Below are 142,478 nucleotides of genomic sequence, written 5' to 3' on the forward strand. Positions count from 1 at the left end.
GGCAAAAGGCTTGTTAGGCCACCAAAAATAGTATTCCACCAATCCATGTTGGGGATGATACCTATACCTACCTTTTCGATTATATTCTTTCCTTCTTATATATAAATTCGATGGTCAATTATTCTCTTGTCAAAGACCCAAAAAAGGGTTTTGAGCTTTTGACTGGAAAAGATATGAGATAATGACGAATTCATCTAGTTGTTTTTACTCACAAATTCATTTAACTATAGTTTTATGAGCTGAGGGATGGCTTAACCTGCCCAGTTCTTATCCTCTTGTTCGCATATATATATATATATCATCCGCTGCTGTGATTCCTCTCTTTTTATATATACTCATTCTTAGATAACAGAATCGACTGTTTAACTCATACACACTTTTTTCCATAATAATAATAATAATAACGAGAAAAGATCTCTGTGGGGTTGCATGACTATCGTGCTGCTTTTAACTTTCAGGTCGGCATGTGGATTTCATGTCAATCTAATGGTTGGTAGACGAGCTCAATTCAAAATTTAAAATTTTCGCTCAAAATTCAAAAGCCAAGGAACTCGTCTACCAACCATTGGATCGGCATGAAATCCAATGAGGCAGCCTGTGAGTTGAATGCAACATGATGGCCACTCAACCCCAGGCCGCAAATGATCCAAATACGAGACTACCACCCATGCTCAAATACAAAGGGGGCAAAATGACTGTCCCACTCCCCATTGATGCGAATTTTTATCCTCTCAAGTGAGATGCATTGCCCAGTGCACCTTTAAAGTGCATGCAACAGTGACCAAGAGCATGTTCTTGGATTTTTATCCTCTCAAGTGCAGGGCCAACGTCAGTTGCACTTTAAATGTGCATTTGGCAGTGCACCACACTTGAGAGGATGAAAATCCTATTGATGCCAACATTGGCCCCTACGCCCATAGGGACCATGCTCCCCCACAAAGAACGCTGACCTTAATAGTAATAATAATAATAATAATAATAATAATAATAATAATAATAATAATGAGAAGTATTTCCTGTGGGGGAATGTAACGCCCATGCCCAGATACAGAGGGGGCAAAATGTCCGCCTTGCCCCCACGAAAAGCAAAAATAGCTGATCACCTGATGCTTCCACGCGAGCTCTCATATTCCCCCACATGCATAGGAGCCACGCTCCCCCACAGAAAACACTTTCCATAATAAATGCCCTCCCCCCACTGTTCCCAATAACCATCCTAAGATATACAACAAACTCATGATCAAGGGATTCTCCATTCACCATAGGTGTGTGGGGGAAACTATCTTACTCTTCTTTTCCTTCTTTTTTTTGTGGGAGATTGAGAGGGGGGGGGGGTTTGTTAATGTTTACTCATGTACTCTTTGCTTAGTTAAGTAGGAGATGGGTTTACATATGTTAAGGCTTGTCTTAGGTAACACGGGAAAGAAGGTTCAAGCCAAAACCTCTAATTATTAAATGGAGAGAGCTTCTCAGTATATGAAAGCACATAGTGAATAGTTTGCTATGTGGAGCTGTAAATGATTCACTGAGAAATCTTAAAGTTGCCATCCCACACCACGTAACACATGTGACATGCCACAATGGTATCAGACCCCAAGTAATAAAGGTCTTGTACAATGGGCATGTGGCGTTGTAGGAACTCTTCCCTTTCACTTTGGCTCCATTTAGCTGAAGGGTGAAGGGAAATTTTTTCTCTTTTGAGTCATTTGGTTGCAAGGGAAGTGATGTGAAGTTAAATTAATTTAGTAGAGCTGTTTGGTTGGATGTAAAATTGGATTATAATCCAGCCACTTTACGAACTTGTAACCAACAAGACCCATCCCTATTTGATCTAGCCCACTTATTAAGCTGTCTGTTTTAATGAATGGGCCCACATTATCTCACGCGGGGTGTGAACTTGGCCCATCACTCCCAACCCAGCCCAGTCTCTGTTTTCCTCATTCCCAAACCAGTAGGTTTCTACGGGAAACGCCAAATCAAACGAGTCCTGCTTCCCATGCTTTCGTCTCGAGCTCTCTAATTGTTGCTTCTGTAACGAGCTGGGTGGTTTGGGAAACTTGGAACTTCAAACAATTGTTTCTCGTCACCTGTAGGTTGTGGCTCTGGTGGATCTATTTCCTTTGGGTTCGTTGCCCAGAATCCTTATCGTGTTTGATTTCTGATCGATCATTTACCCTATGGATTAGTTTGGCACAGTCGTTGCCGATTTATAGTTAGGGGTGGGTTTCTATTGGGATCTGGCTCTCCTCCAGCCATGGTGGGAGGACCAAAACCACCCTTGTTTTGCTGGGCTGGACTCTCAAGCTCCCGCCACAGATTAATTTAAAAATAATGAGCAATTAAGTAGTCTCTCTGTGAAAGCAGGGGTAAGGTTGCATACATTATGATCCTTCCCAAACCACGCAAACCCAGCAGTGGCAGGAACCTCATGCACTGAGTCCGGTACATCCCTTTTAGCATTTCAGTACAAAGGGGTCAATGTATGCAGCTTTATTCTCGTGCAGAGAAGTTATTTTCATGTTTCGAATCCACTGCATAATGGTTACAATAGCTTAATTTAACAAGGCTCACCCACTAAAAGAATAGAAGATCTACCAAACCAAATTAATTTGACATTTATTTTTACCCATGTGTGTGAGAGAACTTAAGAAAACATCTAACATCAAAATTTGTTGAACGAGTTTTCCTCAAGCCACGGTTAATGGGAAATCAACACACATTGTTTTTTTCATTTTGGTATAATATAGCTCCAAAAAATGCAACTTCATTTTCATATATTACTTTGGTTAACAATTGCCCATACCATGTAGCAGGATCAATAATCATAGACGCCCCCCCACCCCCTTTCAAATAAATTCACCCAAATCTTACATCTAGAAGTGTGACCAGCTATAGTTGGTAAAGTTCATGTAGCTGGCTGGAAAAAACAAGTCTATCATTTCTTTAAGTAGAAAGTTTTCTTTCACCCAAATTGAAGGAAATCAACCGTCAAATATGTTGACCCTCCTAATATATGTAGTTGTCTGTAGATGTAGGAGTCTGATTCAACGAAGATTAAGATAAAGAATAGTGAAAGGAATTAAGCTCCCTCGTTTTTTCTAATAATGATCCCAAAAATTACACTCCATTGTTTTTTATTCTAAATCATAAAAAATAAAAAAATAAAAAAGCAAAAACAAAAAAACAAATCAAAAGTCACATTTCCTGAAGTGCATGCAGTATAGTACTATATATCACTTATAAATAAGTGTCTTACAGAGATCAGTAACATATCCCCCACTAACAATCTTCCATGGGTTGCAGGCTTAGAGACAGATTCTAATCTTTGGCACTAATTATTCTTTTACATCATAAATATATCCTTCCTCAACCCAATATAAGAGGGAATGGTTTGTTTTCTTTTTTAATAGAAAATACAAGAGGGGTTCAAGATTCATATTACTTAACCAAAGTCCTTAGGTTTAATAACTAATATGGTATTTCCTAATCCTCCATCCCACCAAAAAATTAATTTGTTTAGTGTTTCCTTAAACCCTAGGATTACAAAGATTTTAGACAAAAGTAATGATAAACCGATTCTTTCACCAAGAAATTAATGGAACTCCCAATCTCTGCAGATGTCACTTGAAAACATATCTTATGAGCCCTGGAAGGTGAATGTTTAAGAAGTAGTCATCCCAGTCAATGCACTTTGTATCAAAACAAAACTTATTTTCCTCTTCCCCATTGTCCTTTATAGCTATTCTCAACTTTTCTAAGTTTAAGTCATCAAACCTACATATAAACAAGAACAAAAAACAGGGTTATTTAAAATTAAGCAAAAAAAAAAAAACAGAGAGAGAGAGACAGAGAGAGACTTACACTCCTCTAAAGAACAAGTAAGGCCTGTAGAGCTCCACTAATCGCATTACAAAGTTGATCTTCCGACTGAGATTGCTATATAAGCTTTGGAAATACTGGCAAGATACTATGTTCAACAGTTGCAAAGCCTAGAAGATATCCACAAAGATAATTGATGATTAAATGGAGACAATATTTAGCCATATGTGCCTAAGGTTCTACATATATATCTTAACTATATAATTTTTTGATAACCCTAAAAAATTTTCATTTTCTGCAAGTAAACAAATAATTAACCAACCTTCAAGGGTAGCATATAACGAATGGCCATGTATTTATGGAAGCTATCCATTGTGCTAAATACTGCAACTTTTCCAACCTTGATAGGTTTTCCATCTTTATCAATACATGGATTCTTAGAGAAGAACTGATAGCCGTAATCCTGGAAAAGGGTGAATTTTGCTGGGTTTCTTACAGAAGATCCCACTTGGTAGATGAACTCACCATGTTGATTTGCATGAGCCACCATGGCCACAATCATAGCATTCACCACCATGTCCCCTGGTATCTGTTTCATCATTTCCATATGGGAAAATTGTAATCAGATAAACCCCTGCTGGACTTGCATGTAGTCATCACCCTAATTGCTCTGTTTCATTGCAAGTAAAAGGATGAAGGAAAGTGTAATCACTTCTGAAAGAAAAAAATAAAAAATTTGTAATCGTGCTTGTGTAAGTTATCTAAATCTCTTATCATATTTAGTAATTATATATTTCTATGTAAATTTTATGGGAGATAGATTTACAAGTTGCAAACTTATATTAATATCTTACACACCAAACCAATAGCAAAGAATAAACAATATATTTAATGCGGAGAGAAGATGTTTACATATTTAACGAGGAGAGAGAGGAAAGAGAGGAGAGAGACTATGAGAGGGAAGTACATACTAACAACATGTACTTTTTTTTTTCCCAAAATTTATTTTATCTTTCAAATCAAAGGAATTTGATTGTTAAGTAAAATAAATATTAATAGAGAAAAGGTTGTACACGATCAGTGTGTACAACCCTGTCACAGTCTCTCTCCTCCCCCTCTTCCCTCCCCCCTCAAACATACTTTCTCCTCATTCTCTTTAATTATGTTTGGAAGGCAAGAAAAGAAAAGAAAAACTTAATAAGACAAAAAAACACATGATAAAAGGTAATGGTTAGTTTTTGTGTCATTCTCTCTTCATTTCATTTTTCTGAAATGAGGAGAGAGAACGACACCAAAAAAAAAAAAAAACTAATCGTTACATTCATCATGAATTTTATTTTATTATGTTTTTCTTTTTTGTTTTTGGCCATCCAAACATAGCCGTTGTCCCCCATACTTGACGAACTGTCCTTCTTCTTCCAATTGGTGGGGCGTGTCGATACTAAAGCACATAGTCAACATGTCGATCCCTTTCCAATTTTAATAATCATATTTGACATGTTTTGAAATTACGCAAGATAATGATTATAAATTGTCCACTTTAATATAAATTTGATTTCAATTTCCATTCTTTTATTTTCCCTGTAACCAAATGGAGTCAAACTACTTTCAAGAAAAGGTGTTTCTAATCAAACTCATGTACATAATTACAAGTATAATGCATGTTACTATACTCAATTTCGCAATAAGTTAACTCACCACATCAATAATTGACTCAGGATCACCGAGGAAACAAGTTATTCTGCCCTTACCGTAACCGACGCCCAAGCTGTCGATGGTTCTGTGGTCATTAAGAGTTAACAAACACAAAATTTAGTAACATAAAATTGATTAACACCATTGCTGACTCCCTGATCAAAAGGGCATAGTCAGTAACATGTAGGATAGTTTGACCCAATTCCGATCCATGTATTCGGGAGATGTGTCTATCTCCCCCATGTGTAATCCACTCATAATATGGATAAAATTCTCCCACCCCCTCATTGAGGGGGGTTGGGAGTGTTTGAATAAAAAAAAGGATTAAAGAGAATATAAAGTCTTCACTGGATGAAGAAAGAGTACAACTCTATGTCTGAACACACAGGGACAATGCACCACACGCAACCAAGAAGAATTAATTGAAAGAAAACAAGTATGTCGAGAAATGAACTGTAGAGTGTGGGGATTAAGAAAGGTTCTGTCCTGAGTTACCTCATTCCTTCAACCCAACCAGGGAATGGTTCTCTGTATGTGCTTGTTATGATGGTTGGACGAATGATAACAAGTGGTAGATTTCCTCTAGACTGTCCGATGAGCATCTCTCCAAGTGATTTTGTAAAGACGTAGGTGTTTGGCCAACCGTAAAATCTTGCCCTTTAAATGAAGATACAAAGAAATACAGAAGGTTCAGTAGTTCAGCCAAAACATCCCAATCGTTGGGACAAAAAGGATAAGGAAAGAATTCAATATAGATAAATTGACTGGTCAAATTAAAGCACATACTTGATAACATTGTGCAATCAAACATGTCACGGATATATGTTACATTCAAAGTAATCCTCTCTACTTTCTAAGAAGTGACATGAGCCTGAGGCCTGAGTGGACCCATTTGACCCTTTGATTAGCATGGAAAAAGAAATTTTCGATATGTACAATAACAGACGAGATTTAATGATAATACAAAAATCCATCATAGGTCACATTATCAGTGGTGAAGGGATTCTTCCTTCCTCACAGCTAGGACTACCCTAATTTTATTTTTTTTAGAATCGACACATGGGATTCATCCCATAAAGATATAAAATTGGGGATAGAATAAAAATTATTTGAAAAAATATATATATTTTTTACACCTCAACTTTAATAATTGCCATTTTGATAGATAAAGGGTTTATGATTTATATTAGTCATGTGTCACATATCAAAAACCTTATTCAAACAAATATTTTTTCGTGTATTGACATGCATCCTTTATATGTCCATGCATACCAATGGTATTTTTATAAAAATGTATTCTTATATAGTCTAGGAATTTTCCAATTTTGGGACTCAAAATGGATGTATAAGAAAATTTTCTATCCAGGGCATGTAGGAATCAGGCTGCCAAATTTTTTTTTTTCAGGACTTAGAAAGTGGGCCATGAAGCTCATGAGACTAAGAGACTCTTGTCCGTGAAGTTCAGAATTCTCGCTCCATGGCTGGCCCAGTCAATGTAGTCCGGGTCCACCTTAGACCCACCCATTTATTAGTCAAGTAGTGTTTTAGGATGGTTCAGGTGGAGTAGGGAAGGTCAGGCTGATCTATAGTTGTTGTGGGGCTAGATATCACTGTCTAGAATGGACATAAACATAGATGTGATTTATTATTTCATAACATAGGATGGTACTTTTGCACATTCCTAAATGTCGAGGCGCAGAAGCCACACAATCAAGTAGCGTTGTTTTTCATATAGTTGTTATTTTCTGTGTCATAGTCCAAAATCATGATGACTTAACAATTGATTTATGTAATTATCTCTCTCTTTAAATTCAATTTTTTTTGAATTTTTTTTCTTCTTGACATCCAAACATAGCCTATGAAAGTCCTCCAAGTCTAAAACTATATATATTTATGAATAGATTTTTCAATTGGAATTGGGACACAGAATAGAGTGATTGGATACCATAAATCTGAATGGTCATTATAATTTTGATCAAGTACGAAAGGAGAGGAGAGGAGAGGAGAGAGGAGAGGGGCAGGGGGGGGGGGGGGGCGCTTACGCATGGTATTTATGAGGAGAGTCAGGAAACGATAACATTTGTGTGGCTCTTTAAAGAAGGCATACCGGAACGGCACTACTTTAATTAATTTCTGGTCCAGTACTTATCCATCACAGATTCACAGTTCACGCAGGAAGATCCGTGAAGGTCGGACCTTTAACACCCCCGGTACTATTGGGGTGCTGTGCAGCACCACCCATGTGTGCATGGTGGGGCCCATTGTGCACACATGGGCAGTGTTGCATCGCACGATGCGCACAACACCCCTAGTAGTACTGGGGCCAATAATTTTCCGTGAAGGTCATCCATGTCTACTCCATGTCTCCATGTGAAGCTCATATCGTCCTCTCTATTGCCACTTTTAAATGAGGGGTCAGTGCTGTGTTGTTACTTGTTACTACCACAATTGGGCAATTTGGATCCTCTACTGTTGAGTTGCCCGGCAGGTCCGTGTTGTTTAGACACGGTGACAGCGTGCAATGACTGCCTTATCCCTATCCGAGTGTCTTGCCCAAATGGGGGTAAGGTGGTCATTGCACGCCTCACCGTGTCTGGGTAGCACAATTGTACCGGGCAGCTCGGTAATAGAGGATCTAGATCCTTGCTTAGGCAACCTAGTAAGGTTGTTGTACTTTTTTATTTCAAATTAGTATTTCTATGTCTGAAATACTTTTTTTATGTTTCTATTAATAGATTTTTATGTTGTCAAATCTATGCAGTCATTAAGATTTTTAATTAATTAATCAAATTTTAGTATATCACTGATGTGCTTTTTTTTTTTTTTGTATTTATTTCTAATGATACATAAAGATTCTCATATTCATATTTTCCATATTATTTATACTTTTTTCTACAACTTTTTCCCTTTTATTTATTATATACAATATACTTAAAAATATATTAGTGCATTTTATGTATTAAAATATCATATTTATTTTACACTTTTAACATATTTGTAGATGATCGACCACATCCATCATTATAACTTTCATGTCGCCAGTTCAATGATAGAGTTATAACAAGCCTGGATCCCATCTCTTAGGGCTAGGGTGTGTTACAAGTGTTATTAATCTTATAATAAAATAATCCATATCATTTTCCATTAATCTTTTATAGACAAGTAATCCAATTGTAGGATGGACCTCGGTGTGATGGTAAGGTTGTTCTATTGCGACCTAGTAGTCGTGGGTTTGAGTTGAGAAATAGTTTATTCGTAAAACAGGGGTTAAGGTTGTATACATTATGATTCTCCCCAAACCCAAAATTACGAGAAAGATCAACAAGCTGCCGGTATGAGATGAAATCTCCTATGCTGAGTCACTGGGAGTACAAAAGAAAACACTGCACGGTTCGTATATGAGGGACCCATTTGTCATAGAGGAGTGACTTTTGAGAGGACACTAGATATGATACTAGGACGGTAGATCTTTTGCCTAAACAAAAGAAGAAGTAGCTTCCTACCCAAAAAAACTAAATCAAATTGCATCTTATTTTAGAATCATTTTTTTTTTGTTTTTATTTCAAGGGAGAGAAACAGATTGGCCGACTCCCTTGCCAGGAAAACCCAGTGTTTAACCTGTAGGATTACTGAGACCTCTTTCCACTCCATGACTTCTTGGAGCTTGTAACTTGGAATCCATGTATAACAGTAAAGTTTTGCTTACCAAAAGAAAAAAATGAGGGTCTAATCATTATTATAAAAATTAAATAGGCATTTGAAATCAAACCTGTTTATTCCCAATTCTTTCATAGCAAATGTCTCAGCTGATTTGGGAGCTCCCAAGGCCCTTAACTCCTTCATCTTTTCCTCCACAAGCTTCAGCTCCTCTTCTATGTCTAACCCAGGTGTCCCATTCAATGTTTCACCCATCCTGAATGGTTTCTCCATTATAAGCCCTGCCTGTTCTCCAGCCACATAAGCTGTCAAGAGACTAGAAATTAACTCAAATCTTCCTTGATTTATGGTTTCATAATCATTTATATATATATATATAGAAAGAGAGAGATTCAATATTACTACTACACTGACCAGTTGATACATGGAGAAGCATCTGTAGCTTAACACATCTCTTTGCAAAGCTCAGAACATACTTAGCTCCCATGGCATTCACACCCAAGGACACATCATATCTATAAATATTTTATCAGTAACTTAGTCGCAAAGTAGCTTAATTTACTAACACTACCAAAATTTTCAAATTAAAATCTGCTAATTAACCTCTCATCAAAGTTGGTGGTAGCAGCTAGATTGACAATGATGTCAATCTCTTTCCACATCTCTTCCCTTAAATCTGAGGCTTCTATACCCAAGTTATCACAGGCGATGTCGCCGGCAACCGCCGTTACCTTGTCGGCTATAAAAGAATCCAAGCTGGCACCACATTTCTCTCTCAGAACCCTAAACACTTCCTTCCCTATCACCTAATTGAAAAAAACAAAAAATTGTTATGGCACACTAGTAATAGTGTACATGCGGTTATAATTAACAATATTCACCATTATAGTACCTCCTTATGCAGTCTCTGTGTAGCTGACTCAGCATCTGCAGCTCTTAAGAGAAGATAGAGTTTCTTCACGTTTGGTTGAACCCTCAGCACTTTCTCCACAAAAACTACATTCCAAGAACCACAACTAATTAGAATCACTTTTAGCAGAAAAGGTGAGAGAGGGAGATGATGATTCCTACTTTTTGCTAGGAAGCCGGCAGCACCAGTGACCAAGATGGATTTGTACTCAAGAGAATTGACAATACCCGTTAATTCCATAATAGGAGGAAAGCAATGAGGGAAAGGAGAGACAGAAATAGCAGCAGAGAGGGAGTTAAGATTTTAAGCAGAAAAGCTGGGGAAGTACTAGCTAGTTGGGGTAGGGGAAAGGAGTGAAGGATGGTATGTGCATTTATACAGGTAAGGACATGGAAGTTGAGTGCACGAAATTGGTCATTCATTTCTTTGGCTAATTTTACTAGCTGGGGTAATTGCTTGCCCGAAATTATTAACAACTGTGGTTAGGTTTCTCATATTTTATTTGTTTCTATGGTGAAAACGATGGATGTTAATTGTTCAGCAAGATTGCCTACATCACAACAACAACGTAACAACACGCAAAGATTTATATGGTTCAGTAAGATTGTCTACGTCCACAATAGAATGGTTACAATAGTTTATTCTCACACCTCTCTTAGATCGATTACAAAGAAAGAACCCTCGCTACAAATTTATAGTGAAACCCTTCAAGTTCTACAGCCTCTTAACCATGGTTTGAGGTATCGATCTCTGGCCAATATCGTATCATTGAAACAGTAAGGAAAAGGGGTGAAATAGTAAAAATAAAAACCATTTTGTAAGACAAATCAGGGATAAACTTATCAATAACTTATTTGTAGATCAAGAACTGCACCAATTTTCAATGAAAGCATTCCAATCGTACTACTGTTTTATTTATTAAGGGTTGTCTGTGGTACGCTGAGGCACTGCCATTGAGCAATACAAGCAGACCTCAATGAGCTATACCTAGGCTTGGGCTTGGGCAGACTTAAGATCCTAGGGTTAGGCTGGAGTTTTAACATGCCCGGCCCGGCCCAGCCCAGCCCGTTCACACCCTATATGCACACCATTCGAATTGTTTCTCAAAGGTAAGGGTGTCAAAAGTGCGATCGAATCAGGTAAACTAGCCCAAACCGCATCACTGACTTATTGGATAAGTTTTGGAGTGGGGTATTACAATCTTGAAACCGAACCCCGAACCAAACCACACCAGAAACTAAAACCGGTTCAAAACCTAGACTGAAATCGAAACTTTACCCTGATAACAACCCGAAATCCATTAAAAAAATCAGATCTTTTCTATAGTTTTGTATAAATATGTATATTAAAATAAAATCGACCTCGATAAAAAACCAAAACATGAACTGATACAACCCGAAACCAAACCAAACTTTCTTTATAGGTTTTGTTTTGAATTCATCATTCCCACACCAAATACCGACTCAACCCAAAATGACCAATTGATTCCCCTACTCAAGGGAGAGGAGTATGGGTGAAGGAAAAATGCTTCCTCTATTTTATAGTTTTTGAGAAAATGATGTAGATACTATACTGCCCACAATACCTTTTCTCTCTCTTTCTGTCTCGATAGCGTGTCAATTCATTTTTATAATAAAAAGAAAAAAAAAATTCAAAGGGAAAGTGATTTATTCCATTTCATTGGCTGCTAACATTGTATCAGGAACATTCCTGCTACAAGTGTAACAGCAAAATTTTTTCCCAAAAAAGTGTACCAAATTATTCTTTTACGTGAAAGCTTTTATGGTGTAGACAACCACAGACAAAAAGTAGTGGGTGCGTGAATCTATTTTTTTCACATGGAAGAGTGTGTAATCTGTCCACGTAGCTTGTAATAGTGAGTTTCAGATCCGATTCATAGTTAGAAAGCTGGTCGTCCCTGTCACCGCATGGTAAACATGTATATAAAGAGGTTACAACTTTGTATACATGATTTACTATTCCAAAGGAAGGACTGGATTCTGATAGAAGCGGTTGGCACTGCTCACAGAGCTTACATTGAAATCCTTTCGGTTGCTCGCCCAAGTTCAAGTAGTACTTTGGGCACAACACCTGTATTGGTCACCCTCACCAATGGGTTTCATTAAACTAAATTGTGACGCTTCAAATTAACAAGGAGTGAGTTGTGTTGGTGTGGGCTTTCTTCTGCGTGATCATTCAGCTTTTTTTAATTTCAGTGGTGCTATGGTAGGAGAAGCAATAGCAACCAGGGAAAGCCTTATAAAATCGATACCAAAAAAGATTTTCAAAATTTTGATGAAAAATGATAACTAAGAAGTCATTTCCTACCTGCAAGATAACTCTAAAGATTCGTCTTTGTTAGTTCGACCTGTTATTGAGGTCGGATATCAGGCATCTCACATCTTATTTTGATGTCTGTACCTTTTCCTCCATTCCAAGGGTAGCTAATGCTATTGCAGATACCCTTGTCAGAAGAGCTCAGTCTATTACAAATAAGACTGTGTGGTTCCGTATTTATCTGTTATTCTTGATACAAATGATATGAGTGTAATCTGTCATTATCAATTAATTACATCATTACCAAAAAAATACACAAAAACATGGAAGAATATTGTAATAATTTTGGTAATAAATATTGGCAAAAGTTATACTTCACCCATAGAGAAGTTGAAACTACAATCCCTAGTGGCCAACTAATGGTACCCATGCCCATGGTAAGGAATTCTTTTTTATACATGGGTTAAGGAAAAGTCGGTCCATGAATATTTAAGAAATGATCTAAATTAGTAATGTGTCAAATTTTAATCTTATATTTGTCCATACTTTATTTTACCATGTGATCAAATCCTCTTTCATGTTCTATTACCCAAATTTTGTATGTTTTCGATGTCAAAATATTTCGTACGAGGTGCTTTTGTATTGGGCAATGAGTGGCCACTGAAGTTGTCTGTGAGATTAGACATCAACAAAATCTTTGTTTTGACATCTTTTCTTTTTGGTGTGGGGGAATGATACATGGTTAAAAATATGGGTATCGTATCGTCTAATACCGATTTTACTAGTCACTGATATCGATATCGTGTTGATATCGTATCAATAGCATGGTACAGATAAGAGGTAAAATGGTTCAAAAACTTATTTGCTAAAGAAATTAATGGGTAAATTTATTCGATACAATCGATTCAGGTTGATACCGTATCAATATCATATCGATTTTCTGTATTAGCGATAACCATTCCGATACCATGCACTAAAACCATAGGAATGACAGAATTTTTCGATCTCTATGGTTTCTTGGAGTTTTAGATTCAATAAAGTTCGGGTCTTTCTACAAGAGATAAGTTCCATTTATTTTGATCGACTATGAAAAGGAAAACGGTTGAATAATCACCGATTCAAAAGAGGGTTTAGGATCGTAATCCTTTACTGCCGGGCAGCCTCACAGCCTGTGTGAGACCACCAGCCACACGGCTGCCCGGCAGTAGAGAGGATCCAAATTGTTACTAAATCGCCTAGAATTGGGATTGGGTGTCATTAATTCTGATCCAAATCGGATGAGTCACTCATTACTATTCGAATTACTCAAATCATGCATTTATGATCGCGTATGACACCAATGACCACACCGATTTTTGATTGGGTATTTTCCACAGCGTTTCCATCTACGACCACAAGCACAAATTGTCTCCATTTTTAAACAAAAGGAAGGAGTTTGCTGCTAGGTTGTGTAGTCTTTATGACAGCATGGAGCAGTGGGAGAGTCCACACACGCAACCAAGGGGAGGGGCAGGGTGAACATTATATTGACCCATGTGAGAGGGTGTAGTTGGGGGGGGGGGAGGGGCGCTGTCGAGCAGCGTTCTATTTTGCTTAAACATTTTATTTATGGGCAAAGCATCTCTGGCTGAATCAAAATTAAGTCACTGATAATCTAAATAAGCAGCAAAAGTGTTGAAGGAGTTTTTGTATTAATGTTTAGGGGAAAGTTTTCTTACAGGGCTGTGTAAGGGCATAAAAGCACTTAGAACAGAACACCACCCGATTGCACAATGCATGTCATCCATGCGCCCTGACGTCACAGGGGGGTGTGTGAAATGATTGTCGCACCCCCTTTGAACCTTAGAAATGACTAGAAATGCGATGGTCATTTCACATACCCCTGTGTCAGGGCGCACGAGCAACGTATCTTTCTCCCTTTTTTAAAATATTAGAACTTATCTTTAAGATAAAATATATAATGTATTCATGTGTTATATTAGTTGATTGACTTAAAAGGGTTTGGGTGGTTATGAATGGCCACACTTGATCCATATACACCATCTCATATTTATATCCCTCATGGGCTCTCTATTTCCATACTTCATGTGGTTAGATAAGGATATGAAGATAAGTCTTTGTTGGACCCTATCCATGCCCATTGAGTGATGGGTCACCTTGTGCCTTCCATAATTTATTTATCCTTCACGGTTTCTTGCCTTCTTGGACCACTTACATTGAATTCAATATGGAATTGGGAAGTGTGAATGCAAAATTGATCTTTCACTATCATAAGCATGTTTTAGTCAAAGGGTGGGTCAGGGAATGGAGAGAAGAGTCAGATGGCATATAAAAGCATGCATGGGAGAGGGTTTTCCACACTGGCTTTAATTTTTAGGGAAAAACGAGCGTTGCTGTCATTTTAGTGGGGTTCCAATGAAAGGACGTGTATGGGCATCGATCAGGGGATTTTTTATTTTGTACAAGGTGGAGTGGTCATTTCAAGGGATTGTGTTTGGGTGAAGGGGCCACGCAACCAGGTCCGTGTTTTTTCCCTAATTTTTAAATTTCACTTAGATTGTGTATAGCAACATTTTTGTTTCAAATTAGTATTTTTGAGATAAAAATAATTTTTATGTTTCTATTAATTTACAATACTTTGTAAATCAGTTTCGATCTGTTTCACAAATGATTAACAAATGTGTTTTTCATAAAAAAAACCAGATCGAATGTCACATATTTATTCTGTTCCAAATGTATTCCAAAAAGACACCGAAAATACAAATTTTTTTTTTTTTTTTTTTTACATTGCCATACCTATCCATAATTTTTTTATTTTTTTGAAATAGTCTTATTATAGATTAGGCCATAGGTCCCATTTAACTTCCATCAAAGTCATCGGATAAGAGTTAGTAATAGTCATGTCGGCATCAGTGGTTAATACATGGATCAATCTCTCCTCCAGTCTTGTGAAACTTTGGAGTCAACTTCCTTACCACTTGTTTATCAAAAAATAAAATAAAGTTTACCAAAAAAAAATAATTCCTTACTACTTTTGTGCTTTGTTTCAAATGGATATGTATATATAATGTAGGACCTTTATCCGTTGCAGTTACAACAACGTTGTTGTGCACATCATGCGGTGGAGCAGCGGCTATGTGTGTATAGTGGGGCCCATTGTGCACACATGATCGTTGTTGCGCTGCACGATGCGCACTGCAGTGCTGCAGTTATAGCAACGAATAAAAATTCTATAATGTAGCAAGTGGTGACTAGTGGGAAAATTATCCTCAGGTTCTCTGTTCGGTACAGTTCTCCAATACTTCTAATAAGAGGGGGTGGACTCCACCCGGGCAGTGCATGTGTACAGGTAGGGGATAAGGTGATCATTTTCGCCCCTTATGAGAAGAATCGTATGACCTATACCGAGCAGAACCTGAAAGGATAAAGATCGGTTACTAGTGAGTAATCGTATTTTTATCCTCTCAATTACACTACCCGTACTTGACATCAAGTACATCTAATAGAGAGAGGTCGACCCCACTTCAGATTATGTGTTTGGACAGGGGTAGGATATTCATTTCTACCTCCTTTGTTAGATGTACTTGACGTCAAATACTAGGTTGTGTAATTGAGAGGATAAAGATCCGTGGGTAATCACATTTAATGTTGGCATTAAATAAAGTACTATACGTGATTCAAAAAGAATGTAGCAAGTGATATCGACCCTCATATGAGTGTAGAAGGAAAGATGGACAGAGAAGATATTTCAAACTGAGTCCTCTCTAAACGGCTAAACCCATTAAAATAAATGATAAAAGATCCGTATTCCGTGATCGCTCTGTTAGGCTCAAACCCGTACGAGAACCTGAACCAGCCTCGAGGGTTTAACCCCGACAGTATTCCTGCTGGCCCGTTCTGGGAGAACTAATGAATACGGAATGCTTGGATCTTGAAAAGAATTTGTGTTGTTCCTTAACTTACCCATCTATTCCTAATTAAGACATTTGACAAGTAATGAAATAATGAATGCCTGGACCCCGTGAAAGTATTTGTGTTGTTTCTTTGCCTTACCAACCTTTTCTATATTTATGAACACACCCTCTACCTACTAAACAAAAAGCAAAATGGAAAATTCAAGCGAGTTAGAAAACTTTAACCCTACCGACTGAGTTTTCTTGTTCAAGGGTTAGCAGTAAATCATGAAACAACTCTCATTCCTTCTAGTTCTACCTAAAAAAATTTCATGCTAATTATTAATTCTATATGTGATGATGACAGCTTAATGTATGATTATGAATTGTTAATCATTATATCATTAGCTTGCTTATCTTAAATACCATTTTATTAGACAATCTCATTCCATAATATTCTTCTTTCGTACACAATTAAATGTTATCAATATATTTTACAATTCGAGTTTTCCTTCATCCACAAATCTCTCCGTTCATGTGTTCTCATGTTTGGATGAGACTCTTGGAATAATGAAAATAACAGTTCGGACCTTTATCAATAGGAAGAGGAGAATTATGATGAGATCATGGTGGTAGGCAAAAAGATTCCTTGAATAAATGAAAATTTTAGGTTCTATTTGTTTTGGCATAAAATTTTATGTGGTTGAAAATTTTTACCATGTTGAAAAGTTTTCCATTGTTTGTTTCCATTAACTTTTCAATATGTAAAATTTTTATATGTTGAAACAAAATGAGTCTTATCCGAAATTGTCAACTCAGCCTTGGCTCCTATGTTAGGAACTTGGGTCTCATCTTCAAAAGCTAGCCGTTAAGGAGAGGGTGCCCAAGTACCTATTAACCCACATTTATCCTCTTTCATATCCGATGTAAGACTATTCTTTTTGCCTTATGCATGGATATCGTAACAATCTCCCCTTCCATGCGGATGGCAAACACATGAAGCCTGAGATCCCAATCTCCCCCTCCACACAGGAGCTGACGTGAAACCTGAGATCAAATCTGAGAATCCTCGTCCAAACGGAAATTTCCATGCCACGGTTCGACAATGTAGGAACTTGGATAAAACTCATCCTCAAAAGCTACCCGTTGAGGATTGGTGTCTTGACTTCTGATGGTTGGACTACTGTGTGAAGCCTCCGTGGACTGCGGTAATTTTCTTGTATAGGGTATTTCGGTAAAAATCTTGTATAGGGTTTTGCTATAAACTTGTAGCGAGAGTTCTTTCTCTGTAACGAAAATCTGAGAAAGATATGAGGACGAGCGACTGTAACCCTATTCTCCATTGATAGTGAAACAGATCTCATCTCATCGTGAACGTAGACAATCTTACCAAATCACGTAAATCGTTATGCGTATTGTGTGATTGTTGTTTTGTTTTTTTCCATTCTTCTATGCACCGTATTAGGTTTTACTTCCTAAGCATAGTTCTTAACCAACAAGAAGACGAAGGAGATGGTGTGGATTCTACAAACATCATATCCAGCAACAGTTAGGCAATTTAATTGAGAAAAAATGAATTCAAAGAAATTGGACCTCATCGATCTGCCCTAAAAATTAATGCAACTGCATCAACCACTTAATAAAAAAATAACATATTAGAGATAGATAGGAATTGAATGGCTATAATAGGAGCATGTCCTCCATATGAATATCACTAATGTCATACCTGCCCCATTTTATCTGCAATATCGTTGTTTGACACATTTGTAAAAGGCAACATGCATGTAACATCATGGTTGCCGACTCTAAAATCAATGAGGATGGCCTGCGAGAGAGAAGGGAGAGGCGCATAGAGGTTGTGAAAAAAGTAAAAAAGACCTAAGAACATATTAATGGTCGTCGATGAGAGCAACATCTAACAGATAGTTCATAGCACCATAAGGCTTGGGAAGACTTACTGTGTGTGTGTGAGTGCGTGGAATTTTTTTTGTCTCAGGTTCGCTGTCCAGTACGGTTGTCCGGTTTTTCTCATGGGGAGTGAAAATGATGATTTAACCTCACTCGAGTAGTGTGATTGGGCAGGGGGATTAGGTCATCATTTTTGCCTACTATGAGAGAAATCGGACAACTGTACTGGCCAGGGAACTGAACAACTGTCTGAGTGCGTGAGTGTGTGTACAAGTGTAAACAAAGGCTTTTAAGTCAATAAAAGGCAACATGCATGTATCGAGTTAGGATCAGGTGATCATGTACGTGTGGCAACCAAAAACCGACGAGTGGAAAAGGTTCCTCTAATAATTTTAAATTGAAATTGTATCAATAACGGGATGCTTGACTGGTTCTCCATGTAGTGTCATGTGACAAATAGTAAAACAATATTCATCGCAAGGGCTAATGACAGGAAATGCATCTCAAAAAAAAAATTATTAATTTTTTTTTCCCCGTTCTCCGTTTGTGTAATTGAAGCTTAATTGTGAGGTGTTGGTCTTTGTCAATTGAGTGACCTCTTAGGATTGTATGATATTTGCATGTAACTTGATGAAGCTAAGTGCAGTCAACCCACAATTAGATTGTTTGCCATTGTATACGTGTCAAAAGCAAAATTGAACTGTTCCAATCAATCGAACAAATACAAATCAAACCAAACCAAACCAAACCGTAAAAGATACACAACCGATTGAAACCAATACAAACCTGAAAAACTAATAAAAAAAACATAGTTGAGAAATTATACTTCTACAGGAGAAACCAAACCAGATCAAACTCGATATCAAATTTAAAAGCCTGATATAAGAAAACCAAAATAAAGAGAAATAGAACTTGACTGTAACTGAAACCAACCGAATTAGGGTTGCAACTTTGGCCCTAATGGCCCGAGCCTGCCCGAAGCCCGAACAGGGTCTGGGTTGAGACACCTTGGCCCTGAGGGCGGGTCAGGGTTGGGATTTTCAGGCTTTGAGTCTGTTAGGGAAATGGTTATTATCCATTTGTAATTCAAAATTTAAAATTCCATATGACTTATTCAAAGCTTTATCTAGCTGTTGTAAGCTGATCCATAACCAACTGTGGTTATCCATTTGTAACAAAACAATTTCAAAATTCAAAAGATATCTATAAGAACAACCGCAACCCATCGTAAGGGTATGCGTGATTCCAGAAATCCATTATCTCTATCCTTAATTCTTAACATGGTATCATCCGCCAAGTTCTAATCCTAGGGATTTGAATGTCCACTAGCTCATCATCCTCTTCTGTTTCAGCCACAACATATTCAACGATGGCTTCATCTTCTCCTTCTATTCCTGCCTTCCAACACCACCTCACTCTGAAATTTACATGCGACAACTTCCTCTTGTGGAAAACTCAATTGTTTCCTCTGTTGTTGCACAAGATCAAGGTCAGGCTGGGTCAGGATTGAAGCCTCGGGCTGAGCCCGGCCCTACACAACCCAACCATGTCTCCATCTTCTTGTCGTTTGTTCTTCATTTTTTTTTGTTGTTCTTCTTCCTCTCCCTCTTCTTTCTTTTTTTTTTTCTTCTCAGCCTGGCCAGCCCATCCATCTCCTTTCCTAGCTTGTCAAGCCCATTCATCTCCCCCCCTAATGGTCAGGACCAATGAAAATCAGCCCGGCTCAACCCGACCCTATTGAAGCCCTAAACCAAATCGATTGTTTGACACCCCTGCTAGTTTAGAAGGAAATGATGAAATTTTTCTTGGTTTTAATGTTCTAAGTTGGTCTCATACATTTGGTTTCATTATGGGATAGTTGTCTTTTTTTGGTAGGATTCAACTTAATTGTCACATGCTTGCAATTCAATTATTAAACCAGAAGCCGCCTGACCCAGCATGTGAAAACCCGAACCCTCAACAGAGGGGCTTAAATAATTTCAATTGGGTTGCACTTGGACTGGGCTAGCTCAAACCCAAGATCTGGTTGGGATTAGGTTAAGTATGCCCTCCTAGACCCAGTTGGGCTCAGGTAAAACCCTTTGGCGCCCTATCCACTCAATAGTCAATACCCAACACCTCACAAGAGAGAAAGAATGTTGCTACAGGGTGAGCCATAGGGGGCAGGGTTGAATAAAGGCTTGGAGGGCTCCTTATCCTTATTGTATAGGTAAGATAACATTTTCACCAAACAGGCCACATACCACTTAGATCCAACAGATGATGATTATACAGTCACTAGATCTTGGAAATAAATCCTGGCTTGACCTTGGTATATATAAAGGGAAAAAGAAGCCGGTCTGAGAGTGTAGTCCCTACGCCCAAACACAAGATGAGGCAAAATGATCGCCCCACACCCATGAAAGGCGGATATGTAGCCCCTATTGATGTTTCTACGCACACTTCCATTGTCCCATGTTGGCACAGGGGCCACGCTTCTGGACAGAGAACTTGTTCCTGTATACAAAATTTTAAATGGACATTGTGAGTTGTAGGAATGTTCCTGCTGCTCCAATAGTAGACGCCGACTTAGAATCTTGAAAGGTATTTTTTGGGAGAATGTTCTCCGTGCCGCAGCGCAGCCTATGCCCAGGCACATGTGCAGCCTGTGCAGGGGGGGCAGGGTGGTCATTATGCCCACCCCCATGTGCCTGGGCGCAGGCTGCGCTGCGGTACAGAGAACAACGTTCCTTTAAAAAAATACTAAACCCTAAAAGAGTATTTGTGAATCCAAAGAGAAAGGGATTATTTCAAGTCGACGCATGTTATTGGGGCCGCAGGAACATTACTGCGACCAGGGCAAGGGCAAAAAAAAAAATTCCACCTGCTTGGGCCAAATTTTAAGATGCCAAATTGGTTTTGCTTGAGAATTGTAGAATGAAGGAAGTTTTAGGGATAGAGTTGGAATAGAGAAGCCTGCAAAGCTGCATAGACAGTGTGCCAACCCGCCTGTGATGGGTGAACATCGTCCCAAAAGAATGCAGAGTGAGGGTTCTGGCACAATCTGTACTGCTTCTTACCTGTCTCATCCACACTCCCACATGAAAACTCCTGCTTCATACCCACGCAACATGGCTTCAATATGCTTCCTCCTACACATCAAATAAAGTCCCAAATCACATTACTTGCTCGCTCAAAGAGAAAGAGAGAGTTGTTTTGATTGAGAATTGTAGTAAATGAGAAGCATTGAAGCAATAACCTGAATGGTTTCCGTGTCTCTTGAATGTGGACATGAAGGCATCATAGAGATTAAGGATATGGAAGGCAGAGTCCTTGGTCTCGTTGTTCAACTTGGCCACAGCTTGTTGGAGCAGGAGATTGTGGAAATTGACGGCCATGTTCAGAGATCCATTGCATTTCTGGTAAGAAAACTTCACTGTGTTCTGAGGGAGACATCCCAGGGGTTCCAAAGCCGTAACCGCTATTTTCTTCACTCCCATGTCATGAATACGTTTTAGGTTCAATGCCAATTGTTTAACCACAGAAGCAATGAAACCCCGCAAACCCTATCATCATTTGTTACACAAATTAAGTGTGGTCAATGAATTGAGCCAGAAATTGGGACGATGAACGTTGGCATTCAATTCAGACATGTACGTACCTGGGCAGAGCCATTGCGAGCATTATAAGCACCGTAGTCGTTGCCGGCGAGGGAGACAAGAGCGAGGGAGGAGGCGAGGTCGTCCTGTGTGTAGAGACGATCGTGGTGGATCAAACGCTGGAAGAGGCGGATCTGGGTGGTCATGTTTGGGGCGGAGACCAGCGTTTTGAAAACGCCTGTTCCTCCCCAGGCGAAGTTCACCCCGTATCTCACTGATTTCCTTTTCATCATTCTCCTTCTGTATGGTATTGGCGACTTTATTCCCATAAACGATGCTGCAGCACCAACAAAATGTTCTTAATCAAAGAAGTAGACGGAAGAAGAACAAGAAAGAAACAGAACAGAGATCCCTACCTATACCAATACATGCCCCAAAAGACACAAAATATTTTGGTATGTTCCTGCTACCTGGGTTTGTAGCCCAAGAAATGGAATAATTCACTTTCCCTTAGGATTCACAAATGAGGCCAGATTGTGTCCTTGTACAAGTATCGTCTAATGCCTTTTAGGGTCAGTCACATGAAATTCACTGTGGAACCCACAGGAGGAGTGGATTCCATGTGACTAGCCCTGGAGAGCATTGAACGGTACTTAATTGTACAAGGACACGATCCGTGCTCTTCACAAATACCCTTGTAGGTAATAGTATTTTTCAAAAGATATTTTTTTATTCCATTTTTTTTGGCATGAATCGGGTAGCAGGAACATTCCTGCAACCTGAGTAGCAGCAAAATTTCGTCCAGGCAGACGGTTGAAATGGAATCCCACTCTTACTAGAAGGGATATTTTGGAAATGCAAAAACCTAAAGGGGATTTGCAAACCCATAGGAAAAGGGTATCATTCCTAGGAGTGCAAGTTTAACCTTGATGGCTCAAACCTTTCTTGACCTGCCTGAATAGGGCCTGGGTTGAGATAACCTAACCTTGAGGACGGGTCACGGTTGGGAATTTTCAGCGCCTAGTTAGGGTCGGGCTGGGTTAGGATTGAGGCCAGGCCCAACCTGACCATGTCTTATTCTTCATGTTATTTCTTCTTATTCTCCTTCTTTCTTTCTTTTTTCCTTCTTCCTTTTCTTTCTTTGTTTCTCTCTTTATTCTTCTTCTTTTCGCTCCCAACCTGGCCAGCCCATGCATCTCCCTTTTCCCATGGTCAGGCCAAGTCAGGGTCAGCCTGGCCTAATTCTGAAAGTGGGTCAGGGTTGAATTTTTCTGACCTTAAATCAGGGCACGAGCCCAACTATGGAGACCCAGGGTTGGGATGGGGTTTTAAAAGGCCAGGCCCAATCCAACCCTATTGTAGCTCTAATTATTCCATTCCAGCACATGGATTACCCACCAGGATAATTCCTGCTGCCCAATTTACAGGAAAAAAACAATTCCCCATTTATTAAGTATAGATGTAAACTCTGGCAAATGGTTCCTTTACTCCTATGATTCGAATCTTTCTTCCATGCCTACATTATTTGGCCATGCGGACAGTTGATGTAGCTAGTTTGAGTGATGGACAGAAAGATCATGGTTTAGATTAATCACATGTCAAATTTCATAATTCAATTTAATTAATGCCCTCTTGTGTGAGAAGCATCTCCATCTATGTCTATACATGCCTACAGCACTCCAACAACTATTTGTGCAATATCCCATAGCCCTTGATTTTCAAAGTATTGTTTTTCCATGTGGCAAATTCAGATAGAGCTGAAACTTGACATGTGAAGAGAGAACATAAAAGATCTAGATGTTTACAAAATTTGGGAACTACCTGATTTATCATGTGATGGTTGTTGACATTCAAAGTGAGCATATACAAACTGAACCCCAATTATCATGAAGAATGGGTCTCTTGACTCACAACTAGGTACTAGCTAGTGATTACCTTTGATCCTGTTGCTGTTGTTGTTGGTCACAGTAGATTAAGACTAGATCCCATTTTTTATTTTGTATGAACAAATTTACTTCAACCCCACAAACTGGGGGCCAAATTATGGGTAAGGATGTCAACGAATATTCGAAAAAACAGTATTCAATCCATGTTCGTATATCTTTGTGTTCCTCCATCCGATTAAGTTTTTTTTATTTTTATAATTTTATATTTTATAAGTTCAGATAATGTGATTCTTTTTCTAGATTTTCTATTAATTTATATATATATATATATATATATATATATATATATTATTTTATAAATTGTGATACATGGAATCACATATCTATTAAAATAAATAGAAACATAAGATAATCAAAGACTAAAAAGAGTAGAAGAAAGGGTAGTTGTTGAACTCTCAAGTCTCAACCGCAACCCTCATCAACAAAACGGTAAAGATGTCAACGGATAGGATATCATCCAATCCATCCAAAAACTAATACGATATTATTTGAATACATCCGAATATAATCAGATATGAATATGATAATGCCACTATCCAACCGAATTTGATCCGTTTACATCCTTAATTATGGGGATTAAATAATTAGGTAATAAAAGATACCCACATACTTATGATTAGTTAATTTTACATTTCGACTCTCTTCACATTGGAAAACGAATGTGTTCCTACGACTCAAGGTATCGATATTTTATATAGGTTTAGATGATGAGTGAAGCGACCTTCGCAACTCAGTTGAATCATCCAACATTGGAAGAATGACTTGATTCGGGAGTAGTCATGGAGAAAGCTTATACGTTCCAAAATACCCTCCCAATACCCACCATTGGTGGAGGGAAACGATAGAGTATGGGTGAAAGAAGAATTCTTTCTTCATGGGCATGTCCGAGCCTAGGGATAGTTTCGATCCTAAATAATAGGGGATGGAAGTTTGTGATAGAACAAAAATCCCATACATGGTCATGTTGGAAAGAAATCCTCTTTAGGGTGCATCCACCCTGGTCCCTCCCGACGTTGGATACGCATTAGATCTAGGTCTTGATCAGAAAAAAAAAATTTCCTCTACAATGCCTTAATCTTGCGATGCTTTGCAATTTGGGTTTGAGAACTCGATACGTGAAAGATACGACATCCAATGGTGATGAATTTGAAAATTTTTTTAAAAAAAACCCTAAATCGATCGAGCTCACATTATTGGATGAAGCATCTTTCAAGTGTCAACATGCAAGGCACATCAAAAGATATTTTATATGTAGTGTACCAGCAAGAGGATTTGGACATCAAACCTTGCTTCCTCATTCAAGTGGGACAGGTGTTGGCACTTGATCCTATCATTTTGTGATAGTGATCCGAACACTGTACTGATATTTGTAGAGTGGATAAAATCATGAACCTGATCTGAATCATCTGACATTATGATAAATTGAAGGAACCTTTTTTTTTTAAATAAAGAAATTTAATTTTTACCAACAAACAAAGTATACTGTAAACCACCACCACAGCCCAGCATCGGTTGTAAAAAATTTCAAAGTAACCAAACAGAAATGGCTATGCACAGCAGTACCCTTCCAAGACCAGAAACCGATCCGATACCAATCCGGATCAATAAAAAATATTAAAATCTAGGTTTTATATCTGTTAGTGTAAATGAATTGGTCAAAAAAATATTAAAAAAATAAAAAATTCTAAAAACGGTAATCACGTGGTCTTCCAGGTTTTCAGTTCAGTTTCGACGGTTTTTTCCTAATCCCTATTTCGTTGTTTAGCTTATTTTCTTCCCCTCCCCAACCTTACCCACCTCCACTATTATCCTTACCTTATTTTTGCGGGATCAAATCATTGTTTTCATGGAATTGAATGTTCCCTTAATTGCCGTCATCACTATTATCCTTACCTTAGTTTTGCAGGATCAAATCAATGTTTTCATGGAATTAAATCTTCCTTTAAATGATTCCCTAATAAAAAATGATAAGACCTCCCTTTTTTCTCGCGGATATGAGGTTTCTAAATTTCCAAATCCCAGCTTAAAACCTCAGACAATATAGAGTAGAATGTTTACATGGAATGAAATCTTCCCTTAATCGACTCCCTAGTCAAAACGATAAGATCCCCCTTTTTCTGACGGATTTGAAGCTCCTAAATTTGTGAAACACAACTTGAAAAGCTCAGAAGGAATAACAAAGGAAAAATATGGATTTTAAAGTCCGATCAGTGATCGGTCATGACCGATACCGATCCGATATCGTCCGATCTGATATTACGAGCCATGGGTCACACAACTCTCTCTCTCTCTCTCTCCAAACAGAAATGGCGCACAGCAGTACACTTGCAGGACCCACTTTACTGTCTACACTACTCACTCTCTCACTCTCTCACTCTCTCACTCTCTCACACACACACACTCTCTCTGATATCATCCAAAGCACAAAGTTAAAGTAAGCCCAGTACTTCTACTTTGAACCAAAAGAGAGAAAAAGAAGAGAGACAGACATTATGAAAGATGTAACAAAGATAGATAAATTAATGCTAAAGAAGAAGAAGAAGAGAGACGACGGACCTACGTAGTCGGTCAAGACGCGACCGTCGGAGAAACGGCCAGTCGGTTTACCGGGAAAAGTGATTCCATAGGGCAGCTTCCAAGAACTTGATACTGATTTTCTGATATTCCCTGTGTCAGTGTATGAGTCTCCGAACACAAACAGCTTCGAGAGAGTTAGGCGATGCAGGTCTCCATTGTTACTTTTCTGCAGATGTTGTTGTTGATGATTTGATGAACTTTCAACCCCTTGGATTCCTATAACTAACGTTCCCACACCCAACAAAAAAAAAAACAATTTCAGAGATCATAAAAAACCAAAATAAATGAAGAAGGAACAGAAGCGATCACCAATCCTTGACGAAGGAAGAAGGAAGAAAGAAGAAGCAAGACAGAAACCCCAACTGTACGCCATTATCCATACCAGCCAAAAGAGCGAACGATGAGAGCAGGTAGAAGAAGAAAACCGGTTCTTCCTTTTTCCCCATTAGAGATATGTGGTAGTGACCGTAGAATGAGGGAAAACCGAATTTGAAGTAGACGAAGAACGAGGAGAGTTTTGGAGATTTGACAAAAGAAGAATATTCGTTTTTCTAGGAGGAGATAGCGATAAGGGGGGGGGGGCGGGTGGAAATGGAAAAAGTTTTAGCAATTTCGAACACGCGGTGACGCACGTGTGTTAACCCACCCGGTGACAAATAGAGTTTGGATTCTCTCCTCTTCCCTGTAAATTGCTATCAGTTTACGTGTCTTGCTGCCATTTGTTCTACTTAACCAATCCCTACACTACGCGCGTGTGTTACTTCTTTTATCTTACGAAAATTTGAATCTGTAGTAATGCTGTGATGCAGTGTAAAGCAGAGATGCCAGACTGCCTCCAATGACACCCCCACTCAAACTGTAACAAGCAATTCAAAGAAAAATGACTAAAGCTCACGTATGTCTGACCTCTGACAACTTTTCAAAAATTGTGCCCAAAAACTAAAAATATGGTTACAGCTTCCATTGGAGGTGTAGATCCGACCCGATACCCGAATACCTGCCAAGCCCTTGATAATGTAACTTAAGAAAACTTGGTTAATTAAATAGTCTTAGACTCTTGGGTAGGGGCCAGAATGATACTATACATTAATCAGTCAAGTGGCAGCAGGGATTTCAAAATTGGATTGACAATTGAACACAACCATTGTGATGTCTGTCTTTTAGCATTCATGGGGCTATACGCCTATACATTGGATATGAATCCAAACTTATTTTTGTGATTCCAAACAAGGTCCATAGGCCATTAGGTTAGCATCCGAAGAGGGCGGCAAGGGTTGGGGGATGAACCCAAGGACAGGGCCGTAGCAACTAGCACTCCGAATCAAGCCAACAGTGTAGATGATTACAAACTTGACACATTTCCTTTCAACGATTTTGTTGAGCATTTACGTTCCCTTTCAACGATGTCTTTGAGTATTACGAGGTTAAGTGTCAATTTGGTTCTCTTTCAGCCGTAGCGAGAGCTGAGGGTTCAGTCCAACAAAAACACCAAAAAGTAGGGGGAATAGTCATTTCTTAGGAGGCCCATTTGGATCCCACCTGTAAAATAACCAAAACCACCCACAGTTGTTCGGTGTTTTTGCTGGGCTAGACTCTCCAGGTTCCGCCACAGTTGGAGGAGAGCTAGATCCGTTAAGTGCTGGTTAGTGCAGTTGTGAAGGGGCTTACTTGGTGGTGTAAAGATTTCAGGATCGATTCCTACCTCAAAGAAAAAGTTGGGTCCTTGAGGATTGTTAACATAAGGAAAAAAGGTTCATATACAATTTTTTTGCAATGGTTCTCCTTGTTCCCCCTCATTTATATGATGCTAATATAATGGAGCATATAACCCATAAAAAAAATATATAATGGAGCATCTTATTGGTCTCTCTGTCTCTTTATATATTTTTTCTATTATGGAAAAAAAAAATTAAACCCATCTTAAAGAAGACCATGTGATAGAGAGTTATCCAAAAAAAAAAATCTTTTTTTTTTTTTTTTTTTTTGTTTTGGGAAGGGGATAGGGATAAGGATTTTCTTTGGGGGAAAAGAAGAGTTAAGTAATTATAATGGTTGTAGGATATGTCAAATAATAAATCAATGTTACCTCTTTCTTGCCATAAGGTCACGTCAAAAGAGTAAAAATGGCCAAAATCGAGAAGTGCTTTGTGTTTGAGAACTTTTTAAATATAAAACGGCAAATCGTTGGTCTGGCCCAATTTGTTTATCGAGTCTCTCTAAATCTATTGTTGTGACATATCTATGGAGGTCCAACTTCTGTGGATGGGTGGATCTCATGTTCACCTGAAAAAGATCCTATCAATCTGGGTAGCGTGTAGCCATGTGCAGCGCCTAAGATGAGGCGGGCGCATTGATCGCCTTACCCTTGCTCAGGTAAAGTGTTTGGATAGGGGTAAGGTGGTAAATGTATACCGCCTGATCTCAGGTGCTGCCCGGATTGACAGGAGCTGAGTCCATGTTCACGTGCTTATTTGTTAAGTTCCAGTCCAATTGAAATTAACCTAATGGTAAAATAAAGCTTCGAAAATCTAAGTCTATATAAAGACTATGGGAGAAAGTATATCAATAGATGGGTGCATGGTCATATATTAGAGGACATTTAATTGGGTTTGTGTATGGAATTTGACACATGACCATCTTAAATGCTACTCATTCTATCCAATAGTCGAATAGCTGATATCACACATCATCTTACAATGTGGCTACATAAGCTTATCTTGTTGGGCGTGAAGTGTCAATTTTTTTGGTTTAGAATTTTAATTAATTATACTTTTATTTGGTGATGGTAAGTTAGAAACCGCCCCCCCCCCCCCCCCCAAAGAAAAAGGAAAAAAAAAACCCCAATCGCTGATAATGATTAAACAAAACATCGCATGATTTTCTACCACATGGGAAGGTGGGTGTTGGGACTTGGGACCCAAGTTTCACAGGAAAGTCCTAGTGACAAAAGAGAAAAGTTCCTCCTGAGTGGTCAGCTTGGAAAAACATACCTTTGTAGATTTTTTATTTTTGCCACATGGATGAATGATATGATAATTCTACAATAGATATATTTAGGGACTAGCGTGGATTGGTCATATATCAAATTTCATAACTTAATTTCAATCAAGGGATGTTTTTTGTCCGGGAGTATAGACTAGTAAGAAACACCCAACCATTACCTCTAGAAAGGAATCATTTCCATGAATCAGTGGAGGGAGGGAGGGAGGGAGGGAGAGATAGCTAGAACAGAGAATATTGTCCCTTCAATCAAATACCCTCTTGTGGTTGTCTCCCTGGCTTGGAGGCTTCTGTTAGTAACATGTACGACAGTTTGACCCAATTTCATTCCATGGATTCTGGAGATGTGTTATTCTCTTTTCATGTGTTATACATGTTGACTATGAATAAAATGTTTTTCTACAAAAAAAAATAAATAAATAAAATTTGAGCACGTCTATGCATGCTCGTCTGCTGTTACTTCAACAATTAATTTACACTCTCCCATTGTGTTGGATTTTGTTAGAAGACTGGAATAAAAAAGAAGAGGACAGGAATAAGGCTTGAGTCGAACGAGCTCGTTTTGTCCTTAAGACAGTATTTGTACCATCCTATTCCTGCAAAGGGTTGCAGCAAACCTACCTCCCAAGATAAATCAGGCTAAAACAGATTACTGGTTGCAAAATCAGTAACCTCTTGAAGCTATCAAAGAAGTTTTGTTATATGAGACTGAGAGAATTCGTGGCCCATTTATAGGCCCACAGGGCCTATTCGGATGGGTCACACCCATAGGTTCATATGGCTGTTCTGATGGGTCATGACCATTGAGCTTTCATGGCTATATGGATGGGCTCAATGAATGTGCCAAGGGTTACACCTCCCTTTTGACCAGCATCCTATCCAACGGTCAGATCCCTTTGATCAGACACGATCTAATGGTTGGAACCTAATCATCGTACTGGATCATAGACCGTTGATCTCGAAAACATTTAGGCGACATACTACGACAATGCGCACGTGCGCCATCAAAAAGCCACATTGCGTCGCGTGCACGAGTTGGAACGGTCACCGTCCTCGCTCGTAAGTGCACCGTACAATCCTTTCCAAACATAACATGTGATAATAACACACAATCATATATAAACCAAAAGAAACACTTCTCTGTAACCGATGTGGGACTAAATCCTTGGGAAAATTCCAACAGATTTTTTAAAAGTTGTATTCAACTGCTTAAAATTTTCCAATTGGATTGAAATTCACATATAACCAAGTGTCTTTCAGGTCGACCTTTCCAAAGAGACTGCTTAGAGAATTCTTAGGGGAGAAAACCTACTCAAAATCTTAATACATTCAAATGGGCCTATTACCAATGACGTCCAAATGGCCCATGTGGTGCATCCATTTGAATATCGAGGATCTGAAACTATCTAATTGAGCACTCAGACACAGCCCGATTTAAAAAAGATCACCTCACACACAATAGAATTTTTTTCCTCTACGGTTTGCTGACCGGTGCAGTTCCCTAGTTCCTCTCACAAGAGGGGAGTGGATCCCATCCGGGCAGAGTGTTGGTCAACTGCCCCAAGTGGGTCCCACCCCCCTCTTGTGAGAGGAACTAGGGAACCGCATCAGTCAGCAAAACGTAGAGGATAATGAAATTGGGAGTGATCTTAATGAAATACGAAGGAATTAATAGTGCACAATATCAATATGCTGTCCATTATAAGGAATTTCAAAATAAGAAAAGAGAGAAAATAAATGTTATCTCCTCTCCTAGCTAACATGACATCTACCTAACATTGGGAGTGATCTTAATCACAAAACCAGGGAAAACATCATCTGGGTCATGGATATGTGGATTCTTTTCGACAATGAAAGGGTCACCACACTTTTCGCTAATTGTATGCAGAGTCTCCCCCTTTTCCACCACGTAAATCTCATCACATACCTTCTTCTTGTTGTTGTAGTTAACCCTCTCAGTGATCTGATGCATCTGAATTGGCAATTCACTTTCATCTGGGTCGGAACAATCCAACAAGAGTAGCACCAGTAAGAACAAAGCACAATACCAGGAGAACCTCTCTGCAACTGATGCTGCACTCGTAGATGATGATGATGAGATATTCGCCATGGTTGTGATATCAAAGATTTCAAGTAATTAAGTCTGGGTTCCTGCTTTGGGCTTCTTATTAAAGCTTTATTTGAACCTCTCTGCAACCCAAATTAAGTTCCTTTTTTTCATGGTCGTTGGAGTTGTTGAATTTCTTGGCAGGTAAATTGTCAACAAGAGCCCAGGAAATGTAGAGGATTGGGTTTCTCTTGGGTCACACACAACTGCTTCCTTGGGCTAATTAATCCATTTCGATCATTAATGTGATGTTCCCCCTATAATGGAGAAGGCTCGAGCTGAAACAGATTATGATGGTCAACAGATAACCAAAACCAAACCACCAGTATTTTTCTTTTTTCTTTAGAAAAGATAATGTCAGTGTTAGTCGTCCAGCAAAGCCACAATGGAGCAATTAATGTGGTAGCCGGTAGGTATGGTACAGCTGAACAAATATTGGGTTTAACTTGTGCCAATGAATTTGGGTCTTTGGGCAAGTTAGTGATGGTTAAGGGTGTTAATTGGTTCGGTTTATATATTTTGGTTTGATTTTTTTTTGTGTTGGGATTGACAAAAACCCAAACCAAATTGATTATTAATCGATTTTAAGTTTCCAAGATCAAAACTGTAAATGATTCCGGTTGAGGGAAAAGGTTCTCCAAGCCACTGGGTTAGGGTACATTAACAACTTTTTGTCCATCACTCTCTTATTAGCATTAAATGACGTCATAGTCCTCTAATGTACGATACCATTTTATCGCACATAATTAGTACATTTCTCTCTACCGTTTGCTTAGAGAATTCTCCCCCTAGTCTCAAATACGATTCTTTAATTAGTTACATATACAAATCATCCCAAACAAGACTTCCCTCCTCCCTTTTAGAAGTGGTTTTTTAATTAAAAGTTAATGATTCACAAATAGCTCAAAACCATGCATCATTCCACTGTAAATCATATTTTTGTCCATCATATAAGAGTTATTATTATTCTTTTCATGAATCCTTTGACAAAGCTGTGAAGGGAATTGTGATATAAATAACTAAAGTAGATCACTTCACTAATGCCTAGTTCTGCTTCAAATTACACAACAAAAGATGAAGGGAGTTGGTGGGCGTGGGTGTGGGGGATCACTAGGTGCTCTCTCTCCTACCCCCCACCCCCAAGGAAAGGACCATCCTACCATACATCTCACTCTGCTTATTGGTCAAGACTGTCTGCTTACCTGAAGCAGCCAACATGTCCAACCTTTGCTCTTAAATTAAAAAGATGTCTACACCGGCCCTTAGATTGACTCGATCAAGAATCCGGATCAGCTACCCACATGGGGATGGGTGGGGACAGATCTGACCCCTCCATGGGGTGTAGGTCCCACACCCTAGAGGCGGGTCCCACACCCCCATGGAGGGTTCAGATCTGTCCCCACCCATCCCCATGTGGATAGCAGATCTGAACTCCTCGATCAAGTGGTAGTCATAGGAGACCTTGGTCATACACCATAGAATAGATATAGACAATATTCGCTTGAAATTTGTTGTATTATTATTTTATAGAAGCACTTTTGGGTCAAAACACTTGTTTCAAAAAGCACTTTTTCAAGTGTGTGTCAAAATTTCAAAATTGTGTTTTGTTTCATTCCCTCCTCTATTTTGTTTGAAATTGGTTGTACTCTTTTGTGTGCAAGAGGCTAGAATTGAGCTCAAGAATAGTCCCACATTGGTTGTGGGAGAGTTACTTGAGAGGTATATATATAGGATTGTTTCCTTAAGGTGTGAGCCTTTTGGAGAGGAAGACACCCTACTCTCTAGTGTGTGGGGGGTCCTTGGGATGCTTTTGAATCGCGCGTCGAGCCGGGCCAGGTCGGGGTCGGGGTGTGGGTGTGGGTGTGGGCAAAACTCGATTTGGTTCACCCGTGGTTCATCTATACGGTTGAACCACACTTGTCTATTCGTACATATATATGAATAGTTACACCCCCTCCCTGTACGTAGAGGTATACATACGGTCACACCTCCCATGTAAGGGTTACACCCCTGTACGTATATCACCTATATTCATACGGATATATCCCTTCATGAAAGGGTACTCCAGCATTATATATAAACACCATGTCATGCCTGCATTTGAGATAGACAACAGAAACGTATTGTCCCTGCAACAGTCCGTTCCAGAGACAGATACTTATTGTATTTTCGTTTAAGTAATAAGAGGGTGGTATAGCTGTTTGGTATCCTTGGTACTCGTATTAGGTTCTGCAACCTATACGTTTAGGAGTTGTATTTATCTTGGAGGATAAGGTGCAAGGTCAACCCCGTTGCAGAAGAGGGGGGATCTAAATCCTTAAGGAAAGTATCCTTCAGATACGACTCAACTCGGTTGTCCGTGCTTCTTCCTTTCTGGTTCGTTTCACTCTGCAACTGGTGTGCGATAACAGGTATTTCTCTATTTCTGTATATCTGCTTTGTCTTACAGTATATGCCTAGTATAACAAAATTCAATCAAAGTTTGCAACAGAGAGATCCTCTTCTTATAGCCTATGGTTTTTTCTTATGTCCCAACCTCAGCTTGATTTCAAATGCTCAGACAAGCAAAACCCATTACAGAAGGATTCAATATGATGGCTCATCTTGCTTGAAGAATTCCCAAATTCACGATTTTCTGTGATTAAAGCAATTAAAAAGATACTGTGAATCAAATTCTTCGATCTCAAAGCGTCAAAAAACAGCACCCACTATAAGAACTTCAACTGTGGATGGTCGAAAGATAGGGGGAGGCAGAAGGAAAGAGATCATGGAGTAGGGGGTCTAAAGAATTTCCGAAATTACCTCCTAAACTGAGATTGTTACCATGGACCAAGGGCTCGAGTTTGTATTTTTAGACTTTTTAAACAATTCTGCTAGGAGTTTAACCCCCAAAAAAACTTTTACCAAGAATTAAGGGACGGAATTTCCCTTCACCCACGGTGAATGGGATCTCATTCACCAAGGAGCGGTAATGGGAATCGAGAGGATATTTTGGAACATACTAAAACCCTAAGAGGGGTTTGTAAATCCTAAAATGGTGAGTGAATCGTCCTCTCCGGGTGGAGGAAAACATGATTTGACAAAAAAAAATGAATACAAATTCTACTTGTAACTTTCTACACCTAGTCCTATAGTACTTGCACCAACATGGGGCTAGTGAGAACTCACATAAGACATCAATATGGATGTAATTTTTTAATTCATAGGAGGTAGCACAATATTTTCACACCCTTATGTGTTTGACCACATGAGTCACGCGACCAGGTACTGGTTCTAAGCCAAAACAAAGGAATGTGAAATAAAAATACCATACATGTTGATGCCCTATGCACGATCCCAACGCCAACAACTAGGGTTTTAAGAATTGGGAATCGGATCGATGAATCAGCCGTGATCGATCCCAATTTTCAGCGATCCGACATGATCAATTCACACCGAAAACCCTAAAAATTGTCTGTTTTCGAATCTAAGAATCTGAGGACCGATTCTAAGGGTTTTGAGTACCGATTCGGGCCGATACGATCTGAAATCCCCAATTACGTCCTCGATTCCGTGTTTTAAAACCTTGGGGGCTACCCGAGGCAGCGATCTCTTGCCGTAATTTTTTTTTGGTAAGAGATGTCTTACCCTAATTAAATTTAGAATGCTTCAAGGTTTTTGGAATTGAAGAATGCCACAGGCCCACAAGGTTGTTTAAACAATCTGAGTACAAAATTTTCTTTACCTTTTGTATTTACTTTATTTCACTCTCTGCTTTATTTCAAACGTAACCGGTGCCGGAGCTGAAACCGAAGCCACTCTTTGGAATTAAAAACGGACGGTGCAATGTTCCAGACCTCCAGTCTTCAGACTCCCGGATTCTGAAGTGAAGAACCCCAACACCATTCAAAGTATGCCTCTCTCTCTCTCTCTGTTACAACCTCTTAAAATAGCAAAGATAACGACCTTTACCAAATTGCAATTATGCATTTATCTTTGATTCCTTTTTTTTATTTTCTTTCTCTTTTCATCAGTTGTCTTCCTTGCAGAGTTGCAGTCTTTTGATTCTGGGAAGTAATATCTGTCGTGAGAATCCAACGTTTGACTATTAGAGAGAAGAAGCTTGAGTTCGTTCCCTGCTGGATTTACCTCGTTGAGAGGGTTTTGCTCTGGAACCCAACTAGGGTTCTACTCACTTGGTCAGGCTGATGATCCCATCTATTGTTTTGCCCTTGATTCATGGATTTGCGAACTGTGTTGCTGTTTGCTGAACGGAAGAGTAGGAAACGATTAGTGTGTGGGACGTCATAAACAGGACCAAAAATGAGATGCGACAAGCCAATTTGGATTAGACATGAAGGAATGCAAATATTTTCCGTTGACATTCAACCCGGTGGTCTTAGGTTTGCAACTGGCGGTGGAGATCACAAGGTAGAGATTTGCTATTCGGTCGCATTCATCAGTATTTAAAATTTGTTTTTTTTTTAAAATTTTGGGTTCATGTGGTTTTTTCAAGAGCATTCTCTTGTCCGGAATTTATCAGTTCTTGATGCTTAATTAATTATAATTTTATGAATTTATAGCTCTAATCTGCTACACTAACAACTATGAATTTCCCTGGATAACCTTCGCGCATCGTGATGTATTTGTTCGAGTTATGAAACATACGTATGTTTGGTATATAATGCAGCTTCATGCAATGGTGCCCTCACACCTTGTGAAACTGAAATGGCAATTGGGAAACAACAACATCATGCACACCCTTTGAACTACTTATAATTCACATTCGAGTCAGGACACAGGACAGACACTGGTCAAGAAAGCTAGTGTTAGACCAATACAATAATCTCTTGTACTGTGTTATGCATTTTTAGATTTCAGTATGGTGATTTCTAGATAATATTTACATGATTAGGCTTCTTTGTCATGGTCATGGCCTGTGTGGACTTTATGTTCATCATACTTGCAGAATTAATCAAGGAAGCAATTCTTTACTGTTCTCATAGTCTGCCAACTGTTATTAATTCGTTTACTATGCACTTAAGGCAATTCATGTTGGACGCACTAGCACTCTTGTTTACTGTAATTTTGATGAACATCTATTTATGTACTAATTGCATCGTATTGAGCTGTAACTTGTATATGAGCTAATATTTGTGTCATGTTATGTCCAAATATAGGTGCGGATATGGAACATGAAATGTTTGGATAAGGATTCAGAGAATGACCAATCAACTCAGAAGTTGCTAGCTACCCTCCGTGATCACTTTGGGTCAGTTAACTGTGTTAGGTGGGCAAAGCATGGCAGGTATGTTGCATCAGGGTCTGACGATCAGGTGATCCTGATTCATGAGAGGAAGCCAGGGTCAGGCACCACTGAGTTTGGTAGTGGAGAGCCCCCGGATGTAGAGAATTGGAAAGTTATAATGACTTTGAGAGGACACACTGCAGACGTGGTAATCAAAGTTTTTCACTAAGTTTCTTATCCGAATATCCAGTGGTATCATCAATTTCTAACTGAAGAATTCTTTTTCCATGCTTGAAGTAGGTAGATCTTAATTGGTCTCCAGATGACTCAATATTGGCCAGTGGGAGTTTGGATAACACAATTCACATCTGGAACATGAGCAATGGTATCTGCACTGCTGTCTTAAGGGGTCACTCAAGCCTAGTTAAAGGCATTGCTTGGGATCCCATTGGTTCTTTCATCGCCAGTCAGTCAGATGACAAGACTGTCATTATTTGGCGAACAAGTGATTGGAGTCTTGCCCATAAGACAGAGGGGCATTGGGCAAAATCTGTATGTGCACTTTATCTGATGTTGTTCCCTTTGTACTTTTTTTCTTCTTTACTTGATATCTAATTTGAAAAAGTTCTTTTCAGCTTGGTTCAACCTTTTTTAGGCGGCTCGGATGGTCACCATGTGGCCATTTTATCACCACAACTCATGGTTTTCAGAAGCCCAGGCATTCTGCACCTGTACTGGAAAGGGGGGAATGGTCTGCTACTTTTGATTTCTTAGGGCATAATGCCCCAATTATAGTTGTAAGATTTAACCACTCAATGTTCCGGAGGAACTTCACAAATGGTCAGGAAGTAAAAGCTGTAACTGCTGGATGGTCTAACGGGGCCTCTAAGACTGCACCAAAAGAATCACTGCCATACAATGTGATTGCAATTGGGAGTCAGGACCGCACTGTAACTGTATGGACAACTGCAAGTGCCCGTCCTCTCTTTGTTGCCAAGCATTTCTTTACTCAAAGTGTTGTAGATTTATCCTGGTACACAGGTCTTTAGTAGTTATAGTTCTTTCCACAGATAATTAGCATATTCCTTGAATTTAATGGCTTAAATATTTTAATCTGATTTTGCTTTGCTTTTGGACCTCTTCCCTTCCCCCAGAAAAATAATAATAATAATAATAATTCTTATCTTTCTTTTCCTGAAACAGGAGTCCTGATGGTTATTCACTCTTTGCCTGTTCCTTGGATGGGACAGTGGCAACTTTCCACTTTGAGGTTAAGGAGGTTGGACATCGAATAAGTGATGCTGAATTGGATGAGTTAAAAAGAAACCGCTATGGTGATGCTAGAGGACGACAGGCAAACTTAGCTGAAAGCCCAGCTCAGTTATTGCTTGAAGCAGCATCAGCTAAGCAATCTGCCGGTAAAAAGGTCACTTCCAGTGTCCAACAGAACCACACATCTGTAAAATCTTCAGGGGATCCTGGGGTCCCGAATGTTAGTCAGACAATTCTTAAGTCTTCTGATTCCCAACCTGATGATGGAAACAAAAATGGAGGAGCCAGTGGTGAGGAGTTAAACAAAGTACCAAGTACTGCCCGGATTTCTAATCCCGTGAAGCAAAGGGAGTATAGGCGGCCTGATGGCAGAAAGAGGATTATTCCAGAAGCAGTTGGTGTGCCTGTTCATCAGGAAAATATCTCTGGTGGGACCACAGATCAAGCACTTGATTTCCATCCTGCGGATCAGCGAAAATGTGATACTGGGGGGGTTCTTGCTGATGTTGGCACCCGGGAAGGTTCTCTTAAAAGACCATTTAGTGGGAACTCTGAAGCAAACCATTCTGGTGTTAAGGAGCGCTCCGGGATCACTGCTAGGGCAACCATTAGTGAAAGCCTTGTTATTGAAAGGGTGCCAGTCTCTTCAGGTGCAGATGGAACAATCAATGTAGAAAAGTCAGGAGTTGTGAAGGCTTGTGGTTCAGAGGTTGCTTGCAGCAGTACTGCTCTTTCAATCAGGGTCTTTGATAAGAAAGAAGGGGAAGATTCCATCCCAGTTTGCTTGGAAGCTCACTTTGTCGAGCGAGCTGTTAATGACATTGTTGGGGTTGGAAATACATTTACGACTAAAGAAACAGAAGTTATATGTACAAGAGGGGCCCAAGCACTGTGGTCTGACAGAGTGTCTGGGAAAGTAACCGTCTTAGCTGGAAATTCCAATTTCTGGGCTGTTGGGTGTGAAGATGGCTGTCTCCAGGTAGTGTCTCATTATCTTGGAACTTCTCTTTTACTGTATTAATGTAGAGCTTTCCCATCAAAAGTGATGTCAAGACTCAATAACATTAGCTAGCTTCATACTACGTAAAAATTAGACAATCTTATTCCAGTATGTGTGGTGGATAGGCAAGCAGGTCTGTGCCACAATTCACTAAGATTTTACCTATCTTGGTATTTTGGATTATTTGAGAGGTTCTACTTTGTGCAAAGTAGATCCTTAGGACCTCTAGTTAATTGGCATGACTTTGAGGCATGATAACATGAGTAGATATACCAAAGCTTTACCTCATTGTTAAATAAGATCATCTAAAAGACATGAAATCTTGAGGCTCATACTTCTGTTCCTAGACTTAATTGTATTAAAAATCTGGGGATCTTGGGTTCTCAATGATCTCATGTTGGTCAATATGTATCGATTCAATACAAAGGTTTTTGAATGACAACCTTTTAAAGTTCTTTTTTGAGAAGTTAAAAGTAATAATGCAAATACCAAAACAGCAGTTTTTGAAATTTTGACCTTAATTGGCTTAATATTTCAGGCTGTTAAATGAATACCTTTATACATTTCAGTGTAAAAAAAAGTACGAACAGAAATACCTAAAGGCAATAGTGTTTACCAAATAAATTAATTCTCAAAGACTTGAACTTCTTGTACACAAAGTAGAGGGACAAAGTGAACTTTGTGTATTGACACTTGACAGACAAAGTAGAATATCTTGAACTTAAAAACAGGTTAAAAGATTGCAGGGACTAAGTTGACTCAGGCAATTTCCTTTGACCGATAATATAAGCGTTAAATATGTAGGTCAAATGTTTTGTGAAGCCGTAAGTGACAAGTTTCCCTTCCATGTGGAGGGCTCATGTGGCTGATCCAAACCATCAAAATGGGAGGGCGTCTGTTTTAGCCATGTCTGCAATTTTCTTGTCAATATCAGCCTCATGGCTGAGCATGTATTACACTTTTGCTCTATCAATAACACAGTTTTTGGTTGTTTTTTATTTTTCCTAAGTTGATGTTGTACAAGGTTGAAGTGGCATTTTTTCTACATGGATAGAGTAAAAGGCTGAACTTGTCCTGAATGCGTGGACAATTTTGGAATTCAAACTCATCGTTGAAGTGGCATTTTTTCTACATGGATAGAGTTGAAGGCTGAATTTGTCCCGAATGCGTGGACAATTTTGGAATTCAAACTCTTCTCCATGTCAGACTTTTTTTCCGAAATGGCATGCCTGACCTGTTTTGTCACAACAGTAAACCCACTCTGGTTATGCTTAAATACATATGTTGCCTGGTAAAACTAAGTTGAATAATACAAATACATATTCAGTTCTTACCAAGTTAGGGAAAAGAGTAATGCATTGATCTTCTCTGTTCTTTTTCTTTTCTCCTTTTTAAACCTTCTTCCTATTTCTTCTCCTAAGTAGATATACACAAAGTGCGGAAGACGAGCCATGCCCACCATGATGATGGGGTCAGCAGCAATATTTATAGACTGTGATGAATGTTGGAAATTGTTGCTTGTCACAAGGAGGGGATCATTATATGTATGGGATCTGTTCAAAAGGACATGTCTTCTGCATGACTCACTGTCTTCTTTGATCACTTCCAGTCCTAGCTCATCCACCAAAGTCACAGGTATTGCTTCAAAATGTAACCTGAATGGGATGGATGGGAAATTTGTTGTGTAGCTGCTTTCGCGATCAATGATCGGTCCATGTGAAGTCCGGACTTAATCGTACTTTCATGGTTTTGTGAATCTTTAACTTGAATGGTTCTGGTATTGATGATCATTGTTGTGTTTTCAGGCACAATTAAAGTTATATCCATGAGGTTCTCAAAGTCTGGTTCACCTCTTGTTGTTCTGGCCACCCGTCATGCTTTCCTTTTTGATATGAGCTTGATGTGTTGGCTGAGGATAGCAGATGATTGCTTCCCAGCATCAAATTTTGCTAGTTCGTGGACTTTAGGTTCAATTCAGAGTGGTGAGCTAGCTGCTTTGCAGGTGGATGTTGGGAAATTCTTGGCTAGAAAGCCAAGTTGGAGCAGGTCTTTATTTTCTTAATTATTTATTTCTTCATTTTCTGATATTTGATTAGCAGATAAGTTCCAACTTATCACTAGTTGATTTAGGATTGTCTGTGGATAGAGTGACAGATGATGGGGTGCAGACGCGGGCACATCTGGAGGCTCAGTTGGCTTCTTCACTGGCATTGAAGTCCCCTAACGAATATCGTCAGTGCCTTCTCTCCTACATACGTTTTCTGGCAAGGTTAGGGAGTTTTATTCTGTCTTGATTTTTTCTCTTACTGGATTTTCTGCAATATACTTGGCTTTAATTGGTGGGTTTGGTTCTATATCTTCCTCGGGTTAGAAAAATCTTTTTCTTGTTTAATTCATTATCTTGAAGTTTTGGGAAAGAATATGTTGGATTTTGTGGTTGATTTTTTTAACTGTTTGTGATCACCTCCATTTCTTGGGTTGTCACGTCGAACTTTCTAGTCAAGGGTGTAGAAACAAAATCACTTCGCAGCCTCAGGCAGGATAATTTATTTGGCCACATGGATTTGGTGGGCACTATGTTTCTTCTTAGGTCAAAGTGTATTGTTTCTTGCTATATTTATTAAGCTAGATTTTGAAGTATATTGGTTTATGGTGGACTAGTTTAAATTATTGTCATCCCCTGCACATACCTGTGCGTACCACCTGTTTTGAGATTCTTTAGAAGCCTTAGGGAGGTTAAATCTCTATTTTATTTAACCTTTGGTAATTTTTCCTCAGTCCTCGAGGTATTTGTAACTTATGGCAACAGGTACATGAGTGATGGTTACTTAAAAAGCATGGCACAGTTCAATTCGACCAAATAAAGCTTTCCTGTTGTACTTACCAGTATTGGAAAGAAACAAAAGCCCAAGTTTACTGTCCCATTCTATGAGAGTTAAAATATGAAAGAACTTTCATTGTGATACATACATTATAAATTGCAGTGGGAACGTATGTACCATATTTAAATATAATGTCAGATGCAATTCAGCTCAACTGTGACTTATCCTAACTTCTTTGCTCCTTGATGCTTAATGAAGGATTATCATTGTAAAGATAAACAGAAAAATTAATCTCAAGGGAGGTTGCTCAGTTTGCAAGGACCACACCTCACAAAGAAGAGGTCATGAGTTCAACTCTCTTTGGGGCCCAACTATCAAAAAAAAAGAAAAAAAGAAAAGAGACGGTTCCAACATGAAAATTGATCCAAGTAATTCAATTACGTCAAGAAAAGTTGAGTGAAATGCATCAGACGAGGTTCTCCTTGGTACTCAAATTTTGACGACGAAGTCAGCCACTTCATTCTCTGATATTGGCCCAAAAATTGAAATTGAATGAGATTGGTGGAAGATAGGTGTCCAGCAAGTTCAACTCAAGTATATTGGGTAAAATTGGTCGCAGATCTCATCTCAGGCTCAATATGGTTAGGGTAAATTCCAGAGGTTAAAGAGTAGTTCACGAGTAGAAAGAGTTCTTTACTGAGGCTTTGTCAGGGAAATTGAAACAGGGTTTCGGGATTCAGAAACAGATGATGCGGGTTATCTTGCGCTAAAGTTGTCGGCTGCTTTGGTCTAGGTGGTGCTTGAATGGATTGAAGGTCTGACATTCATTGAGATTAGAAAGATTTAATGAATGGTCTAGCAGGGTGGTTGTGTGGAAGGTTTGGTGCAGGTTTAGGTGCTATTGATGGTGATTTGAAGGATTCAAAACAGGACGGTCAATTGGAACTTGGAAGGTTATGTGCAGATCAGTGTAGGCATTCACGGAATCAACTTTCATAACCCTGACTCCACAGTCACAGCGGGTTTAGATGCTGATGCTGGATTGCTGGTTGGAATTTTTTTGCATTGGTGTCTAGAGGTTCAAATTTTCAAGGAATCCACACATACACACACACACACACACACAGAGGACAGAAGTTTAATGCTAAGAAGTTGAGAAGTTCTACAATAAATGTCCTTCCCTCCCTTGTCAAGATTATAGTAGTACAGAAGTTATGATAGAGAGAAAATATAATCCCCATAATATAATGGAAGAGAAGTGCCAATATAAAGGAGTAAAATTGGATCCAATTTGACTTGAAGTGGTTTAAAATAGAGAAGTGCTACACTGCCACTAATAATTTTATCCCTGGCCTTGGCTAGGTCATCTGCGACATTGTTCACTTCTCTAGGCACATAGGAGAACAAGATATTCGATGACGATTCTGTGGATCAAACCTCTCCAACATGTGGATAATCATCCTCTTGGTCTGAGCTTCTCATCCACCTCTCCATTTTATGGTTTTCCTCAAATCCCTTTCCACTATTAACTTGGGAACCTTACGATGTTGTACAAATTTCAATTGAAGTATGACCTTGGGTTCCCTATTGAACACTATGCAGTTAAAGTTTTGACATTACTTCAGGTGCAAATATGCATGCAACATGTCATGCCACTGTTAATAGGAAATGAAGATGGGACTTCATAGTGATGTAGTTCCTCTCCTGTTTGTTAATCAGTAATTGTGCATACATTATGATATTATGTTTGATTTTTAAAGCATCCTGGAACAGATTTCTCTTGTGCTAAATAATAATTACTTCGACTCTATAGTTATTAATGTAATATATGTTTCTATCAATTTATTGCAGAGAAGCAGATGAGTCCCGCTTACGGGGAGTCTGTGAGAGCTTTCTTGGGCCTCCAACAGGGATGGCAGAGTCCACGCCATCAGATGTCAAGAATGCAACATGGGATCCTTGTGTGCTGGTAAGGCTTTTTTTTTTAAATTCTCTCTCTCTCTCTATTGTGTGCACACACACACACTGGTTCTCAGGCTTAAGCTTCCAATCTTTGTATCTGCAGGGAATGAAAAAGCACAAACTTCTAAGAGAAGATATACTTCCAGCCATGGCTTCAAACAGAAAAGTGCAACGGTTGCTCAATGAGTTTACGGATCTCCTGTCAGAGTATGAAAGTGCTGAAATCAATGTGGATCAAACAAACTCAGTACCACCATCAATAGATGAAGTGGATACCGGTCCCCCATTGACAGAGCAAATGGATTCTTCCCAACTAGTAAAGGAGCCTGGTTTACCACCGACTGATCAAATCGATTCTTCCACACTGGCAAAGGAGACTGATTTAGCATGGACAGAACAATTGGATTCTGACCCACCTGCAAAGGATAGTGATTCTTGAATCTCGGCATCACTCAACCATGAAAAATGGAGCTCGAAGTTGGTGATAACTGGGATCTGAACTTGCTCCCACTGTTGTATGTATATTGGAGGACATTCAACTTCCACCTCCTTCCAAATGTTTTTGGTGGTTCAGGTGCATCTATTGGAAGCTTTCAAATCTTCATGCACCTTCTTTTTTAGTGTTTCATTTATCTCTCTCTCTTCGGAGCACCACTTACTTTGCGCCATAAACTTTGGTCAGAGATGTACAACGACTACTGTATTCCATTTTAGGGACTTGTGGATTATGGAGAATGAATTTTGACGAATCCTTGGCAAGTTTTGCATCCATTGAGAAAGATGAAAAAACTGAGTGCTTCCCTTTTCATTGTTTGCTGGTGGTTGGCAACCCATGGGCAAAATTGATGGATCAGGCCCAAATGTTCTGCCACGTAGAAGATGATGTGGTAATTCAGACCTTTGGATATCTAGAAAATGTTCTAAATAAATTAAGTATCAAATTTCAGCTTCAAATTTAATTTGTTTACCTTCCCATCAACTTCCCTTTTCGTTTGGGTATTACAATAAAACCAAACATTGAACATGCCCTCACCCTCGTCTTCTTCTTCTTTGATTCATGAATCATGATTCTATATGGCCGACTCCACGAAGTGTGGCATTACCTCATTTCTCATGGCCCATGTGGGGCCCACAAAAGATCCCAATCAGATGTTCCAAAGTAGTATTATTGATCATCAGATACAGTTAAACGGCCACGAAAGAACAGCTACAATTTAGGGGTGCAAGTTTGGCCCTGTCGGCCCGAACCCGCCCTGGCCTGCCCTGAGCCCGAACAAGGTCTGGGCTGAGATACCTAACCCTGAGGGAGGGTCAGTGCTGGAAATTGCTGGCCCTGAGTCAAGTTCGGGTCGAGTTAGGGTTGAGGCCTCGGGCTGAGCCCAGCCCGGTCCAGGCCAACACTGTTTTAAGTTATACTATAATATATACATATATTTTTTTGGTAAATCTATATAATATATATATATATATTATAAACTTTAAATGTCACACATATTTTATAATATAATGTATTATATATGATAACAATGAGTGATAATATATTTTAGGGAAAAAGTTCTATGTCCGAGAGTGTGGCCTATGCCAGCACTCCCATGAGTCTATCTCTCTCCTCCCTATGTGAAAAGACACCTTTGTCCCCTTGTTTTAAGGAGGAGAGAGATAGACACATGGGAGTGCTGGCGTAGGCCACACTCCCATACAGAAAACTGCTTCCCTATATTTTATTATAGTGTTATTTTATGTAAAATTGATAATTTTCTCTCAGACCCTACCCAACTCAATCCAGTCCATGCATCTCTATCTTTCCCCCACTCCATGATTAGGGTCAGCCCAGCAGGGTCGAGCCAGGGTTGGATTTTCCAAGCCCTGAGTCATGGTCGGCTCGGGCCTGGGCCCAGCTAAGGGGAGTCAGGTTTGAGCTGGGGTTTTGAAAAGCCAGACCCAACCCGACCCTGTTGCAGCCCTAAGCTACAACATCGGTTTGGAACCTGATGTTACACAGTAGTTCGTCATCCTGGACTGCACAGCCTCCGTAGATCTCATCAGATCATGGAAAAGATTCGAATCCAATAGATTTTGGCTTCTCGCACAAACCCATCAGTTTTTTTGCACGCAATTCAGGGGTATTCTAGTCACATGCCTAAAACCCCTAACTAAAGAATCCCAACTAACATTTCATCCTTACCAATCAAGGTCCCCCATGTGTCCTCGTTTCCCGCCGAAATGCTATTTAACTATGTTTGATGGTTCTCTTCGATTTCGAAACTCTTTTGCTGCTTTCTCTCTGCACTGCGAACAGAGAAACCCTCAAGAAACACCAGTAATGACGACCTTGTCTCAATTCTCTCTCATTCTTTTCTCTCTCTTCTGCACCTCTGTTCTTGCGATTCAGCCTGAAACAGTTCAGGATGCCGTCGAAATCCTTGCAGACACAGGTTTCATGGCCATGTCCCTAACCATTCAACTCGTTGCCCAAGCCCTAATCTCTAATTTATCCTATGCGACGATCTTCTCTCCTGCTGACGCTGCCTTCATTCAATCGGGGCAGCCTTCAATCGATCTCCTTCAATACCACATATCACCACTGGCATTCTCAGTGGAAACCCTGAGAACCTTACCATACGGTACCAAGATCCCCACCTTGTACCAGAACCACTCGTTGATGGTCACTACACCGGCTAATGGTCAGCAGATCTCATTGAACAATGTCAAGATCAACGAATCGACCATCTTTGACGATGGATCTTTGGTTGTCTTTGGAATCGACAAGTTCTTTGATCCTTCTTTCAGTATATCCTCACATTTGCCACCGATCGGAGCTCCTACCTCTAACTTCTATTGTACGGCTCCCTACTTGCATGATTCTGCGTTGGATTTCGAATCTTTTGTCATGGCTTCTAATAGCATCAGAGACAAAGGTTACTCTGTGATGGCTTCTTTCCTTGAACTGCAACTACCGCAGTCTGGTGACCAGAAGAAGCTGACAATCTTCGCACCAGTTGATGAAGCCATAGAGGATTACAAGCAACTTTCTGGTGAAAATTCAACAGTCTTTCACCGTCATGGTCTTCCTTGCAAGCTTACGTGGTCGGATCTGGTTATGTTGGATGATGGAGCCACACTGGAGACACTGTTGAGAGGGTTTAGGATTAATGTCACAAGATCTGGTATTACAGTTTTGCTAAACGGAGTTCCCGTCATCTTTCCGGACTTGTATTACCATGATTGGCTTGTTATCCACGGCATCCCTCAGATCCTTTCGTTGCCTGCAGAGCAAGAGCCAGTCAGAGATTCTTATGCTGGATTTAATGGCAATTTCAAGGGAAATGTGCCTGATTCCGGTGAATTCTGATATCTTGCTATTGCATATTAACATGTCAGAAGCATAAATTCGGTTTCACTGGAACCGCTTCAGGTGGTGGATCTCAAGACCTTCTCTATTCTTCTTTTGTTTCACCATTTACTGAAACTTGAAAATTGTTCTGCAGATATTTGCTTCTTTATTTCATGTTTGCCACTTCAGAAGAGAACCTAAGCAGTTCCATCCAGATTTCTCTCCCTTCCAAATTTTAGTTACTACCTTACTGAGGAAATTGTGTATACAAAGCTAGATCATACGTTTGGAAAATTTTCAATTTCAATGCATCTGTAGACTCAAACATGTTATTTGTATTTCAGATTTTTCTTGTTTTTCATTTTATTGTGAAGTAGAGAAATTTAAAGACTGTTGGATATAACCGGAAAGTCCCTTGAGTACCCAATGAACAAAAAAATCTTCTTTGCAGCCATGTTGTGCATTTGGCAGAATATCTTGATTGATTTGATGACTTTCGCAATGGCCAGGCAAGGGCAGTACCCAATTGGCAAAGAGCAGGAGGGGCATTTTTATGCTATCCTGGTGCAGCATGAAGAACATATATACAATGTGTCCTTTGTCACACTTTGATCAGCCACCATATAGCATAAGATTACCTCTTCTAATGCATAGTTTGCTATTATATATGAATAATATGCTTGGATTCAGGAGAAGAAAACAGCAAATTATCCAGGAATCAAAGAATGCAATGTATCCTTCACATAATCAGACAGAGCAGGCTAAATTTCCAAAATGAAGATTCCATTAAAGGTTTCTCCATCTGTATCTAATTAAGGTCTGAACTGAACTACTTTATTTTTTAGGTTATATAGTTTCTATTTTTAGATTCAGAAATTATGTTTTCCTAACTTGATCCACGTATTGACCACTTAACATTTCTTAGGTATGCATGATTACCTGCTATGTTGGACAAAAATAGGAGAAGCTAAATATGCCGAGATGTCAATGGACCATAAAGTGAACAGCTTCTACCTGTAAGGTCATGAGATACCAGAAAATCCTACAGACTTCTTTCATGAAGTCAGTTTGTAGATGAATTCTATGACAGACCCTTATAAAAAGCAACCCAGTAATGATCTGGTTATGTGTCAGTATTATTTGGGGCCAAGGAGTGAAGATAAACCGCTAAGGGTGATGGCTAGAGATTAACTAATCTCAGGTTTTTTATTGAATTGTATCAATGTAATGCTTTGATAGTTGTTTGAAAATTTCGATTATGTATAAAGTACATGCAACAGCCAAAAAGCAAGGGAGTGGTGGCACAAACAATTGAGAGTACACCAGATTTGACAATTTGGCTAATTCAAGGGAAAATCTTTCATCTATCCAACAGTTATAATCATTTTTCTATGTGGTTGAACAATCTCTCCATGTAGAAATGCTTCTCGCAATGTTCATGTTGGAAACATTTTTTGGGGGAAGGGATGAGGAGAAAAAAGAAAGAAGAAGAGGTCTTATAAGAGTGCAAGCAACAAATTGTTTCAGTGTTCAGCTACCAGAACATCCATGATCCATCAAATATAGGAGACCCTTTTACATGAATAGTCTCTCTCTCTCTCTCGCTCTCTCTCGCTCTCTTTCTGAACGATATTGAATTTATCAAATCATTGAATTATCCAAATCAGATTGATACTTTCGTTTCTTTTTCAGCTTCTTGATTCTCCAAAGTGATTTAGACCAAAATCACATACAAGTTTGATCATTTGTAATAATTCTGCATTATTTTGCATCTTCAAGCTCTCTTTTTTTTTTTTTTTTTTTCCTTTTACTATCTAATTGAAAATTTCTGCTTTGCAATCATAGGAATCACTTCATTTTGATTGTCGTCTTCATATGGTAAATACTTATAATGCAATTAATTGTAATATTTTTTTGTTCTTCTCTAGGGAAGAAGAAAGAAAAGGTTCTCATGCAAAAGTTAGGGAAGGATTTATTGGGCTCAGGTACATTAGGCCCAACCACATCCATAACTTTTCACTCGTACTTGGGCGGGGTTTAGGCCAATAAAAATGCGTAGCCCAGCCCAGTCTACTACCATTTTGAGAACACTACTAGGTTTTGATGCCTTATATGTACAAGTTGGGGGCTTAAGTATAAGAAGCACAGTGTGTTTTAAACAACCCATAAAGATAAAGGATAGACAATGATTTGTAAATGACCGGTATTGGTATCATAAGAGGTTTTGTGCGTTTAGGCTAGCCCATTTAACTTAGTTATTAAGCTGGTTTGAACCCACATGTCACATACGGAATATTAATGACATCCAGAATGTCACAAATAAGCATTACAATAAAAACAAAGTACCTTACAGTTTGTGACAGTAGTGAATGTCACGAGACAATGTGCCACATCTCTTGTGATGTTTTAAAGTAACCTTGTGTTGATTCAAAAAATCACATAAAGAGTGATTTGGTGACACGTAAGGATATTGTTGGATTCTTGATGCAATATATTTACCAGACTGCCACTAAAGGGACTTACAAATTGTCCAGAGTCATGAAGTCAATACAGATCAAGGAATAGACAATCATTTGTAAATAAATGGAATCGGCATTAATTTTGCAATCAACGCATGGAAAGAAATGAGATTCCTACAGGGAAGTAACTTTTTTCAAGTATAAGTTGGATTAAGATATAAAGATAAACATTCAGGCAATAGAATTTTTATGGCCCATAGGCAAGGGGAAGGTAACACATTTACCCTTTGCATTCAGCAACAACCATGCATAAAGGGTTTTTGTAAAAAAGGTTACAAATGCATCTGTAACCAAGTCAGTTACAATCAGACAAACCATTATCAAAACTAATTACAAAAAATTCTCCTTCAGTTGGCACTGCACTACCGGATGCTCTATATAAAGCTTGGACATACCCAGGAAATAGCTGCGATTATCTTCAAACAACTTGGTGAGAAAAACATTGTAGCCTGGTCAGCCATGGTAGCAGGATATGCCCGGGTTGGAGATTCTGAAAGATCCAGTAAACTTTTCTGTGAGATGTGCCAAGAGGGTCTACGGTCGTGCAAGCCTGGTGGATGAATGAAACAAATCTTTACTTCGATGATCATAGATTACCATATCAACCCAATAATGGCGTACTTCGGCTTGTAAGCTCAAAGGTTTTCCATGGACCTCATAAAAGAAATTCCATTTTCGGTAGATGACTATTGGTAGCTTGTAAGGTTAATCATATGTTGAAGGGTCCAACCTAAAACCTCAAGACATTAGATGGAGTTGGTCCAATGATATATTAAGACACATGTCACACATCCAATGTTTAGGGAAGCTCACAGCAGAAACCCTGATATATCTTGAGCCAGCAGATTCAGGTGCCTATGTGTTGCTATCAGTTGGAAAATGGGAAGAGAAAGCCAAAGTGAGGGAAGCTACTGAATGAAAGAAAAGTGAAAAAAAAAATCTGATTGATTTATTCATTAGCTAGTGATCAGTCACATCCCTTGTACAAAACTTGAAGAATTGAATGCTTGACTAAAGCATGTTGGATACTGCCCAGATAGAAATTTTATGCTTCATGATGTAGAGGAACATAAAGAAGCCATTCTTTCTCAACATAGTGAAAGGCTGGCAATTGCACTAGTATAAATCATCACGAGCTCTTCTTCAAAGGTGTGTGTTGTGACTGTCACACTTTCATCAAATTAATTTTGGCGATTTAGGAAAGAGATTGTTGCACGGGTTTCCACCAGTTCAAGGGCGGCTCGTGCTCATACGGGGGTTATTGATGACATGCCAGTTAAGTTGTTGGAAATTGGTTGCCAATTTCAATCATTTGAAGCATGGTCAGACTAACAAGACCATCTAACATGCAAAGGAAAGACATGGCTTTCCAAGGTATTTGTGGACAAAATGCAGAGTGTGTAGGTGTAGCCCAAGTGTTTGAAGTGGAAAAATCACATAAATGCTAACTTCTTGGGTAGTGAATCGCACAAGAATTTTGTCACAAAGAACGATAATATTAATAGTTTCAACAAAAAATCTCAAGGGCAATAGCACTATAGCAGTTCAATTCTCCTCAGCCTACCTATCCCAATAAAAAACAAAAAAAACAAAACAAAACAAAAAGTGCATTGCGATAGCACTTATATGCCTTATTATTTGACATTTGAAACCAATTTAAGCAATTTGGTCTTAAATACTTTGGTAGATAGGGAAAATGCTTTTGTTTCTCATATACTTGCTGCAAATGCTAGTAGTCTAGTACAAATAGTCAACTTACAGATTTACTTGAAGTATTAGTATCTTGGTATTTTGTAAATAAAAAGTCAACTTACAGATTTACTAGAAGTATAATTATGTTGGTAGTTCGCAAATAAAAAGTCTTCACTGAAATTTGAGGGGGGGGGGTGAGAGTATGGAATTTGCTACTTTACACCTAGAATAAAATCATTCTTCCATAATGAAATGGGGGAATGGATACACCGTGACACAAATTATTCTTCCATTATGAATTGAGGTATGTGATCCCAATACATGAAACACAAATCCAATATTTGTGACAGATATAAAGAAGAGAAAATGGGTTGTCAAAATGAAAAATGGTAGACAATCCAACCTTCACTTCCTGTGGTTTCATGTGCATTATAGCTTCATGGCTTTGTGAGCAGTTCCTTAATATACATAACGACTCCCTCCACATCAATTGTCCATGCGACTGAAACGGGGGCATAGCCTGACCAAGGGTTGTTCGAGTTCCATCTGCAACATATATATTAACAGCTTTAAGTCATGATATCCAATTCCATAGAGGGGTATGTTAGTATGACTGTCTTAACGTACTTTTTCAGTCCTTGGTCCATTAGCGTATGTCCAGCACATATACCCTGAGTTTCAACCCTCACGACCCCCTCCTTGAAAGTAAAAAGGTCAGGACGGACAAGTGCCACGAAACTCACCGGATCATGAGGGAAAATGCCTGAATTCAGAAACTCAAGTGAGATATTTTGAGGCATGATGATAACTAGAACTCAAAAGTCATATTTGCTCGTCAAGCTTATAAAGGGGAAGTTACCACAGACGCCATCAGATTTCACATGCCAATCTCTGTAAAATTTGCATAATTCACCTAAGAAATGAGAATTTCTCCCTTTGGAATCCCTCAATTCAGAGAGGTCTTCGTCTGAAACATTGAATGGTGTTCAACATGATTAGGTTCACATGACAACTAACTGGATAACTAAAGAGAAATCATCAAGCGGGAAGTACAAAAAAAAAAAAAAGGTGGCTTGTTTGCACCTGTTAGTTTGACTTGGGTTGTAATATTTATGCCAACAACAATAATATTTGCCCCAGAGGTAAACACAATATCGGCTGCTTCTGGATCACCATAGATCTGAATGTAAAATACGGAATGTCATATTTATTATTATTTGGTTGCTGTAAGAAATTCATGGCTAAATAATAATTTGTTGTTACTTGTTGGTGCAGGAAAAGTGCATTTCAAGTGCACAATCAAGTGTCCTTGTCATTGAGGTTACTTAAAGGTGAGGTTCAGCTGGTGCCATACAATAATCGATTTGTAGATTTAACCAAAATTAGACTAACAACAACAACTCAGCCTTATCCCAACTAAATGGGGTCGGCTACATGGATCTTTACCCTCCAATCAGCTCTATTCGAGGTCATACTTGAAACAAGGCCTAAGCTATGCATGTCTTCCTCACCACTTCTTCTAGAATAATTTTAGGTCTGCCACTGGCTCTTTAGCTCCTTCAATCTGAATCAAAACACTCCGTACTGGAGCATCCAAAGGCCTCAGTTGAACATGACCATGCCACCTGAAACAAATTCTTGTAGCTTATCATGTATCAAAGCTACTCTAATGCAGAACCAAGTACCCCCAACTATTCATCTAGGAACCCAACTCTACAGCAGGATCAACTTATAATAAATCAGCAAAGTATGGTCTTCAATCTTCCACCAATTGATTAATATAGCAGCAACAGATCAACCTTCTCAGCGTTCAACAGCACATTCGTAGACCCTCAAATATGTTATCAATAACCTTCAACAGATACCCATTGCAGGATATTAAATAGAAACTGCAAAATAAAAGAAAAACAAGGCAGAAGGGGATAAAAGATAGGATAGAATAGTGGTTTGAGACTCACTCTCACCTAGGCATCTCACCTCGAGGTCACTCACCTCACATAGGACACTCTCTGATGCAGTTAAGACTTAAGATTGTCCAATTGGGTCTCAAAAGACTTTATTTTGGCTCATGTTTTGGTTCTATAGGCCTTAAGCTTCTTATTTTTGGGTTTATTGTTATAACGGGCCTAATATATAAGCCCATAAAGTGGGGGTCATGTTAGTGCACGGGATTAGTAGTTAAATTGAGTGCTTGAGTTAAATTAAGATACTTAATAGCTAGATAGAATTCTTTTTGAGTATATTGACTTTATTGAGAGTATTATTATAGTGATTAGGAGTCCTTTTATGAGTCAAATTAGGAATTTTAGAAGGTTTATATATATGTAATACCTCGCACATCAATTAGAGATGATTTGGATAAAGAATATGAGTTTTTTCTAAGAGTTTTGGTGCTGTTGAGCATGCATACGGGATTGGTATCCCAAACCTGATTTTTTCTCTTCTCTCTTCTTCCTCTCAAGAAGATTGATCTCTCATCTCTCTTCCCCATCCCCTTTCTATCGTATTCTTCAACAACCCCAATTCTGCCCTATTCGATCTCTTGAAGCTCATTCAAGTTCTAGTTCAAGCTTTAATTTTTACTCAAGGATCTACATTCAAACAAGCTGCTGCCAAGGAAACTTTGCAACAACAGTAAGTTTGAATCATCCCTAACCTTAGCCATTCTTCTTCTAATCCCCCATACACCCAAACCCTAGATTCCCTCATCTTCTTCTTTTAAAAAAAAAAACCCTGAACCTAACCTGCTGCCAACTCATTCCAACACACTTTCCACCATTAAAACTTAATGTAACCTTCACTGATAGACTCCCCTACATCAACTTAGCCTAACCCTACCATCAAACCCTAGGTTCCATTAAACTCTTGAACTGAAATCCCAATTTTGACCTACCCGATTTACCAGTTCATAGCAGATCGTAGTTTCTGGCTCCTAGTTGGATTATCTACCCGTCTAGGACTACATCACTCTCCTACACTGTTTCACAGTCATTGGTAAAAACCCGTATTCAAGCTTCAGTAAAACGTGGGGGTACTCCTAATGGTCCATTACATATATGGTGATAGTTGCTATTACAAGAAAGGAAATAACAGAAATAGACAGTCCCTTGTACAGCAAGAAAACTGAGATCCTAGCTATTAACTGTAACTAGAAAGTGGAAAAAGGTTACAAAAATAGAAACTCTATCAAAAACAACTACTTGCTGGACAAAGAAAACAGAAATAGAAACTAATTAAAACCTAACATTACTATGACTAAGCACACAAAATAGAAACTATTAAACTAGTAACCAAATATAAAACATATATCTTCATAATCTTCTTGTTCCAAGACAAATATGGGCCCACGCCACTGTTCACATGAACAGTAGCACTATTCACGCGAACAGAAACACGTGAACAGTGTTTTGGTCCTTTTCTTCTTCAAGCTTTTATCTACATCATACTCCCAAATCATCAGCTCTAATATCATCTCTCTCTCTCTCTCTCTCTCTCAGACTAGAGAGGTATATAGGCTCCTCTCTGGATTCCTTTGACTGTAAAAGACTCTCTTTGGTTGAGGAGGACATTCTCTCATTATTTTAATGATAATGGGAATGACCATTTATATGTGATTAGGTTCATCAGATCAATTAAAACAGTGAGCCGCTAAAGCAGGCTACATTTAATGCAACTATGTCTTAAAAAAAAAAGTAGTTTAAAAAAAAAGAAGCAGCCATGACTCTGTTGAGAGCAATAGCTTGAAGTAGTTGCTGACACTCACGGCTGAGGAGCAAAAGGAAGAATCCACAGGTTGCCTTCTGATTAAGTTGTTTAGGAAGATGATCAGTAGCTGAAGGAATCAATTTACTAGTTTACCAATCCAATGATCAGTAGGGAGAGATTAGTCAGGCACAATGAGAATCAGAAGTCTAATTGAGAATGCTGTGTGTGGGTGACAGCATCAGACATCTCTTTTTCTTTTAGAGAAAAAGAAAAGCATTTCTTTGTACCTTTCAACCAGTTCGAATACAAGACAAGTATTCATTAACAGGAACTGAAAAGCAAGATGGATTTATTTAAAGTACATTCTAGATAATTCAATTACATGCAAAACTCCATCTGATGTACCACTTCTCATAGAACACCAAATGAAGTAAATAATGCAGTCATATGTGTGTTTTGCCTAAATAAATTTATGAAACAGGAAGACAAAAGAAGTACTTGCATTAGCTTCAGCTGCAGGATTGACATTTCCCAATGCAAAGAAAGCCCCACCAAGTATTACCAGTCTCTTCACCTTGCTTGCAAAGGATGAATCCCTTTTGATTGCCTAATTGAGACCAAAGAAAGGTAATATAATGCAAAACCAACCTGGCAAAACATGTAATAGGCGGCAGCAGAGTAACAGGAAGCCGATTTGTTTTGGCAAATGAGGAAAAGATATTAACACTTACCAAAGCTAAATTTGTCAGTGGTCCCAATGCAAGTATGGATACCTCACCAGGATATTCAGAGACCTTATCAACTAAAAATTCGGTGGCACTCTTCTCAATTTTCTTTTCTTTTGGGGGTGGAAGAGATACATTCCCCAACCCATCAGGGCCGTGAACAAAGTCAGCAACACTTGGTATTCCTCCCTGTTTAAAAAATGCAGCATCCTGAATTAGAAACAACATTCTAGCTTATGAAGCAAATGTTTTACATAAAACAAAAAACAAAAACCAAAAAAAAAAAAGAATCCTAGCTTAAATCAAATTTAAACATATGAGACTGGCAGAATTAGTAACTTAGGGAACATTTCAAGGTAGTAGATACAATTTTTCATGGCAATTTTATATGCAGTAGTTAGGACATCAATGGTTATACAGACTCACATTATAAAAATCGAAGCTACAGCTGTTACAATATAGAGGGTGTTTCATGTTTAAGTAATACCGGGTTGCACATTGCAATGAAGCTCAATTGGAAAAAGGCCATTTCAGGAGCTTGATTTTGAATTGGAACAAAGCGATTCAAATTCAAAATAGCACAAGGGTGAGAGACATTAACCTCAAGACATTACTCATGAAAATTATATTGAAAAATCAGTATGACAAAGAATTAAGAAGTGTCCAAGAGAAAATAACCGGAAAAAAAAAAAAAGAAACAAATTTGGTAAAAGTATATTCAGTTGGGCTTTATTACCTTTAGAGGTTCAGAGCTGCCTTCTGCGACAGGGATACCAGGACACCCTGCCAACTCGCACTATCCTTTAACACATTGAATGGTAAATTTAATCATAAACATGTCCCTAATAATTGCATATGGATAATTGGAAGCTGCTTAAGAATAAAATATATTATTAAAGTAAGAAAAAATTTATTGCAGCGAAACAAACACATACCAAGAGCAAAGCATTCCGTGTAGCGCCTGCAGTACTAACATTACCAAATATTGTAGTCAAACCTAAGACCTCCACCTCTGGTGTTTGAAATGCCATAAAGATAGCCATGCTGTCATCTGAAAACCAATGACAGCAGATTAAGAACCCGCATGTCTGAACAACTACAATAAAAGTTCGAAACACACAAATCCTCATCTGTAGCGAAAGAGAAAGAAAAATTTTGACCATTATTTACCAATCAATTGGTAGGATCATAAGATCAAACAGGTCAAAACTGCAAGAAATTGAGCAGTTTTTTTTTTTTTTTTTCCTTTCTTTCTGTTCTACTATAATGTTTGAAATAATCAAGGGGAGGAGCAGAGGAAGATCGAGGAAGTCCAGGTTGTGAATTTGTAAAAACTGGAAATTCAAGCCAAAAACGTTATAAAAATGAAATAAAATGAACGAAAAAGAGCAAAAGAAGCGAGAGAGACCACATGCATTGAAGTAAAACTCCCACCATACTAACCATAGTTCATCTTGAGACAGAAAAGGTAAGCAAATGAAGAGAGAAAAGAGATCCAGAGATAAGGAACGAATGAAGTTTACCAATTCCAGGATCAGTATCAATGATGATCTTTTCAGGTTTAGAGGAAAAAGAGGTTATTGTGTCGGCTATATCATGAGAATTCGATGTAACAGACTCCATCTCCACTTTCTCCGATTAACGAACAGCCAAAAAAAAATGAAAGTAGTCGGAGGGGAAAGGCTTCCTCTCAGAGAAGAAAACGGAAGAAGAAGATCAAAGCGAGGAAAGGACCTTCGAACCTCTATTCTTTTTTATTTCGTAAATCTTCGACGCCGATCCCGTTGGCCCGCAGCTGCCCTTCCCTTCCCTATCCTCCTTTCAGGTGCCCTCATCTCTTCCTGAGAGGAGAACGATCCATATTTGTATGTGTAGACTGGAGAGAGAGAGAGAGAGAGAGGATAATTCTTCCGCATCAGTTTGGTACGTGAGAGACGAGATACCTCCTACACCGAATAAAAAGGACCCACGTGTGAAGTAATAAAATTAAGGGAAAAAGGGAGTGTGACCTACGCCAGCACTCATGAGTTTATGAGTGCTCCTCATATGAAAAATATGGGAATGCGGGCGTAAGCCACACTCTCCGACAGAATCGTCTTCCCCCTACTAATGAATTCACGTTATTGAAAGCCTCAATTATTAAAGAGATTCTGTTTTTTTTTTTTTTTGTAACAAGCAATTTCATTTAGAAACCAAGGATGACAAAGCCGAGGAATTCAGGTTACAACAATCCTGGATCCAAGGAGAGGAAATAGGCCACGCTGTCCTACATCCAATGGACAAGGCCCTCCGTGCTAAGGTATTTGCCACAGAGTTAGACACCCTAGAAATATGAGAAAAAGAGCAGTCATCGAAACCTACTGCAAAATATCGGATATCGTCAACAATAGACGATATGGCCACTGGCACCGGCTTGCCTGGATTGGATAGTAAGGAGATCAGCTCCAGGCAATCTGACTCCACCAGCACCTTGCTGAAACACTCCCCTATACAAATAAGCATGTCGGCCCGAACAACGAGAGCTTCCCCCATTAAGATCGATCCAAAGGAGCACGGTTCATAAAACGCCACAACGCACTTGCCTTGTTGATCCCTCACAACGTATCCCAAACCACCTTTACCTGAGTCCCCAACAAGAGTAGCATCATTATTCAACTTCAGCCAACCTGACGCCGAAGGGGTCCACATTGAGATCTTCTGCTTGTCCTGATGAGCCTGGTCAGGCCTCTGCTTTCCTATTGCGTTAAGGAACTCACTGTGCCCCTCCTGAGCGAACTGAATAACCTCCGCAGGTGTCCAACATCTTCGATTGAATATCAGATCATTCCTCGCCCTCCACAGTGCCCAACAAATAAAGGAAGTCAGACTACACACCTCCCTATTCTCCTTTTTCGAACCCACTTGGATAGCATCCCAGCTGTGGATCCAAGAGTAGACTTTGCCTTCGATATCCTGGGGTGGAAGGTAAGAGGGTGCACTACCAAACCAAACGGCTCTAGCAAAGTCACACTCGAGGAAGATGTGGTCGGTACTCTCAACCAAAGCTCCACATCTCTGGCACGAAAAGTCGACCTGAATATTGCGTTTCTGAAGCGTCTCCCCTGAAGCTAATCCTCTTGGACAGGCTCGCCACAGAAGGTTCTTAATTTTGGGTTGGGTCTGGCAACCCCAAACCTTCTTCCAAACACCATCCGGGATGAGATCCCTCTGAGTTTGAGCAGACACTGACGGTCCCACATCTTGCAGATGTCCTTGAATGTTGGCGAGGTTGTGATATGCGGACTTAACAGAAAACACACCATTCTTCGCCGTCCCCCAAATCAAGGAATCCTCCCCTAGGAGGAAACTCAAAGCAATCTTCTTGATGGCGCACGCATCCGACGGGTGGAAGATGGATGACTTCTCACCAAACAATTAAAACACTTTTAGCGGGAAAACACCCTCAACTTCGAGGTAAAATATTTTTTCAATCAGGATCTACATTCTAATTTTGTATATAAAAATATCATTTATGTTGGAAGGAGAAGAAAGAAAAAAGATTTTATTTTTTGAAAAATAAAAAAAGGCCAAATGTTCTCTGTGCTGGGGGCATAGGCTCCGTCCAGACACATGGGGGTGGGCAAAATGACCACTCTGCCCCCCTAAATGGCTGACCCATGTGTCTTGGCGTAGGCTATGCTACAACACAAAGAACATCAACCCATAAAAAAATTGTTCTTCATTCTTGAAGCCACTTTCCAGGTGAGATAGCCTTTCTTCTCAGCTATGTTTTTTTTTCGTAAATGACACTTTGGATACCTAACCTTTAAAGAAATTATAGCATAGATATCCAACATTTGTGAAATTATATTTGAGATATTTTTTCATATTTTCAACTATAACCCAAGTTTTACCCCAAAAAAAAAAATTTTATAACCTCATTGTCACCACCATTGTCGCTGCAACCGCACCCACTGCTACCACCACTTCCCTCTTTCCTGTGCGATCACCCCACCCCACCCACCCACCCACCCACCCCAACTCCTTGCTTCCCTACCCAGCCATGCCTCACTGCCCCTGCTTCCCCTGTTTCACTTGCCAAACTTGCACGTGATGACGAAGGATTCGAGATTATGTCCCACTTATTTTTATGGTGACAAAAAAGTGCTCCTTGACAAGACTTCTCTGGTATTTCGTTGAGTGCGACGACCCAAGAGCTGATTTGGTTAATAACTATGGAAACTGAAGGTTCTTCCTTGACATGAAAATAAGACTCAAAAGGTGTTGAATGACACCTCTGTGTTTAATTACCTCCTATTTTATTGGCTAAAGATTTCATATACGATGTACGATTTTATTTTTTAATGTCCCTCTCACATGAGATTTGGAAAAGATACTACCCCCCTCCAACCCGCCTTTATTAAAATCTTGAAACTCCAGTCCTCTCACATGCACGACTTACACAGCTGTGAATGAAAATTGTTTTCTATTTTATTCTCAAAATTGTTTTTAGGATAAGAATGTAAAAAAAAATATTAAAAATAAATTAAAAGTGATATATCATTATGTCATTATCTAAAGGTGTCATTGTTATACATATTTTTTGAATATGCATGTGATATAACATTATTTTCCTCTTTTTACAAGAATTGTGTCTAATTATTATTTTATAACCGAATGGGTGTCAATAAGAAAATCCCTTTTTTACACACGAGTAGGTTAATTTATTTTCATTGTCTACTTGTCGATGGAGCAAAAGTATCATATGTTGATGTGATCTTTGTTTTTATAACTTGAGTGGTCTATAATTGACACACTACGCATATTCTCTCTCTCTCTCTCTCTCTCTCATTTTTTCAATTTTTAAAGATTAAAGGAGATTTCATATTGCTCTAATTTTTTTTTTATATTACTCTTGAACCTTGACAAGTGAAATTACAAATTAAAAAAATTTACCCATAAAAGTAAAAACGTGGAAAGTGTTTTCTCTCCAATATTTCTCATACAATTAATAAATGGGGGAAATTTATGTAAAGTTTCGTGGAATCTGATACCTTAATTATTCCCTATTTTCTACTCCTAAACAGTCCTCATTATTTTACAACCCCCCAAAAAAAAATAAACATTTTGATCACTTCATCATTATTTTCATGTAAAGTCTCGTGGATTCCGATTTGCCTCTCTAATAATTCACCTTATTTTATTATAATTATGATTAATTAATCAACATAAATAAAGGAAAACAGTCATCAGATTCAGATGGATATTTAAAAAATTTCTGCCCAGTTGCCCTCGTTGGTGGAAACGTACCTAGAAAGGTTTGGCTCATCTGTAAAAGGGAAAACGCCAAACAGCAAAACCAAGTTTTCAGTAGGACCTAATAAAACGGGGATTGAACGGCTACGATGCAGAGACAGGGATCCACAATTAATATTCCATTTTACCCCTATCAATTCGGAGAACTTTTAATAGTGTTAAAGAACACTTGTGCAGTTGGTGAGCTGTGGTGTGCTTTATGCCCATGCTCACCCGGAAGTTTCAAGTTCGAGTATCCTGGTTGATACCTTCCCCCTTCCTATTCCCCCCCCTAAAAAAATAAGATATGTATAAAAGCTTCCAATTCAAATAAATAAATAAATAAATGTGTTAAAGAAAAAGGTTATGTGAGCAAGTAGCACGGGAGCACACTAATGAGAAGTGAAGAAACTGTCTCGTGCATAATGTCAATCAGTTCAGTTTCCATTTTTTTTGGTTCGGTTTCTATTTGATTCATAATACAATATGTACAAACCAAAATCAAATAGTTTTCATTACCTTAAACCAAAATCGAATCAATACCGCTTTTACTCAATTTGGTTTCATTCTGTTCTTATAGGTTTGAAACAAACAAAGTTGGAAAGGAAAATTATAATTTCATGAAATTACATTCTTGCAATGTCACAATATGGTGCTTTCAACCCTTTTTACACAACTCAATGAAGAAACTTATAGTGGGTAGTGTGACATAACTTAACAAAAGATGCATGATTGTAGGGTTTAGGTTCGGTTTACAAAGATTACAAACCGAATGAAATTTCACTTTCCAAAATCAGGTTCTATTCGATTCAGTGTTAAACAATCGGCTTCAATTCTTGAGAACCTTTTACCTAATGCTAAATTAGGGTTGTTAAATTAAGTGAGATAGCCCACAAAATACTTTCAACCAAAAAAAATAATAAATCCACAAAATACCAGTTGAGATTGAATCCCAAACAAAAAAAAAATGTGGCATTTGTTAGGTGTCGAGCTTCAGTGCCCACACTGCACCACACTGGCAGATGCGGGCAGTAGAGAGGATTTTAATCCTTCATTTTTTCAAAAAAAATCTTCCACTTACACTATGTTACAAATTTGGGCATAAAGTGATAACCCCACTATATACCATAATGGGCAAGAGAAGCAAAGCCTTAGCCCTACTTGAGAAAAAGGCGTTAGCACCCATTTTGGTTGAATCGATGGGTGAGCAAAGATGAATCGCCGAGGCCTTATGTATGTAATTTCAAGGACAAACAAATATGAATTATTCAAATGAGTGCTCGGCTGGCCAGTCAAATATAATCTATGTCGTCAATCGTAAATCTGTTGGCCAATCCCAAAGAATAGAACTTGGAAGGAAGAGGATGGGCATTAACAAATCTGTCTTGATTAGACCAAAAAAGCACCGTTTTAAAGGTAATAAGAGACCAGGTTTGTTTCAATCCCCAAGAGAATAGTTTAGGAATTTGCAAAAGCAAGTAAGATTTCAAGAACATGGAACACAGGAAACGTAGAGGAGAAGGGAAACCGAACCAATAAAAAAAGTTTTAAGTATCAATCTCCTCCACCGATCCTCATAATGAAAATAGAGTAGAGAGTGGAAACATGAGTTGGCTTTTCCAATATTTACAGAATGAGCAATGTTGTAACGGTACCTCCTAGGATTCCCAAAACCGTCCCATCTCCAATACCATGTCATTAATTAATGTGACAATCTGATACCGAGACCGAGTTATAACAAGACGGTTTCCTATTCTGATCCCAAATTGACACCCTAATTTATCACTCCTCGTCACCTCTCTACCCAAAACATATGAGTTGCACTACCCATCACATAATACCTGCGAAAAACCCTATGAAATTCCATAAAATGGTAGAAAAAGCAGTTGCAAGTTGCAACAACTATTGGCGGTCTGGACTCTGGACAGATTGTCAGCTCGTCTTTTCCTGCACTTCTCTTGTACTTGATCACTAACTCTAACCATTACAGAAACTGAAACTCACTTCATATACTGCACCTGCTGAAGTACATTTCCGGCCAAGAAGCAAAACACTAAAGTTCAGAGTCAAGACTAGAGGGTTTTGCAAGAACCCATTTCCCCACATGCTCACCATTCTGTTGCCAGGTGGACAAAATAGTTACATCCATGAACTCCTTGGCTAGGTCACATGTCAAATTGAATAACCTATCTCAATCAATCAATCAATCAAATGACTCATCATGTATTAGATTTTCTCCCTGTTTTGGACAGTACATGTCTAAAATAATTAGACTTCTTCAAATATCTCTGAAACCTCCCTAGAAATTGATCAATAACTTGGCACAAAGACCAAGTGATGGGAAAAGGATTTCTACAATCGATCTGCAGGAACCCCACTTACAAACCAAAGTCTACAATTAAATTCTACTTTTGGCTGCAAGACTAATACGGACGCACTTAAAGTATTTGTATTTACAAATTCCAGGCTAAATTATCAGATTTTTCACAAAAACTGTGCAACAATCCCTACAATATCTCAAAATTTGGACTTCCCTCGCCATGCCATCAGGGTCATTACCTTCCACTCCTACAGAGATCTACCTGCAAAAAGAAAAAAGAATCTAATCAACAGAGGAGAGAAGCAGTCAATATATAAATAAAACAATAGGCATGTCTCAGGCCTATATACTTTTATTTTTTGGGGGTAAATGTCTCAGGCCTATATACACAACAAAAATAACTTAGCCTTATCCCAACTAAATGGGGTGGGCTACATGGATCCATTCAAAATAACATTGAAAAAACTGAGGTCCCCTCACAAAGGGAAAGGAAAGTCAGAGAAATAAAGAATAAAAGAGAAGAAATTGGATAAGAAAAGTAAGTAATGGAAAATGAAAGTAAGAGGAAAGAGGATAGCCCAGGAAATCAGGTAAATCTTAGCTACATGGTGTCGATAATGTGGATCTTTGCCCTCCAAAATGATCTATCTAAGTTCATACTTGGCACAAGACCCAGTGATGCAGGTTCATCATAGAAATTGGCTTATTTCTTTAGAAATAGGCCTAGGGTTGGGTTATATACATGTTGGACCTTTGTTCCCAAGGGTTTTCTATGTAATAGGCCACTTTAATGAGCCTACACTAGGGGCATATAGGTTGCATACGGGATTAGCCCAATACTTAGTTTATTTTTATATTTTTTAATTGAATCGGTTCAAATTTGTTGCACCCAATTGGTTCAATTTAAGTGATCATGTGATTTGGTTAAGTGGTCATATGACAACTTAAGTGGCCATGTGATGTAAGTTGGGCTAGATTAGGACTCTATAAATCCAGCCATGTTTTGAGTCTATTTCCTTTAGTATTCTAGTTTCCTAGTCAGTTTAAGTTACCTAATAGATTAGGGATAGGATTAGACCATTCCTTTTTAGTGTCTAAGTTTATTTTTGAGTCTTCTATATAAGTTTGTAAGGGAGGCCAGCATTACATACGAATTTGATTAATAAAACTTAGTTTTATGCTTGCTGTCTTTGTTGCTATTGTTGCTCCTTGAGAGTGTTACATCCTTGTGGGTTTATTAAGGTGGAAGGGATTGGTGGATCTCCAATCGACTCCTTGCATCGTGAAGATCGGAAGGGCTGCTACTTATCTCGTTGCATCGTGAAGATCGGGAAACTCCATTGTTCATCTTCAAAGCTACTGCCATTGAAGATCTCTTCAAATCCAATAAGTTTGAATCTGAACTTTGTTTAAACCTTCTTCTTCTCACTCCTACCCTAACTAGGATTCGTCCATAACTTCAAATCTGTCCATCAGTTTCAAACCAACTTTCAGGATACATCCCTTACATCATTATTGACACTCAATCCAAGTTTCATCAGACCCCCACCACCCTAAACCCTAGATCCTGAAAACACTCCATTTTTACAAGGCCTCTAACCCGAAACCCTAGATTTTCAACTTCATCCAAATCAATCCAAACCTATACCATTAGACTTTCCTACACCTGCCTATCATTACCATATAAGACAACCCTAACCTAAACCTAACTTTAACCCTAATTTTGACCTAAAATTCAATTCTGCCCAAAATTGCAAAATTTCAAACTCATCCAAACTCTAACTTTTTTATACCATAATAGCCCTCTAGACCTGCCCATTAATAACCTATAAACCCTTTTCCCAATATCCAACCCTAACCCTAGTTTTACCCTAAACAGCCCTAAATCTGCCTAATTAGCAAACAGTTCCAGAACTCTGATCTTACCTAGCTCCTATTAGGCCTTGCCTATATAGGACTACATTAATTGGTATCAAAGCTATGGCAGAGGGAAGCTCCAACCAAGCCCCGAAAGACCCACCTCCATTCGTTTTTAAGACCCGAGTTAGTCTACCCAATGGGAGCACAACCATATTAATTGTTGATGAGAGGCGACGTAACAACATTATTTCACAATCCGTGGTGGATATGTTGTCCCAGTCAGGAGAGATTTGCATCATGCCTACAGATCAAGTCTTTGTTGAATTTGAGTGTTCCTCATACTCCAACGGTGCTTGGTGTAAGCCGGTACCATCTCCAAGGAGCGTTATTGCAGTAGGTTGTAATTGGTTGGACGAGCGACAAGGTTGGATTGAACTTGAAAACAACTCGTGTGTCCTACCTGATCGACACCGTCTATACCATTTGTTTACTCTAAAAGGGTTACAACCAAAGGTGACCACATCGACTGTACAGCCACAGGGACTGCCGAACATGCAACTCAAATGCAAGTGGCATCGACTATGTTTAAAGTTTCACCAATGGCGGATGTACCAACAGAAGATTCTACTAAGGCAGTTTGTGTTGAAGAGATTCAAAAACTGATAGCTAAAGAAATTCAAGTAGACCAAGCTGCACCAGTAGTTGAGATCATAATTGAGAAGCTTGGCCATCAAATTGATGTGGAGGTCCAAAACACAATTGCAAAAGATTCTATTGAAGAGGTATACATTGAAGAGAACAACGTAGACGAAGCTGAAACAGTAGAAAATGAAATGTTGATTGAGAGCATTCCAAAGGAAAACAATGACCTTCAAGATGCTGCTCTTAAAGAGGTTGAGCTTGTGTCTCAAGCATTACATGAGAATGTTGCTAACACTGAAGGCTCTATGAACGAGACATTGACAGTTGCTGCTGATTCAAAGAAAGAACACATAGAATTTGTTATGCCACCATGGTTCTTCGAAGAGCAAGCTCCACGCATTGAAGACTTTATCCCCAATGTTCCTGCCTCACCGAAATTTTGTTTGGGGATGGTCAAAGCTGCTGATCACATGTTGATTCTCCCCCCCCCCCATCACTGCAAAATTCGAGGACGAATTTTTTCAAGTTGGGGAGAGTTGATGCAGGTTCATCATTGAAATTGGCTTATTTCTTTTTTAGAAATAGGCCTAGGGTTGGGTTATATACATGTTGGGCCTTTGTTCCCAAGGGTTTTCTATGTAATACGCCACTTTAATGAACCTAACCTAAGGGCATATAGGTTGCATACGGGATTAGCCTAATACTTAGTTTATTTTTATGTTTTTTAATTGAACCAGTTCAAATTGGTTGCATCCAATTGGTTCAATTTAAGTGATCATATGACTTGGTTAAGTGGTCATGTGATGTAAGTTGGGCTGGATTAGGACTCTATAAATCCAGCCATGTTTTGAATCTATTTCCTTTCGTATTCTAGTTTCCTAGTCAGTTTAAGTTACCTAATAGGTTAGGGATAGGGTTAGGCCATTCCTTTTTAGTGTCTAAGTCTATTTTTGAGTATTCTATATAAGTTTGTAAGGGAGGCCAGCATTACATACGAATTTGATTAATAAAACTTAGTTTTATGTTTGCTGCCTTTGTCGCTGTTGTTGCTCCTTGAGAGTGTTGCATCCTTGTGGGTTTATCAAGGTGGAAGGGATTGGTGGATCTCCCATCAACTCCTTGCATCGTGAAGATCGGGAGGGCTGCTACTTATCTTCTTGCATCGTGAAGATCGGGAGACCCGATTGTTCATCTTCAAAGCTGCTACCATTGAAGATCTCTTCAAATCCAATAAGTTTGAATCTGAACTTTGTTTAAACCTTCTTCTTCTCACTCCTACTCTAACTAGGATTCCTCCATAACTTCAAATCTGTCCATCAGTTTCAAACCAAACTTTCAACATACATCCCTTACATCATAATTGACACACGATCCAAGTTTCATCAGACCCCCACCACCCTAAACCCTAGATCCTGAAAACACTCCATTTTTACAAGGCCTCTAACCCGAAACCTTAGATTTCCAACTTCATCCAAATCAATCCAAACCTATACCATTAGACTTCCCTACACCTGCCTATCATTATCATATAAGACAACCCTAACCTAAACCTAACTTTAACCCTAATTTTGACCTAAAATTCAATTCTGCCCAAAATTGCAGAATTTCAAACTCATCCAAACTCTAACTTTTTTATACCATAATAGCCCTCTAGACCTGCCCATTAATACCCTATAAACCCCTTTCCCAATATCCAACCCTAACTCTAGTTTTACCTTAAACAGTCCCAAATCTGCCTAATTAACAAACAGTTCCAGAACTCTGATCTTACCTGGCTCCTATTAGACCTTGCCTATATAGGACTACACTACCCAGACTATGCAAGTCATTCTTCACAACCTCACCTATGGTCATTTCAGGCTTGCCCCTAGCTCTTTTAGCCCCTTCAATCTGCATCAGATCACTTCTCCTTACTGGGCATCCCCGTTGTACATGGCCAAACCACCTCAGACGACATTCTCGAAACTTGACACTTATCGAGGCAACTCCCACATCAGCTCTAATACGTTCGTTCCTTACTTTATCCTTCCTAGATTTGCCGCACAACCATCTTAACATCCTCATCTCTGCAACATATAACTTCGCTACATGGCACTTCTTAACTGCCCAACATTCCGCCCCATACATCATAGCAGGTTGGACAACAATCCTGTAGAATTTTCCTTTGAGCTTTAAAGGAATGTTTCGATCACACAAAACTTCGGTGGCAACTCTCCATTTCATCCATCCCATTTAATTCTTTATGAAACATCATCATCTATGTCACCTTCTTTGTGTATGATAGACCCTAGATATCTGAAATAGTCACTTGGCGGTATCTCTCTCTCCTCAATTCTCACTATGTATCCATCAAAGTTTGCCTAAAGTTGCACATCATATACTCTGTCTGTGATCTACTAATCTTAAAGCCTCTTGTTTCCAAAGTCGATCTCCACTGCTCTAACTTAGCGTTAATCCCTGCTTCTGTCTCATCTACCAATATGATATCATCGACGAAGAACATACACCACGGCACCTCATCTTGGATGTTCTAGGTTAATTCATCCATGATAAGCGCAAACAAATAAGGGCGTAAGGCTGATCCTTGATTTAATCCAGCCGTAATTGGGAATTCTTTGCCCTGACCCCTCACAGATCTCATACTAATCACCACACCCTCATACATATCTTTAATTACCTCAATATACCTACTCAACACCCCCTCTTCTCAAGAACATGTCAAATTAAATCCCTAGGGACTCTGTCATAGGCTTGCTCCAGGTCAATAAAGACCATATGGAGATCTTTCTAGGGACTCTGTCATAGGCTTTCTCCAGGTCAATAAAGACCATATGGAGATCCTTCTTGAAAGTTCTATATCTTTCTATAAGCTTCCTCAGTAGGTAGATAGCTTCTATCGTAGATCTACCTAACATAAAACCAAATTGATTCTTTGAGATTTGAGTCTCTTCTCAGCCGGGCTTCTATTACCTTCTACCAATGTTTCCTAATATGACTCATTAGTTTTATGCCTCTATAGTTATTACTGCTTTGGACATCACCCTTATTTTTATAAACTGGAACTACAATGCTTCTCCTCCAAACATATAACATCTTCCTCGTGATCATAATCTTGATAAATAACTTGATTAACCAATATACCCCACATACTCCTAGGGCCTTCCACACATAGAGGAAAACATTTTCACTTGTATGTCTTGAATATTTATACAGGTATATCTTAATTACTGACATTGTATTTCACAGCATCTTTTGTTCAGGAATGTAGAAACAGTATTGCACACTTAAAAGGCAAGAGAAAATGCTTCCCCCATAATCCTCAAGTCTCACAGCAGCATCAAGGTGATGGTAATGTAATAGCAAGTCAGTGTAGCATTAGCTATCCAGGGATCATAGTTAGCAAGAATTAGCCAACCATGATCTCAACAGCCAGACTTTGGTCGATGAAACATAGTGACTACATGATATCCCTAGTGAAAAGAATCCATGATCAACAGTTAAAATCCAGCAAAGATTTAACAAGCCTGAATCATGGTGTCAACATGTACGAACAAGTCCAGCAACTAAACACTTGCTGATGGTTAATGTCATAATAATCAGTCCTAAACGGATACCCAGTTGAACTTCATCAGATGACCATGATGACAAACCACAACCACAGATCAGGCAGGCCTTAAGGAGCAAAGATTTACCAGGTAGACACTAGATCAGTCAATAATAGCAGCCAGAACCCAGATTTCCTCCAGAGTTGCTATAAATCAAACCATCACTAATCTAGACAATACGAGTATGCCTATCCAATCAGTAGTAATTAATTAACCTTTAATGAAAGATTTCTTCACCCAGTGTCTCCATTTGTGGACATGTGACTTGTAAAACATAGTGCTGCTGCATAAGAACTTCATACAAACCTTATGTAATGAAGATCATCCCCATAGGACACTACCAAAAGATGCCTAATTAACTCAAGGCACTTCACTCGTCTTGGGAGAACCAATAACAGGTGCCTTTGCCACATGACCTTTCAGATTTCCAGCAGCTTGTCCAGCAGAGCTCTTCGTATTCACTGCCTCAACTCCTACAATCGATTTCTTAATCTGCAAAAGCAAAAATAGAATAAAAAAATGCACCTTGAACAAATACAAAAATGCACAAGATTGACATATAAGGAGACATATCCTCCCCCTGTGGGATGAGTAACAAATGATGCTTTTGCTTTTGTTCATGTAATCAAAAAAGAGGAAAATATGCCATTATTACTCAAAATGCTCATCCTTCCGAATTTTTATCTTTTTTTCTCAACTGTTTGTCAAAAGCTTGGATGGATCCCACGAAAACTTACAATGGATACTCCCCCGCAATATGAATGGATGACCGTCCAAAGTTTGTGTGATTTGTAAGGACATGTCAACGTTTAGGCAATTTATTTTAAAACAAAAACCAAGGGGCCAAGGTGGTCTGGGCAGGCACACGGACCTAAGCTCGGCAAAAATAATGAAGTTTCAAGCTCTGCAATAGAGAAAAACCTAGAAGTGAAACCATAATATAAACTACCTTTAAATTTTTCAGCGGATTAAATTAGTTTTAGATCTCCAGCATTTCCATAAAGAACTAATGGCTTCCAACAAAAATAAAGGTCCCTATATTAATGCAAAGAAGGGTCTCTGAAATTACTTAAGTAGAGACACGTTTAAAGCAAACTCTAGCTTTCCAAAATAAACACCAGTGGCAGCACAAAAAACAGAAAAGCAAAGGCTAATTGAAAACTTTAGTAATTTAGGAACAAAATCAAAACATACTGCTGCAAGCCGCTCCTTGTGAATATCTGCTGCAAACTGCAACATCATCAAAAGAAAGCAAGAAAAGAAAAGTAATCAGAAAGAAAGCTTTTATGGAAAAAGTAAAGAATGAGAATCATTCTGCCATGAAGTAGACTTAAGGACAACCATTCACCCTGTGGTAAATAGTTCCACAGTTTTTCTTTTACCGGCTTCTTGTAGCTCTTGATCTCATCTCCACCAAACCCAGGAAGTGTTATATTCCAATTTCTTTCTGCATTAAAGTTGAAAACTGAAAACATGTACTTATAAATTAAAGCAAGAAGCAGATGGAGGGTCACTATTAGGTTGCTAACCTAAATGCAGAAGCACGTCCTTTGCTTCTAATGTAGTTGATTTGCGATGCTTGGCCAATGAACAAGCAAATGTTGTTATCTGCTCCAAGAAGGATGAAATCAATCATAAATTAAAAACTAATAGAATTCCCAAAAGCACACCACAAACATTTTGTGTGGTCCACCACTAAAACAGTCTGTATGAGAAACTTTTTTTTGGGGGGGGGGGGGTGGGGGGAGAGTACGGAGAAACAGCTAGTGCACCATCAATTAGTTATATTACCAAACAATACAAATGATGTTTAACATAGTTATCACAGCATCTAGACGACACTAGGCGTTGGAGAAGGGAAAAAATAAAGGCATCAACGCCTTGACAACTATGATGTATAATTGATTAACCTACTATTCCTTTTCATATGAAATATTCAGAAGATAAATGATACTGGCAAGTCGTCTTGGGGCTGAAATCTCCATTCCCCAATGGCAGCCATAAAAAACAGCAGAAGACAAGAGTTGTACGTAAGGTGTCATGTGCAACTTGAGGTCAGGACGTTACAGTTCAAGTGCACCAAGTCCCTAGGCATGGCTTCATTTTAACATTTAGTGTTTCAGTCTCATTACTTATTAGTTGTTTGCTAGTATAATTTTGGGTTGCTGTTCCTTAAATTATAAATAGAAGTTACACTTTTATTATAAATAAGTTTAGCCTATTACTAATTTATTTTTTCCCTTTTACTAAAACTTTTGGGCTTTCTTCATTTATCATCTCGCCTTGAGGGCTGAAACAGCCTGTTAACAGTAGATCTCCTGTCCAGCATGGCATCGAGCTAGTAAAGTGCTATACACTTGTCAAGGATAAGCCCATAATGTTATGTGCCTTCACACAACCAAGAAGTGCTAGGTTCCAGACCAAGGAAATAGCCAATTATCATGCTGAGATGAGAACTTAAGTAGGCCAGCCTTTAGTTAAGAACACCAATATTAAATTAACTAAATTATCAGAATAAAAAATTCACAAAGTAATCCCAATATTAGCTAAAATAAGAGAGGAAGAAGGGGGTGGGGAAGCAAAAAATAAAACTCACACTGTCAACGAATTCATCTGCAATCTCCACAAGAATGTTTTCAACTTCAGGATCTAACCTTTCAGATGGATCAATCTGTCCAAGAAGCATAGAACAAGAAGTTGGTATGGAACTTGAAACAATTCTACATATGTATCTGTGCATATTTGATGGATATAATTTGAAAGTGGATCTTCATATTTGCATCTTGCCAGCTAAATCCGATCAGGGTGGGGTTAGCTTCTCACCCAAACACAATGGAATGCAGATTCCAGCCGAAAGAAGAGGAAGAAAAGATTTTTCCTGCAATTCGGTTTGGATTGGTTCACCTGGTTCAAACCAAACCCAGCGGTTCAAGGATGGTTCTAGAAACTAAGTCGTGAAAAACACTTAGGAATCTTCTACACAGCTTCGGTTCCAGATTTTCAGATTTTAAGGGATCTTATCTTCATACAAGTCATGGGCTAGTAATAGAGTTATTCTCTCTTCATTTTATTGTTATTTAGTTGTTTAGTCAGGCTGGGATATGACCAGTCCTTTTTAATTCAGTTTCCTTATTGAGTTTTGTTGTTTGGAAGATTAAGATACATCCAAGCATGGCCTGCGCATGAAGGAAGTAGCCTATTCTGTTTGGGTCGTATTTCAAGAGTTTAACTCAACTTAGAACTCCTCCATGATATAGGCTGGTCAATGGAAGGAGATTGAGTCATGTTTTATTTCTGATTTTTTTAAATAAATAATTGGCTTAACAGCCCCCAGTAATTTGATTATTGGAATTTGGCTTCAGCCAATCGATTCTGAGGTGATTCAGAATGTTTCTACAGTGGCGATTCAGCAGGTACCTAGTGGTGATTCCTGAAATAGATATCCCTCTTACCTTCTTTAATTTCTTCTAATTTTAATTTTTTTTCCGAGTACTTTTAAAATGGGTTTAAAAAGATGGTTGTTTTCGGGGAGAACCAAAAGAAAGTACCATTTCCATTCCCCAGACTGTTAAAAAACAAAAATTAGCTCTTTTTCCTTTCTTTTTCATTGGATCTCTATGGTGCGATATCTTCTGTCAAATCAGGCCAGTCTATCTATCTTTCTCGTTCCCGCACATATTTTCTTTAGTTTCAATTTCATTTCAGTTCTGAAACCCCCTCAAAATTCAATCGCTTTCAAGAGCCCTAGATTAATGCTACTTCTTAAAATTTGATAATTCTGGTTTGATCTCTTCAGTACAAGTTCTGTTATTGTTCCTGAATTTCAAATCATTAACGATCAGCATCTTATATCATTTAATGGACTGTTGATTGAACCCCTAACAGCCTGCTGTCGAATTCTAAATTCTGTCAGAATTTTGGGCTTCCTTGTGACGGATTGTCGTCAAACTTTACCAGTTTGTTCTGCTTGATGCGTAACCACTCCACTAGAAGATTAGTCCAATCACTCAACTGTGTTACCCGTCATTGAAACACAAGCTGGAGACGAATCAGCCTGTATCTAGAGCTATGCTACTGACCGACCCTTTCGTAGTGACTTCGAATCCATAGGCCTCCCCTTTATTCTCAATTTGCTTGAGGCGGGACTCAACGTCAACCCAACCTTGAGTCTGCCGTGACTACCTGTCTGCAGGAATGATTCGGCAAACTTTTCTCCTATGCGGATTATTATTTACTGAGTTATTTGTTTTCTCCTGCATATGTTTGGGTTCCTACCACCTGTGATTCTGGTTTTCTAAGGGATTTCAGAATTCCTAAACCTTAGGTGATTTAGAACTCATCACAATGCTGTGTGGGTGCATGCGCGTGCACACACAAACACACACACAAACACCAAATATTTGCCACTGATTTGAATATTTTTTAATTTTGTCCACAGCATCAATGACTAATATTGCCATTGTTATCAAGACCAGAGCAGACCATACTGATGTAGACAAACACTGCAACAAACACTACAGCCGCAGGCCTAAGAAGAACCAGACCCACGGTCTGAGTGTTGGGTGGTTCACTAAAAACCAGAATCGTGGGTGGTTTATGCAGTTTCTATTTTGAGTCTTTAGTAGATAATTACTTAAATCTTGTGGTATTTATCCTTTAGGAAAAAGAAGGCTAACTAGTCGTGTTGTTCCTGTGCCCAGAAACAAAATTTTGTGAATTTACCATTCAGCCCCCAATGAAATAAAAATTCCCACTCAAGTAGATCCCTTTGTGCACCCTCTCACTGGCTCCCACGTTGGTGTAGGCGGTACATGACCAGACAGCGATGTCTTGCCCTTACCTTTTTATATCAGTTTCTTATTGTACAAGGTATCCACTACATGCATGGACCTCTTTTATTTATTTTCTATTTTCTGTTTTGCCTTCCTAGAGTTGCTACAAGAATCTATATAATGTAAAGGCCTTGGAGCCTGCTACACCCACGATTTTGAATAGTTGAATGAAGCTTTTTGTGACCTTGTTTTCTGTGAGATGCAGTCGAGTGGTGAGATACCCTTGTGTTTAGTGAGAGACTGACCAAGGCCATAGGTGAGAGGCCTTGGTCATATCCCCCTATCTTCCTTCTTCTGTCTTCCTTTTCTCCTTGGTTTCTATTTCCCAATACTGCTACAAGTGCTTGACATTGGAAGCATCGAGTCCTCCATGCACCAGTTCTGTTGCTGTTTAACAAATTGAAGAGGTGCTCCCCGTGATCCAATACCAAGAACAGGGACTGAAGGTTTTATCCCTACCTGCGGCACTGTTCTATTTGAGTTTTCCTGCAACAAATCTCAGTCCTGCTAAAGTCCAGTTTCGGCCGACAAATCCATTTGATACTTTGAGAGGCAGTTCCCTCATTGGGTTCTCCCTTCAATGGTACTCTCAGCCAATGGCTGGATTATCTTGTGGTTTGGAAGTTGCTATTTTTCTCTTTAGTTTCTAATTTCATTCATAGGCTATTGCACCATATTCTAGCCATCATACTTTGGTGATTCTTTGAAGTGTTGGGTTACATATCATCATGAATTGTGACTCCATCTACTGCTTCCATCAGCTAGTTGCGGTAGGTTTAATATTTAGTAAATAGATGCTATTTCCGGTTTGGGCATGCAATCTTTCATCTACCAATCAGTTGGCTATGGTAATTCAAGGTTATCCTTAGTTACTAATTCTGAACAACAAATTACCACTTACCTTCATCTGCTGCAACTATCAATCCAACCGTTGGATTGCTACCTTCTTTGGCAGGTAAAGTACTGTTGCTGTGACTTTACTGTTGACCTGATTTCAGGTCCCATCCGAGCTCTATTACTGTGGTTAATAAGCTTCTTCTATTGCTGTCACACAGTAGTCGAAATTCCTACCTGTGGGCTGGGAATTTTATTGTGGCATGATCCTATTTTATCTCACATAATCCATATGACATCATTTTTCTTTCTTTCACTCTTATTTTCTCTCTTGTCTACACAAATCGACAGCCCATTTCCTTAACCTATTTTGTCCATTTATTTTCTACTTTCTGCCCCAACAGTAAGCCTTGTCCCCTATATCTCTCCCTGCAATGTCTTCACTAGTTTCTATTATCATACCCAATTAGATCTGATCATATCAATAATCAGATTAAAATCTTCTTCCACCAATCCTTAATTGACCCCATCACTTGTAGATCCATTATTCGATCTGCATTATTTCGTATCAGAGACAAACCTGAAAAAGCTTTTCAACATGGAAGTTGATCCTCACATTTACGACCTATTACATACATTCCAAGAAAGTATGCGTGCCCAAAGAAAGTATCAAAGACAAGCCTTTGAAGAATTCAATCGAAAAATTGGAGTTATACTTAAAGTTCTGCAACCACAAGTTGAAGGAAAGCTGTAGAGTAAGCCTTCAACGATGAAGACACTAAAGAGGAGCCCATGATCAGAATCAAAAGTAAATTGATCGATGATGATTGAAGATCAAGAACCTCCTACGGAAGATTATGTTGAAGAGGAGCAAATCATGATTGACTCTTTTGAGATTGAACATGTGGAAATTGTTCTGCAACAAATCTTTAACCTCGTCACTGATTTTGTTCGTGAGAAGCAACAAAATTGGCAAATCAAGTGGACTGATCATGGATGCCGATCAAGTGTTGTTGATTCACTCATACTATAAAACTCGAAGACGAGTTTTTCCAACATCGGGGGTATTGATGCAGTTAAGGGTGTCCAATAGGGCCAACTAGGCCTTGGAATACTTTAGTTTGGACCATGGTTGGGTTCTATGGGCCTTGGGCTTGTTATTTATGAGTTTTATTTTTAACAATTATAATGGACCTCTATTATAAGCCTAAAAGTAGAGACTTAACGGGGTAGACGGGATTAAGTACATGGATAAGATTGTGTGGGTCCCATGTGCTATTAAGGAGTCAAGTTAGTCTAATCTAGAAGTCCTTTCAAGTTGAGAGTTTAAGTCAGTTTAGGAAGGTTAAGAGTCATTAGCAAGTCAATTTAGGAGATTTTATTTCTGTTTTTATAAACAGCATTGTAACTGACCCACCCTCTCCCCACAATTTTGATTGATTGGAATAGAATAGTTTTGTTTGGAAAATTGCCTTGCGAACTGTCTTCCTTCTCTTCCTCTCGGTGTGATTTCTCCTCTATCACATTATACTCTCTTTCCTCTCAATCACACCTTCTTCCATCTCTATCTTCTCTCCTAAGCCTTCTCTCTTTCTTCCCCCATTATATTGATTTTTCTTTAGATCTGAATTTTCAGATCTGATCCTATTTTATTTCCCATACGACAAAATCACTTTTTCTTCCTTTTCACTCCTATTTTCTCTCTCATCTACACCAATCGAATGCCTATTTTCTTTCTTATTTTCTCCATTTATTTTCTACTTTCTACCCCGACGGTAAGCCTTAGCCCCTATAGTTTCTCCCTGAATTTCACTGGTTTCTATTATCATACGGACATACATAATTAGATATAGTCATAACAACCATCAGATTAGAATCTTATTCCATCCATCCTTAATTGAGCACATTACTTGTAGATCCATCATTCCATCTGCATTACAACCCACCCCCCCCCCCCCCCCAAAAAAAAACAATCTGTCCATGCTACTATTCTCATAAAATAGAGAAAGAGAGAAGATATTTATTGTGCACGAACCCTGAGGTCATTTGGTTATACCGAAGCCAGCCTCTTTTTACCTTAATTTCCTTAGAAATGTTTTTCCATACCCCATCTATACAGGTAGTAAGGAGGTTGCACTGGTTAAAGAATCTGCCCCCTTTCTGGGTCAATGCCTGGTATGGTTTCAATTACCAAGTACAAAAGATTTAAGCCATAAGCTTGAAGAGAAATCCAAATGCATAAAAGTTTCTTCAAGAAGAAACTTCAGGCAAAGCATAGAAAGAGGTCACAGGTCACAACTCCGTCAAATCTACTCCACATAAGAGCTCCCACCCCAAAGGATATTACATGGCATTCATTCCAAATATATATGAGTTATTTTGTACATCCCCAAAAGAACATGGTGGGAATTATCCATATCTTCTACAATGACATACTGGCAAACCCAACTAACTAACTCATTACATCTATTAAACAACTATAGCAGATAAGCCAACATCTAGACCAGAAAAGAAAAAGGGGAAGGCAAAAATGGCTGACCTGAGAGACTAGTTCATGTATGCTTCTCTTACTGACGACCTGATTACCACACTCACCAGCATCTGCACTAGCCGCTATATTTTGGGTCCCTGACTGGGCATTTGTAGGTTGCACTGTTGTAAGAGAGGGTGTTGTTTTCTGGTTTCCCAATCCTTGTCCTCGTGTAGCCTGATATTGATGAGGCAGAGACTGGGGAACCCTTGGTGGTGGATATTGTTGTACATGGTGCTCTTGTGACTGAAGTGATGGTGATGGTTGTTGTTGCTGCTGCTGCTGGGCAGATGGCATATGTTGTTGATGGGAAGCCATCGGTAAAGGATGATGCTGTTGTTGAGGAATGTGAGATCTTTGCTGCAAAGACTGTTGCTTCATCTGTGGCCTGTATGAAGAGGATGGTAAAGATGGATGTGTTTGTTTCCCCTGTTGGCCCGCTGACATCCATGGTTGTGAAGGGTTTTGGGAACTTTGCGGCGTACCCGGCGAAGGAGAACCAGGAGGACCCATAGATGAGACTCTTAGTAGACTATGGCCTTGAAACTTCTGCAAATAATGTGAAGGGTCAATATGTGCATAATCAAGTTACAATCATAGAATAAAACCTGGTCAAAGCATAATTGCACATGGAACACATGTTTCTTCCCCAATGTTGTATTATTTCCTAGAAGTGCCACTTCCACATCCCATCCTCTTTAATCTCTTTTCCTCAAAAGATGGTATCTAGTTGACATGTATCTCTATCATTTTAATCTTTTCTTCTATCTTCTTGTATAGCTCTACAGTTTGGTTGGAAGTTCCAATGACGATAACTATTATTCGCAAAACAGGTCTATTGAATTTACAATTGGCTTTCATTGTTGCATCAGAAAATATGTCGCTGATAATCTGATATGTGTCTTGTCCTTAACACTTGTTCAGTAATTTCATCTTATCCTAAACTCTAAGCAGATCTATTAAAATCATCCCACTGATTTATTGAGGCCCTAAAGAAGCATAATTGTCCCCACCTGAGGATGGGCCATGGAGGTACCTGAATCTCATCAGACACGCAAGATCTCTATGTTCCTCTGGCTGTAGTTCAGCAAATTAATTAGGTGATGGATTATCTATCAGAGAAGCTTCCATATTCCTTTTGATGACATATCCCTAGTGGCTCTTGCACATACCTGATCCGCATGTTGTACTATATTCCTTCTTTTTACAGCTACTTTGATCAAATTAATAAAATTGCTTAAAAGAACAGGAAGGGGGGCTGATAATTAACTCTCAAGGCTTTCCACCATATTTTCAGTATGGTTGATCAATAATTGCATTGGTACACACAGTACATATGTTGGGAGAATGTCTTAATAGTGAATTTTTTTTACCTAAAGTCATCATTCAACAATAAAATATAGCAAAAGCTCATCACTTTGGAGGTGCAAGATTGTTCACACCATATCGTACAGAGCAAAGACTACTCAAGATACACAGACATGTATAGTCAAGAAAGCTCCCCTCCTTTCATCTCGTTGAGTCAAGAACCTATGATTTTAATGGGGGACAGAATAGGAGAGGGGAAATCTGAGAAGAAATCAGAAGGGCGGGGGGGAAGAAGAAGGGGGGAGGGGGTGTGCACACGCACAAACTCACCTTTTTCTTTTAATTCATTCTTGCATATTCATAATACGTTGATTACACATCTAATTATAAAACCCAAAAAAAATAGACTCCTAATTACTTACTAAAACCAAGCTAACTAAAATAGAAACCCAATAAAACTCAAATTGGAAATTTCCCTGTGTCTAATAACTACCTTAAAATAAAAGATTACATAATAATTTCCCAAATAAAATAAACTTCCTAAAAGCCTACTAGATCCAAACACTCAAACTGGACCTGGTTCAACTGGATTTGGGTCGGTCCAATGTGGTACACCAGTTGGGTCGGCCCGCTCCAAGATTGTCCTGCATCAGATTTATTATTCTCATAGTTTCAACAATGGCCTCGAAGGCCCAAAGTCTTCTCTACCATCTAGCCCTTGTATCCATATCCATATATGCAACCATATGTTCATGGACCCAATTCATCTGCATATACAATATTACAGATTTCATTCATAAAAATACCTCCAAAGCAACCATCCTATACTTCACTTTAAGTACTTCCTCTAATCCCCTTAAACAAGAACCACAGTACCAATAATAAAAAAAATCTTACTAATAGCTAGATTACAGACCCAAGGCTCCTTCCTCATTTATGTCCTCCATAAATCTCCAACTTGAGTTGCCCAACGATGGATTAATCATGTCACAACTCAAAAATACATGAGCACAAAAATCCTAGCCCTCTCTAGTAAAAGCAGACTAAAGTCAGCCATTACTTTAGGAGAATAAAAACAGAAGAAATCAGATACATGCTGATGTAGTCCTGGGTAGGAGTAGTCCCACTAGGAACCAGGGTAATAGGATCACTTAACAAGGCTGGCCAATTGGGATAGCTTAGGCTAATTAGGGCAGAAATTAGGGTTAGGGTTGAATAATGGTAATGGGGTTTTAATATGCAGGTCTAGGAGGCTTTAATGGCATATAAATATTAGGGTTTGGGAAGGTTCTAAAATTCTGCAATCCTGGGCAGAATCGAGTTGCAGGTTTTAGGTTTAATGGAGTGAGGGAATGGAGGGGTTGTAGTGGAGATTAAGGGCTGGGTTTAAGGTCGAGTGTAGGGAGAGGTGTGGGGGATATAGGCTGGAAGTAGGGTTCGAAATTGATGGCTAAATCTGGAGTTATGAGGGAGTCCTAGCTGAGGTAGGAGTTGCAGGTTTAATGGAGATTAGGGCTTGATGGATGGAGGGGAATGTGGATTACGTCTAAGGGAAGATAAAGGCTGGTAGAGGAAGGTTTAAAATAAATAGCAAGTTCAAACTTACTGTATTGCAAGAACAATGGCAGCAGCTTGATGTCTTGAAGGAACCTCCCGATCTTCACGATGCAAGGAGCAGGAGTCCACCTACCCTTTACCACCTTGAGATCCACAAGGATGTAAGAACTCACAGAGGAGCAGAGGCAGCAGCATGATGGCAGCAAACAAAGCTTGAAAGCAGGAAATTGTTAATGCTGAAAATAGTGTGGGAGCCTGCCCATGATTGCTTTATTTATAGTCTAAAAAAGGGCCAAAGGCCTTACACATATTCAGATCTGGATTAGGAATCCCAGATCTTATTCCTAATTAAAAAACAACTCCACCCTCTTAAAATCGTGGAGGGGGAAGAATAAAACATAGTTTTAAACAAAAATTAAAAGATGCTCTAAGAGCCAATAGAAATAAAACAAAATCAACCAATAAGAAAGAGTCACTTAAATTGGACCATTGATTGGACCGGTTCTAAGAGCTCAAAAAAAACTAAGTATAGAAAAGAAAACTCTTCTAAGGCTCCAACAAAAACAGCCAAGTCATGGCTTCTTCTTCCTAGTGCTTGGACTTGCATCACATGCAGTCTTTTGAAAAAATTGTACTAAATCAAAAAATAGTAACAAGATTTAACAAGAATGAAAGGGAAGGAGACTTGAGAGTGGGGGGGGGGGGGGGAAGATGACAAATTAAGGATATATGCACACTTATCCAAGCCTTTTGCATTTTTTTATAGGGGCCCAAAAATGGGACGAGATAGGATATCATCCATGTTACCAGGTTACTGGTGCAGGGGTAGAATCTGACACGCACATGGGCATCAGATTTGGCATATCCCAAAAAATAGGATTTGAGGACTTGGGGGGTGGCATAGAATTTTTTTCAATATTTTAGATTTTTATACTTAATTATTAGTTATTTTTATATTGTAAAAAAATTAAAAAATGCTATTAAAGATATCAACTTAAATGTAGCAAAATTATATTCAAAACAATTGTTTGTAATTGGCTGTGTACACTTGGTCTAGCATGACACATATCACACATGATGTAAGGGAGAGTGAGAATTTCTACTTTAGGATAGAGAGAGAGAGAGAGAGAGAAATCAGCAAAGGCGGATGACAGAGAGGTCTTCCATGGAAGAAACAGGTACGCCACTCCTCATCATCATCAACAATGCCCGTCTCCTGCCTCTATCCTGCACCTGCTCCTTCTTCTCATCGTGCCTCCTCTCTCTTCTTCTCATCCCAACACCCTCCTTCTTATACCTTAGCTATTTCCTTTTTTCCTCCTCTAAACGAATATGAGGCAAGTATATGGCACACCTATAACCTGATCTATGTCCATAAGTATGGACATGAGATTTGGCAGGGGGGGAAGCCAAATCTGGGTAACATATGACATCGTTAAAATCAATCAGTAGATTTTAATTACCAGTAGTTGTCTTACAACATATTTTCGATTGATTTTTTAATTAGCGATATATTTTAATTTGAAATTGTGTAGCAGAATTTTGTATTAAATATAAAAAGTAGTAGTTTTATCAAATTATTGGGATGTCATTTGTGCAATTTCAGTACTTGTCTGGCCAATACATTGTGAAACAGGCAAAGAAAATCAATTTCAGCAATGCCCCCGTCTGGTTGGATGTAGAATGATGAAAATTATTGCAAAATATTTATACAAGAAAATCTATCAAGAAATATTTTTTATGAATAAAATGCAAGCATAACAGTACAGAAGAGAGCTACATTGAACATTGAAGTCATACTTATTACGAAAAATCTAGTAATTTGGTTGACAAGTGAAGTAAACTTGAGTTACAAAATTTAGTTTTTTCTTTTGATAATTTAAATTTATTAAGTTATTAAGTTAGCTAACAACTATTGTTGGAAATGATTGGAGAAGTCTCCATTATATTTTTGTTGTTACTTCACATTGGTTTCCAACAGTTTACATCTAACCAGACAGAGCATAAGAAAGAAAGAAAGGAATACACAACTGTGTAAAGATAGATAACAGGCAACCAGGTATCACATAAAATCAACAATCAGAATAAAAAACCAGAAAGACAGTCAAAGCTTCTTGCATGTCTCTAGAGACAATAAACTTCAACCAAATATGTTTTGGAGTTGGAAGCAACTCCAAGTCTTACAGGGTGTTTCTAGTGAGGAAGTCTATATAAGGCTTTTATAAATCAGAATAGATATGATCGAATGAAATTTTCTGCAGTTAATTGGCTCTCTCCCAGTAACCATGTGGTTCATTGTTGAGGTCAGCGGCTTCCCAACAATCTAGGTGGCCTCTTAAATCTCCTCCTCCTTTGTCTTCTTTTCATTGCGCATGCCAGTCCCACATCCAGCCATTAAAAGTCCCTCTTTTGTCAAACAATTACCACTAAGCAACCATCCATAGAAGCATTCATCATCCCCATTTAAACAAAACCCAGCCAACAGCATCTTTCCCTAAATCCTGGTGTTCACACTCCACTCCACTCCATCTAAAACCCAACAGTAAACCCTCTTCTATAATTGGCCCTATATTTTTTTATTTACCTCTTTGCGGTTTCACCAGAGTCCAACACCTAAAACAACCATTTAAACCCTTAAACTACACTCGAGAAACCTTATTCTCTACAGAGATTTAAATTTCCTCACTAAACCCTTTTTCTGAACCCAGTTTCTTGAAGAGATAATCAGTAATACACATAGGTTTGTGATTGAGTTTGCAAGTAATTAACAAAATGCAACACAATAGTTCCAAGAGGTTAAATCTGATCAGCTTGTCTTAAGACAAGGGAAGCCACAAACTCCTTGCATAGAAAAATCTCAATTTCATGAACAGAACAAGCTACATTATAGGAATGAAAATGGGTGATGAAAGAATTGCACAATAAAGCTTACAACTGACTTGACTAGCTAAAGACTGGCTACTGGATGGAGATTGAGATCTTATTGGTGGTTGAACAGATCTCTGTTGAGGATGTCCAGAAACCCCACCTGGCCGCAATTGAGACCCAGGACCATGAGAACCCACCATGCCCATACCCGGAACCCCATGCATTGGCGGCCTCACCTGACAAATAAAATACGGAAATCAAAATATCGACAACTGCACTTTACCACAAGAATACAGATTGAACTTTCTGCAGAAACAATTTCCTAATTATTCCCCACAAATAAAAAATCACGAAAAATAGAGGGAAAGAAGGGGGGAAAACGTTCCGAGGACGAATTCTTTTTACTGTTCTTCTTTCTTGGTGGGATTCCTCACCGTAGTAGCGTTGGTTGTATTAGTACTTGGGTCAGATACATTGACTGAACCCCTAGCCAACCCAGTAAATGGTTGGTTGAAAAACGTGGGTTGCTGGGGAGGCCTGGCATGCTGCGCCGGAACTCCAATTGCAATACCACCTCTCTGAATGGGTGGTGTGGAAATGGAAGGTGAAGCAGGCGATGATAAGGACGGAGGCAAGGGAGCTGAGGTTGTCGAAGAAGTGAGAGACGAGATATGCGTGAAATTTTGATAAGGCGGTTGTGGTCGAAGACGGTTCAAAGGAATGCCTGAAGGCCGGGTTTGAGAGTGTTGGTAATTCGGCTGCTGCTGCGGTTGAGGAGGTAGTGGTGGTTGTTGTGGCTGCTGAAGAGAAGTCGATGGCTGTGTATTTTGGTTTTGGTTTTGGTTTTGGTTTTGGTTTTGGTTAGGGTTAGGACTAGGGTTAGGGTTCGGACTTGAGGAAGATGAAGGTGCAGTTTCTGCCGCGGAAGCTATTGCAGGTAATGACGAGGGGACCGGTGAAGTTGAAGGTGGTGTTGGCTCCGTCGGCTGTGGAACGGTTGCCGGTGTTCCCATGGGATCCATGAAACCAAGAGACAGTGAAGCTCTGTAGATTTGCACTTCGTCTGAGATTATATAGTAATAGAACAGTGGCTTGAATGGGCTTGAAGGACAAGCCCATTGTCGTCATATGCTTAAAACTTGAAACATTAAAAGCTGGCCCCGTTCGGTAGCCTGGGTAGGGATCCTTATCACCTCCGGCTTCCTCCCCGGCTAGTTCCCCTATTCCTCTACCAAGGGGGGTTAGAATGATCACCCTATTCTTGCCCAAACACTTTACCTGAGTGAGGTCCACCACCCCATATTAAAAGAACTGAGGAACTGGGCCTGACAGGAAACTGGAGGAGATAATTTTCCAGCCTAGGTACCTCTCATGGTCTTCACATAAGGTGCACCGTAAACCCACACGTGTTCTAACCCAAACGTAGAGGGTAGCATCCGTTTTCAGTTTCTTCATTTCCTATGGGGCATGGCAGGAACCATAGGGAGCATTGGATGGAAACAATATCAATCGGATGACCGGGCTGGTTCTTCGAGGTCATCCATGAGTTATAGGGAGGATGGCTATTCCCAGAGCACGTGATTCCCCTCAAGCTGAATTGGGACTTTCTGCGGCCAGTCTTTTCACTTAATTTTGGTAAGTTGAGGCTCCAAGCTAGCAGAATACTATCGCGGATGGCTCCAAGATTGGCTGCACTTCATACACTCAAGATTCAAATCTGGCATCCCTCTCGAGAATCTAAACCTACTTATTATGGCAAATATGGAAGTCGAGGAATCAGTTCGTCTTCGAAGTTATTGATCCATCTCCAAGGGCAACCATCTCTGCAACAAATTTCATGATTTCAGAAGTTTAGAGGTCTTGGGATTCATCACCCATAATGGGGCCTATTGCTCTATCTATTGCGGTAGCTCCTCCGAACCTAGAGGATTCTTTCTCCATTTTCTCAGATGGGTCATGGGACCTAGTTTCCCACTCTAGTGGAAGAGGCTCTCTCATTTGGGGCCTTGATGGATCCTTCGTTGCAACAAAGTGCAAATGGTGCACTGGCTTCTCAGCCATAGCCGTAGAGCTTGAAGACATCCGCGACAGAATAACAATTAACCTGTTCATTTTGGATATATTTTGCCTGTTTCAATTGTGATTTGCTTTACTCACCATTCTTAAGACACAAAGAATAATGTATTACCGTTAACATTTGTAATCTCATGTGCGGTGCACTCAGTGCGTCACACTTGAGCATCCAAGAGTGACCTTGGGACTGAGAGAATGAACTTTTTAAACCCCAAGGTGGTTTGGACTCATGATCTCTTATTTGAGGAGTTGGTCTTTTGCCAACTAAACTAACCCCTTGGGGTAATTGAAAAAACAAACTTTAAAGGTGCAGTGCACGCACTTGAGAGGATAAAGATTCTCTACATTCCCTCAGGCAGTCAGGCCATGACACATCGAAACCTCGAGCTGCTCCACGATTTCAAACAGTGGTTTTCCAAATCGGACGGTTTTGATCACAGGATTGGGAGAATCAACTTGACTATGTCCCACCGTGAAGGCATCCTACGCATCATACTTCTTCCTTCGTATACGAATTCTGTCTCTTATTATTATTATATTATATTATTTTTTTAATAAAAAGAAACCGTATTATATGTAAGGCGAACCTATACCCTTAATCCAAAAAACAGGAGAATAGACTCTATAAAATCTATTGGCAATTGGCAAATGGCACAGTCACCACCTACTCTCTTTCCTCTTTCTTTTTTAACGCAACAGTCAAAACTTCGATTCTTTTCCTCTGCGTGTATCTGCGCATGAATTCGCTTCCTAGTTAGGGTTCTGATTGATACGCGGAAGATAGAAAAGAGGATACCGAACGAATACGTAAAAGGAAAACGAAAGACCTTGACCTGCAGCTACCTCGCTTGATCGATCGTGAGTCTTAGTCATGAAATCAAGGTCTGTTTTCCTTTATTTCTCTGCTTATTCTCCAATTCTGCTTTGAGAATATTCAGGGTAGGTAAGGCCAGGCCAGGCCAGGCGTGTAGTTTTCATTGTGTCTGATTTGCAGTATCTTCAATCGTGCGAGTTCGAAGCCTGTAACTTTGTGAATTTTCAGTATATTATTTAACCGATTATATAAATCTGATCGGAGCTCGAGACTAATTAGGGTTTTGGGTTGGAGTGTTTTGCTATAGCGTTTATCTCTTAAGCTTCTACTTTATATGCAATTCGTTGGAATCGGAAGATGTATAGCAATTTCAAGGAGCAGGCTATAGAATACGTAAGGCAGGCGGTTCATGAAGATAATGCGGGGAATTACAGCAAGGCTTTCCCCCTTTACATGAACGCCTTGGAGTACTTCAAGACCCATTTGAAGTACGAGAAGAATCCTAAGATTAAGGAAGCGATCACTCAGAAATTCACCGAATACCTCAGGCGGGCGGAGGAGATTCGTGCTGTTCTTGATGATGGAGGGACAGGCCCTGCCTCGAATGGGGATGCAGCTGTTGCTACACGGCCCAAGACTAAACCCAAAGACGGAGAAGGGGGAGATGGAGAGGATCCTGAGCAATCTAAGCTTAGGGCGGGCCTTAACTCGGCTATAATAAGGGAGAAGCCAAATGTGAAGTGGAGCGATGTGGCTGGACTTGAGAGCGCCAAGCAGGCATTGCAGGAGGCAGTTATCTTGCCAGTGAAGTTCCCACAATTTTTTACTGGTTAGTTTCTTTCATTAAATCAATCCAGCATTTGATTTGGGCGTCTTTTTCCATCTCTCCAGTGATATCTGTAACCATTTTCCGTGTTACTTCTTGATTTACGGATTTGGGCAAATTTTGGGAGCAGTATTATCACTAGTACTCACTCCAAAACATCTTAAATATAAAATCCCTCCACTCCCTTATGGGTTCCATAGAACAGATAATAAATGCTGAAGCTGTCTGTAGGCCAGAAAGAAAACAGAAAAGCTAAATTGTATGGACTCCGGCTAACTTATACACTAGGGAGCTGTGTTGCATGCAATCTTTGAATGGGTTGTGCCTTTGGTAGGCTCTTAGGTAACAAGTTTGGAGCGTCCGTAAGAGAAGAGACACTCTCCCTCCCTCTCATTTTGGTTGTAGTTATGCGAATAATTGTTAGTTTTCATGTTAAGCAAATGGTGGGGGTAATATTATCCGATTTGGTGCCTCATTTTTAAACATCAACTGGAAAGTAAGAAAGATCAAAACGAGACATACTCCAGTCACGAACTCACCTCAACTCGGTCTCCAAACTACATTTGGTTGGAATCTTTGATCCGATACCTAGGTCCTCTTTCTAACATTTCATCTCTTTGACAGGGAAATGATGTAACCCTTACTGCTTTTCCTAAGACCTCAGATCCTCATCCCTATCACTTCTATGGTTCTATCAGATCTAACCATATAATTATATTATCTATTCTGAAGGGGGTCTCCACCTATGCCCTCGTACTGCCATTCCCAGGCCTGGATAATGTTGGTCTTGGTCTTGGGGAATAGATGAGTACTCTGTTGGATCTATCTATGAAACTAAAGTTTTTGTTTGAGATATGTAAAGAAATAAGAAAACCTGTATAAGATTTCAAGCTCTCATTGTGTTGAGTGTTAATTGATGGTGAAAAGATGCTAAGTTGAAAATTTATTGTGTGAAGATTGGGCATTGGAAATGCTATGATTGCCCTCTTGCAGCCAACAGTTTTACTTGACATTGTATTTTATAGGCAAGAGACAACCATGGAGGGCTTTTCTTTTATATGGTCCACCTGGTACTGGAAAATCATACTTGGCAAAGGCTGTTGCAACAGAAGCAGACTCAACATTTTTCAGGTATATTATCCATCATCACATATTAAACCTTTGAAGTTTGATTAGATTATTCACAATGTAATCCAGTTATTTTCAAATTAATTACTGATAAATTCCTCTCTGCCTTTTAGATTAATATTTATTTCTATGTTGGGCTGTTATTTATTTATGTAGCTCATATTTCCATCTTTGTGGAAATTGGATAGGTTGAGTTTGCATACTTAATTGTGTATTAATCTCTTTCCTCATTTCAGTGCCTGCAGTAGGTATATGTTACAAATTACAATTTTTATGTCACACGAAATTCTGTCTATGGGAAGGGGGGAGGGGGTTATGAGAGATGGAAAAAATAATTGGTTAATAGACATCTGATTTATCTTTAGTTTATTCTCATCCTGCAATACTTGATAACCTTAACTTGTTGTCGTAGATGCCTTAACTTTTATCTCCACCCATATTTTGCTTGCCAGTGTTGTTCAAGGACTGAAAAAATGTGCTAAGTTAAGAAGCTGAACACGGCTTCTTGGGATTCATTTACCTTCCAATGTCTTTTATCCAATTTAGCAACTTCCATCCGTAGTTGCAACAGATTAGATGACCTTCCTTCAAAGATCAAATGGTTTCTTACATTCCAGATCATCCATAAAGCGATAGACAATCAAATTCCTGTCTCTTTAATTCGTCTCTTTACTTTAATCCATAATCAATAGGACTGGAATGGCATTGGTCTTGACTACTTACATATGAGATTTCCAGTTCAGATGACAGGATCATTGAGCAAGTCTCGACAGAGACACCACAAAATATCTGGTTCCTTCTTTTAATTTTTATTTGGGTTTCTATTTTCAAGGAATTTAATTGTTAATTATTCCAAAAATCTAAAGCTAGTGCCATGATCATTATGCCAAGATGTTCATCTGATCTATATATTTTACATGATTGCAAAATTCAGCTGAAGTGAACATATGGTGCTGTTTGCTTTCCTCATGGATTTGAAACTATGCTTTATATGCTTAAACTTCTTCCCTGAATTAAAATTCAGGAATGACTGTGGTATGCATGAGCATACCTTAATTTATTTTGCATTACTTGTGTGTTAAAGTGTAAACACGACAGGGGGAGTCCCCCCCTAGCATGGTGTGCGTGTTAAGTAGTCAAGGTTCAAGAACTTGGTTTCGCCCAGCCAAAACACCGAGTTAGGCCGAGATCTCGGCCAGTTGGTGCATATATATATATTTTTTTGGATCTCAATGGCTGGTTTCGGTGGGTTTTAGACCTAGTTTGGGCTGAAACTTGGTACTCAGCCTATTTTAGACCATTTAAACACAATGTCACTATCATATTTTGCAAAAATAAAGTCCAAATAGGAGTTCGATTTAGTGGGAAACCAGGACAAACACTTATTTATGCCAGAAAGCAGGACATGCGCTTATTTATGCCTAATATCATTTAAGTAAATGTTATTTCATTTACTTAAGATATTATTCATAAATAAGCAAACACCCCCTATTTGAATCCAATAAATTTTGATAAAAAATAAAATTCCAAAAGGATAAAAAGTCAACCCCCCAGGTCAAGAACAAAAATTGGATTTTCGGCTATAGGTGCAATTTTCAATTTTCAAGCTTCCCTTATTATAAAGGTTTTTCTTGTTCATGATTGGAATTATTTCTTCCCATCGTGTTCAGGAAATCTTCTCTCCACTGCTTTCCTCTTCTTATTCTTCTTCTCTCCTCCACTTCTCAGGCCTGATTTGGTATGATTTCTATTTCAATTTTGGATTGATTTATTGAAATAGTCAACAAATAGATTTTTGGTCAAAAAATTGAAATTGTTTTGGTTGTATCAATATGAAATATTTCAAGAATAAAAAAATCCATTTGATAGTTCAAATTCTAAGAATAGATTCTCTATATTATTTTGGGAAGGATGGTGGTGGCGGCGGCAGGGTAGTGGTGTTGGTGACGGTGGTGGTAGTGTAGTGGTGACGTGGAAGTAATGGGGGTGGTGGCAGCGGTAGCGGTGGTAGCGGCAGTGATGGCGGTGGTGGTGGTGGTGGTGGTGGTAGCGGGGTAGTGGTGGTGGCGGCGGTGGCAATGGTGGGAGTGGGGTGGTGATGGTGAGACCATTAGGAGAAGAAGGGTGGTGTTTTATTTTTAACATGAAATTACTACTTTGCCCATGAGATTAACCATGTGGTCATTCAAGAGCAAGAGTGCTAAATCAAATGAAATAGAAATTCTGAAACAGCTCCTCAGCTATTTCAGAATTTCTATTTCACTGAAATAAGGTGCAAAAATCAAACCAAACAATTTCAGAAATAGAAATCACCCCCTGAAATTGAAAAAGAAATCATACCAAATCAGGCCTCAGTCTTAGTGAGTGCTGATTGCAGATTTCTCTGCTGCTACAGTGTGCATATAGATGACCGTCATCAAATTTGATTAGAAGTCCTGATTTTACCGCTTAATGGAGCACCTGTTGGTTTATTACATGAGTGAGATTTTTTTTTTCAAACTTTGCACTTGGAGACATACACTGGCCATTTGTACGGATGCATTTTGACTTTTCATTGACTCTGTTTTTTGGTGCTTCACACAAATGTTATCTCTTGATATGTTTTATTTTGCATGTCTTCTCTTTAATGTGCAGAAATTGCTTATGTTATAGTTAATTTTTACAATGTTTTTACTATTTTCATTTTTATTGGGAATTGGGATTGTGCATGTGCATAGACTTAGTCTGATAAATCTGACAAAATCTAGCATGCTGCTCTATGCAGTATTTCTTCATCAGACTTGGTTTCAAAGTGGATGGGTGAAAGCGAAAAGTTAGTTTCAAATCTGTTCCAAATGGCACGTGAAAGTGCGCCCTCAATTATATTCGTTGATGAAATAGATTCATTATGTGGTCAGCGCGGTGAAGGCAATGAGAGTGAAGCTTCTAGACGTATCAAAACAGAACTTCTTGTACAGATGCAGGTTTGTATTGTTGAATGAGAAGTTATGAAGGCGGTGTCTTTTTTTTAACGGAGTAATAATATCACTCTTATGTTTTTTAAAATGACCTTCTCTATCAAGAGCTGAAAACTCAGAAAAGCCCTATCCTACTCAACTCCCATCTAGGCCTATTGATGCAGATTTAGATTTGTTAGACAAATCTGCTGCAGGTGGGTCTCAAATAAAAAACTATGATCAAAGCTGCTTATTTGAACAGTATTGAAGGAGGGATTCTCTACTGGATCTTTGTAGAACAGTAGCTGCTGTTGCAGAGAAGATCAGACCACAGAATGGCCTTGTTTCAGTACCTGCAGCAGTCCAACAGAGTAGGGGAAGAACGGGTATCACAATGTGGGGGAGGAGAGAAATAAGGGGGGATTTCAGATTGATGGGGAAAAAGGGTAGAGGGTCAGTCTGCTACAGGAGGAAAAAAGAGAGAAATGTGGGAGGAAAAAAGAGAGTCTTTTTAATTTAAACTCTACTGCAAGGGATAATTAAGATTTGACAGAGTTCTAACAGATGAGAACTCTATTAGCTACTATTAAAAGTAACTTAAGAAATAACAGATAACAATAAATAAAAAAGTAGAACTCCTAAACCGTGTACAGCCTTAAAGAAAAACGTATTGGACTTAAATTCTATCAAACAAGTTAAGAGTCCCAACAGGCTGAAACCCAACTACTACGAGTAATAAAATAATATAAAGAAGAAATAAACAAATTAACTAGAACAATTTTAACCGAAACTTGAACCATGGGCTCCATAGTGAACTAGAAAATAAACCCAAATTAGAACCGTCACCTTATAACTCATATCTTTTATTGAATCGTAGATTCTCATGTATTTCCTCAGTATTTTACCCAGGTCCTGTTTCCCCTTCCTCTTGTTCTTTTGGAGCCTTAAAAATTTTCTTTCTTTCTAAGTGGCCGGTATGTTTAAGAAAGCAATTGGCTATGTAGCATCATAATTGTATGGCTAAATGAAGCATAAATTTCAAATACTCATGCTACACTTCGTCATTTATATTATTCATTTATTTGAGAATACCTTTCTACAATTTTGTCTTATTGAAGTCTTGGTCATTTAGAGGAATCAATGGCAAAGCTTTTAGAGGAGTTTCCGAGTTGGACACTCTGGACATAATTGAGGAATCCAGATTCTAAGGCAAATGAGATTTTTTTTGGGAGTCTTCTAAAATCCAGATTCCAGACAATATTTAATTATTGGGAAATTGTTTGAAGACCTAATTCCAGGCATAAATGTATTAGGATCCATGTTTCCTAGTGGGAAGTGGGGGACGAGCAAGAGGACCAGTGTCAATTCAACAGCTTTAGTTGCCTCCTTTTGTAGGTCTCTGCATCTGCTCTTTCTCTTGGCTCCTGCATGTACAGTGATTTGGGGGGGGGGAGAGGGGGAGAAGATTAGGAAAATAGAAAGTTCAGGGCATTCATCAGTGGATTAGGAAAGGACTGGGGGAATAAGTGGGAGTGTCATTTCATAAATTTATTAAGAAGGGAGATTGATGCAGAATGATCACCAAATAGGGCTTATTTCTTTAGAAATAGGCCTAGGGTTGGGTTAGATCCATGTTGGGCCTTTGTTCCCAAGGGTTTTTTTATGTAATAGGCCACTTTAATGAGCCTAAACTAGGGGTACTTAGGTTGCATACGGGATTAGCCCAATACTTAGTTATTTTTATGTTTTTAGATTGAATCGGTTTAGATTTGGTTGCATCCAATTGGTTCAATGGGTCTAATTTAAGTGAAGTGTTCCTATTGGTTAATAGGTTCTTTTATCCTATTGGCTAATATGGAATCTTCTTTTAATTAGTTGTTTTTAAGTTAGATTCTTTTATTTTAAGTTAGTAGGGGTAGCTAGGACATTTTAGTATTTTAAATTAGTAATTTGACTTTGATTAGATCCCTTCCACGATTTAAGTGAGGAGGAGATTAGATTGTATGAGGATTTGGCTTAGGCTTTTAATTATAAATAAAGGAATCGTGGGAGGCTCCCCCACAACAGATTTGAATTTAAAAAAAGAGATTTTCGTGGCTGCTTGCTGCTCCTTGCTCTCCAAGAGTGTGTGCATCCTTGTGGGCTTATCAAGGTGGAAGGGTGGGTGGAATCCTATGACTCCTTACGCCGTGACGGCTGGGAGGCTCTTTGTGAAGGTGGTTCTATCCTTCAATGCTAGATTTACTGCTGTGGATATCTGCTGTAAGTCTACCTATTAATTTCTGTTTTATCCTTCTTTCCCCTTCCCCATTCGATCCTCATTCGATCCTCTTTTTATTTCTATTTGTATTCCATAAACCCTAGCCAGTCTTGACTCTGCCCAGACCTGTTCCCTCATTAGATTACCATCAAAATCAGGCTACAGCCCCCTTCCTATGTCCCCTCCACTCGATCCAGCTTTGGATCCCATCCATCCATCACAAACCCTAAATTCTTCTTCCCCATTAAAACCCTAATTGGCCCAAATTCTGTCTAGACTGTCGCAGCCGACAGATTACCTTCATAATTGGATCGAACATTCCCCCAAGTCCCCCCAACACTCGACCTAAACCCCAGCCCTTGAATCCTACTGTTAACCCTAGTTCTAGTTGTTTTTCTTGATTACAAAACCCGAAACCCTAACCCTAATTTCTGCAGGAAATTAAAACTGATCCAAATTCAGATATTTTTATACCGTAATGACCCTCTAAACCTGCAGATTAAAACCCTATAAACCCCATTCCCAAATACCCATCCTAAACCCTAATTTTGCCCTAAAACAGCCCCTAATCAGTCCTAAACAGCGGGCTTAACCAGAGCTTGATTCTACCTGGCTCTGGTTATTTCCTATTCTAGGACTACATTAGAGATGTTAGTCCACACTCCACAGTACTTCCATAAAATGTCCAGCCTACAAGAAGAACAAACCATATTCCATGCTGGAAGTGTAAGAGAGTGAGCATAGAGGACATGCAGAAATTGGACAAACAATAATCGCCTAATTTGTCAATCTCTATGCGGATCCTTTTAGTCTGTTGGATTATGTATAGACAGTGACTGGTTTGCAAGAAGGATTAGATAAGAAGATATAAAGATTGCCAATGAAGAGAGAGAAGACGATGTAGAGATTGCCATTGAAGACATGGACGGTTAATTGGTTATGCTTTAGCACTCCTTCAGAATGTTCAGAGGTGTTCAAGGAGGACATCATCCATATGTTTCTCTGTGAGGGGAGTAGTGAATTAGAGCATAAACTTCATTTTGTTGTTCTCCTTCCGAGAAGGAGAAGGGGCCATACACCGAAGGACCTTTGACCAAACAGTCTCATTGTTATCGTGTCTAAGATTGTAATGGTTGTCTACTTTAATATATTGTAGCAACTTTTCCGTTACATCATTTCTTCCTCAAGAAGTCTTGTGAAGAAAAGGCAAGATTTAGATGAGACCTTTTACAGTAACCTAATGTCTGGAAGAGATGGTATCTGTTGGGAAATGGAGGTTGTCCTTGATGATGTCTATTGGGAAACAGAGATGATCCGTGAAATTGAATTTGAAAGAGGCATGATGTAAATTCAGGCTTCCTGGGTGTATCTTAGGTGAGAAGGGTTTGATAATATGGTTTTCCATTTCTTATTTGCTTTGTGTTGTCTAATGATCCGTCTAAAGGGGTTGAGATTTGGTGGAAATTCAATCCTTCCTCTCCACTATTATGGCCAACATCTTGGGGGTAAGCTCTTTTCAAAGCTGAGGGCCTTAATCTGACCTGAAGATTCACCACTGCTAGCTGATCAGGAGGTTGATAGGTGTAATTTGATTTTAATGGAACACCCATCAAACAATCTCCAGAACCAAGATGCTACGATCGGCCATTATTCTCCTAATGATTCCCAAAGTTTCAAATCAATGAACAAACCTTGAGTGAATTTTCTTGATTATTTGACCTTGCTGGTTTGACCATAAACTACCATATAATAATTAAACGAATCTAGTACAACTTTAAAAGTTGTAATATTGTTTGCATAGATTATTCCATTACTGATAAGAAATTTTGCAAATAAGGACATTATGTGGGGAAAGCAGTAATTACAGCAGAGTTCCCAAGATGATAGCAGAATAAAGAAGAAATGATGAAAAGGAGCGCCAACTAATATCCCTATCGTTATATATCACCAACCATAACCCTAAACAAAGACAACAAGCTCTATTGAGAAATTTGTCTAAGCAAATAACCATGCGACTTTTGCAACTACTGCTTTATATATAATTCTTAAGAGCTGTTGGTTCCTGACTTCCTGGACGGCTCATGTAGGAAGTGCTTCCTCCGAGGCCCAAATATCTGTCATGTGACAAGTTGATGGGGTCCAATTTTTGTGGGCAGGTAGACCCCAAGGTTCCCTGCTCACATGTCAAATGTCAGCCCAAATGAAGTTTGCCTAGTGGCAAAATAGAGCTCTGAAAATTTCAGGACTGTGGGAGAGTGCACATTAGTGGTTGGAATATTGTAGTCCTGCATGGATATACTTAGGGATGCATGCCAATACGCAGGAGGGTGTCTAATTGAATTTGAGTATGAAATTTGACACATGGCTCATCTAGACCATGTCCTCTCTATCCAATGGTCAGAATTGCCACTTCATCTCTCCCCATGGTAGAATGATATTAGAGCCACGTAGGAAGCCCTTTTGAGGGAGACCCAATTGGAGAGGGAAGGTACCAGAGACTGGAACCCAGATTTGCAGGGAAGAAAGGAAAACTCCACAACCACAGTCGAACATACGCACCATAACTCAAACCCACTTTTTTCAGTCTTCAGAATCTGTTCTAGTTGATGAGTACATCCCAATACAAAGAGGAATAAAAAAAGACTCCTAACTTTATTGTAAAACTGAAACTAAATTGTACTCAAACTGTATCTCGTATATCTATAAGGTAATCTAATCCCAAACCAAAAAAAAAAAAAAAAAAAAAAACCGAAATGAAAATTACAAAGATTAATCTGAAACAAATAAATAAGTCACTACCAACCCTTATTAGACCAAAATCCTAAGTTGGCTCGGTTTTGTTTGGGTTTTGGGTTTCCAAAGCCGGTCGCATTGGTCCAACCATTCTAGAGCCACTAGATCAACTCTCCTCCTATGAAAAGAACTTGACTCTGTCGATTTTGGAATTTGGACAAGGACCTAGGAGACCATTTGAGTCAACACGTTGGAGGAGGAATGATCCCGCTACCTTCTTGAACTTAATTTCGGGGAGCTTGTTAGCCTAAAGAAACTTCTTTTCTTTGTTATCGTCCTTAAAAGAGTGGGTATTCGCATATCCAGAATGTTGTGCCTTTTCATTAAACAACCACAGTTTACCAAGAAGAATGTGATACACCTTTAGGGGGAAGACGTCACATTGTATTGTATCCACGAACCCAACAATAGAGTATGTGTGTAGACACCTTTTACTAATCTTGAGATTGGTGTTGTTTTCTCATGCAACTTTATACGGATTTGAATGTGGCTTTGTCTGTAATCCAAGCTTATGAACATCTTAAGTGACAACATTAATACAACTACCTCTATTGATCACCATACTATAGAATTGGTCATTGAACTTCACACGGGTCTGGAAGATACTGTTGCGGCGCCAATCTTCATTCATAGAGACACTGTGAGTGGTCAAAACATGACGAAGAACATAACCAAGTTGTTGCTTATCAATTTCATTGCCGTTGACTTCACCTGGCTAACATTCTGCCTCCAAATTAACTGTCTCAAGATTCAGTTGCTCTTCTCGGACAAAAGGTATAAAAGAGTCCTTATTAATATAAGCCATAGAACTAAATCTCACGAGATCTCAGTTTTTCCAAGGCTCGAGATGAGATGGCATCTGAAACATAAAACTACAATAACTCGAGCGAGATCTCGACCCAAACTCCTTTATATGAGTGTCAGATCTCGAGATCTCGGTGGGAAGTCTTGGTATACAGACACCTATCTATGCAAAAATTGGCATATAGACACTTATTTATGCCAGAAATCAGGACATACACTTATTTATGCCTAATATCATTAAAGTAAATGATTCATTTATTTAAGATATTATTCATAAATATGCAAATACCCCCTATTTGAATCCAATAAAAATAGTTAAAAAATCAAATTTCAAAAGGAAAAAGTTCAACCCCCCAGTTCAAGAACTAAAACTGGATTTTCGACGATAGGTGCAAATTTCAACTTTCTAATGATGTGGTTTTTCTCAAATCTATAAATTCGATAAATCTTAATATGGTAAAACATTGCTAAAAACCAAAAGTGCGGTAAAATATTCATTTGTTTTGATGTCCAAAAAAATATTTTCATTCATAGTGATTTTGACTGCATTCGCGCACAGCAAATTAAGTTTGATCGGTACATAACTCCTTCAATATAAATCAGATTTAAGCAATCTTGGACTTGTTGGAATTCTAGAAAAACCCTAGCATTAGAAAGTTGAAAATTGCACCTACCGTCGAAAATCTAGTTTTTGTTCTTGAACTGAGGGGTTGACTTTTTTTTCTTTTGGAATTTGATTTTTTAACTATTTTTATTGGATTCAAATAGGGGGTATTTGCTTATTTATGAATAATATCTCAAGTAAAATGATATTAGGCATAAATAAGTGTCTGTCCTAGTTTCCCACTAAGTGAAACTCCTATTTGGACTTTGTTTTTGCAAAATCTGATAGTGCCATTGTGTTTAAATGGCCAAAAATAGGCTGAGTACCAAGCAAGGATTTAAGTATCGGTATCAGGTATCGAATCGGTCGGGCGATTTTAAGAGACGTATCGTATCGTATCGTATCGGAGATACGTATCGATCGATGCAGAAACGCATGAAAATGATCAAAATACACATGGAAATACACTTTTGGACAATAAAAACAATATAAACAAGCAATTTGTGTCATATATCATGCATATATACTAAGAATTGTGAATAATCAATAACCAGACAAGTGCGGCACATTGAAATTGTTATAAAAGATTAAAAGATGAAATTTCTTACATGTAAAGTCACTCAATTGCCATGAAGAATTTCGGGGTGGATCAAAGTCATGTCTGTAAGGGTCTTCAACAATAGGAGTGACTATTGTGATAGATTTTAGGGTAAATATATAATATTCTTTGAATGTGATAGATCTATACATAATATAGTACATATATTATATACATTAGCATTTGTTTTAAATTTTAGAAGAAAAAAAAAAAAAAAATCATTTTAAAGAAGCAATTTTCGATTTTGGGTAAAAAATGCAAAGAAACATGGATTTTGAACTCAAATCTTTGTAAATGTATACAAAGAATGCAATACTAAGTTAGTTTAACATATTCCCTTTGAATCATAGCAAAAAAAATACAAAAAATCAAAGATTTAAACAAAAGAATCAAGTTTTTTTCAAAAAACCTACCTTGCCCTTCAAGAACACCTTTTGATTTCGAATGTGGGCTGTTAGATGCAGCAAATGATGAGATTTCACCTCTTTTAGGATCGTTTTTGGCAAAGGAATCAAAGCCCTCAACAAATCTTTGGCAAAAACCAAGTTTAAAGATGTTTTTTTATGGTTTCTCAAAGCTGGAACTGTTTTTTTTCCGCCAGCCTGCTCCTGCTCGAGTTTTCTGTTTTGAGAAGACTTGGGCCCATGTGGTTTTTAAGTTGCCGATACGTATCGAGACGTATCGAGACGTCTCGGTATGTATCGATATGTATCAGTCGATACATACCGATACATTCGAGACATTTACATTTAAAAAAAAAAAGATGCGTCTCGACCTGTCTCGTCTCGGCCATGACTGATACCGAGACGTATCGGCCGAGACGATACGATACGCTCCGATACTTAATTCCTTGGTACCAAGTTTCGGACCCAAACTAGGTTTTGAGTTGAAAAAAAAAATGCACCAACTCGATCGAGATCTCGAAATATCTCGAGACAACTTGGTTTTTCTCAAGGTCGAAACCTGGTTGAGTTCCGAGTTTTAGTTCCTTGATATAAGCTACCAAACGGTTGGGGCTTTGAGCACTATTATGCCTGTATCCTTTGCATGTAAAGCACTAAATGACAGCCTTTGGCATCACATGAGGTTTGTTGGAACCACGTCGAGGTGGAGAATATGACAGGTTAGATCGTGAAGATGCCATAGATGAACCACTAGCCTGTGGCTTGTTGAATGACTTTACCTGGGAAGAAGACTACTGTTGATTGGAACTATCACTCCTAAGGAAAGTATCTGTAAAAATCTTTTGAGTGTATGATTGCTTTAGACTTTCTTCTACTTAATATGCCACTTGTACAACATCCTCCATCGTAGGTAGTCGACTGGATGCTAGAGCAACATTGATCTGAGGGTGCATCCATTGTGGAACTATGCCCCACCAATACCTCCTTGTCCCATTCAAAATCAGATCGGGTGGCTTAATTGTAAAATCTGGCAACATACTCCTCATTTTTCATGTTTTCTTGTCTCAGTTGTGCAAACTTGAGGTGCATCTGCTGCTTGCAGTTGGTAAGCAGGAATCTCCAATATGGCTTCATTTATTTGAGCCCATGTAGTGACTGAACCGATGCCTTGAGTCGGATTCTGTTTCTGGTGTTTGATCCACCAGACTCGAGCCGTGCCCTTCAATTTAGCCTCTGCAAATAGAATCTTATGGCCTTAGTCAATCCATACGATCTGAAAAATATCTCAAACATGTGTACCCAGTCAAGATATTGCTTTGGGTTGTTATCCACATAAAAATCGAGGACGTCCGACATCCTGCTTCGCTTCTCTTTCATCTCCATAAAGATGATCATCATATCGACCAACTCTATATGGCGGTGGTGGGGGTGTGATGTGATGGTGGTGGTTGTGTAATGTGGCGGTTGTGTAACATGAGATGAGCCCTGGGGGATAGAGTTGGAAGAATCCCCAGACTGCATGAGACTTTCCTTTATTTGAGCTACTAGTCGGTCAATAGACGCTTGCATAGATGCGATCATAGTTGTGGATGGAATTGGCAACTATGTTGAGGGGGTATCAACACGATCTGTGAGGTTGGCAATCTCCTTCCAGCTGTCATCTTTATAGGAATTAAGCTGTTGGAGAAACTCACTATTGGCTACCTTGGTTAGGATATGGAGGAATTTCCGTTGAAACAATATTCAAAGTCACTCTGAGCCCACACAAAGAGTAGAAAGCTCACATAAAAGGATTAGTGGCAAAACAGTAAATAAATTGAATTTTATATAAGAATTGCTGCATTGTGATTAAAGGATATCTTAGTCATAAGATAAGGAAGGGATTCAATGCGGTTAGGGAAATAAAGATCAAGGGTATATTAGGTATATTGGAAAACTAAGGGTATATGGAAGTTAAATTTAAGGGGTGGGGGTAAAGCTGGAAGGGAGAAATAAAAAGGGACAAAGGAGGATAAAGAGAAGGGGGTTAGATTGGTCCTTATACCAAATTAAAGAATCGTGAGAGAGGGGGGGGGGAATGATTTGTCTCCTACCTTCACCTTGTGATCAGGACGAAATCAGCCAGAAGGGTTTTGATTTTGAAGAGGATTTCTTCCTCACGAGAAGCCCAATTAACTTGGGGTTTTGAGATATGAAGCACAACCCCTATTCCCGATGGTTTCAGGTAGTAAATAGTAATCGCTCCACAGGTTGTTAGTTAACTCCTAAAATCGCTCTGCAACACAAACCTGGTGGAAACTAGACCCAGGTTTGACTTTCTGCTTTGGTCTCATAAAACCAGGGGGCTTTTCGGAATTGCCTAGGGATTTGAGACTTCCTCACAAGGTTTCAGGTTGAAAGAGGAAAGCATAAATGAGATAATTCAATAGTAAGGAGGCTGTACAAGTCACCCAGAACAGAGCATGCCAATGAGGGTTTTAAAACACGGAATCGGTCATTGGCGATTTCAATTCGGATCAGAATTGGTCTGATCGGTGCTCAAGAACCATAGAATCGGTCTTCAGATCCAAAAACAGGGAGTTTCTAGGGTTTTTGGGTGTGAATCCTCCATGTCGGATCGGTGGAAATTGGAGTCGGTCACGACCGATTCCAATCCCAATCGGCCAATTCACCAATCTGATTCCCGATTCTTAAAATCCTGATGCCAGCAAGGACGAAACAGAAAATAAAGAAGGGAGAAGAAACAGAATATGGGAGAGAGAAGTCGTCGTACCTTAGTGGAGGAAAGAGAGAGATTGATGGGGAGGAAGATGGAGGAATTTCAGCTCTGATACCAAATTGGTGAAGATCCAATGGGAGAATGGAAAAGTACCTGAGACGGGAACTCAGGGTTGTAGGGAGGGGAGAAAGGAAAATGTCATGTCCAAACTCCAATGTCACACACATGCACTGCAATGTACTCAAACCCACTTTTTTTTGTTTTCATTTTTCAAAATCTGTTTCTAGTCGATTAGTACATCCCAATATTAAAAGGGGAATAAAAAACGACTCATACATTGATTGTAAAACTGAATCTAACTTGCACTTATACTTCTCCTATATCCTAGGTAATCTAATTCCAAACTCATAAAGTGAAATGAAAATATAAAAAAATTAAATTAACCCAAAACAAATTAATAAGTCAGTACCAGCCCTATTAGACTAAAATCCTAAGTTGGCTCTTTTCTGTTTGGGGTTGTGTTTCCAAAGACCTGTATTGGTCCAACCACTCTAGAGCCACTTCCTAGGGTGGCCGCTTGAAAGCCCTTTCGTTTTTCTTATTGACTCCAACTTAGACTAAACTATAACTTGGACTCGTGATGAAATCCAATTAAACTTGCCGCCCAACTCTCCTAAGTCCTTCAACTACCAAAATAACCCTACAATAAATAATAAAATGCTAGTGAAAATAATAGAATCAGATTTCCTATTATTTTGAACCTAATATAAGTAATAAAATCGGATTTATTAATGATAATCCATAGCATTTTACTGAAATAGTAAAAACTTGTAATTGCTAAGAGTAGTAAAAAGCAATTAACAAAAAATGTAAGTTAACAATTTCTTAGCATAGAAACAAGAACTCCTAAATATCATACACCAACTAACTCAATAGGAGCTCTCATGTGGACCCCTGGACCCAGGGAGGAGATGGGCTTGCTGTTCTAGGCTTTTTGGATGAACATGATTTGTTGGAGATGCTCCTGCGTCACGTGTGGCTCCAGTGGTGACTGGAGGTAAATATGGCAATAAAGTTGGTGTGCAATGTATGGCAAGATGTGTAAAAATGGAACTCTCGAGGGTCTTTTCTTTGAAAAGGGCCAAGCAATGTGTGCTACATATATTTTAAATGTCCCCTCGCCTAGACTAAGAACAAAATTAGCTGCTACGAATTTGCATTCAACCACCCCCCTTTTTTAATTGTCAGTTACATTTAAAACTGGAGTCAAGATAAAAGTTTCAAGTTAACCTCTCAGGGCAGTAGGAGAATCAAATGTAGAGCCTAGAGGTCAGATGATGCATTGGATGTTTCAAGTTTTCTTAACCTTTTAGGGCAGTAAGAGAATCTAAGAGGTTAGATAATGTGCTTGGATGTGGGAGAAATGGGAAAACATGGTTTCTGATATAATTCTTTTTGAATCTCTCTCTATTGCTGGGAGTTCTGGTGATCTCAGAAAAGGGTTTATTTTTTAATTTTTTAATTGTGGGTGTACCATTTCTCCCACACATTGGATGTATTTGTTGGGCCATGGAACACCTTGTGAGTTATATGTGAAGTTTCTACCTTTGATCACTTTCTTACAGGGCAGTATCACTTCTTTAAGAATGTTATAGATGCATTGGCTTCATGGATCATATCTTTGTTTTATATCGTGTGAAGAGCAATTCTGAATGTGAATTTTTGAGGAACACTAAATTTCTTTAGTTTTTCTTGTGCCATAATGATTGCCCTTAACATTGGAAAGGTAAATTTGATTCAGTTATACAATAGTTTACTTCTGAAGTGTGAACAATGAAACATTGAAGCAAAACCATAAATTTTACTTTTCAAGTCATGCTGCTTCAAGTGATAAGATCATAGAACAAGCTATGTCCATAATTAAAACTCTTATACCAATTTGTTTCACAACATTTATGTGTTTATATTTTAACTGATTTTATCCCCCTCCCCTTTTTTTGTAAATAACATTTCAGGGTGTGGGGCACAATGACGAAAAGGTTCTTGTTCTTGCAGCTACAAATACTCCCTATGCTCTGGATCAGGTAAAGGGAAATTTATATAGATGTGCCAAAAGAACTCCTAGGTTGATTTAAAATGTGGGTTTTGACTATGTTTTGGTTCCTTTAGGTTGTATGACGTGTTGTGAAAATGCTTGAGACATTGTGATAACTTTTGGAGATGGTATGTAAAGATTTTTTATCTCACAAAAAAAAAAGCACAAAAAATAGGCTTGGAAGTCATTTGTGCTACGACAAACATTGCGATGGAAATTGATGAACACATTAAATAGCATATATGCACTGTATAGTGGAACTTCCAACTGTAAGACTAACACTGAGTTTCAACTCTTATGTGTTGTCATGTAATCCACATAAATAATTGCAAAACATTGTCTATTTTTAGTTCTTTTGAGAGAGATTTATTTATATGCTGATATGTGTGGCAGTGTAGGTCATGGGTTGTCCTTCATTTTCCTCTACTTCCCCCCCCCCCCCGGCTCTCTAATTTTAGGAATTTGAGTAAGGAAGTAAGTTCTTTGTTGTTATGCTATTGTCTTGAAATGGCATAGTCAGTGTGTCATGGATCTAATGCAGTGCTGACCCCCGAATCAATGAAATCCAGTGGGAGATCAGCTTGCGACAAGATCGCAGGAAAAAAAGAAGAGCAAACTAGATTTGAAAAGAAAACGAATAACAGTGGTCAATCAAGTCGAAGGGTCTGATTTTAGTGTATAAGTGTTCTGCAAAGTGTGATCAAAATCTGATGGTCAGATTCACACTTACAGAGTAATCCTACTTGGGGAAGGATGGCTTAACAATTACAGAATCGATGGGCAGAATGGGGTTTAAATCAGAGTGATCAATTAAGGTTCTAACGATTGAATAACTGGTAATAGAAGGTAGGAACAGAACAGCCAAAACAATTTGGAAATCTGAAGATTTGACAAATTCTAGTTGAAGTAGGAAAACAAATTCTAGTTGAAGTAGGAAACTAGAATTTGATGGGAAGGATACGAATTTTTTTTAGGGGGGGGGGGTGTTTGATTTTGAAACTAGAATAAGAAAGAAAAAGTGAGAAAATCATCAGCTAATCTGCAGGGCTAGAATCACCACTAGTACCCAGTCTGGAATCATCAAATCACCACAGTGGGGGAGCATTCTGAATCTTCATAGAACTTAGGCAAAAGCCAATCTTTCATTCATCAAATTCTTGTACAAGGCTGTAACCCCTTACAAACTTATGTAGAAGACTAACTAGGAAAGGGCAAGGCCTAAACCAATCTTGAATTGATTAGCTAAGTTAAACTAACTAGGAAACTGAAATAAGGCTGGACTCTTAGAGACCTATTCCAGCCTAAAACTAAAACACTTAATAACAAATTAAATAAAGAAATAGAACTCTTAACTAACTAACTAATAAAGTTAATTCCCCCAATGCAAGCTTTCCTCAGACATCGCCACATTATGGTCTCTCCCAGTTGTGATCTTTGTTGGAATGGGATTGAAGATGCAAACCATCTCTTCTTTGAGTGTCCCTTCTCCTGCTCTATCTGGAAAGGGATTCTCTCCAAATGCTGGCCAAGAAACAGGAGGATCCTACCTTTTGACCGTGAATGGATTTGGGTTGACATGACCTTTGGTGGTTCTACTCTTTGTGATGTGATTGGGAAGATGGCTTTCTCTGTCGCCATCAACCACATTTGAATGGAGCGCAATCTTCGGAAATGGACCTCCAAATCCAGATCTGCTAATCAGATTTGGGAGTCCATCTCTTTTGAAATCAAATCTAAGCTTAGTTTGGTTGCTCCTACTTCTTGTATTGACACCCCAAGGAACAGACTAATTGTTGTATCCTGGGGTCTTTCTACTATCTCCCTTGTCCCTGCAGGCTCCCCTGTTTGAGCTTCTGTTGCTGGTTCTTGTTTCCTCTCTCCTATTTGAGGGCTGCTTTCCTTTTTAGTAATGAAATTTTTATTCACCCCAAAAAAAAAAAAAAGTTAATTCCGTATTCATTCCTCCTACCCATATTTTATTCCCATAATCCCATTATAGTGGCCTATTACAATAAAAACCCATTGGACCAGAGGGCCAACATGTATAGAACCTAACCTAAGGCTTATTTCCACTGAAATAAGCCCCCACTTTTGCTGATTTATTTGCATCAGGTTCTGAATACCTCCATGGATCTAAACAACTAGAATTGAGTAAAAATTTCAGTAGAAGTTAATTTATTTCTGCCCTGCTGAATCTTGCAGATTATAAACAGGCAGGGTTTGGTCATGTCTACCCTTGGCCATTATTTAAATGGGTTGGTTTGGGCTGCATATGTAGCCTGAGACGCCTTACTCAACCCTCTGAAGCCCCTAGTGCCAATCCTATATGCTGGAACACACACCATTGTTTGACTACGTCTTTCTATTACTTTTCTAGTGATATTTTTTTTATTGGTTGAAACTTTTTTAGTGATAGTTGTTCATTGTCTGGGATGAAAAACTCTAAGAGAACATATATATATATATATATGTAGGGTTGTAATGATTGTCTCAGCTGCCTTTACCAAAAAAAAATAAAAAATGATTGTCTCAGCTGGACTAGTATGGATGGTGGGTAGGTGGAGGACTATTCATTTTACGTGTTTGCGGGATCATGTGAATGACTATTGTATTGCTGGGTCTAATAGAAAGTGAATTACAGGCCATCCGTCGACGATTTGACAAGCGGATATACATTCCTCTTCCTGATTTGAAGGCTAGGCAGCATATGTTCAAGGTATAGAGCTTGTTACTAAACTACTTCTTATCTCCAGATAGTGTTTCTTGTTGCAATTAGTTTTCTTGATCCACTTAGTCCTATCTTTATGCACTCACTGCATGGATAGACTTAAAATATAGCTTTGTAGCCACAATTGACATTCCTCCATTTACATCTGATTTCTGCTGGTGCATCTAGGGGATTGTGTCTCTTATAGCAATCAAAGTTCTTGACCCACTTAGCCCCAACTTTATGCACTGCATGGAAAGACATAAAAGAAAGCTTTTGTAGCCACAATTAAATGACATTTCTCTTCCGTTCTCAATTGATTTCTGCAGGTACATTTAGGGGATACCCCACACAACCTAACTGAAAGTGACTTTGAGCACTTAGCCCGCAAGTCAGAGGGGTTCTCAGGTTCAGATGTTTCAGTTTGTGTGAGTGCCTATCTTTTATTGGATGTTTTTTTCTCTCTTTTTCTCTGTAATCATCCTTTAATCCTGTTCTTCTGTTTCCTACTGAGAATTATTGGCTGGTGTTTTAATTGATTCCATTCTCCGTTGCTGACAGGTTAAGGATGTCCTCTTTGAACCAGTACGTAAAACCCAGGATGCTATGTTCTTTGTAAAGACACCTGATGGCATGTGGGTTCCATGTGGACCAAAGCACCCAGGAGCTGTTCAGATCACCATGCAGGAGCTGGCAGCAAAGGGCCTTGCTTCCAAGGTATGGATTGGTGGACAATATTAGCAGAAGTTCATGGGTAGTGACACTCTAGGTTGATATCATCCTGTCTTGTCTTTGTTTACTTGTGAATTAAATGGCTGCTTCTCACTTGTAACTAATGCATGCCCAGATTCTTCCACCACCAATCACGAGAACGGACTTTGATAAAGTGCTTGCAAGGCAGAGGCCGACTGTGAGCAAAACTGACCTTGAGGTGCATGAGAGATTCACAAAAGAATTTGGAGAGGAGGGTTGATTGATTTGAAGTGGAAGAGGACACTGAGCTGGTTGTGAGGGCAGGAGTTGTAATTTTTATCTTTATTACCATTGTTGCACAGGATGATGATATATCCATCTTTGTAGCCGCTTCAAGTCAGAAGGTCAAACTCCCATCTGTACAAGTGGAAATGCTTGTGTTTGCATTTCATACTTATATAAAAATTGCTTGTTTATACCAGGTTAACAGTGCTTGAGACTACTTCAACTGCTACCATTTAACCCTGAATATTGGTGGCTGGTTTGATATTGTTCTCAACTCAATAAAAACTTATTTCAACTAAGTGGGTTGGCCACACGAATCTTGTTTCACTATTCAACTATATTTTTCCCCACTACTTCCAAGGTGATTTGCTGCCAACCATTTTTTCTTTTTACTCCTCTCAGTTGCATCAATTTTATTACATGAACAACTTCTGGTTTTAGTAGATCAACAAAATTATAATATCCACTGGGACAGTAAGGAAATAGAAACTGAATTGATGAAAGTGCTTTGAGGTAGGTGCTTCAAAGGTGTCATTCACGGTTTCTTGCGGAGACTTTGTATTTGACAATTATGATATTGGCCACTTCCTTAAAGAGTATTTTGCACAGCAAGAGCTTGTGGGAGAAGAGAATTCATTAAAAGAGTTGGTCAGCGTGTTAGCAACGCACAGTGACCTGATGAATAGGGATGATAATGGAGACAGACCTGCTTAAAATTGTAGAGGCTTCCCCCAACGAATAGTGACCTGATAAATAGGGTTTTGTGATTGTATTCTCAGGACATCCAACAATTATGACTTTGAACATTAGAATACTCCATCAATCAAACACAAGCAAATAATGGCCTTCCGAAAGATGTTACCATCAGCAAATTAAAAATCATTGTGTTAATTTTATCTCTTCCCTATATTTGTCGTATAATTAAACAAATTTCCTTGCCCAAAATTTCTTTACTGATTTCCCCTAAAAGCAAACTTCCACCCTCTTTTTTTTTTTTTTTGGGTGGAACTTCCACCCTTTAATTCTGTGAGCAATCAGTATATGGAGGGCACCAATGAGGAGCGAGAAAAAGGTTTCATATATAGAGGATAGAAATGTCATTTCATGTGAGAAGAGAGAGAGAGGATGCTAGCATACCCTCCACAGTCTGCTCAGAGAACCTTCTGATTGTAAAAATAGGGTTTTGTGATTGTATTGGACTTCAACAAATGTTATACTCACTTTGAACAAATTGAAAATGTATATTTGTACTTCCATTCCTCATCTGTTTAGGCTATCTCATGCTTTTTATATATTTTTGGTTCCATCTGGTTTCAAGGAAAGGAAAATTAAGGGAAGTGAATAGATTTAAAAACACTAACATTCATAATCATGGTTGTGTAACTAACTCCAAATCTTATTTTCTTAGTGGAGAGAACAAAAAAAAGAGGTTTTTAAGGAAACCTTACTGGTTGACAAACATTTATTACCACATGGTCTAAGACATTTTGAAGATGGTTGCATGGCTGGATGGTCATTGTCTGAAATCAAGGCCTGGTTTCAGTCTGTTAAATTTTAAATCCGACAGATGCCAAACATGGGGAAAATGATGACTTCAGAGTGATTTCCTGTAGGATGAGATATTAAAGATAAGGTTTCAACTTTCTAATAAGAAAATGCTTGGAATGTGATTGATACGCATACAAACCACCCATCCTTTGGTGGATGACACATGGCGGAGAAGATCAAACCAGATCACAGGTTGGGCCAAAGCCACCGTGATTCACTGGGAGAACATTCCTATTGGGACTAGATTCTCCGTTAACCGTCTACCTGAACTTTTCCCAACAGCACTCTCTCCGCATATCTCCTACCAAGAATCGGAATTTTTCAAGGACTATCCAATAATATGAAGGTAAAACCCAAGGTACATTACTATAATGTACACACAAATCTTCTCAAGTTATTGCTCTTTCAACATTCTTATCGTTGCTCTGAGTTCCGACTTAAGCATCAGAGAGTCCTCCCAAGAGTCCACTCTGACCTTCTCTGTTCATGTTCTGGTCTACGGTGTGCAAGTCTCCATATTGGTACAGATTTCACTGGTAACAGAATGGCATGTCAATGACGTTTCAAAATGATGTGGTTCTCCTTCAGCATAAGTTACTGAATGTTGTATTGCTGTGTACAGAGGCATTCAAGGTTTCTTTGTCAAAGCTCATCTCTTGCACCGGCGGTTAATAAATTTCAAAAAATGGGGTAGCAGGGGGAACCTGTGAAATAAGGCGATAATAAATGAACACTCCGGTGGATCCAAAAGCAAAACGAATCGCACGTAGAGATATTGATAACACTAATTAATCAGATCATGACGAGCAGTCTGCTAGTCTTTATGGTCAATCTGTCATGGCATCCAGTATGGTGGATCCTAAAGTAATTGATCAGATCCGTCGGGCACCAACGTGTGCATGTGCATACGAGGTTGTGTGACTCAGGACCCAGGATCCAGCGTTGAAATTCACCAAGTTCTTTCAGTTTGATATGCCAAATTTCCTTTCCCAGCAACTTATCAATGCAACCGGAGTTACCGGACAGACTTTTGTTCAGACAGTAGAGAGCTTTGTAAACATGAAAGTTATTTCTCACCTCACCTCTCATGCTGTTTTTCTTGAAAAACTGTCCAAGGCAGGCGGAGGCAGCAAAATAGTGTCTGTAAGGTTACAAAGAAATACACTAGCATCCAGGATTCACATTCGGACTCGGACCAGGGAATCTTCACATTCTCCCAAACTTCATCTCACTTTCTTCAAATCTGCTAATCAAATGCAAGCGGAGTTGATAGAAGATTTACTCCCACCCTAAATCAGATGGTTGGTTTTGGTTGACCTCTGCTGTATTTTGGTGGGTTTATCTTGGCAACATCAACAACAATCATCCAACCATTAATGATCTGCAGGCAACAACCAACAGAGAAGTGGGAAGGACTAAGTATATAATTCCTAACTGAACTATAAATCAAAGGGAAAATATAATCTATGGTCTTTACTTACCTTTCCATTCATCTCTTTTAATGCAGCACCTGCAGCTTCTTCTGTGGTATATTCAATGAATGCATAACCCTTGGACCTTTTAGATATCTTATCCATTATAATTTTAACTGCCAGGAGTAAAATATGCAATTAGCATTTTGTTATGCTGTGGAATGGTTCACTAATCTTCCTGCCCCCACTTTCAACCCACCCACCCCTCTTTATAAACAAATCAGGCTTGCTACTTGAGCGAATGGTAGCCAAAAATACCTTCCACAAGCTCACCAAAGCTTTCAAATGCTGCACGCAACGTCTTCTCTGATGTATAAAAGGAAAGGCCTTGAAAAGGAAAGAAAATTATTTCAGAAATGAGTTCAGAAATCTGTTAACTGGTAGGCAAAAAAAATTAAGGGCTAGCAGCAATATCTTTACACAATGTACAAGATTACAAATACAAATGACTATTCTAACTGCCATTTGCAATCAACCAAGTGAGGACTTCCTACTCAGACAAAATTATTTTTTTTTATAATAAAAAAATATTTCTCTTGTTAGGACTGCTTTTTCAGTTTGAGTACATGTTTCGGAAGTTCTCGTGCGAGAAGTGAGGATAGTAATTAACATCACAATTTTACAGCAAGAATTACATAGCAAAACTCATGATTACAACAGAACAGGGAGTACAGTGACCTTTCACTGTGAAGTGAAATCTTCATCTAATCAAGAAGATAGAAATTTCAGAAGAATACAAGCATAAGCAGCTGTTTTTATTCTTCTGATAATATAAAGTCTATACTTTTATTTCAGCCTTCCATCAAGAAGGAATGTGTATCCTGCAGTATTAGGCTGAGATAAGGTGACAATATTGGCAGTAGAAGGATTCCAATCCACAGCAAAAATTTTGTGACTGGTATAGTGGTGTTTGATTTGTGGCTCCTTAAAGAAAGGCAGTGTCGGCTTTAGTATTTCCGCAGATTTGAAGACCAAGGATATAGTACAGGCCTACAGGGTGACAATACTGCAGACCAAGGAGTGTTCCAACTTATTGGTCAGCCCCTAATGCAGTTCATGGTTCTAGAAAGGAATCTAGGAGAAAAGAACTACAATCAGGACTTGTAGAAGTCGATAGAATCAGGTTATAGACAGAATTAGTATAGAAGAGAAATTGGATATTCACAAACCAATGGTCAGATCTGACTGAAAAACCTGGTTGAATGTAATAAGGGCTTGAAAATCATAGATCTTTATATAGATCAAACCCAGCATGGAAAATTCACGCTACCAGCAATACCTGGGAAAATATTGCAGGGTTTGATGATTAGATCTTGGGAACAGATCTGGGATCAATCTAATAAGTTGCAGAACTTCAGATTAGCAGTTCAGTTATAACGTTCAGATATAATAACCAGCAAGAAATAGTTAGGATTCTGAAATCGATACAGTATAGAAGAGAAGAATATTAGAAGAAATCAAGGAGAAGTAGAACTAGAAGAAAATATCAGAATTAGAGAATACGAAGAAAAGAGAAGAAGAGAGAGAATATGATAGGATCAAGAGAAGAGGAATAAGAAGAAGAGAAAGCTATAGAAGGACCAGAACTAGAAGAAGAACAGAAACCCAACCGGGCAGATTTGGACCCATATACACAGTTGCACAGCAACAAAACACTTAAGAAAACTCAAAATTCTTCACTCAAATCATGCTTAATAGATGGGGGCTATTACATATAGAAAGACCTTTTGAAATTCCTAAACTGACTCAATAAAGGACTCCTAATCACTCTGTCACAGTGAATTGACTTAATAGACTCAAAATAGAACTCTTAGAAAGTTATTTAATATCTAATCCCACACTCCAACTATTAATCTCGTGAACTGCCTTCACCAAGCGTTATGGGCTTATAATTTAGGCCCTGTACAAAAGTAACCCCATAAACAAGTAGCCAAAGGTCCATAGAACCTATCCATGGCCCAAAGTAAGGACTTCCTAAAGCCCAATCACTCTCACTCTCTCTGTCCCCAACTAAGTGCGTGCGGTATCTGTCAAGACCAAGGAGCAGCTCTGACTATAATACATGCAAGTTAGAAAGTGCTTGCTCTTGCTGACAAATGGTATGCATTGCTTCAATCAGTTGGAGATTTATAGATGGTCAAAGTGATCTGCTAATTATACACACATTTATTTACACTCTAAAGTGCCACAAAATGGAAATAATTTGAACAGGACTACAATACAGAACAAGATATTTCAAAATGTTTATTGGCCAGTCACAGTTTGGTCGAAACAATTGTTTTACTTTTAAGGACAACTTTTATAAGGCATCCAAGCAATTTTAATTGAAAGAGCCTCCATCCCAACATGTCAAATGGAGGTCAAAGGGTGGCTTTTGGCTGAGATTTTGACAACTGCAGGAAGTCATACACAGAACCTTATATTTCCAATATTTCATGTTGAGATATCATAATATTGAATTATATTTAAGAAATGTATCTACACACACCTGCACTCATCTCTCCAAGAGCAACGGAGCACAAGAAGAATATTTCGATCAATGAAATGGGACTTATGCTAAACTAAATGAAATAAAGCATCTGAGCAACCTACCAGTAACAAAAAGCCTTTTCGTTTTTATACTGGGTATCTGATTGGCATCTGAAGAGTCTGACGTAGTAGTTGACTCCTTTGGTTTTTCATTACCTGGAGAATCACATAAAATTATGCTAAATTAGAAATGCACCAGTTGAATGTTTTTCACCAACACTGATGACATTTAAAGGCAAATCATGGTGCCTTTTAATGCCAACAAGACTCAAGAAATAGCAAGCCTGGGAATAATTATGCAAACTTTTACTACCTCTTATCTAAGCCTATGTTTCATTCCTCATGCAAATAAGAAGCAAATACCAGTAAAGCGACGAATTAGTAACCTAGAAATCAATATTTATGAAAACCATTCTAATCAGACAGAGCATGAGATAAGAGTTGCATTTACTAAGAACACAGACAGGCAAGCAAATTGTAGGTACACCATCAGCTAATCTTCACCGCTGTTCAGAGGTTTTTCAATCTTCAATGAGTTGATCTGCCAGTATTTCTTTTTTGGACAAAAGACTAATTGTAATATTATTAATCAGATGATAAAAAAAAGGGTGTACCCAGTGCACGAGGCTTCCACCACTGTGGGGTTTGGGTAGGGTCATAATGTACGCAGTTTTACTCCTGTGCTTTAGCAAAGAGACTGTTTTCAGACTCGACCCCGTGACCAGTTGGTCACAATGGAGCAGCTTTACCGTTGCACCAAGGCCTGCCCTCAATATTATTAATCAGATGATCTGCCTGTAAATTCATTGTTGATAGGTTTGTTTTAGCTTCATAGATAGAAATCAGGATTTTATGAAGACGGAGCGCTGATGACTTAAATACAATGGCCAGGCTCATTATTTCCGCAGATTGTTAATTCGTCCCCCCTCTCCCCCCCCCCCCCACCCCCCACCAAAAAAAAAAAAAATTCCCACGAACTGTAAAGTATTAATAAAACTAAGAGTAGAACCAACCTCCATAATCCTTGTTCTCTGACCCAAAATTTACATCAGGCAAAACAGATGAAACACCGGGAACACCTGCACCATATTAGAGCTGTTTCAAATACCCACATCATAAACATGACAAGAGAGAGAACATATCAAGGGCGGAGAGAGAGAGAGAGACCAGCTAGTTCCTGAGCACACTCTTCATTGAGTACACAACAGAATCCAAAACTATTTTTCCAAGAAATATGATATATACACATTTGAGCATCCTTCTCACTGTACAAAAAAAATCAGCAGAATTTCAGGTATAGAAAGAACAGTCAAAGAAATACAAGTTAAAGGAAAAAGATGCAAAAAAATCCTTAAACATCAGGACTTACTACCCCAGAACTTTTGTCAGTATTTGAACATAATAATCTACCATTTGGGCCTTCGTAACAACTTCAACGGCTGGTTTCTCCATGCGAACAAGCCAGTACTTGGAATTCCCCTCAGGAAACAAAAGAGAAGTTCCACCTTTTGAACTAGATAGGCGACCCAACTGAAGGTCTGAGAACCTGTAGTCTTTTTTTAAAGAGTTAATATCTGGGTCTGGCCTAATGAATAGAACTTCTGGTAGACCTGCATTACAAGTACCCGAAAGAAGATTATTATAAAAAAATTAAGGGGAAAAGGACTAGAACCGGCAATTAAACCTTTCAACACCTTCTATTCCTGAATATATATTCCAACTTTCTAATCAGACTCTCATATCCCACTAATAACTAAAAACAAAAACCTTTGCTTCTTTCTGAACGTGCCCTCAAAAACCAAATCTCTCTAGAGATTGACGATGAGATGGATAACATTGGGGAGATAAAGAGGGGTGGGCGATTATCAATTCCAGCAGCAAAAGAGATAGAAACTTACTAGCGAGCTGACGAGAAGTCTCTTCATCAATATCGCAGCAGAAGCCAAAATTGGTCTGCCAAGACGCATCGTAAATACACATCTGAGCTTCCTTCTCGCTGGTCAACCAAAACAAACACCGGATTCAGACAGAAAAGCTGAGAACATCTGAGGAAAATGTAAAATAATGACAGAGAAGGAGATATGAGCAGGACTAGCTCACTGAGCGAGGAGGAAGAACTTTGACAGCCGACCTTCCCGAAAGCTTAGCTAGGGTTTTAACATAGTAATCGATGATTTCCGATTTGGAGCGTAGCCCATCTGGAGGTTTCTCCATGAGAACCATCCAGTGGTGTTGGTCACCTGTGGCAGAAGACAATGACAGAAAATCCGAAGTTGCTGCTGCTGCTGCAATTGTTGTTGTAGGTACAGAAGAAAAAGAAGAGGACAGAGTTGCGTAAGTAAGAGGGTTCTTAGGCGAAGTGAATCTGCAACCATTTCTCTTGTTGTTGTTTGATAAGGTGGGTACTTTGATTACCAAGGGGAAGAGGTGGATGTCATGGGTCGTCCGGGTATTCAGTGATTGAAAAGTAATGGTGCATGCTCCGTTGAAGGTGGTGGTGGTGGTGGTTGGAGAGAGGAACTTCATTTCTCCCGCCGAGCTTTCAGTACTCTTTCATAGGTTCTTGTGGTTCTATGGGGCCATGGAGGGCGGTGGTCTTTTCTCTAATCTTCTCCTGCTTGGGAATTTGGGTTCCCCTGATATTTCCCTCCATAATCTCCCCAACAAAACATGAAAATTATAGGTCACAATCAAGGTCTATAATTTACCCCCCAAAAAATCAAGGTCTATAGATATGGTTCATGGTCTCACACTCGCATACAGGCACACTGTGGCTCATGGCCTACGGTCCACGCCCATGGAAGGCCCGGATTTTCCTTTACTGATAGACACTGATTTTTCATGGTCTTACTATTTTAAAGTGGGGAAAAGGCTCTTTGAGTCAGAGCCTCCTCCTCACGTGTATTATTATATTATTTTTTAGAAATTAGTTTACCGTCCGGGAGTGTGAACTATGCAAGCACTCCCATGAGTCTATCTCTCTCCTCCCTATATGAAAAGACACCTCTGCCTTATTGTTTGAAAAGGAGAGAGATAGACAATTAGACACATGTGAGTGCTGGTGTTAGGGGTGTCAATGGGTCGGATTGGGCCGGGCCTGCCCTAAACCCTAACCCAACCCTAGAGGCCTTAACCTAAACCCTGACCCGACCCGACTCTGCTAGGGCCAAGAAACCCTCAACCCAGTCTCGACCTTGCCAGGGTTTTTTCCTAACCCGACCCAATCCTGATTGACCTTGATAGGGTTGGGCAGGGTCGGGTTGGCCCTGATTGACCCTGTCTTGACCCTGACCCTGACCCTGACCCTGACCCTGATTTTATTTGTAATCCCATGTGCCTTTAAGGCTTTTTTTGTCTTTTGCTTTTTAATTTTTTTATTAGGCTATATATATAAATAAATATTGGACAAATATATATATATATATATATATATATATATAATATTATATACATATAATTAATACAGGTCGGATTGGGTCGGGCCGGGCTAAACCTGGGATCTAAACCCTGACCTAACCCGACCCTGCCAAGGCCAGACTATAACTAAACCCAAACCTACCCTCAGGGTTGAAAAATTAGGGTGGGGTCCGGGCCGGGCTCAGGTCAGGTTCGGGCGGGTTCGGGCCAGCCGAGCTTTATTGACACCCCTAGCTGGCGTAGGCCACTCCAAGATAGAAAACTAATTCCCTCAATTTTTTTTATTGAGAATGAAAAAATGATTTAAAACACCAGTGTGAGGAAGGGTAGTGTACCCTACTTGCTCAGAGAACCCTCTCCTTTTTAAGTGTAAATGATGATACTTGAAAAATAATCTTGATCAACTCTTGCATTCGTTAGTGGGAAAATGATTCTAATAATCAATAATGATTGTTTTAATTTACTGATCAAAGTACGTTTCATGATATATTAGATGTTATATATGGAAAATGGGACCATTGTAGATTAGGCTGCCTCCTATTGCATGATATATGGTACTATGGTCTACATTTTCATGTCAATTGCAATTTACTAAGTTTCTACCAAAGTCTTTCCACCAAAAAAAATAAAAAACGAAGTTTCTACCAAAGTCCTTTTTCTTTTTGGGGAAAAGTTTTCTTTGAGCCAATGGCGTAGGGTACACTAGCGCCCTTTCGATGTCTTTTTCTTCCCTCCTCAAATAAAATGACCTCTACCCTCTAGTTACAAATCGATTTATCGTCCCTTATTGATGTGTTCCACTTGCTCAAAGAATTGTACCCCTTTCATTTTTTTAGAGCGTTATATATTTGATTGGCCCAAAGATGTGCCCCAATTTTGTGGGTAGATAGAACCCTAGGTTCCTAGTCATGTCATATTTTGAGTTGAAATAAAGTTTGGGGGTGCTATTCTCTGTGTCGCAGCACATGCTGTGCCCAGGCACATGGGGGTGGGTGCAATGACCACTCTACCCCCTGAGTGATAGGCCCATGTGCCTGGGCGCAGCCTGCGTTGTGGCACAGAGAACATTCTCCCTAAAGTTTGTCCAGGGACAAAATAGAGCCTTTTAAAATCTAAGATTGTGAAAAACTACACAGTAGTGATCTGAGTATCGTAAGCATGCATGGACAGACGTAGGGTTGTATACCAATGTATAAGAAAAGTATAAAAAAATGTAAGTTGGGATTTGATAAATGATTAGTAACTCATCATGATCGATCAAAAATTATCACATCACTCTACCAGATGGGAAAATTTTATGAACCATCAAGTGGCATTTTTCCATTTTTTATTTTATTTTATAATATCAAATATGAAGGCTTAGTCTTTCAGTTTAAAAATGCAATTTCCAACAAAACCTGATACCAATGTTGAATTTGGGTTGATAAGGAGACTGGTCCCTAGCCGGCTAAAATTTGGGCGGAGTCCATAGTAGCATTTTCTAATCCAATCCAGGGATCAAGTAAAACTTTAATCAAAGAAATAAAAGGGGCAGATGAGCAGATCCCTCCCAATTCCCGCCTACCTCACTACCTAACCCTCCCTCCCTCCCTTCCCTTTTTTTTTTTTGGCTCTTTTTAAAAGGATTAAAAGATCCACCAGTTCCGGCTCTTGCCCATTAACTCTTAATATCTGGAAATCTCAAGTTAACACAGAAGAGAGCATGACACAAGTATAGATTCCATTTAGATGGATCTAATTAAAACTTAAATAATAAAAAATAAAAGGGCAAGAGATCATTGTCTGGTTGTATGGCCCTTACACCAACACAGAACTAATGATAGAGTGCGAAAAAGCATTGATTGATCGACAGGGATGAAATATTTTTAATTCATGGAAATGGGAATGGTAATTTCTAACACTCTTGTGTTTGGATGCAAGAGCCACGTGACCAGGTATCGTTCTTTTTCCCAAAATAAAATAAGGGAAAGAGTTTTCTATTTGAGAGTGTAGGACCTATACCAACGTGGGGGCCAGTAGAAGCACGCACCAAAGCATCAAAGAAAGGCGGGTTTCTACCTTTCATGGGGGCGGGGTGGTCATCTTGCCCCCATCCCGTGTCTGGGCACAAGGGCCACACTCTTGGACAGGCTCTTTTTTTCCCATAAAATAAAACACTTGGTTTCCTGGAGTGTGCAAACAACTTCCCAGTTCCTACAGTTTATTTTACCCACGAAGCATTATTTCTAGGGGTTAAAACTGTTGGAAAAATACGATAAGTTATTAAATATTGAGAGAGAGAACTTATCTGTTATATCGTTGTCACGGTAGGAGAGCTTTATTCAAGATGCAAGAGGGCTGAATCATGCCAATTTTATACACTTTAAAGACCATAGACACCCCTATGGTGCAACAAGGAGTGCGAATTGACCTCCAAGATAAAACAGCCCTATGATTTCCTGCAGTACACTCTTCCACCCTGGAAGGCCACCAAAAATAGAGTAGACATACCTGCTCGATGTGTAACAATAAACCCTACCCAAACATAGTCATTATTGAGTAGTAGCCTTTCTTCTATGTGCCCTTTCTATATATTCCAAACTATAGGATATAAACCACTTCCACTCTCCTCCATACCCAATGTGGGACTAAGTGTTCAAGTAACGAGCGATTACGATTTTGACTCTTGTGGGTGACAACCACCAAAACAAAAAACTCAAAGAGAGGTATTTTAAATCTTTTGACTCTTTGTTAAACTCATTTTAAAACCAACATAAAGTTTAGTATCCAGGTCATAAAAATGCAGGGTGGTCCCAATATAAGGACAGTCACCTTGGCATTAGTCATAGAAAAATAAGAACCCAATGTCTGAACAAGAAATACAAGAAGGAAATATAAAACGGAACACTACATGTTATATAGATAATGGTTCGGAATTTTCAGAGAATCATACTGATCCATACATCATCTCCTTGAAACTGTTAAACACATGGAAGTGGTGTTCAAGTAGGCCTCCCCAAACCACCATGAACCCATACATATATCATCTCATACTTCTAAGCCACAAGTGAACTCGAAGTAGAACTCTATGGAAGACAAAATAATATGACATTCCATATAGAGCAACAATCTAATCTAAAAATGTTTACTTTCTGAGAAATTTTGAAATATAGCATAGCACCATTAACAACGCTTGTGAGTGCTGGTGGTTAGTACGAGTAAATCTGTTTTGCATTTCATGCAGCCAAAACCTCATTTCCAGAAGCTGCACTTTCTTGACTGAGAGCTTCATACTGGATATTAAGACCCCCATCTGCAATGGCTGTTGTGGGAACAGGATCTCTCTCACTGCTGCAGAAGATTTATAACCAGGTTAAGCTATGGACACATACACAAAAGAATGATGAAGAATACACATTTGAAAGCAGTGTAGGAAACATAGTTTACAAGAAACATGCGTGCGGATAATACGTCAAAGTCATATTCCGGGCTTTTTGTTATAGGAAGCCTACAAAGAATCAAAATGACGGTTTATGTGTTGGGTTTTTATGTCAGTCCTTATCAATACTCCTTAAGTTATCAGTTGAGGTCTATGAGCGGAAGCAGGATCATGAGGCTTTCCAAGGTTTCAAAGGTGACAGGGAAATGGAGACAAGGATTTGTCCGGAGACTTGGTTGAGGGTGATAGGATATATCTGCACTAATGTTTTGTTGATATGGTAGACGATCATGTCACGTCATCCATCGATGCAAGTAGGTTTTCCAATCAAGTTAAATTCTTGTGCATTCGTGGATTTGTGCTATTGCATAATTATTTATTGTCATTGTTTTTGACTCATGATGTTGGAGAAATTTGAGTGCAAAACTCGGTGTAAAGGATGTCATGAAATGAAGTACTCATGAAATCCATTTCCCAGCCAAAAGTATGCAGTAATCCAACAAATAAACACTTGAGAGGGCCACAGATAAAAGGTTGCATCAATACAATGTTCCAACTTTGTGATCAGTGAGTTTTCTGTTTGCACTTTCTCCAATCTAGCTGATCATCTGATGTCTAACAACAACAACAACTCAGCCTTATCCCAACTAAATGGGATTGGCTACATGGATCCTTTCAAAACAAAGTAGGGAAAACGGATGTCCTCTCAAAGGGAAAGAAAAGTAAGAGGAATGAAGAAATGAGATAAGAAAAGTGAGAAACGGAAAATGAAAGTAAGAGGAAAGAGGATAGCCCAGGAAATTAGAAAAACCTCAACTCCATGATGACGACAACGTGGATCCTTGCTTTCCAATAGGCTCTATCTGAGATCACACTAGGCACAAGATCCAGACTATGCATGTCATTCTTCACAACGTCTCCTATGGTCATTTTAGGCCTGCCCCTAGCTTTTCTAGCTCTTTCAATCAGGATCAAATCACTCCTTAATGGGGCATCCCCAAGCCTCTGTTCAGCATGGCCATACCACCTCAGACGACATTCTCGGAGCTTGTCACTGATCGGGGCAACTCCCACATCATCTCTAATACGTTCGTTCCTCACTTTATCCTTCCTAGTTCTGCCGCACATCCATCTTAACATCCTCATCATTGCAACACATAGTTTCGCTATATGACACTTCTTAACTTCCCAACATTCCACCCCATACATCATAGCTGGTCGGACAACAGTCCCGTAGTTTAAGTTTTAAAGGAATATGTCGGTCGCACCTCTCCCCTTCATCCATCTCACTTTAATTCTCTGTGAAACATCATCGTTTATGTTACCTTCTTTGTTTATGGTAGACCCTAGATATCTAAAATAGTCACTTGGCGGTATCTCTCTTCTTAATTTTCACCATGTCATTATCCATCATAGTGTGACTAAAGTTACACATCATATACGCCGTCTTTGATCTACTAATCTTAAAGCCTCTAGTTTCCAAGGCTGATCTCCACATCTCTAACTTAGCATAAATCCCTGCTTTTGTCACATCCACCAAAACGTTATCATCGGCGAAGAGCATACACCACAAGACCTCGTCTTGAATGTTCTTGGTTAATTCATCCATGATAAGCGCAAACAAATAAGGGCTTAGGGCTGATCTTCGGTGTAACCCAACCGAAATTGGAAATTTCTTGCCCTAGCCTCCCACAGTTTTCACACTAGTCACCATACCCTCATACATATCTTTAATTACATCTATATATTTACTTGATACCCCTCTTTGCAAGAACATCCTAGATTAAATCTCTAGGGACTTTGTCATAGACTTTCTCCAAGTCAATAAAGACCATATGGAGATCCTTTTTACTAGCTCAACATCTTTCCATGAGTAGCTTTTGTCGTGGATATACCTAACTAGCATAAAACCAAAATGATTCTTCGAGATATGAGTCTCTCTTCTTAGATGGGCTTCAATAACCTTCTCCCAAAGTTTCATAGTATGACTCATTAGTTTTATGCTTCTATAGTTATTGCAGCTTTGAATATCACCTTTATTTTTGTAGATCAGAACTACAATGCTTCTCCTTCATTCATTTGGCATTTTCCTTGTGTTCATAATCTTGTTAAATAACGTGGTTAACCAATATACCCCACATACTCCTAGGGCCTTCCACACTTCTATTGGGATCTCATCCGGGCTTGGTCTCTTGCCCACTTTCATCTTTCTTAAGGCTTCTTTAACTTCTGCTACACCAACCTTTTGTACATATCTATGATGTGTGGTGTCTTGATGAATAATGCAATTATCCGGTTCAGTCATACTTGAACTATCTCCATTTAGTAGTTCACAAATATACTCATCCCATTTCCTCACAATGCCCTCATCCCTTACCAACACTCTTCCATCCTCCCTTTTTATACATCTCACCTGGTCGAAATCTCTATTCTTCCTTTGTCTCATTTTTTCCCCTTCCTTTGTGTTTAGATTAATATAGAGCTCTTCATATTTCCTCGCCCTAGCCATCCCTACCATCTTCTTAGCCTCGTTTCTGGCCTCATTATACCTCTTTTTATCTTCTGTTTCTTTAGCCTGTCTTAAGCCTCTCTTTCTTGGTCTTGATGGCTGTTTGGATCTCCTCATCCCACAACCAAGTCTCCCTAGGGGCCTGATGCCTACCTTTAGTTTCCCCTAGAACTTCTTTGGCAACCCTCTTAATACAAGTCAACATCTTGTTCCACATCACATTGGTGTCTCCCTCAAAATCCCACTTTCCTTGTTTGACCACATTTTCAATAAATGTACCTAGGAACTCCCCTTTTAGTCTCCACCATCTTATCTTAGGGTACATAGGTTCCCTCCTACGCTTCTGTGCTCTGAGGCACATATCCAAGACCACCAGTCTATGTTGGATATGTGCCTCACTGCACACTGCACAGAAGCACACATATCAACATTGTCCTCAACGCAAACATTCTGACAAAGGTCTGTCGAGAAGGGCAACCACCAACATTGTCCAGATTGATGTGCATGTGAACTGACAGTAATGTAGAGAGAGAAAAGATGTGGACTGTTGCATTTGAAACAGAGATAATTGCCATGCAAGTACGTGTTTGTGTGATCCATTGGTGTAGTTCAAGGAGGTTACTGTTCATGCAACACTGTTCATATGGTATGGTATTGTGTACATGAACAGTGGTACTGTTCATATAGTACTGTTCATGTGAACAGTAATGTGGGCCATTCTGGCCATTAGAAGGAGATATTTCTGGAGACGTGGGATAATTTCTAGAAGATCTAATGGGCCCCAATTGGAGATATCAAGTGGCGAGGATCAGATTTTATTGCTGTCATTCTCTAGTTTCTATTTTCAGTTTCAGAAAGTAGATTTTTCTTTTATTGTAATGATGTTAGTTGGTTAGGAGTTTCAATTTTATAGTTTCTAATTCTATTAGATTGCTATTTTGTAAAGAATCTTTCTCCAGGAACGAGGGTTTTGAAAACTATTAATAAAAACTGGGGCTGCATTACAGCCTCCATGATTTGGGTTTTAAAGAAAGAGAAAGCTTTGCTTTTTTTGCTGAGATAGTCAGTGGCTATGTGAGAGAGCTACGTTGCGAGACCCTGGGTGAGAGGCCCTTCCCTATCACTTCTTTCTTCCTATCTTTTATTATTATTTTTTTCCTTTGTTCTGCAATTGATATTCTAGTCCAGTGAAATCCAGGAACTGTTCATCATTGTCCTAGATTATTAACAGGTATTTTCAATCTTTGTTTGATGTTTGATTAACTGATTGTTTCTGTCTTCAGTATCCTAATATGTTCTAAAGTTTTCCAGCCCAACTAAGGTCTGTTTAACAGCAGCATGTTATGATCTTCAGTCAATGATTCCAGAACATCTAACCATTGGTTTGTTCTGAGTTTTTAATATGTTACACCCCCTGTTAGCCCTCTTCGATCCAAGTTGAAGACCCATTTGACTGTTGGATTGTTAGTTCTTATAAATATTTTCAAGTTGCTAATTCTGTTTTCATACTTTATAATTCCAGTTTCAGATTTATTCACCAAAAAAAAAATTCCAGTTTCAGGTTGTTTCTCCCAATCCCTCAATTGATTTAATCTGTAATTTTGAGCATTCTTTCATCATAACAGGACATCCATTTGATGGGAATTTCAGCCCAATCCAGTGGTTTAATCTAGAGTTATCAGACATCCCCTATTCTGTCCATATGTTCTGTATGTCAGTTCACTGCGATCCTGATTTTCTGTAGGAGTGTTAGTATTGTTCTCTTGCAGCCTAGCTTCCCCTACATCACGCATCTATATATGCATCTATTGAAATAGTTTTGAGACAAAGTAAGAGGTCATCTCAGGTAAATCCAACATACCTTACTGAATAAATGATGATTCCAAGAGCCACACCACCAAAAGCGAGATAGTACAACCAGTCGACCTGAAGATGTATTGGTTAACAACCCAGTTAGAACAGATTCATTTTAGCACCACTACAGAAAAAGAAAAAAAGAGGTGTAGAAAAGTACTGATGGAAGATTATTGCATGTTTTAAAGGACCAACGATTGTAATAAGCAAAAGTCCCTCATCAAGTGCACTGCTGTGGATTCATTTTATGACGTTTCACACATGGGGATGCCTAATGCAACAGCCCCCGCCTCCACCAAATATAATCAAATCAAGAGATGAGATATTTGATCGGGATCACTGAGTAATGGACCCAGATCCAAGTTAAAGGGATACCTGCTGGTGGTAAAAGAAAATGCGGATAACAACTGCCCACATATCTGAGGTGAGAATGGAGAGATTGAACAATGTAGCCCCGCTCATCTGTGAGCCAAATACTCCTATTAGAAAACTGTAAGCATGCAATTACTAAATATATGCTCTCTCTTTTGCAAGAAAAGAAATTATAAACTTAGCAGGCAAAAACTAATTCTTCTAATTTCTCTGTCATGCTGCTTTAATTTGAATAAATAGAATTAACCAGAAATCTTAAAAGCCCTAGCTTTGTCCATTGGGCAGGAGGGTCTACATGTTTTCTGCATCCGTCCTTCACCAGGTGGTGGGTTTCAGAACAAAATTCTCCCACCATGAGCCAGGAAGGGTTACCTGTGTGTGTGTGCATCCGGAAATGCGTTTAAATTGTGATTTGGTTTTGAGTATGGCACTGTCGAGACTTTTTTTTTTCTTCGAGAAAAACAAAGAACTATTGAGTGTAGCTAGAGATCACATCACAAAGTTGAATCAAATGAATGCATCCTAGAGTTCAGAGTTACAGGGTGCAAAGATTAGCAGTGTTGTGGTCAGAAAACAAAATCTCATTTACATGTAAAAGGGAGAGCTGATTTGACCAATAAATGTGGACAACAAGGAAACTGACCTTCAGAACAAAAGGAACCAAAGAGTAGAACATAAAAGTCGACAATGCAAAGCCAGCAAACAGTGATATCTGCATACAAGAAACAGGATGCAGTGGAGTTTTATGAACTCACTCATAGAAGGTAAAATTGATTGCATCTAATTCATCGGTAAAGAAGCAAAGTTAAAATTACAAAGGTAGGTCAACAATCAGGAAACTAGATTATTTTTCAAATCATTTACAGGATTACAAATAATCATGCATGAGAAGTCTTCTAAGGGTACAATGCTCCAAGAATTAATACATTACAATTAGTATTAGATACACATCCCATCTTTAATTAGGGAATATAAAACAAGGAAGAACCATAAGAACCTCCCATAGCCACAACAAATCAGCCAGCATCATGATGCATCCAGTAAATATCAGATGATACTGATACATTAGAATAAAGGAGAGGTTAAAATGCCTCTAGTGAATTAGTGAAGTTTCTTTACTGAACTGAATCAATTCCAAGTAAAGAAATTTTAAAAAATAAACAACAATTATGAGAAGTGGTCCTGTTCCAATAAACAATCTTGCTATTTTAAATATGAGGTGATAAAAAATTGCACAACATCCTAAATACACAGAGGGCAACTGAAGTACTTCCATTATGCTATTATGTGGGCCATACATTGAGAAACGGGCCTTTGCAGAAGTGCCAACATCATAAGTTTATTTTATATCAGATATTTCTGCCTTTAATTTCTAAGATGCATTATGTAGCACCATTGATTTAGTGAAGAGATTGCCTTGATTCTGTGTCAAGCTACAAAAGGATATTGTGTCAACGCAGAGCTCTAGTCTAATACTTGCTCTTAAATCTTAATTTTAATAAGTTCCGATTTACTTATAAGGAGGGAAGAAGAAGAAGGTGCAAGTGACTCAAGCAGATTGCAGAGCATTAAAATTTTTTTTACAATTTCTAACTGTCTATGCTCAACCAAAGATGAAAGCATGATATGGCTCTAGCTCAATCTATAAAAGATAATCAAATACTCATACAAAACAGAGAAGTATGCTTGTTAAACAGAAAATATATAGGACAGAAGCTTAAGTGATACATGCATCCCACTCAACATCTTATAGCATTAGATTACTCACAATTTCTGCAGTCCATTTGACTTCTTCAATAGTCTTCCTTTCCACAACAGATCTAAGAGAAAGTTATGGAATGAAAACAACTTTCTACTAAGGTTACTCCCTTAAATCAAATGATAAGCTATACCATAAAGCTGTGTATCACAAGATAAACAAGGATATTAATAGTAAATACTAACAAGTGGCTATGTTTGTATCTCACCTATTGTTTCCAAAAGAAAAGGATACATCTCACATATACTCACTAACAATCCAAAGACACCAAGCATTGAAATCACTTCAACAAGATCTTTCTTTTTGACACAGTACTCCTGCATATAGAGAAGAATAAAGACAGTAAAGTTACAAGAGGAAAGTAATCGCTTATGTTTTTAATCCATTTTTAGTTGAAGTTGGCAAATATAGGTTGTGCAGATATGATATAGCATCAGGAACACAACTATACACCAATTACGGTCCTTTCCAAAAAAAATAACACAATCCAAATTTCTTATAGATATTGGATGGATGAAGAGCCATGTGCCATGCACATGCAGGACAAAATATCCTATGTTCTTTAATATTTATGCAGATGGTGAGGGCATATGCAGTAGCAGAGGGCTTAATTGAAAGGGTAAAGGTTAGAAAACAAGGAAGCATGTCACTTCTTTTTCCTTTGTGCTTGTGTATGTGTATGAACAAATTGTTGTATTAGAGAAACTAAATTCAGGCCAGTACAGCTCTTATATGATAAAAATGCATTTGGCGGTAAATGTGGCAAACAAGAAATTTCTTTACTAGGAAAAAATTACCAAAAATGCAAGAAGAAGAATCAGTTGTAGTCGCAACCCACAAGAGACTAACATCAGCTATGAGAAGAAAATGGAGAACAATAAAAAGCTAACAGCAAGAGCTAGCATCAGCTACATGAACAGACTTTTCTGCCCAAAAAAAGGGTCTAATCTTCTGGATCCAAGAAGGCTTATCATACATAAAGCAGTATTTGTACTAACATAAAACCCTATTCATTGAATATAAATGTGTATAAAAATTTAATTATTGGCAAGTATAGTGGGATGGTTCCTCCCCCTAACAGATCCATCTTTTGGGGTGGTTGGGCCAGACCATGACACGTGGTATCAGAGCCAAATCCAGAGATGTGAGGATGTGAGAACATTGTATTGTGGATCCCCCTGGTGAGGGTGCCAGGGATTGAGCAGGGAAAAAGAGTAAACACTCCCTTGTTTGTTTGAAGTAAAATGTCTGGAAGTTAAATAAAGTAAAAGAAAATTTTAACTTTATCTACTTTATTTATGGTCTATGGGCATTAAAATAATGGTCACACTGTGAAACTTTGACAAATGTCTTTTATTTCACATGAAACAAAATCTGATAATAAAAAATTTATGTAACTTTTTTTTTCAAACTTCCACCCCTTCTATAGTAGAAAAAAAAAAAAAAACAGAGCCTATATTAGGCCCTGTACGCCATTCAACAACATGCTGGGGGGTTTTTACATGTGGTGATCTGAAAATGCAATTAGTCTATTTCCCATGTCAAGCATTTTCTATTTGGCAATCCCCACCTCAAAAGATTTCAGCTCACTTGCAAAAAGATGCCAATGTTCTCACCCTTGTTTATTAGAAAGGAAAGCCCCCATGTTCTTGTCCTTAATTATTATTTAAAAAAATCAAGTAAAAAATTTCAAATAGATTCAAGGATACTCTTCATTGTTGAGTGTAATACATGCTTGGCTGGGGGCTTAAGCGGACAGCAATACATGGCCAATCTAGCAATAACTGATGGACATCAAAATGGTAGAAAACCCACAAAGTTCAAGGGGGGGGGGTCACTAACCTCTCCAACATTGCTCATTGCATAGCACAGTGTACCAATAATAACAAGTGTATCACCCAGAAGAGGTTTGTCCCCACCTGCAATCAAATTGTTGGTTAGGAACACAATTAAAAACAAGAAATAACAAACATCTTTTTATGCAAGCAGTGGCTTCTCGCTGTGGTGGCAGAATAGAACTATCCAAGTGGGAAGGAAGCTCTCTTCAATGTTACTCCAATGATTAGTATCAGCATAAAACACACATGCAAAAAACACAACACACACACACACACACACATGCATGCATGCACTCACGCATTGTGTACACACGACTATGTTTTGTTCTTTTGTAAAATAGGGAGGGGGCAAGTAGTGTTCAGGCGGGTTTGGAACCAGGATCAGCAGTCTCGGTTCTCAAGGATGTCACTAACTTTGCATTAAAATAAAGTAAAACAGACATAAAGACAGAAATCAACACTGCAAAGCACCATGATGATTGAGTGGTTGGAAAACTAATGAATAGCAAAATCACCTCCACCAGCAATCCCAGCATCTGAGAGAAGCACTAAACAGAGGCCTACCACACAGATAGCTGCACCCAAGAACTGCCACAAGGAATATCGGGTCTTTATGAAAATCCAGGTGAGAATCATGACCCATGGTATTGTCCAACAATCCAAAATGGTCACACTAGTAATTGATGAGTACTGGAATGCCTTAATAACTGCAAGAGCATACAAGGTAGTTAGCAATTATGGATTTATAAAATATCCCATATCAAGTGTAGCTGCCTAGAGGTCTGATCAGATAGAGCATTGCTCTTTCCCTTGTTTTGTGGAGATGGGTAGGAAAACCCAGTCTCAAATAGCATGAAACAGGAAGCAAACAAAACCCATCTAAGACTCACCGAGATAATTCCCTTGAACATCAACAAAGCCCAACGGGATGTACCAATACCAAGGAACCTGCATACCAACAAAATAAATAACAAAGAAAAAACTCTGTTATTCAAGCAAACTAAATCACATCTGATAAGATTATAGTTCTCAATCATCACAACGTTTTAAGCGTGCACAATGTAAATTTGAGGTAGCTTTTCCATCAATAATATTCAATAGTGTTACAGATACAGATTTATCATTACGTTGTTTGATTTTAGGAAGTCAAGTAGTGAAATTTGAAAAGTAATTGACCCAAAAAAAATTGTATGAGAAAGTGGGAATTGGGATCATCATTACCAATAACCTTTGGCGCCTATACAAAAGAACGCAACCGTAAACCAAGGCTAGTAAAGCATAAGTAAAGAACGACTGTGTAAGAGGCAGATCGACACCTACAAACACTCACTAATTAAATGGAAGAAAACAATACATCTCCAAGTTAAGAGAACAGGAGAGAGAAAATATACAAAAAAGCAAAAATTGTTCTGAAAAGAGGGGGAGAGAGGGTATGGTCCGTATGGAAGTCACCTAAATCAACCAAGAGGGAGGAACAGAGGGCAGTGATGGCGAGGTTGAAAGAAACAACTTGGCCAAGGAAGAGGAGGAACAAGACGCGCAATACCTCCTTACTCCTCCACCTGATGTTCATAGCTGAAACCAAAACACAAATCAATATATTTTCTTATACAGAGGTGATACTTGATAGTGTGTAGTTTCAGTTCAAACTCAACCAGAACAAGACTGGTCGAGAATTCAAAAACGATATAAATAAAACCAGAGAAAAATCAAAGAGAAGGTTGTTTACAGATTTCAAACGTCTATCAGTAACATCGATTTCGATACTTTTTCACGTACACATTTTAATTAGTTAATTAATTATTGGGTAAGTCGGGGGTTGGGTTTCAACATCATATGCAAAGTGCAGCACCAACCATTCTACAATTACTTCTACTTCTACTTCTACCAGAGAATCCAGAGATTCAACTGTGTGGAGAGTGAAAGAGAAGAAAGAAAATTACAGAGAGGGGAAATTGATCAAATCAAATGGAAATGAGGGGCGTGGAGTGAACTCACTAGCCACGATCCTTCCGTACTCTACATTGGTGAATTGAGAGAGCAAAGCGGATATCCATCCGATGCAGAGAACCCAACAGAGCAGACGAGGAGCTGAAAGGTAGATGTGGAGACTAGAGTGAATTTTTTGTTTTTCGATAAAATAGAGAGTGGAGTTGTTACTGTCAAACTGTGAATTAAAGTTAACCGTAACCAGACAATTTCTCTGTGCACGACTTGTTGAGTTCTGCTGCAGCCAAGGTGGAGAGAGTCTCCAGAGAATATTCGTTTGGGCCTGACCCACATAGCATCGAGCTCCTCTCTACGTGCCAATCAACCATCGGGATGTGTGCAGTACAGTCTAAACAGTTGGATGCCCTCAGGGTACTCCCTGGGTGCTAGGTTCATAGGGAGGAGCCGGTTCTCCATATTTATCAAGATCGGGTTCCTCTCCATCGAGCACCCCGCCCAATGAGTGCCCAATGAGGCAACCAATGGCGGGGCTACTATGCACACCTCGAGATGTGTGCAAAGGTGGGACTAGGCACATATCTAGGTGCGCATAGGGCAGCCTCGCTCTTGGGTGCCTCACTGGGCACTCACCAGACGGGGTGCTCCCAGGCGAGGAGCCAAATCTTATTTATCATAAGTCGTACATACAGAGTATTAAGAATTTTTGGCATTCAGCAACCCTAGTTCCCATGGAGTGCCCAACGAGGCATCCAATGGTGCCGGGCTGCTGGGGCACGCTAGGCCCCACGCAAGTACACATCCCCGCGTGCCCAATAACCCAATGTTGTTGGATGCCTCATTGGGCACTCCCTGGGTATTGGGCTTGCAGGAAATGAGCCCGATCTGAATTTTTGAACCCATAACTAGAAAGAAGCCCACAAGATGCCAAGACGAGATAGAGATGGAGAGAGTATCTCACTTCAACTTAATGAGTTTCTGGATCAGGCTCCTCTTGATCTAAAATCCGATCGATCCAGAAGGTGCCAGATGGGTGAAACCCTAGAAAATTTGTATGGAGAGGTCGATTCGATTCCGATGCGAATCTATTGTTTAATTGATCTAATTCAAATTTTTTAAAATTAGAATCAGTCTAAAACCCATTCCCTACATGGAGAGATCGAGTTCGAATGGGAATCCGAATCGATATTGAACGATCTCATTCCCTTTTCTCCTCCTTCTCATTAAGGGTTGCAATTGGAATGTGTACTCGGGACGGATCCGTATCAATACTGATACCAAAGGTGTCAATCCCAAAGGCATTCCATTTAATTAACAGAATGGTTCTATGCAAAATAGAAAAGAAAAAAGAACTTTAATGGTGCATAACAATTAACAAGATGGTTCATTATTAGTATTTAGGATTTTTTTTTAATCAAAATTAATCCTCCAAAATCCTAGAATCGATCATCAGATCTGAAATTTCAGCAATTGTAAGGGTTTCTTCACTTTCTTGGCATGATCGGTGTCATATTGGAGTAGTTGAAATCAGGATCACAGCCGATTCATCGATTCAAATATCGATTTGTGAAACCGTGCTCATTCCTTATTAGCAGTCCCTTTACTTAAATGTTGTTGGAGATGAGATGAACTAACGGTCTCTTCCTTATCTTTTACCGGTACTCCTGTTTATTCTTTCTCCAAGGAAGTTGAGCCACGTGCTATCTGCCGGCAACGTCATTTTTAACTTGTAAAGGACCAGCATCACCTTCAGACATGTCTAGCTGCTTGCATCTTTTCTGCTCTGCCTTGATTTTATAAATTAAATCACCACCAACATTACCAAAAGCAGAGGGATCGAGAGAGAGAGAGAGAGAGAGATGTTACATGTGAGCGAGTGTCTGTCTGGACTCTGGTGCACTCACAATCCTACAATCCTTCGCCTTCGCATCGAAGTGTTTGTTTGTCTTGAACTTTTAACGGATACCCACCGAATGGCTAACTGAGGTGAGTTTGGCCACTTGGCCTGCAGAGTTAAAAGGGAGCACACGCCAATTAAACAACCAATTTAGCAGAATTTCTTATTAATAACTCTCTATTGAAAGCTTCAATTGATGTTACCCAAAGCCACATTGATATCCCAGTTCCCAATCCCTCAGTCACACATGGAGTCATGGATAGATTCACTACATTACTCTGGGTAGGCTTGAGTTATATTCGGTCAAGTTCATCTTCAGGGAGGCTAATCAGGCAGCAAACATGCTCGCAGACGTATTATCATTTACCATACAGCATTTGTTGATAGAGTAATATTAATAGAGTAAGGAGAAAGAATGTTATCTGGTTGTGTGCGGCAAGCGGCCCCTATGTTAGACACAGGATCTTGCAAAATAACCGTTGCACCCTTGTGAAAAGGTGAAAATTCCTAAGAGCACGACAGTCATTTGGCGTGACCATGAGTCTGAACGTAGGGCTACAGCTTACAGGGGGTACATGACCAGGTAGCGTTCTCTTTAATAGAAACATAAAAAAGTATTTATACTCATAAATACTATTTTATAATAAAAATTTACCATACAGCCCTCAAGTGACAGCTGGGTTTAAGTTGGACGGTTCATAATTTTGAATCCTTACCTCCTGATATCCAAAGGTGTAATATACGTTTAAGAATCATAAGGGCCTATCTAATGCACAAGGCTCCCGCCTCTTTGGTGTCTTGGGAGGGTCAAATTGTCCTATGCAAGGATCATAGGGGATGCAAATACCTGAGGTATCAACATTAATAGGAGGTTTTGACCATATTACCCCCCTCTCCTGTTTCTTTCTTTTATATTTTTATAGTAATTCTAAAAAACGGTAAGGATACATCAGATTTATCAATTTTTTCTTTGTCAAATTGTCCGAGGCTTATGCTTTTTTTTTTTAAAGTAAAAGGCTTATGCTTTTTCCAATCCATTAGTAGATGTTATGCCAGTGATACCTGTGCTTTATTTTTATTTTTATGTTTTTTCCTCTTAGCCTTTGTTTGGCAAGGTGCCTTGGCTTCGAATCTTTCTACAGGATCTTGGTGTATCTCAATCACTTCTTATGCTTCTCTATTGCGACAATCAAGCTGCCCTCCATATCACTGTCAATCCTGTCTATTATAAGTGCACCAAACATATTGACAACAATTATCATATTATTCGGGACCATAACCGACTGGCTGCATCCACACCACTCGCATTCCCTCTCTCGTATGCAGCTTGCAGACATTTTTAATAAAGCCCTTGGCCGTGACTCTTTCCATTTGTTTACTATCCAACTTGTGCATCTGCAATCTTCACCCTCCACCTTGAGTGGGAGTATTACGGGGACTCAATGGGAGAAGTCCTAGCTAGCGCCACCACCTCCCATAGTTCCCTTTCTTATCTCATCGTACCCTCTTCATAATCGTTATCTATTTATGTATTTTCCTTTATCTCAGTCTCTCTATATCTCAATCCCTTAATTGAAGGGATTATTGGTTGTAATCACTTGTATAAATCACCACATAGAATAATGAAGAATTCACCAAGTTCTACTCAAGACCTCTCTCAATTTCACATATCAATTGATATCCAAAAATTGAAAATCAGATTAGATGATTGCCAACCTGTTTAAGATTCAAGCTGTAAGAACTGAGGAACTGCAGGAAATATGGATGATCAGATCAGAGGAACTGTTCAGATATAATGTAAACGTTCAATAACTAGAATTTCATTCTTAGAAAAAAAATATACAGCAAGAAACAAGCAGAACACTAAATTCAATTTCGTGGACAGGAGATGACGAGGGAGAATATAAGAAATCAGGTAATGAAAGAGGAAAAGAGAGGATAGATCACACCTGATAAGCAATTAACTAGAAAGAATAAGAATGAATCCAGACTGGAATACCAGTCCCGTATGCACTGCTCAACAACTCAAAAACTCATAAAGAATCTCAATTTCCGCCTGATCAATTCAGTAGGCTGTGTTCATTTCTTTCTGTAGTCCAAAAACAACTGTACCATACTATCATCCAACAACCTAGGTGGTTTGTGTCAAGTTCTACCATACAAAAGACTTTCATTCCTAGTTACGAGATCCGAAACCAACAACAAAGTTAGAGAACCCCATGGGTTCAAAATTCTCCCAAATTGTGATGACCAATTGCAATTCTGTACTAATGGAAATCCTAAAAATACATCCAACCAGGCAGATAGATGCCATGCCTAATTTCATGCTACTTTGAATTCAGACATCTCATCAGTTTGCAAAGAATAAAATTAGAGACTGTTACAGTTTCTTCTTATTGAGGTCCAAAGCTCAATGTTTCTTCCAGTCATGGTTCGTCACATCAACCAAAGTTGAACTAGAACCAAGAAAGCTTTCCATTATTAGGCAAAAAAAGGAAACGCTTGAGAAGATAAAAGCCGTGTCAGAATATCTAAATTTCTAGTAGTCAAAGAGATAAAAGCCAAAAATTAACTTCATAGACACCAATATCAAGGTAACGACGATTGAAATACTAACAGAATAAGGCCACAACTTTTAGCTAGCCATATGTACAAGTAACTTTAATTGTTTCAGAGAGATGCTACTACAAACACAGTAGGAAATAAGTTGCTTAGAAGACTGCTCTTGACAGGGCTTTCTTGATTGCCTGTGAGTGTCTATTGCTGATATTTGAGAGTAGCTTCAAGAAGATCCTGCAGTGACGTCCTTAGGTTCCAACCTTTAGGGTATAAATATTAGTAAAGATCTGTTTCAATATATTTCCAGCCAAAATCATGAAAAGTGAAAGCATAAAACCAATATTACCAAGCTGCCTGTTGATAATTGTCATATCAGGAATGCGCTTATCACTATCATCATATTCTTCTCCATAGAAATCCTTTTGAGCTCTTGTCAACGGTTGATAGATCCAATGCAGGCTCACCCAAGATATTGGAATACACCTTGAGGAAAAAATTTTATTTGTATAACAAAGTAGGCAAATGAAAGAATCCCACCCCACCCCTAAAAAAAATAACAAAAATAATAAGAAGATAATGAGAGAAGATTACGCAACTCAGGAGGTACCTGCATCATCATCTCTGCAAGTTGCTTCATGGTCACTTCATTGCCACAATTGCCTACAATAAAAATTTGCCTGTTTGCACATCTGGGTTTTCCTGAAAATTTCCATAAGTGGGAGTATTAGTTTATGTGGCCGTTCCTAGAGCAGAATGGAAATACAGAGGAGAAGACTAGTAACAATCATGAGTAGACAAAGGTCCTCTGAGACCACCCACCATCCACAAGCTTGCGTGGCTCGCCACGGAGAATCTGAAATAATGATGTATGGTTCTGAAGTCACGTTTCATGGATTACAAGATGTAATTCAGTGATTCCATTAAGGAAGCCGCTGTTTAACATTCCTGAAGCAAGCCAGAACCCTTAGGACTCCTTCACTGGGGCCTTCTACACCAGGAATAAAATCCATCCTCGGATCAATCCGGTTGAAAGGTTTCACAATGGTGAACGTAAGGATATTTCAGCATCCTCAGCTAAAATTGGTTTAAAGCTCTAATGACTTCTCAGTGAGATGGTTTTAAGAAAACCTAACTAAAATGAAGATGTAATTTACAAAAATCAGCTCACCAAATATAAGCCTTTCAACATTTGCTTTGCACAGGTGTAGGACCGCCTCTGTTTTTCCATCGCACCATAAACACAAGGGGAAATGTCTTCTTTAAGGAGCAAAAATTGGACTCCTGCTTAGAAGGGGGAAAACAATAATGAGACTCTCAAAGAATATGCTAATCCAGGAATTGAATAAAGGAAGTTTATTCTGAATTTTTTTGTATCTGTATTGAATAGAAACCAGAGTGACTGAATTCTAAATCATTAAGTTATACTGCAAAAAATTACACATGCAGAAGTAGACCATCCCACCCCACTCCCCCCCCCCCCCCCCAAAAAAAAAAGTACAAGCAGGAAAATAGCCAAACACAGGTTGCCATACTGCAGCAAAACTTATATTGAATCCAGACTAGTTCTCTCCTAAATTTACTAGACACCTTGAAAGGCAGAGAAATTTCTCTATATATTGTCTCCTTTTTACGCGGGTAGAATTTTAATTGTGTGGGGATTAGGATTTTTAGGTTCCCTATATATTGTCTTTGTGAGAAAACCCTAAATACAAGCAAAGGGGAGATCACTTTGTGCGTTGGAGGATGGTGTAGAGAGTTTTTTCAGGTTTTATGCAAAATGTCTGGTTTTCTCGGGTGGATGTAGGCTTTCATACATCCAGAGTATTGTGTGATCGACGTATTCGTTTAAAGCTTATGATGTATGGGTAGAACAGTCGTACGACTGGGTATGATGTATGGGGCAGAATGTTGGGCAGTTAAGAAGTGTCATATAGATAAACTAAGTGTAGCAGGGATGAGGATGTTGAGATGGATGTGTGGCAAAACTAGGAAGGATAAAGTAAGGAATGAACAAATCAGAGCTGACTTGGGAGTTGCACCGATACATGATAAGCTCCGTAAAAGTCGCTTGAGGTGGCACGGCCATGTTCAACGGAGGCTTTAGGATGCCCCAGTATAGAGGAGTGATTTGATTCAGATTGAAGGAACTAAAAGAGCTAGGGGCAGATCTAAAATGACCCATAAGAAGTAGTGAGGAAAGACAGCATAGTTTGGGCATTGTCTCAAGTATGACCTCGAATAGGGCTGATTGGAGGGCAAGGATCCATGTAGCCAACCCTATTTAGGTGGGATAATTTTGTGTTGATGTTGATGTTGTTGTGTCCTCCTCTTTTTACTATTATAATTTTTTATATTTTGCTTTGCAAGGATCTATGTAGCCAAATTCATTCAGTTGGGATAAGGCTGAGTTGTTGTTGTTGTTGTATATGGCTTTCTTGCTGAGCCACATTAAATTCCTCGTGTTGTATGATTGTTTGCTTGGTTTCTTCCTCATGGTTGTGCATTTGTCCCCAACAAGTGGTATCAAAGCAAGGTTGGGCAGATCGTTGTAGCGTGTGCACATAGATCTGGGAAAAGACGTTGTGCAAGGAGAGTGGAAGAAGGTAAGATTCTCAAGTACAATTCCGGTTTCAATTTCGATAAGGAAGAGAAGAAGATAATATGGAAATTGAGGATTGTGTAGAGGTATTTTTGTCTGTTGCGGACGTATGGCAGTGGTCGTGCAAGCTTCTCATAATTTTTTTTCTGTGTATGATTCAACTCGAGAAAAGTCTTAGCTGGGAGTGAGGGAATAAAAAAAAAGAAGGATGGTACATGATCATTACTTCCTAATAAAAGAGAAAAAGTGAGAGGAGAAAGAAGATTCTGCACAGATTGAAGAAGAAAGGTGCACATAATAAAAAAAAAAAGGGGGGTTTTGAGCTGATTTTCTATAGGTTTGGATTCTGTACGGAAATTCTGATTTCGAATAAGGGGTGTGGTATAGAGGTTAGGTGCTCCTGAGGTTTTTCGGCATTCCAGACGCAATGGAAGGGACGGATTGGGAAGATTCTGCTCCATTGGTGTAGATCGTGTGGGTTCGTGCAAAGATCAATGATAATTGGGTACTTTGAGGTTGATGGCAGAAACAGAGAGCACAAATCAGATAAATCGGATGTGGTGAAGGGTTCAAGCTTCTCTATAGAATGCTTCAATGGCCATATGACTTCACCTTGTGGCAACAACAGGTGAAAAATATTCTTACGCGGGAGGAGACAGCCAAGACTCCCAGGAAGAAATCGGAAAAGCCGAAGAAGATGACAAAAGATGAGTGGTTAGAGTTGAGAGAAGAGCGAATAACACGATCCAAGTGTATCTTGCGAATAATACTCTTCATGAGTCATCAGGTTGGCGAATCCAAAAGAAGTTTGGACAAAGCTGGAGAGCAGGTACACGTCCAAGTCGTTGACAAATCGGTTGTTTTTTAAGAAACAATTATATGGCCTTCAGTTGTCAGAGGGAGCAAAGTTTGAGGTTCACTTGGACGAGTTCAACAAGATATTAAGAGAATTGTTGGAATGCCAGCTCTTGATACTAAGATCGAAGAGGACAACATACTTCTCTTGTTGGCTTCACTACCTCCTTCATTTGATCACATTGTGACTACACTACTATTCGGTAAGGATACTCTCAAACTTAACGAGGTTATTGTTGCTTTGCTGATGAATGAGACATGATGGAAAAACAACGGTGAGGGGGCAGCAGAGAAGGGTAGTGCTTTGGTTACAGTTGATGGTCAAGGTAGAGACAGATCAAATGAAAGACTGAAGGAGTTCGGCAAGTACAAGGGTTGCTCCAAGTTGAAAGGTCATTATTGCAAGGAGGAAGGTCATATAAAGAGGAATTGTCCAAGGCATAAGGAGGTTAAAAAAGAGGAGAACGAGAATGTAGATAAATCATCAAATGTTACTGTCGTGCAAGGGTCCCGGAGTGGGATGATGGATGTCTATCTCATTACTTTGTTAGGTACGGAAACTTTAGATTTTGGTTGTTCATTTCATATGTATTTAGTTAGGGATCAGTTTGCAACATATCATGCATATGATAGTGGTATTGTCAAAATGGCAAAAAATGCTGAAAGCAAGGTCGTCGGGATTAGGACCGTACGGATTCGCATGTTCGATGGTATTGTGTGAACTTTGATTGGGTTCATTGGTAACCAAAGCGTCACTCCTTCCTTTTGATTATGTTGTGACGCTGATTGAATCCAATCCATAAACTCGAAAATAAAACGTTGTTTGTTCCCTTTCGCCAGTGAGATGTGCCAGATCTAAGAAAAAATCTGATTTCAATGGGAACACTAGATTTGAGAGGTTTCAGATGCTCATCTGAAGGTGGAGTTCTTAGGGTTTTTAGAGGAGGCCATAGTTGTGATGCAGGGATAGATGATTGGGAATCTGTACAAACATACAGGGAGTTTTATAATTTGTACCCAATTATAAAACCTAACATACTTGCTTGGAGGCCCCCAACGAACAAGTGCAAGTCTGGAAAGAAATGTGTGTTTCACTTCGTATTTGGTGAGTGGCAGTGATCTCTCATAACAGGCTGCAGCGGTAGGAGAGGTGGAGCTACGTCACATCGTGTGGCGGTGCCGCGGTGGTGAGCTGTACGGGACATCCTAGGTGGGGGTGAGGGCCATGTAGGTTTGGGTATGGCGGACAATCAAGGACACCCCAAATGGGGATTTGGGCAATGCCAATTGGGTATGGCAGACAGGCAAAGACAGAAACGACATGAACACCAATTTTCTTCAGGGTGGCTTGCAAAATCCAAGCCAAGTTGGAAATTGTTGTAGTTTGGTGTGTCTTGTATTTGGCGGATCCACATAATTATTATTGGGTATGTATTTATAATTGGGTCGAGTTTTGTGTCCATTACATGTACAGGGATAAAATTGTAATTGTGTGGAGGGATTAAGGTTTTTGGTTTTCCTATATATTGTCTCGAGTTTTAGTAGAAAATCTTTGGTTCCCTAGGGTGGATGTACGTATTCATACCAAACCACATTAAATTCCTTGTGTTGAGTGTAATTGTATGATTGGTTTCTTCGTAGTGGTAGCGCATTCATCCGCAGCACTCGAATTATATCAGAAATGGACAGATTACAGCGAAAGCAGTAGGAAAATATGAGAGAAACGGTAGACTCTACAGGAGTCGAACCAAAATGTTCTTTTTAGTTGATTCAATGCCACATAATCTCATCAATACAATAAAAAGAGTGCACAAATGAAAAACGGAAAGTAAAAGAAAGTAGAGGAGAAATTATGTAGCGGCGGGGGAGGACAGCTATCTGCCGCAGAGGATCATCATTTGGAAGGAAGCTTCTGAGTGTCTTTCCATGGATTTCACATGTAGAGAAATGAATCAAACGCTTCCTATTCTCCGTGCAGTATTTAATCTAAATAAACGAATTGCAGTGAGATTGTTAGAGGTAAGTGTGCAAATTTTCCTTGGAAAAACAACAAATTAATTAAGAAAACCCACCACGAAATTTCATCCACGAATTTGTGTTTCGTGTCCAGCGGGTGTGCAAATGGCAGCAAAATCGATCCTCTGACATTAAACCCTCAATAGATTAGCTCTAAAACCCTAAAAGATGTCGAGCGAAAACCTGATGAGAATGGTGGGAAGAAATAGATTCTACTAGATCGGACATCTTGAATTCTTGATGGGGGCCTCCAAGCGAGGATCGTGCTTGATATTGATTTTGTGAAACTCAGATCCGTTCACACAATGACCAAGAACCATCCAAGAGATACATGATCTTTTCATTCCAAAGCCAATCCCGCTTCTACTCCAAAATTACTTGGAATCGGCTGGAGAGCAGACTGATTCAAGCCAACTCCTTACTTGAGAGACCGTTTCAAAAATCAGAATTGGATCGGTCGAGTCGACCAATTTGGATTGAAATCGGTCAATTCCAACCAATTTAACATGACTGATTGTAGGGTTTGGACACCAGGATCGTCGAATTTTCAGATATGAGCCAATTCGAGGGTTTTTAGGACAAATTTTGAACGATCGGATCAAAATCGGCAGGGACAGATTCAACCCCGATTCCGATTTTAATAAGCTTACTTGGCCCTGATATAGGATTTTTTTTTGTTTTTCTTCCGGTAGAGGCTCTGAATAAGTAGCACATGAAAACATAAAATCAAATGGAGTGAGCTTAACAGGCCCCCAGCTCTGAAATCTGCACTGCCCATGACAGTGTTTTATAACCGGGCTGAGATCGACCTAAAAAGGGATTTGAATCCAATTCAACCTGGTTGTGATCAGTTTTGACTCTCCATCATCGTCAAGTGCCAATTGACCCCTCATGCCAGAGATGTGGAACCAGGGCAGAGCCTGTCGACCATATTTTATTGGGATGTTTTTTTTGGCTCAGGCCGTGTGGTTCGGTAGCCCCTTATCCTACATAGTTCCTCAAACTCAGAACCCCAGTTTCCGCTTATGGATCAAGGGTTGGGACTCCTTACACAAGGGATCAAAAGCACAAGCAAAGGAAACTACTGGTCTGGCGTCTTTTATTGTGTGACATATCTGGCTGGCCCGAAACGATTACATCTTCAAACGGAGGCATGGGGAACCAATGGAGGTGGTGGACACAACTTGCCGAGCATACTTTGAATTCCTTTTGAGTCAAGTTAAGCCCTCTTCATTCAGACCACCTACGGAACATCAGGTTCAGGTCCATCGAGGTTGGTCCAACTCCCCTCGCAACTTCTTTAAGGGGCGCCGGGGGGGGGGGGGAGAATTAGGGGATGGGGATAGGCCCAAGGTGGTTTGAACTCATGACCTCTTATTCGGGGAGCTGGTCTTTTGCCAACTGAGCTGACCCCTTGGGGTACCTGGGTTTCATTATTAGAAACCATAGAGGATTGTGTCATCTTGTTGTATCGTAGCCAGCCAAGTTTCATAGCAGCCCTGTCGAGGAAGCTCTAGCCATGAGGTCTGCGCTTCTTCATGCAATTGGAGATTGTTTGGATAGAGTGGTGGTGGAGACGGATAACTTGGACCTCGCAAATCTCACCTCTGACCTTCATAGGCAATGCCCCCTTGCAGTGGAGCTTATCATCCAGGACATCTGCTACTTAGTGTCTTATTTTGAATAATGCTCCATTCACTATATTTGTAGGGAGACTAAAAGCGTTGCTGATTCCCTAGCTAGGAAAGCCTTGTCTTGTACGTGTGAGACAATTTGATCGCTCTCCTCTCCTTGGCTCCAGAACTTGTGTAATCTGGATACTTTGGCTATAACACGTCCTGTCTATCAATAGATCTTCTTTTCACCAAAAAAAAAAACAAAAAAAAAAAAACAAAGAAAAAAGAAAAGAAAAAGAAAAAGAAAAAAAGGAAGAAGAAGATCAGTTTTGACCATTCAAAATTTCAAATTATGATTTAAAATCTATAAAAAAATTTGTGATTTAAAAATCGCCGGAGTACCATTGCCCTCTGATTTTTTTATTGTTTTCACTCGCTTACCTTGACCATGTGTCCCATGAGGACTATACCATTCCCCATGCCACCATTTGGGTGGCGGAGATTTACCCCTACACTAGCATAAGGTCAAACGGTGCAGTTTTGATTATACGGTGTAGTTTCGGTTTGGTGCACATTTTGCAAGGTAGAAATCGCCGCACCGGATGAAAATCACCCAAAATCAAAATCGTTTTAAATGCGGTGCAGTTTTAGTAGTTTCTATTCGATTTTTGTTATCCGATTTATATGCGGTTTGTAATACCGGCTTCACCTTTGTATGGTTTGTGTGATTACACTTTCATATATTAAAAAAAAAAAAAAAAAAAAAAACCCTCTGGGCAAAGTTCACTTAGACATATTAGTTGCAATGATAATTCTAAGTGATTACTCAAGGCCGCAAAATACCACAAGGGAAACCAATCTAGAGACATTACCCAGTCCATACCCCATTCAATTCATTAATAAAGTTCACCAAGACATGCTCGTACTAAAACCTTTCGTCCCTTCATGAATTTGGCACTCAAAGTGAATTTCAAAAAAATCTCAGTAAGGAGTCATAATATTTTAGAGTGGTTAATCCCATTCTCAAAACAAATAAGAATATTCTTAATCTCGATTTTCTACCCGGTTTCTATTCGGTTAATCGATGATTTTCTGGTTTTGAATCGAACCGAATCGATAATAGAACATATGAAATCAAAATCACGGCGTTTTTATACGGTACGGTTCGGTTCGATTGTAAACGGTCGATTCTGGTTCCGACAAACGTTTTCGGTTTCATTTTGACACCCTTACACTAGCATCATGAGGAACCATCTTCAGGAAGTAGTTGTCTGTCTGA

General features: G+C 39.0%; 9 protein-coding genes across 20 annotated transcripts; 3 read left to right on the forward strand and 6 right to left on the reverse strand.

Annotated features, from left to right (window-relative positions):
- Positions 1-3,565: 3,565 nt before the first annotated feature.
- On the reverse strand, positions 3,566-10,405 carry LOC122647975 (fatty acyl-CoA reductase 3-like). The gene is made up of 10 exons (XM_043841262.1): positions 10,243-10,405; positions 10,064-10,167; positions 9,775-9,977; positions 9,586-9,686; positions 9,284-9,476; positions 6,010-6,171; positions 5,518-5,599; positions 4,142-4,408; positions 3,862-3,989; positions 3,566-3,774 (listed from the first exon to the last, which is right to left on the reverse strand). Exons 1-10 carry the CDS (start codon positions 10,319-10,321, stop codon positions 3,621-3,623), a joined length of 1,473 nt encoding a protein of 490 aa, XP_043697197.1. The 5' UTR covers positions 10,322-10,405; the 3' UTR covers positions 3,566-3,620.
- A 10,657-nt stretch (positions 10,406-21,062) lies between these two features.
- LOC122671443 (GDSL esterase/lipase At5g03610-like) lies at positions 21,063-31,370 on the reverse strand. Its single transcript, XM_043868688.1, has 6 exons — positions 31,033-31,370; positions 27,036-27,116; positions 26,240-26,487; positions 21,800-22,074; positions 21,398-21,704; positions 21,063-21,290 (listed from the first exon to the last, which is right to left on the reverse strand). The coding sequence occupies exons 1-6, from the start codon at positions 31,368-31,370 to the stop codon at positions 21,088-21,090; spliced, it is 1,452 nt and encodes a 483-aa protein (XP_043724623.1). The 3' UTR covers positions 21,063-21,087.
- Positions 31,371-35,382: 4,012 nt separating this feature from the next.
- Positions 35,383-44,110, forward strand: LOC122668158 (protein HIRA). Of its 2 annotated transcripts, XM_043864755.1 has the most exons (10): positions 35,383-35,777; positions 36,527-36,802; positions 36,895-37,146; positions 37,230-37,627; positions 37,798-38,845; positions 40,291-40,501; positions 40,672-40,912; positions 41,013-41,135; positions 43,540-43,657; positions 43,754-44,110. In XM_043864755.1, the coding sequence occupies exons 1-10, from the start codon at positions 35,670-35,672 to the stop codon at positions 44,087-44,089; spliced, it is 3,111 nt and encodes a 1,036-aa protein (XP_043720690.1). In that variant the 5' UTR covers positions 35,383-35,669; the 3' UTR covers positions 44,090-44,110. The 2 variants fall into 2 exon arrangements, with proteins under 2 accessions (XP_043720690.1, XP_043720698.1); XM_043864763.1 differs by lacking the exon at positions 35,383-35,777 and having other exon boundaries at positions 36,666-36,802; positions 36,892-37,146.
- Positions 44,111-45,948: 1,838 nt separating this feature from the next.
- Positions 45,949-47,038, forward strand: LOC122661303 (putative fasciclin-like arabinogalactan protein 20). Its single transcript, XM_043856664.1, has one exon. The coding sequence runs from the start codon at positions 45,974-45,976 to the stop codon at positions 47,000-47,002; it is 1,029 nt and encodes a 342-aa protein (XP_043712599.1). The 5' UTR covers positions 45,949-45,973; the 3' UTR covers positions 47,003-47,038.
- Positions 47,039-51,460: 4,422 nt separating this feature from the next.
- LOC122652448 (uridine nucleosidase 1-like) lies at positions 51,461-57,305 on the reverse strand. 2 transcript variants are annotated; one of them, XM_043846199.1, is made up of 9 exons: positions 57,149-57,305; positions 56,561-56,676; positions 56,362-56,421; positions 55,632-55,814; positions 55,403-55,507; positions 52,279-52,375; positions 52,055-52,162; positions 51,823-51,958; positions 51,461-51,741 (listed from the first exon to the last, which is right to left on the reverse strand). In XM_043846199.1, exons 1-9 carry the CDS (start codon positions 57,246-57,248, stop codon positions 51,633-51,635), a joined length of 1,014 nt encoding a protein of 337 aa, XP_043702134.1. In that variant the 5' UTR covers positions 57,249-57,305; the 3' UTR covers positions 51,461-51,632. The 2 variants fall into 2 exon arrangements, with proteins under 2 accessions (XP_043702134.1, XP_043702127.1); XM_043846192.1 differs by lacking the exon at positions 51,823-51,958.
- A 5,978-nt stretch (positions 57,306-63,283) lies between these two features.
- Positions 63,284-84,330, reverse strand: LOC122640532 (transcription initiation factor TFIID subunit 12). Of its 5 annotated transcripts, XR_006329686.1 has the most exons (9): positions 83,690-84,330; positions 83,327-83,491; positions 77,532-78,071; positions 71,923-71,997; positions 70,856-70,934; positions 70,709-70,773; positions 70,521-70,556; positions 69,633-69,818; positions 63,284-63,481 (listed from the first exon to the last, which is right to left on the reverse strand). XR_006329686.1 is itself a non-coding variant. In XM_043833765.1 (8 exons), the coding sequence occupies exons 1-8, from the start codon at positions 84,275-84,277 to the stop codon at positions 69,687-69,689; spliced, it is 1,677 nt and encodes a 558-aa protein (XP_043689700.1). In that variant the 5' UTR covers positions 84,278-84,330; the 3' UTR covers positions 69,582-69,686. The 5 variants fall into 5 exon arrangements, 4 of the variants coding, with proteins under 4 accessions (XP_043689700.1, XP_043689694.1, XP_043689708.1 ...); XM_043833765.1 differs by lacking the exon at positions 63,284-63,481 and having other exon boundaries at positions 69,582-69,818; positions 77,532-78,068; XM_043833759.1 differs by lacking the exon at positions 63,284-63,481 and having other exon boundaries at positions 69,582-69,818.
- A 1,685-nt stretch (positions 84,331-86,015) lies between these two features.
- LOC122668088 (protein SUPPRESSOR OF K(+) TRANSPORT GROWTH DEFECT 1) lies at positions 86,016-107,190 on the forward strand. 4 transcript variants are annotated; one of them, XM_043864658.1, is made up of 9 exons: positions 86,016-86,210; positions 86,371-86,971; positions 87,994-88,099; positions 90,861-91,059; positions 103,230-103,298; positions 105,951-106,025; positions 106,346-106,444; positions 106,578-106,733; positions 106,864-107,190. In XM_043864658.1, the coding sequence occupies exons 2-9, from the start codon at positions 86,500-86,502 to the stop codon at positions 106,987-106,989; spliced, it is 1,302 nt and encodes a 433-aa protein (XP_043720593.1). In that variant the 5' UTR covers positions 86,016-86,210; positions 86,371-86,499; the 3' UTR covers positions 106,990-107,190. The 4 variants fall into 4 exon arrangements, 2 of the variants coding, with proteins under 2 accessions (XP_043720593.1, XP_043720600.1); XR_006333902.1 differs by lacking the exon at positions 86,016-86,210 and having other exon boundaries at positions 86,327-86,971; positions 106,864-107,065; positions 107,118-107,190; XR_006333901.1 differs by lacking the exon at positions 86,016-86,210 and having other exon boundaries at positions 86,327-86,971; positions 106,864-107,062; positions 107,114-107,190.
- Positions 107,191-109,611: 2,421 nt separating this feature from the next.
- On the reverse strand, positions 109,612-115,091 carry LOC122665758 (organelle RRM domain-containing protein 1, chloroplastic). Of its 2 annotated transcripts, XM_043861897.1 has the most exons (9): positions 114,675-115,091; positions 114,442-114,539; positions 113,913-114,153; positions 113,711-113,808; positions 113,557-113,622; positions 112,607-112,699; positions 110,273-110,341; positions 110,024-110,130; positions 109,612-109,923 (listed from the first exon to the last, which is right to left on the reverse strand). In XM_043861897.1, exons 1-9 carry the CDS (start codon positions 115,067-115,069, stop codon positions 109,837-109,839), a joined length of 1,254 nt encoding a protein of 417 aa, XP_043717832.1. In that variant the 5' UTR covers positions 115,070-115,091; the 3' UTR covers positions 109,612-109,836. The 2 variants fall into 2 exon arrangements, with proteins under 2 accessions (XP_043717832.1, XP_043717837.1); XM_043861902.1 differs by lacking the exon at positions 113,557-113,622.
- Positions 115,092-118,837: 3,746 nt separating this feature from the next.
- On the reverse strand, positions 118,838-129,423 carry LOC122665767 (solute carrier family 35 member F2-like). Of its 2 annotated transcripts, none has more exons than XM_043861915.1 (11): positions 129,163-129,423; positions 128,932-129,026; positions 128,601-128,658; positions 128,226-128,417; positions 127,715-127,791; positions 126,107-126,189; positions 125,882-125,933; positions 124,757-124,825; positions 124,117-124,203; positions 123,749-123,813; positions 118,838-119,287 (listed from the first exon to the last, which is right to left on the reverse strand). In XM_043861915.1, the coding sequence occupies exons 1-11, from the start codon at positions 129,281-129,283 to the stop codon at positions 119,176-119,178; spliced, it is 1,011 nt and encodes a 336-aa protein (XP_043717850.1). In that variant the 5' UTR covers positions 129,284-129,423; the 3' UTR covers positions 118,838-119,175. The 2 variants fall into 2 exon arrangements, with proteins under 2 accessions (XP_043717850.1, XP_043717843.1); XM_043861908.1 differs by having other exon boundaries at positions 118,838-119,290.
- Positions 129,424-142,478: the final 13,055 nt, after the last annotated feature.

The sequence above is a fragment of the Telopea speciosissima genome, chromosome 1, assembly GCF_018873765.1.
Source record: "Telopea speciosissima isolate NSW1024214 ecotype Mountain lineage chromosome 1, Tspe_v1, whole genome shotgun sequence".
Classification (NCBI taxonomy): Eukaryota; Viridiplantae; Streptophyta; class Magnoliopsida; order Proteales; family Proteaceae; genus Telopea; species Telopea speciosissima.

Excerpts from the sequence above, each read along its gene's own strand:
- LOC122647975 (XM_043841262.1), bottom strand. The coding sequence starts at position 10,321 with ATGGAATTAACGGGTATTGTCAATTCTCTTGAGTACAAATCCATCTTG. Across the intron at positions 9,978-10,063 it reads CACAGAGACTGCATAAGGAG|GTGATAGGGAAGGAAGTGTT; the intron begins GTACTATAATGG and ends TTTTTCAATTAG. Across the intron at positions 5,600-6,009 it reads GGTTGGGTTGAAGGAATGAG|AACCATCGACAGCTTGGGCG; the intron begins GTAACTCAGGAC and ends TAATGACCACAG.
- LOC122671443 (XM_043868688.1), bottom strand. The coding sequence starts at position 31,370 with ATGGCGAATATCTCATCATCATCATCTACGAGTGCAGCATCAGTTGCA. Across the intron at positions 27,117-31,032 it reads AAGATCACTCCCAATGTTAG|TTTGAGTGGGGGTGTCATTG; the intron begins GTAGATGTCATG and ends TGCTTGTTACAG. Across the intron at positions 21,291-21,397 it reads GAGACACGGAAACCATTCAG|GAGGAAGCATATTGAAGCCA; the intron begins GTTATTGCTTCA and ends TTTGATGTGTAG.
- LOC122668158 (XM_043864755.1), top strand. The coding sequence starts at position 35,670 with ATGAGATGCGACAAGCCAATTTGGATTAGACATGAAGGAATGCAAATA. Across the intron at positions 41,136-43,539 it reads TACATACGTTTTCTGGCAAG|AGAAGCAGATGAGTCCCGCT; the intron begins GTTAGGGAGTTT and ends AATTTATTGCAG. Across the intron at positions 43,658-43,753 it reads CATGGGATCCTTGTGTGCTG|GGAATGAAAAAGCACAAACT; the intron begins GTAAGGCTTTTT and ends TTGTATCTGCAG.
- LOC122661303 (XM_043856664.1), top strand. The coding sequence starts at position 45,974 with ATGACGACCTTGTCTCAATTCTCTCTCATTCTTTTCTCTCTCTTCTGC.
- LOC122652448 (XM_043846192.1), bottom strand. The coding sequence starts at position 57,248 with ATGGAGTCTGTTACATCGAATTCTCATGATATAGCCGACACAATAACC. Across the intron at positions 56,677-57,148 it reads TGATACTGATCCTGGAATTG|ATGACAGCATGGCTATCTTT; the intron begins GTAAACTTCATT and ends ATTGGTTTTCAG. Across the intron at positions 52,376-55,402 it reads ATCCTGCAGCTGAAGCTAAT|ATCTATGGTGATCCAGAAGC; the intron begins GCAAGTACTTCT and ends TTTTACATTCAG.
- LOC122640532 (XM_043833759.1), bottom strand. The coding sequence starts at position 84,277 with ATGGATCCCATGGGAACACCGGCAACCGTTCCACAGCCGACGGAGCCA. Across the intron at positions 83,492-83,689 it reads ATACAACCAACGCTACTACG|GTGAGGCCGCCAATGCATGG; the intron begins GTGAGGAATCCC and ends TTTATTTGTCAG. Across the intron at positions 70,935-71,922 it reads CAGATGAATTCGTTGACAGT|ATAACAACATTTGCTTGTTC; the intron begins GTGAGTTTTATT and ends TTCTTGGAGCAG.
- LOC122668088 (XM_043864658.1), top strand. The coding sequence starts at position 86,500 with ATGTATAGCAATTTCAAGGAGCAGGCTATAGAATACGTAAGGCAGGCG. Across the intron at positions 86,972-87,993 it reads GTTCCCACAATTTTTTACTG|GCAAGAGACAACCATGGAGG; the intron begins GTTAGTTTCTTT and ends TGTATTTTATAG. Across the intron at positions 106,445-106,577 it reads GTTCAGATGTTTCAGTTTGT|GTTAAGGATGTCCTCTTTGA; the intron begins GTGAGTGCCTAT and ends CGTTGCTGACAG.
- LOC122665758 (XM_043861897.1), bottom strand. The coding sequence starts at position 115,069 with ATGAAGTTCCTCTCTCCAACCACCACCACCACCACCTTCAACGGAGCA. Across the intron at positions 110,342-112,606 it reads GAAAAGGCTTTTTGTTACTG|GCCTTTCCTTTTATACATCA; the intron begins GTAGGTTGCTCA and ends TTCCTTTTCAAG. Across the intron at positions 110,131-110,272 it reads CTTTGGTGAGCTTGTGGAAG|TTAAAATTATAATGGATAAG; the intron begins GTATTTTTGGCT and ends TACTCCTGGCAG.
- LOC122665767 (XM_043861908.1), bottom strand. The coding sequence starts at position 129,283 with ATGAACATCAGGTGGAGGAGTAAGGAGGTATTGCGCGTCTTGTTCCTC. Across the intron at positions 124,204-124,756 it reads TGGTTCCTTTTGTTCTGAAG|ATGAGCGGGGCTACATTGTT; the intron begins GTCAGTTTCCTT and ends TTTGGCTCACAG. Across the intron at positions 119,291-123,748 it reads ATCATCATTTATTCAGTAAG|CAGTGAGAGAGATCCTGTTC; the intron begins GTATGTTGGATT and ends AATCTTCTGCAG.